The following is a 144,179-nucleotide window of genomic DNA, read 5'->3' on the forward strand; positions in this document are numbered from 1 at the left end:
CAGTTTTGCATGCAAATGATTTTAAAAATCAGGTTCTATTTTCTTTTCTCAGAGTTTTATTCCATTCCTGTTGTTAAAATATTCCCCTGAATATTGCTTGGAAATTCTTATCGTCATTCCTTAATAAAGCAAATGGAAAAAATCAGTCTGATACTTAATTCTTTTATGATACAAAAAGTCCCTGTGATACATTCTTCCATTTCATACCTGTGATGTAATAATGGCCACTTGAATGGGATGTTGTAGGTATCATCTTCTGCAACGTGTGATGTCACTTTTTGATTTGGAAAGCAGCTTCCACAGGTTTCCATCTCTATTGATTTGAAGAATTTTTGATAGATATGAGTACCTTCTGTAGGTATATTCTTAGACTTAATATGTTGATCCAGCTGGATTCAAGTGAGGTATCGCTGTAGTGTATTTAATAAATGTGCTAATAATCCCACTACAGATAATTACTAGAAAACTCTTTCTGAGCATCTAGCTTTCCAAATAGGCAGAGGAAGGAATCCGATTTGTGTGAGTTCACTCTTTATAAAAGGTTTAAGGTTAATTCTTTGTTAATCCCTGTTAATTTGAGTAATCATTTTCTGACCTGTGGAAGGTTTTACGTGAGCCAGTACTGATACTGAAGATGAGTCTTTGGCTGTGACTGTACTGCAGTTAACAGTGACTGCAGCACATAGTACAGATTTCTGAATGAAGTGTCAGTAAGCACTTGAGGAGACTGGTTGCAGTTAAAAATGGTCCTGCAGAGCTTCACAGACTCTGAAAAGCCTGTTTTGAAGAAAACCGAGCTGTTTCTTTGCTTCCCTAGACTTCCTGATGCCACTACTAGATTGCTGCTCACACTCAAGCTGACCTAAACCTATCTTCCAGATTTCTGTACAGCTCAGTAGTCACCAAAAACTTCAGCAAAGACATGTCTTCTCATTAATTTACTTTTGTAAGGTAGCAAACACTTCAGCACTTCCTGTTACTTGTTCAGAAGATGCATGCCAGGTTGGATGTGGCATTGAGCAACATGGTCTAGGTGCCCGGGCCCATGGCAGGGGGATTGGCACTGGATGATCTTTAAGATTCCTTCCAACCCAAACCATTCTATGATTCTATGAAAGGATGCACTGAATCCTGTGGGTTTTAATGTCTCAATGTCATAATCTGATGAATGTTTTGTTTTGAGCTTTTCATAGGGGTATTCATTTGTCAGGGAGGTGAAGCTTGACACAACAGTAAGCACATGCTTCACTGAAGCCCATTGCTGCCTGAACTTGCCTTCCTAAAGACTGTCTTAAACTTCATCAGACTTTAATCTCTCTGTGGGTTGATAGGCTGGCACCACTGAAATCACAGGCAGAGCTCCTGTGGACATCGACAGATCTGGATTTACTCTGTGATCTTTTTTGGCAGGTGGATTTTGGAAAAAAAACCAACCCAAAACCTAAAAGAAATAACTTGTCGGGTGGTAATTTTCATGTTGGGGCTGCTTTCTTAGCAATTTGTGTGATAGCTTTCTGCTTCTTCTGTTTAGTCTTCTCTTCCTTGTAAATCAATGCCTGTGACATGAATTGAGGATTCTGTCATTTGTAGAATAGAACCAATTAAAAAAATCCCTGATTATTTCATCTGAAGAAATACTTTGGGTCTTGTTCCTAAATTATTTTATAAAACTTCCTGGAGATTTCAGAGATGCTCTGCAACAGTGAGGGGTAAGCAAAGAAGTGCAGGAGGCATTCTCAGTGCTGCCTGTTGGAAATGGAGCAGTTGGAAAAGCATGGCATAGAGACAGAAAAGGTAGTCTGACTCACATGGAAGGAGGAAACACTGGAGCACTGGGTCCTGATTCCTGGAGTGTGTATAACTAAATTGCTAGGCAGAGCTAATCTAGTGGGTCTTCCCACTTTCAAATGAGCTTTTTAGGCCAGAAGGTTCTGACTTTGTTTTTTTTTTCTCTTCTTTTGACCCACTGAGTTTTATCATTTTTGGTTGTATCATAGCTTGGATTTAACTAGGAGGACTTCAGTCAAAGCGTTTTCTTGGGAAGTAACCAGAAAAGTTAGATCCAGCTTTTTCTGAGTCATAATAGTGTCTTACCATTACACTGGCACCACCACCCACAAAGTTAATTGAGGAGCTGACTATGACTAATTTTTCAGGATTCTCCAAGGTCTCAAGTAAGCTTTGGCAGTTGTATGTCTTATCCTGGATTGCTTTTAGGAGATAAGTATCTATCTCCATATTGTTCAGATAATTCTGAGGATGTATGCCAGCCAGAAAAATTTCTATCCAGATTAAAAGGTACATAGTGAGTTCAGGTGCCAGGAAATTTATGTAGTACTAGAAAGTAGTGGGTAGGTGGGATTGTTGTTTGTGACTTGGAAGTTTTACATAGCTAGGATGTGCTTTGGGTAGACACCAACACCATGTAGTTTGAACCTGCTATGTTCTTGGAAGAAAAAGAGTTCTTGAGCAAAACAAGAAATTCCAGTCCAATCTGTGTATGACAGACATTAAAGGAAAGATGTTAAGAGTGTTCTATCTGGGGTAATTTCAGGTGAATTCCGTAGCCGGTCGAGTTGCAGTCTCAGCAGTCACTGCTACCTGAGTATTATGTGATGTATTTTTTTTTCCAGGCTAATGAAGGAAGTGAAGAATTTGCAAGACAATAATAAGTTTAGAAAATATTTAAGCGGCAGTTTATCTGCATACTGAATATCTGATAATATCATAGAAGTTCTGGCATAGACAAAAAGCTGTAATTGTAAATGCAAAGTAAATATGACTCTAGTAATTCACAGGGGGCCTCTTAGACACACATTCATCTTACTACTAAGGTATTTAAAGAAGAAAACTTAGAAAATCAGACAGCTGTATACTTTGGAATAATTTTAATGAGCTAACGTGGTAATTAGTTCGCTGGTTGGATCCAGTTACCCATACTCAAGTCTCTGCAATTCAGTCACTTCACTATAATTTTTCTCTTGCATAACCATCTTGAAAACTGCCTGATCTATTGTGTACTTTTTCATTCCTTGTTTGCATTGATCTAGAACCAAAAAGCTTTGAATAAGCACACAAATGATGCATGAGGTATTATACGCATGTGTGTAACTGCAGGTTTCTGTTACAGATATAATAAGCAAGAGGTATATGTAGTCTGTACAGTTAGACATCTTGGAGAGCTCAGGGTTAGGCTGACATAAGTGCCTTTTGATGGCTTGCTAGGTAAGATCTAGCATGAAGCTCTCTAGGGATGAATTTCTTGAAAAAATAAAAGTGGGTTCAACCATGTTTATTTGATATTACATTCATAGGTGTAAAATAGCAGTTTATAGTTTCACTTGCCCATTTCCCTTGCTTGGGATCTGCCCCCCTGATCAAGAAATTCAATAGCTATTAAAAGCTGCAGCTGTACTAACAGTCTTATGCTTTATAGGAGGCATTTTGCAGCTATTACTTTAGAACAGGCGTTCTGTGCCAGTACAGATGTTGCATGCACCTTTTTCATAAGCACTTTATCTGCACCATGGGCATTGCATTTCTGACGTTCGCTTGAAATTGCTAAACATGCTCCATAGCTGTAATTTATTTGGGCTGGTGTAGTTTAAAGACCTGAAAGCTTTATCTGCACCTGTTCTATTCATCTGACCAGGAACGCACTAATTCCACTGCATGAGAGTTTGGATCTCTTCTTTATAAAACTCCCGAACCAAATGCAGCCTTTTGATTCACACATACGTTCCCCTTCCCTGAAGTGAAAATAGCTCGCATATGTGTTACCGAGCTTCAATTTTCTAATACTGAAGGGAGAATATCCCCCTTGATCTGATGGAGGACCGGCACATTACTCCTCCATTCCCACCCTCAGTCAGTCCATCTCTGAATAATCAAATATACATAGTGAAAGGTGAAGCATGTAAATACTGTGTGTGTGACTGGAGTAAACTCTGCTAGTATGACACTGGTTTCATTGTAGAATAATATGACAAACACTTCTGAGTGTAATTTATTTAAAGTGATATAAAATGAGAAGGAAAAGCAACTGTTTAACACAACCTGATTCACCTCCCAACATCACTGATATCAGTGAATTTGTACTAATGTAAGGTAAGCAACAGTTGGAGAAGAATGAGGCAATAGCCTAAGGAATAAATGCTAGATTTTAAATATTGAATGCTGAACCAGTATAAGAACCATTCATTCAACTGTTTCAGGCCAAAAGCTTGGAATTCAGGCAAAATCCAGAAATCCTAGCTTTGAAGGAAAAAAAAGCAACAACCCAAATGCTAAAAAACTCCACCAAACTAAAAAAACCCAGAAGCCACCCCAAACCAAGCAAACAAGAAAGCCACTGTTCAGTGAGGTTTTTCAAAACCAAAGCTATGTCCCACTTTGTCCAATTCTGCCAGAGATGTATGTCATCTGTAGACATGTCATCAAATATGACTCAAACCAGTCCTTTCCCTCAAAATAAATAAATACAACCACACAGACCAAAATGATTCTTTGGCATTTAAAAGATTCTACTCTACTTACTTGTGGTGCATTTTTAATTTAGAGTTAAACCAGAGGCTGATCCCTTTCTTAGTTTTTTTGATAAAATAGAAAAAAAAGCACTTGTGCCATAGTCAATCTTGTTTAAAACTTGTAAATATGTAGTAAATTCAGGGCAATAGAATGGAGACACAGCATCTCTATACAAATAAAGAACAAAAGACTTAAACAATAGCTATACATGGAAATAGAAAAGGCAATAAAAGGACAGAAGCTTATTTGAAGTATATATTCTGGAAAAGGTGGTTAGATACTGAAGCTAAGTAAGTATAATAAAAAAAATGCTGCAGAATTGTGCGTTTAGTCTTTGAATTCCTTTTGAAAGTTCTGATGACTCTGACAAACCACACAAGCCTCATTCAAGAGGCCAAGGGTACTTCCTTTGATTAAACTAAAGACAGTGCAGAATTTGGCTCCTGAGGTTTAGGATGCCAATAGATGCTTTAGGTAGAATTACAGTCTTGCTGTACACAGCTGAGCATATATAATACTTTAAGTAAAATTCATGTCTTACGTGTTGTAAAATAAATGAAAGGTAGCTGTTAATTCCAGCTTATAAATATGTCAGTGGGTTTTCATAATTTCTTAATAAATTACAAGAACAAACTCAATGACTCATAGTGTCATCAGAGCCACATGCTGCACTGTATTTATTCTAATTATGTACTATACCTCACAGAGCTTCTACTTTCTTGAATATATGGGTCTCACTAAAAAATCAAAACAGTCCTCATTGATGTCTTCATTTCATCTGCTCTTCTAGTTGTTTTCTTGTTCTGAGCCTTTCCTCAAATGAGAATTTTGAAGAAAACGTATTTAAAAGAACATTCCTGCAATTGCTATATTTATTGAAAAGTGAAGTAAAATACAGTTTCCAAATATCCTCAGTTTGGGTGAAGTTCAAATTTTCCTTGGATCCTCGTCATCTGGCTGGCCACCAGCCCATATCACTAATGGTATAACTAGCTGAAAAATGGAAAAACAATTTCATGAAAATTTCAAGATTATTTGGCTTAGATCTGAAATGTAGAGATAGCATTAATATCGTAGTGTCAGTGGTGCTTCATTCTCTAGTCTAAAAAATAAACACAGGACAAGCTAAACACTTTAGTTAAATGTGTAAGACTAATTCAACAGCATTTCAAAACCACTAAGGTAAACTTAGCCTGTGAAGAAGTCCTTGGCTCTTTAGGGCTCCCTGTCCAAACTGGTTTTTACTCTCACAGATGGAAGCTGCAAATATAGTTTGTATTTATGTATCATGATTAAATGCTCTTTTGTATTAAAATCCATAGTGAGTTGATATATTGAGTTGGCCCTGCTCCCATGTATATGGCTAGGTGTTGATTTCCATGGAACAGAACCTTGTTACTTAAGATGGGGAGAAATGGAATGGAAAGAATTCCATGCTACATCCTTTTTTATGGCCCTTATTTAAGTCACTGGGAAATGTACATCTGAATTTAACATATGTTGATTTGATGACATGCTTCTCTGAAGATATTAAATAAACCAAAGAAATGACCCCCAATGTTTTTTTCCCATTGCTACCAAACTGATTCTCCAAGCTATTTATACTTGAAATGCCTGTATATGAAGTTCCCTCGTTCAAGCTGTAGTGCAGTCCTGTATTGCTTGTAGTGAAACAGGTATCTTTCCAATATGGAGATCTTAGTTTTCACTCTCACTTATCCAGGAGCAAACAGGAAACCCCATTCCAAACTTCCCGTTCCAAAAATAATAGCAGTATTCAGTCACATTTTATGAAAGCATCTTAGAATTTATATAAATAAAACTAGCGTACATTTCAAAGAATATACAAAATGTTGGCTTTTTGCTTTGACTGCAAAGATCAAAGAGACAATTAAAATGTCATGATTTTTAAATTATGAATTTAGTCATAACAAAAATATTTTTAAAAAATTGAAGCAGCAGGTGAACCTTATATAGCAAGATAAAGTTTAATATATTTTATTAGCTTAAGGGACACAGAATAGCTATCTATCCAGAACTTCAGGCATGCATTTACATAAATATATTAAATTAAGAAAAGCAATTATACACTTTAACATCCTTTTGTCTAAAAAAATCATTAAATCCACAGATTAACAATAAATCCAACTCTATGCATTTATCACTTCCAGATACAACTGTTCCATTTTCAGATATTACACAAATACATTTGTTAGAATTTATATGCATTATACATATATTATATATTACATAATAGTGTGTATACATACATGGTCTTCAATAATATAATAATAATTTGTAGTTTTTATAGCACTTTTCATTTGAAGAGCTCAAAGCGCTTTACAAGGATTGACTTCATTAATTTTCAGATGGAAAGTGGAGGTACAAAGATGCAATTATATCAGGTTATATAGGATTTGTGACAGGCCCTAACTGAATTCTCTCATCGTGAACTTCAGCCATGTCTCCCTAAAAAGAAATACACATATAGCATGTGTAGTCTACGTAGGTAGACTTGCAAAGACTTGTAAGGTCCCAAACTAGGAAAGCACTTATATTAATAACGTTAAGCACATGACTTCGGTGATGCTCATATGCTTAAAATTACTTGTGTGCTCCAGTGCTCTGCTAGATTGGTGCCTGTATATGCCTAGTAGTATAATACAGTTTACAGAAGATACTTAAACATAGTTTGAATGATACTTTCTAATCTATTTCCCGACATTTCAAATGTACATACAGTACATGACAGCTACTATAACATAAAATTATTGATCAGAGGAATATCACAACAGTAGTGTTCTTAAGTGAGAGAATTCTGTTGTTTCCTTTTCCTTTTCTGCTTGGCTCCCATTACAATCTAATTGTTCTCAAAGGGGAATTCTCAAATTTCTCAAAAAGGAAAAAGTTTTAATTCTGCCGTATATTTTGTGGGCAACAGCTAATAGCATTTCTGGATAATTCACAGGGTAGGGTTACTGCTTCTGGTATTAATGAAGATCACAAGATACATCTGGCGACTTAATACCAGATGGTTTCTGATCTCAGTATATCTTGATAGGAATTAAGTTCATTCTGTTCACCAGTTGTGACTCTGCCTAGAACATTTTCCTTTTAGCTGCTCCTCCTAGGAACATTCAGAAAGTAAGACATCTTTGTTACTGCCTTGTGATGCAAACCACCTTTTTGTCCTACAGCAAAATACATCCTACATTAAAAAGACCCAACAAAACAACAAAAAAAACAACCAAAAAACAAAAAACCCCTTCCAAAACAGCCAGCTCTCTGCCTTCTTTTCACCCAAGAATATTGTGAACACAGCCACTACATATTCACGTGCTTTAGCTGGTGCCTTCTTTCTTGAATTTCCTGGGAATTTCAGCATTTTTTTCACTTTTCACTTTTGTTTTCATTACAAAATGAAAATAAATGGGAATATCTCACAGAGTGTAAAACGAACTTAACTATACAGGATATATGGGACCCTATTAATTACTTATAACGGATGGAAAGTTGTTTATCAGTGGAACTAGAACTCTCCTCCAAGAATGCAGCTTGCTGTTTGTGCACATTCTTTCTGACATTTTGGATTGTGTGGGTACAGTAGACAGCAGGTAATGACATACATTAAATGTGTATAACACAGAATATTATTTTCTGGTGAATTCCTATAGTGTGAAATGATCGCTTGAATGATGTGTTTTCAGTACTGAGAGCGCTGGTAGGCAGGTGTGTCACTTGGCTTTTAAATCAGTGTAATGTCAAGAAAAATTTTTTATGGAAGCCCATGGGAGTTTTCTTTGGGTTATGGGACAGCATGATAGTCCTTTGCTAATACATAGACCAAATTAGTAATTATTAATAAACTCATGAGTGAACTGAAGGAAAAAGGTTGATGTGTCTGTCAGTTGAACCATTTGTGCAGTGCTATAAAATGTTTGTCTTTTCCCAGATAAGGCATTAGTCATAGCATCTGATTAATCAGTCTGCCCAGTCGAAGTCTATGCAGAATTAATTGCTGTCCTAAGATTTGATGTTGTGCATTTTATAGCACAACAAATTCTGTGTGCAGAGTCATAACTGAAATAAATGAGTGCAAAGGCAAGCAGATACCCCTTTACCTAATGTGGGTCTATAGAATGCCTGCTCATGTCCCACCCCATAATTACTTTTGCCTGTCATTGTACTACTGATGAGTCTTGTCACTTTCAGTCTTGCTACTCTTATTAGGAGGGGTGACAACAACATTTTTGGATTAGGATATAGTCTTGATTGAAATATTACACAATCCTTATTAAATACAGGAAGAAAGGTTTTGAAAATGTGCCTAACTGCTGAAATCAGCCTTTGTGATACTGGACTCAAAACGGTTGAGGGAACCCTTCTGTGAATGTTTGTGAGCATTTCTGGGGGCAACTTTGGGTGCCGTCTTACTATGGTTATTTCAGAAAATGGGACAACCGACTTGTATTTTAATTACTGCTTAGTGGCATATGCTTACATATTTGATATAAGCATATATATGTGCGAAAGAGAAAAATGTAAGCTAATTCCTCAATATTGAAGAAGTATCAAGAAGCCTGGCTGAGTTAATAGACCCCTTGTATAACTGTTGGCAGTACTATAAGGCAACCCAAGAGGATTGGATATGCTCTGTACATCTTTAAGTAGGATATACTCAGTAAGGCTTTATGCAGGGCTGAATCTGCAGCCTTATTCCAGAAACCCTTGGCATGTCTAATGACTGCAGATGCAGACACAGAGAGGTCATGTGTGCACTGATGTCTGAAGTTGAGATCTTCTGCCAACTAAGTGGATATCTTTTAAGGACTTAATCCTATAACTAATGAAGTCAAGAGGAGATTTTCAGTTGACATCAATGGACTTGGAGTCAGGCCCTCAAAGATTAAAGTAATCCTGTACTAAGCTTTCAGGTGGCTTCTGCTGTCTCACACCTATACCCTAAAAAGTACATGTCTTACGCCACAGAATTACTCTGCTGTTGAAAACAATGAATATTTTAGCAAAACAGGCTTAACTTTTCTCGATGTTTCTACAACATTTGCCCTGAAACTAATTATGGAAATGGTTATAATTTTTTTTTTTGTAGCCAGAATCCAGATTATTTAGTACATACTTTCTGCAAGTTTGGGTTAGAATAAATTTAAAGCATTGGTTGCCCTTTTGGTGAGATTCTTATGTTTGTGGGTTTTTTCTGTTTTTTTGGTTTGGTTTTTTTTAATGACAAAAATAAAATGTTGGTCAATTTTAATATTGTAAATGAGAAAAATTAGTTTTTATTTACTTCATTACTTCCTTTTGTTTTCTCTGAGGCAAAGTTAACTTTTTTAAGTTGCACAGAAAATCAAATGGTATAATTCCTAATTAAACTGATACACAGTTAAATTTAGTATATCTGTGTATCAGGGTAGTAAATTAAAATGCATTCATGTCTTTTAAAGGATTTACATAATTAAGGAAAAACAAGCAGAGCAGGATGTCCTTGGAGTTGTTTTTTCCTTATAGCTTGAGTTTATAACTGTCTATTTCATGGATGCAAGTAAAATTACATGTATGAATATGTATTTTTACCTTAATGAGACTTTACACCTGTGAAAAATTTCTTGTTCACAAGTGTTTTCAGAATTTCCATTTTGCATATTTATACCTAAAATGTCCTTGTTTCTAACCCTAAATTAGAGAAAGTGTATACTGAAAAGCAATATTTTATAATCCTAATAATATTGTTCTGCTTTTTGCTTCAGACATCTGACTATTGGATTGAAACTGGTAGCCTTCTGATCAGCATAGTGACTGTGTAGTGACCAAGTGCTTTCTGCCTTCTTTCAGCTTTAGTCTGAGCTTAACATCCTGAGGCAGAGCTGCTTGAGGCTGTAAACTCCTGATCTGTAAATGTCTATACTAAGATACAGTCGTAGAAGTCACTATAAAATAACAAAGCTCTGTGGAATGATCAAGAGATAAAAAGCTCAGCCTGCTGGGAAGCCTGTTTGAGGCATAAGTCTATTAGGCAGTTTCAAAATTAATAAGCATCACCTGTAGCAACCAGGGATTATAGACATTTGCTGTGGTTTTAGAAAGGAAGGAGCTGCAAAGCCAAAATGTGGGGAAGTGAATGAAAGAAGGCGATAAACAGAGGTGTCATGCTGGCGATACAGTTATTTATACCTAACTTGGACTTTGTTTGCATGGAATATAATAACCTGTGAGGATTTAAAGGTACAAAGGGCTTGTGTCTGTGTCCCTGACTGTTAACGGAAGGGATTTATTTCCTCGAGGGGAGCACTTTGAGTTAATATTTCTTATTGGACACATTAGAAAGATGAGTTTACTGTTTTTCTGAAATGGAGTGAAACAATTTGGAGCTGATTTTACATAACATCTTTTTGTCTCCCTACTTATTTGTGGAGTACAAACATTTCTTATATTCTAATCATATGCCTTCTTTGTGATCAGTGGCATTTAAAAAGAGAAGGATGAAGATTTTATGTCCCAGAATAATAAAATGAGAGTTGAAAACTAGCAGGCATCAGGAGTAGAGTTATGTTTCTTGCAACAGGTATGTTTGTTCTCTTTTAACAGTAAAAAGCCTCAAAGAATGCTTGAAATGTACAATGTGTTGGGAACAGAGAGCCAGTATTTCCGAATAAAGGAAGAAGTGAATGGAATAAAAGATTAGGGGAGAGAGAGACAGAGACGGAGACAACTTGAACACATACATAAAGTCCCTTCTGGAGGCCCTTATCTAATTGCCTCATTTATCTAGTTTCATTTATAAGCTCAGTTTTATTCTGGGACACTCTCGGAGGTTGTGTGAGAATGGCTGCAGAATGACCTAACTGGCAACAGGCTTTCTACAGACCCTTTTTTTTTTGTTTTGTATGCCAATTCTCAGGGCAATTACTGCAGTTGCCCTTTTTATATCAGCATCTTGGGTGGCTGGGCCTGGGGTTTGCTCACTCTTTTTAATAGTGTAATTTCTTTTGATAAATAAGCAGCTAGGAGGTTTTGTTTTGTTTTTTTTGAGAATACTTCTTTTCCACTGAGACTTCCTATGTACCCATGTGGGCTTACTGCAGGCTTGCTTTCACATGATATAAAAGATGATTTAAAAATGAAGCAAAACACTTTCCACAAACTATCTGTTTCCCCTCTTGCTAATCTTCACTTAGATTACTTCTTAGGTTTGAAGCTTTGGTGGAATGACTCAAACATAAATTCTTTTTTTTTTTAATAAACCAAAGTATTTTGCTTAAAAGCTATTTTCTGAGTGCAGCACAGCCAATACGAGTGTTTTCCCATTGATTTAAGTGACACATGATTTAATTCTTAGCTTTTACTGGAGTTCTATTTTCTGATTTCACTAGTAAACTAAATTGTCTTTATTATTAAGATCAAAGCTATAACATCATGGTTATCCCTTCTCTACATGACTATGGCATATATATTCCTGGGGATCTTTTCAAGTGTCTAGGAGCTAACCAGTGAGAAAAGAACTATCACATCTCCCCAGCTGTTGAAAATAATGCGTCACAGTGGAGGTAAAGTTGGGTTTATTTTAAAATGTATTTCATTAAAGAAAGTGTTAAAGATATTATCTCTGTCAGATATTTAAACGTTGCTAAAATACTTCAGTGACTTTCTTGCTTTGCCGATTATGAAGAGTGTAATAAAACTGTGCTATGTGACAGATTTAGACAGCTGGCTCATTCATGAGAAGTTCACATTTTTGTCACCCACGTTGAATAAGGAAAGATTAGATGCTAAGGTCAATTTACAAAAATGGTTGTCAGGACATTTTTTAATTGTAAAACTTTTTGTGATGGAATTCAGGGAAAAGACTAAAGGCAGAAAGCAGTGGAGACAAAGAGCTGCTATTAACCTACAGATGCTACCGCGGGGTTCATTTTAAGATTGGTCACACTGCTTAGCCAATGAAGTGTTCATGTGACTATAAGGGACCACCCTTTTCTGGGGTGAGAGGGCAATTTGGTCTTCATGCTCATTTAATCCCAAGATGTCTTTCAATGGACTGTCAGTTGAATCTACATTGTGCAAAATTATGCATGCACTTTTTAATGCAGGCCATTGTTCACTGAGCACTTAACCAAGATTCTCAAACAATTTCCATTTGGCATGAGGTCACTCAAAACCCAGGCAAACATATATGGAAGGCAAATGTAACTTTCTGTTCTTCTGAGCTGGAATGCCTAAGAGAGGGAAATGCAACTTTCTGTTATGCTGTACTTTAAGATTTAATATGTACTAAATGAAGATTGACAACTTTCTGTAAAGGAAAATGCATGGCAAATCACTGCCCTAGAGAAGTAACTTTACTACTGGAGAGTAATATGCCTAAAGCCTTTTGGATCTTATTGCCTGAAGTGTTGTAAATCATTGACGAATGAGCAGCTGCTTATAAGAACCACAGAATGTGCACACTGGGGCTACTCTGCTTTCTTTTCATAGGCAAGACTTTGTAACAGCCAGGTAGTGCAAAGAAAATCTGTTAGTTGGTAAGTAGTGAGCAAAGAGACTTGCCAGTAATGCCCTAGAGCTGTAGATAAAGAGGGCACCAGTTCTGAAGATACATCTACTTAGTCTGGGAATACTTTAGAAAACCTGACTACAGCATGTACCTGTATTTATTGATACATTTACAAAGACTCAATTTCGCTTTAGCTCTTCAAGTAACATTTACATTTGAAACTGCATTTGGTGAAAATCATCATACGTTTTGTACAAGTGACATCTTACACAGCCAACACGTGCTCATGTGAGCTCTCATCCAGGGATGTTCCATTCACCATTAAATCGGCAGCAGTCTACTCATGTGTAATCTGGCCTGTCCTGTTACAGTGGGAATCACTTTATGAACACTTTTAACATATGCTGGAATTTTATTATGATTGGTTGGCAGTTGCTTTTTCCATCCGTCGTAAATGAGTACAAGTTGACACAAGGATACATTTCTAGATTAGATCCACAACACATTAAAGAGTGGGATTGCTCTTTCTTTCCCCGTCTTTCCAATTAAGTTGGTGAAAAATGTAACTTTAGTATTTTACAGGATATGGTAAAGCTGTCTCATCTAGGTGGTGTCTATATTATAAAAATAAAATAAAATAATATAAATATGTAACATGAACCCAGTGCCCATCGTTAAATAAAATATATGATAAAAAGCAGACCTTCTAGGATGACTGGTTTTGAAATATGCGAATATAATTTAATTATTAAACACTTGAAACAATCTTGATATTAAGCTGCGATAACCAGATTTTTGCATCTATGCTAGATAAAGAAATGCGTAACATTCTGTAATAGAGTTACATTGATGAAGGTGAAGGTTACAGTCTTACAATGAATTGCCTCGATAGGAATGCATTAAGGAGTTCTCAAATATTGTCTCATGATAGAGTTCAGTTCACCTTAGAAACTGTTACAACTGGATTTTATTAAGCAGCAGCTTATACAGCGGTGTTTGAAAACTGCTCTCTCATCGCCATAATCAGATAGGTACAGACATGAGATTTCTGGGATGTCAAAGAATCCATTAAGACACCACAAAAAGTCCTTTGACAGAAATGTGATTTACAGTGGAATTACTTTGTAAACTATTTCTCATGAAGAAATAAATATAAAAAAAAATTCCACTAGCCATAAAACTGCATTTGTGATAGTGCGTGCCTGTGTATGTGTGCGCATATTGGCGGTCGGTACGTCTGGGGAGATGTACAGAAATATTGACACACACACAAAGAATTTACCTGCGCATTTGTGGATATTATACTTAAATTAATAAAGGAAATCAAATCACCGGTATTTGTTGCAGGACAAGAGTCTTTTAAAAATGACAGGATTCAAAACAAATGCCCGTTGAAAGTGTAGTTTCCAAATAGTCCCAGAAACTATACAATATAGCTGGTTAGATCCAGCAAATAGGATGTCATGTCTAGGATCTGATCAAGAATACCTGCCCTTGTCACTCTTCGGATGTTTCTATCCACTTGTTCACACTGGGGGCCGAGATAGCCTTTTTTACATAAGCATTTATTAGGCCTTACACAGACACCTCCATGTCGACAGGCTGGGTCACATTTTGCTGTAGGTAAAAAACAGTAATTTTCTAGTTTGTTTAGAGCATCACAAACCAAGAATATACAGTACACATTCATTAAAGCCTTTCTAAACTTAAAGTGATAAAGCACATAAACTAAAAACAGACTGGAAAGGATGAAATACTGCAAGCTTTGAAAACATATTTTTTTAAATTTAGAATTTAAATTTAATTAATTAAAAAAAATTAATTCCTCTCTAATGGGAGAGGAAGTAATTTTGTATGTGTGAGAGGATGTCACCCAGGATAGACTGTGAAACTCAAACAGATTTTTGAAAAAGTCCAATTCCTATATTCATGCTTGATTTTGGAGTGCATGGAAGACCCAGCTCAAAAGACTTTGGGCTCCAGATGTTTATATCATTTAAAAAAAAAGACATGTAGCACATCTAGATCTTTAAACAGTGGTTGTCTAACTTATCCCATTTCTTATGCTAGCAACACAAAAAGCCCTGAAGCTGGTGAGACACTTTAGTACCTGACCATCTGCAACCTAACAAGTATTAAATCTCAGGTCAACTCCTTTGTACATGCAGAGAGTTCTGCACTACATGCTGTCCTTTGCAGAGCAGACTACAATTGACCACAGAGGTACACTCCTTTGGGTCTTGAATCACTTATGTGTGGAACAGAACTGAATTTCCTTTAGGAAGAAAAGAACCAGAGTTATCTTTAGAGATTTTTAGAGATTTTAGATTTTAGAGATTTTTAGAGATTAGACATTAGGAAGAAATTCTTTACTGTGAGGGTGGTGAAACACTGGAACATCTTTCCCAGAGAAGATGTGGCTGCCCCATCCCTGTAAGTGTTGCGTGGGATACAGTCTGTAGCTTTCTTGTACATTGCATTTATTAAATCATCATTGTGTTTATTAAACCATCTATCATAGAGCTGTAATTTTTTAAACAAGCCAGATTACTCAAGACCCATTTATGGTCACCCTGGAGATCTTTTTTACTTTTAAGTTCCACTTGAACAGGGGTTGTAGAATGAGCCTCATTCTCTAAATGTAGGAAACCTCTGACTGACAAGTGGGGACAACCGAAGTTGCACTATTTGATCAGATTACCTCATCCATTGCTTTTGTTGCACGGTTGCATGATGGTCAACTCATGAATCTTGCCAGTACGATATATCATGGGTGATTAAATTAATTTCATTTAATTTAATTCCAAAGTCACTCCTGCTCATCACTAAAAACCAGGAGATTGCTGAAATTTACTCTCCAGGATATAGGGACCTCATAGCTGATCCTGCTTCAGCAGGGTTCTCCTGAGTGCCCTTCCAATCTGAATTATTCCTGGTCCATCATTTGAACCTTGCTTTGTCTTACTCTGTGATTCTTTTACACTTGAGTTCTACTGCCACTACATTAACCGTATCTCTTTGCATAGGCATTGGTATAAACTCACTGGGCAAACATGCTCAGTCAGAAGACTGCAGTAGTACACTAATAGCACCTTCTGGTACCCAGGCTCGCTCTGGAAGACCTGCATAGGCCAGAATTATACAGCTCAGACATAACCACAGCCTCTGTGAGACAGTGATAGGACAGCTTTGGCACTGCATGTTCATTCATCTCACCCCTTTGGTGTCATATCCAACACCTAGTTTGATTACAGTCACTTTTTCAAGTAAGTGACTTTTAAAAGTTACACTATGGCAACAAGGTAGGCCTTAATAAAAGCATTGTGATGAATAATAGATTACAGTAATGTTCTGGTTATTAGCTGCTTTGTGATAATTTCTGCACAGAATTCTCATTAATAAACTAGAGCGATTTTATTCTGTAGTATCAGAAGTAAGGATGTACCAAAACTAAAGTATTGACATTACCTTAGCAAAGTGTAAAATATGCAACAGTGACCTGAAGGTCTGATTTGTCATCTTTCCTGACAAGGGACTCCTGTATGCCACTGACAATGATAATACTGCAGGTGAAAGCTTAGCATCCAAACAGGGAACGCATATTGATTGCATTTCCTTTCATTGTACAGTCTTGGTGAAAAAAATAATAATTTTGTCTGTCATATTTATGCTATTAATTGCATTCTATAATGGTTCACACTGCATTAAATATTTTAACTGTGGCACTCATCCAAACTTACAGTTCTACAACTCATGAGATTAGTACCTCCTTGTCATTGCCTTAGAACTGATGGTCAGTGACATATATTGGAAATTTCTCTCAGCAAATAATTAAAAGCAATTTATAACATATCATGGGTTTTTTTCACTTATTGCTATGAATCTGTATACACACCAGTTCTGCAGAATTCTCCTTCCCAGCCTTGATTGCAGCAGCATTTTCCTGTGGGAGTGCAGTGCCCGTTTCGACAATGCCTTGAGCATTCAGATGTCAGTATCTGTGCAGGCTGAGCTGTTCTTTTGCATTCTTCAGGGACTAAAGGCCTGGAAAAAAAAATGAACCAGTTAAAAGTTGGGGTCAATTAGAAAGGCTTTGGGGTTGTTATTACAGGCCTGAGTCTCTTTTATTGTACTATCAGTGGGAGAAATCTGTTCCAAGGTATTGCTTTTTTTCTCAAGAACACTTGGAAATGTAGACATAACATGTTACATTAAAGAACAGTACAGTGTGATTTTCTGTTCTTTCCTATAACTGCCTTCAGAGATCTACAAGATGAGATAATAGTGCTTGAGAATTCTTCAAGCATAAACCTGGCAAACAAACTTCCTGAAGACCTTATCACAGGCAGCATATATCTCTGGATAATATCATCATTAGACATGCTAAATTCTACTGATTGTGTGCAATTTCTTCAGCGAACGCAAGTAGTCATATAATTCAGTCCAGAATCTGATGGTGTCTTTTTGCTTTTCTTGCTGATTTATATTTCTGTTTGTATCTCAGGAAGAGTAATCTGAACAGCAAGTTTTATGTCACACATTATGGCATGCATAATACTTTGCAAATGTATTACCTCTGTCTATGGATTCAGTTTGACACGGCAGATATTTAATTTCCATATTGTCATGAAATCATATTTGCATTATGCATTCTGGATGCTTACTGAAGCATCTGAACATCAGGAAAGACTCTTTCACTACTGGCACAGGTTACCCAGAGAGGTTGTGGAGTCTCCATCCTTGGAGATACTCAGAAACTGCCTGGACATGGTCCTGAACAACTGGCTCTAGGTGGTTCTGCTTGAGCACAGGTGTTGGGCCAGGTACCCCCCAGAGGTCTCTTTCAGCCTCAACCATTCCGTGGGTGCTTCTGTGAAATGCATATATGAAGGAAATTGTAGTTCAGTTGACAAAATATTTCTGATACTGTTTTCTCCTGGGCTTCTTGGTATCAAGTCTTACATGATGCAATTTTTTTATGTCAACGTCTACAAAATATTTTGGATATCCAGCCTTTTTTATTTGCAAAAGCACAACATTATCTTCCTTAACAATGTAGCAACTGTAGTGTTCCTTCTGTAGTGTTAAGTGTGTAAAACACTCAAGTGTTTTATCCTAAGCATGCTCTAACTGTTGATAAGACCTCCAATGCTTTTTAGATGTTAATTGTTTGGAGTTTTTTCTTTTTAATTTAGCTGTATATCATAATATTGGCCACTTATTTGCTGTCTGAGTTCAGCAGCTAGAGACTGATAGGATCATCACAAGCCTACAGGCTCATGGTAGAGGTACCTTATTTTGTCTCTGCTGTAGGTTTGATTGTGCAGGAGTAAGTTTTGAAAAGAACATCAGGATCTCATAAGAGATCTAAACAAGTAATTGAATGGGAGCATCATGGCAAATGAAGTTAATTAGTGACAAATACAAGATTTTTTTATTCTCAAGCAAATAATCTGAACTACTGCCATACATTCCTGAGCTTGAAATTTGCAGGACAAAGATTTTAATAATTTCGTGGAGAGCTCAGTGAAACCATGGCTAAGTGTCCAGCTAGAATCTAAACAAACCAAAGCAAAATTGGTCATGTTTGACCAACCTTACAGCCTTCTATGAGGAAGTAACTAGGTTGAGGGATGATGGTAGAGTGGTAGATGTGTTTTTTCTTGATATCAGTAAGGCATTTGATACTGTCTTCCACAGCATCCTCATAGATAAGCTAAGGAAGTGTGGGCTTGATGATCAGGTAGTGAGGTGGATCAAGAACTGGTTGAAAGGAAGGCAGAGAGTTGTGGTCAATGGGGCAGAATCTAGCTGGAGGTCTGTGACCAGTGGAGTCCCTCAGGGGTCAGTGCTGGGACCAGTGCTGTTTAATATTTTCATCAACAACCTGGATGAGGGAACTGAGTGTACCCTCAGCAAGTTTGCTGAGGACACTAAACTGGGAGGAGTGGCTGACACACCAGAAGGCTGTGCTGCCATTCAGCGAGACCTGGACAGGCTGGAGAGTTGGGCAGGGAGAAACTTGATGAAATTCAACAAGGGCAAGTGTAGAGTCTTGCATGTGGGGAAGAACAACCCCATGTACCAGTACAGGTTGGGGGCTGACCTGCTGGAAAGGAGTGAAGGGGAAAGGGACCTGGGGGTCCTGGTGGATAGGAGGATGACCATGAACCAGCAATGTGCCCTTGTGGCCAAGAAGGCAAATGGCATCCTAGGATGCATTAGAAAGGGGGTGGTTAGTAGGGCAAGAGAGGTTCTCCTCCTCCTCTACTCTGCCTTGGTGAGGCCACATCTGGAATACTGCGTCCAGTTCTGGGCCCCTCAGCTCAAGAAGGACAGGGAATTGCTTGAAAGAGTCCAGCGCAGAGACACAAAGATGATGAAGGGAGTGGAACACCTGCCTTATGAGGAGAGGCTGAGGGAGCTGGGGCTCTTTAGCCTGGAGGAGACTGAGGGGTGACCTCATCAGTGTTTACAAATATGTAAAGCGTGGGTGTCAGGATGATGGAGCTAGGCTTTTTTCAGTGATATCCAGTGATAGGACAAGCGGCAGTGGGTGTAAACTGGAGCATAGGAGGTTCCATGTGAACATCAGGAAGAACTTCTTTACTGTAAGAGTGACAGAGCACTGGAACAGGTTGCCCAGGGGGGTTGTGGAGTCTCCTGCGTTGGAGATATTCAAGGCCTGCCTGGACAAGTTCCTGTGTTATGTACCCTAGGTTACCCTGCTCTTGCAGGGGGGTTGGACTGGATGATCTTTTGAGGTCCCTTCCAACCATCGGGATTCTGGGTTTGAGACAGAAATAGAATAGAAAATAACATTGTTCATTATACTGACATCAGTATTAAACCCCCAATTATTAAAGATAGCTGGTACAGCAGCTGATGCACTGATTATCCTGTCAAATATTAAAATCCTAGACTGATAATTCTATGGGGAGAAAAGCATAGTCTTTGAAGTCTGAAGACGGTGTATAATGGAGGTGTGGAAAATAGTGACAGAAAAAGACAAGGGAAATTGGGCATTCTTGCCATTTCAACATCATAAGAAATATTGAGGGAAAAAAAATAAGCTAAAGAAAACAAAATTGTCTAGTTGAACTCATGGCTTGTAAGATACCAATGAAGCCTGTAAGATACCAATGAAGCCCATGTTCTAGTAGGGCTTTACAAAGATTTTTCTATGCACAAAGGGGCCATTCAAAGTAATATTAGATAGAATAAAAATAATTTTAAAGTAAAATAAGTGCTCATACCTAATGTTATAGAAGTCCCTAACTAGCTGACTGGGCTTATATTCTCCTCCACCCACCCATTTTGGCACGCAGCATGTAAATGGTGCATTACCGGGTTTCTTGCATTTGTCTATGAAATATAGTAGTAGAGTACAGGCTACCTAGTTTGCTTCACTGTAGTAGCACTTTCTCTGCTGAGTCTTAACTGCTACCATGACTATTTAAACATCCATACAGAATAACTGGTTCCCCAAAGATGTTAACGACAGAAGAATGTGTAGATGCATCTTTAGTGTAGCAAAATTTCAAAAGCATTTCTGAAAATGAGACTTAAGGTCCTGTATTATTTACGGGGTTTGAAACATTTTGACACATTTCATGCAGCATATTTGAAACCCTTTCAGGTTTTATGTTTACGTATTTCCACAGCTGTCTTTTAAATATAATGCATTAGGTTTTTTGACTTGTAAGGAATTCCAGTTCTGTAGTAATGGTTAAGAAAGTTCCTACACTTAAAATTTGTGAGATTCACAGGCAGTACTCTTTTAGAAACAGTTCTACAAAATGATATGATTTTCAGTGGAGATTTGTTCAGATATAAAAAGATCTTTCTTCTCATTCCTACCTCTGGAAAAAAAAAATTAAAAATTTAAATTTGAAGTGATTTCTTTACAGCCAGCTTCATAGGAGACAACATTCTTTCTTCATCTGTCTCTGTTAAAGCCCATTTCTTTCAAGTTATTTTAAATGGGAACCTTTTTCTTGCTCAGAAACAAGTACAGTACTGTGTTTAGCAGGAAGCATAACCTCAGGCTCCTGAAGCATCTCTTGGAAGAGAGCTTCAGTGGCGTATCTTTAGCAAAGAATGAACTCATGAGTCACACAGATATTTTATTTGTAAAGATAATAATTTATTTTATGAATATTGGTATAGTATTTATCTATGATAGTGTTGGAATATATGGTTCTTTTATTATTTGTATTTAAGTAAGGAGGTAGAAAGAATACTTTTTGTATCCAGCCAAGCATGGCTGGTCACTTTCATGATTTGAAGTTTTCTAGTGCTCTTGGTACTTGTGAATATAACCTTGCCCCTTTTATTCTACCATCAATCAATAATTTGCTCTAATCATCCTTAGACAATATTTATTAATGGTGGGGTGGAGTAGATACAAAGATGGAAAAAATTCTGGTTGGCAGAGCGCCTTAGGAAAAGAGGAATACAAATGCAGCTGCAGCAGAATCCTTGTGTGTGAGAAGAATTACTGGCTTTCCTTGGTTGTACTATGGGAAAAGCCACACTTCTCTTTCAGGATTTGAATGCTGTTATGGTACCAATATGTATCAAGACAAAGTTTTTTGCCCCACAGTACTTGCACTTTGCATTCCTAAGGTTTTAAAGGGGTGGAAATTTTCAAGCTTGGCATAAGTTGAACTGAATCTCACAAAGATAATGTAAGTCTTCAAACTGACTGTTGGGATCTGATCTTTCCAGCACTTAGACAAACCTATGGTTTTGTTTATATAACTAGTGCTTCGCTCTGTCTCCTGATGTGGAAAATGGAGGGGAATAGATGGAGCCACGTTGTGGGCTGGAGAGAATTTTTTTCTTGTCTCCCTCAATCTATAAAACTCAAAAGGGCTTGATTACTCTTACAGTAAGCACTACTTGGTCCGCAGAAAGTCAGCCAAAAATGTAGCTGATAATGACTATTTATATGGTCTGTACAATTCTAGTTATCTTAAAGAGCTGTTCATATATACAGTACAGTACAGTATATCTTGCTTGTTAAAACATGCTTTCATGAAACTGTATAACAACTCTAAATGTATGGAACATGGAGGAAAAGTTGTACTGGGGGCTGGGGCCCTCTCTGGGTCCCTTTGCTGATGAGTGCAGTGAGCTGGGAATTCTTGGCTGTGGGATGTGTGAAATATTTTTTGCTGCATTACTGTAGCTAGTGTGAGAAAGTAGCTTCTACCGCTAGTTTAAATGCACATAAAAGTCTAACATGCTTTAGTAGATTAAAACTCATGCTGGAACTGCTTAGGATTTCATGCTTTTCCTTAGTGCATCTCTTCACAATTCCACTAAATGCACAGAGTGATTCAGTTGCTATATGTGCTTGCCTGTAACTCAGACATACATAAATCAATGCAAATGGAGGGTCAAATTCAGCAGTAATACAATGGTACTGAAAACAATTCCGCCTTCGTGCCTTTGACACAATATCAAAAATCTCCTTTTCTCCTAGTAAAGTGAGAAAAACCCAAACAAAACTCCTAGATGTTCACAATCAAAGAAGAGACATAGCCATAGAAATCCTGATTGTGATAAAAACATAAGGAAAGAATGTTATGCTCCAGTTAACTGCTCACAGGATATTAGGTGTAAGAAGGATGCTTAAGTATACCACCAAAATTTGTGCACTAGTTGTTTGGGTTTTTCCTTTATAAGAGAAAATATCAAGAAAAAATAATTTTGTTTCACTGCTTGTCACAGACTAAATTTACTACTTGTCATAGAATAAATATAGCATCTCTTCAGGTACAGCTTCTAAAATTAAAAAGTATACCTTTAGCCCTGGGAGAGATGCCAAAAGCTCGTTACTTGTCTCCAGATTTACTACATGGGAATAATGTGGAAAAAACTCATGGCTTTTAAGATTTAAACTCAGCAGCATATCAAATTTATTCTTATATGGTATACTTGTTCATGACCTCTAGTCTTAAGAAATTCTGTCATGTTTGAAAACTAGTCCCTAGTGAAGCCTGTATCAATGTTAATAGCTAAGAGGTCAATGCAACTGCTAAACAGTTTGTATTACTGTCAGGGTGGTCATGAAAACAACACCTGCTGCATGAGCACTTGGCAGCTGGGTCAACAGGCACTGTGGGAATTTATCAATTTAGGGGGCCACTTGCATAACACTTTGACTGATGAATTGGGAAAGACTGGCTTACTGGGCTAAAGCTGCTCTATTATGTGTGACTTTCTTTAGGATGGCAGAGGCTTCCTGCAGGCTCCAGAAAATAAGCAAAAGATAAACTGAGCTGTTTTTTCCTTATAAAGCGATAAAAAGTGAGAACTCCTTAATAGCCAATCCTAGAAAGACTAAAAAAGAAAGCGAGAAAAAAAAATCCCAAACCAAAACAAAAACTTTTACAGTCAGTGAGCTGTGATGTGATTGAAAAAAATCCTTAGGTTTTTCCATTGTGGTTACAAAGGAGTTTTTGTGAAGTACTTCTGTAAAGTGAAACTCTCTAGACTGGTATTCGCAAAAAGCTCTAATTTCTCTTTAGTGTCTCTTATGGGAATGGTAACTGCATGTGGGTAGGTAAATGAGATAAGAATTTTGCATGCTCCGGCTAAACTAAACATCATTAGACATTAATTCTGGCTTGCCATTCCCTCAAATGACTTAAGGGATAGTAACTTTCTGAACAGAAAGAAATCATATGGCCCACCTGGGTTGGTGAGAGCACTCACCAACAGAATTGGCTCACTCTACAGAGAGTTTCCAGTAGTAGCTTCAGAGTGTATCCATAACCCATCAGACCTGAGTATCTTGATGCAGATTAGTCTTAATACCGTATGTTTCTATGTTTACATTTCCATAGTAATTAAAGCCTTGAAGAGGGCTACGCTTTCATAAATGCTATTCTTCTCTCATACCATCAAACACTCTAGACTCATACTAAAAAATAAAACAGTGTTTTTGTAAAGAGCCCGAACAGTGTCAAAATGAGGTACAACCTAGATACTGTCCCTTAGCGTCTGAAATCAGTCTGTTTGGAAATACTCTCTGATAGCAGAAATCCCAGAAGGTGATGATGGAAAGGATGATAAGTGGAATTGCATACTCTCAGGGGGCATGAAAGAAGAGTGAGGTGGTTTGAATCAAATTCAAGTTCCAATCCAATGGAAAGCAGCTATTCTGGCTGATGATATGAAACACTGAAATCCAGATCTGTAAGGTGTTAGAAGGAGAGGAAGAGGAAATCTTAAGTGTTCAAGGACACTTAAGCTCTTCCCTCTTTCATAAAAATCACCTGCTGGCTCCAGTGAGCCATCCCGAGCAAAAGAATTATTCCCTTTGGAATCACCGTATCAGCAGTGGCAAACAAAACTTCACAAAACTATACAGTGCTATAAACTTTTCTAAGTTAAGTTTCAGGTGTTAGATGGAAATCTTCTGCATTGTCCATCAGTTTGAAAACTCTTCTCTGATCCTTTAATTTTTTCTAGAATTTGCCTGCAGATAAAAGTGATCATAATATAAGTATTCTAAAAGAAGGCTCACAAAGCCACATTATGGCTGTTCTGCCACCTTCCAAAGTTTATTTTTTTTACTTCTTGGTCCGTCCCTCTCTATGGTTTTCAAAGAACAGCTGGTAATAATGTTTGAAGTACAGCTGATATGAACCTATCAACAGATCTTTCTTATTTAAATACACATTTTTAATACTGTCAACAGCTGATTTTCTCCTCTTGTCAAGGTTTTATTTTCTAATGAGTTCATCTCCTGTTTTCTCCATTATTGACTAACTGTAATACTTGGAACTATACACATTTTCTACACCACTGTTTACCTAGTTATTTTTCCTATGCATTCATCAGTGTGTTTTTGATTTATATAATTAGGTATTTGTAGAAACAGAAAGCCAGATAGAAAAATGATACACCAGAAAGTAGAAATATAGAAAATAAAAAAGTTTTCTTTTTTGGTCACAAAGACAATTTATAAAGTGCTAGTAGTTGCACTGATCTTCAGGACATGAGCAGCTCTTCCGTTTAGGTGAGGATTATGTAAGTCTTTCTCCCTGTGTTTTTTCATGAGTTCCTAACCCTGGAAAGCAGTTTACTTGTGATAACTTTTTTTTATAATCATCAAAGAATAGATATATTTTTCAGAGACACAGTTTTAACTTAAGAAATTCTTCTTTTGTCTGCTAGTTTAACTAATTTACCTAAAGCTGGTCTTCAAGCGTTTGTAATTCTTAGGGTTTCTTGCATCTTCTCCAGTCTCAAAGCTAACTATACTATTACCTATCCTCTTCACTCTACTTAATTTTGGTAATAGGTAGTAAATGTGCATTTTGCAGCATCTTACATACTTGGTTTTAACATTCAATTTAACTTTCATGTTTCTGATTTATCCATTCATTGTCTAAAAGCTCCAAAGTACCAATGTATTATTTTAAGAACCTTGTTACCATGAGAAGGATTATTTAATTCTGTGCTTTTGAGGGGAAGCTATCTAGTTATTGACATTAAGTATTCGGAAGACCCGAACAAAAGTTTCCTGTAGTAACTTGAATTCTATGTTTCAAAGTGCCTTGATGATGGAAGGATTCAGAACCTCTGTGTTGATCATATTTATCAATTTGTTATATATCACCTCAGCTTAACACTTCATTTTTGTTACATGTGAAGGGTTTTCTTAGCAAGCAATGAATTTCTAAGATGTGACAAACCAGTATCTTGATGACTTTATTTATACCTTATGCTCAGAGCCCACTTGTAGCATATTTATTTTGTGCTCTAGAGAGCTTACTAGGGTTTATACCTGTGTTTGGTATATTTGTATGGCACATACCATGAGAAAGACATGAAGGAGCAACAATATTAGTATGCAAAAAATATCAGCGCATAAATAATGGTATTTTGTTAACAAAGGATTATATGAACATTTGCCAATGCCATGGAATATTAAAATTGTTTACATGTGTAATGTGAAATTAGCATGAAATGGTAAATAGAGCTGCAATGCTCTTTTGTGGAAGTAGCTATCTATCTTTTAAAAGCCTGCATTGGTGTGAGCCTGAAAAACAACAAAACTCAAAACTTTGCCTGAATGCAAATTATCTCATGTTTCTAAAAAGTGTTACCAAAAGCTACGTCCCTTTGCCGCAGTCTGTTTAATTTCAACTGTGTGCCAATTTACCAAAGTATTTTATAGTTTTCTGGTTACTTTCATCAGTAACCAAACACAGTCTTGACCCTTTTCCATGCATGAAAACAGCCAACCGTGAGCACAGCAATGGGAGGTCTGGCCTTTCAGGTATGTCAGTTGAAGACCACCCTACTGGAAGAGGTAACAAGAACAAAAAGCTGAGGTCAAACAAGGCAGCCCCATGTAATTAGATACTAATAGTGGATTTAGGGTGTAAAATTCACTTAAAACCATACACCAACAGACTAAACAATCCCAGAAAGAATGGCAAGTTTTGTTCAAAAAAAATGTTTTTAATACCAGAAAGCATAAATAAAACACACGTACTAACCTTGACTGACAGACTGCACTAACCTGCAAGTAACATCTGCTTCCAAATGACTTGCTGTAGGTTTGGGATAGTATAATTATAGAACACTGAAACTCTACTGTAACTTACAATACAGTGTGCATCTTGTTTCACATATTTATTATTTTCTTGTCCCAGTAACACTTTTTAGAATTTAAATTCTTACAGGAAAATAGATTTCTCTCTGAAGCAGTCAATAGCAAACCCAAAAATGTGAGTCTAACTCTACCTGATGCTAATGAGAGAAAGTGCTGACATAGATACTGCACAGGCAATTGCTTTTTCAGGGTATGGTAAAGTCAAAGTAACTAATATGACAAACTTCATTTCTGTTGGCTGCTTCATTTTGTGTTTATTTCTGATGCTTTTGCAGGATGGATGTGGTACCTTTACATGCTACAGAATTGGTCTGATAGAGCAGAAAGATCCACCAGGAAGAAAATGGTATTTCTCCAGCGAAAGTGAGTGTCTACTAGTCATCTGCTCTTATTGTTGCTGGGGCCCCTGGGTCATATTGGAAACTGGCTTTTTAGCAGTCTTTCCATATCCCTTAATATTTTAGTAGCTCTAGCTGCTCTGCAAAGATCGTATCTCAAGAAAGTCTGGTTTGATAATTTTCATTTATCCTCATTTTACAACTAGTAAATTAGTCTGAATAGTTAAGCTAATCATATTAACTCCATGTCTCATAAGTCACTTGAGTGGGATTTATAAGCCTTTTGGAAATGATGCTTTAACAACTGTTAAAGAATTTAATATATTTTTGGCACACAGTCCAAGAGGAGAAGGTTTCATTCCTTTATACTCCAAACCTTCTCAGGGAAAGACAGGTAAATGCATGGATATGGAAAGATGCTGAAAACTTTTAAGCAGTGACAGTTCACACCAACTGAGGATTCAGTTCTCTGTATTATTCTCCACTGGTGGTATCTCCTATACAACTAAAGAGATGTTTGGGACAGACTGTATTTTTCCCTTAGCAATGTCCCTATGGCAAAACTGAAACTGAGGAAGTGAGACGAGCACTACCTGGGGATGGCTTGTCTGATGACTAGTACTGTGAAACTATTTTCTGTCATAGCTTTTCAGTACACAGAGTAGGTATTGTCAGCCAGTACTAACCTTTTGAGCCAGCTCCCATTGTGCGCTGTCGTACCACAGTGGCAGGTAAGGAAGTAGTAGTGCTGGGGAGAATTCTAGCATCTGCCTTCCATTGATGCTGCTTAGCCTCTGTGGTACCTACAAGTCAGTTGCTGTAGAACTGCCAGGAGCATGTTTTACCTGTGCTGGTCCACATGGTTCCACATTAAATATGTCTACTTTTCTATGAAAGCATGCAAAAAATGTGAATCTAGGTGGGAAATGGGCAGCATTTAGGATAATGATTAAGAGTAAAAATTTCCAGAAGTTACTGTTGGTTACACCTCTGTTCTTCTGACATTCACTGTCTCTGAGACAGTGGTTACTTTTAGTGAATCTGTTCTTCTTCCTGATGATGGTGCATTTGCTTTTAAGAAGCCTCCTGCATAGAGATTTTCTTTTCTTACTGAATGTCAATATTGCATAATTCAGCTACATGTAAAGAACTACATTTACGTTTTGTTTTCTAACCTGTTGAAGGAAAGACTGATTTTAGTGATGCTCACCTTTTTGGGTCAATGATCTTGTAGAGTTTCCCGCTGTGAGGCTGTGTCATGCTTTTACTGCTTGATAATATGTAAATCTCACCTGTTAAAAAGAAACCAGTGCAATAAATTAGTTCTTTCCTAAGACGTCAAATAAAAGACTTTTATGGTCTAGCTGTATTTGCACAATGAGATTAAAAACAACTTCAGAAGAAACACTCATCACTGAAATACACAACAATCTTGCTATTTGGAAATTCAAAATAGCACTTTCCCAATTTGATGCTAAAATGTGAGAAGCATTTTATCATGAATGTGTTCTGTTTCATATTTATAGAATTGGTTAAAAAAATAAAATTAGGAAGGGACAAAAGGGGGATCAGTCTGCTCATGCAATATCTTTGCCTCTTAAATGTGTAATGTTGAGAACAAAAGCCAGTATGTGACATATTGTGTCATAGTGAGGAATAAATTTCACAGAATGCAAGAGACAGTAAGGATCTTTTCCCCTTCCAACAACCCATTCTCTTCTTGGTTCTTCTTACAAGGCTGCAAAGGGGTAGCTGAAAGCAGCATAGACATCTTTGGCAAAGGAAAGATAGCCTTTAGATTCCTTCATTTTAGACATTAACTATGCTTTTGAATAAGTTTTTGAACAGTTCAGCAGGCATTACTGATAAAGCTTATGATTTAACAACATTTTTTATTATTTATTTACCTGATTCATCTTCACCAAATCCCAAGACAGGGCCTGAAAAGAAACCTCTACATGAACCAGTGTTGCCAAGACAGAGGGGTTTCTCTTGCCACTGTTTGGTTGCCGGACTCTGTTGCAGTGTTAAAAAATTTCTATATTCCAAAACACATAAAGCATACTGTTATATTACATTTTGAATAGAGAGTTTTCAAGGTCTAGATAAAAAAGTAAATACTTGCTGCAAGTAGCTCCATAGATATGTCTGTGCAGTTCATCAACTTATGATTTCCTGCCTGTTGTTTTTCAGATGCTTAAAAAGCACAGCATTTCCCTTCCTGTCACTCAAACATTGCAAACTTGTGTTCAAGCAACCCTATATAGCCATTTGTGAGTACTGAGCTATTTGGCATGGGAAAACTATGCCCATTCACTTTGCTCCATCAGTGATGTTTCCATAACATCCAAAAGTTTTCAGTGTCTTAACAGTTAGACCTGTTTGGGAAACTGTTCCACAATTAACATTTATTCCCATCACAATGTAAATGATGCATCTAAGTGTTTCTAGAACTAAAATCTTAAGAGTGCTGTGATGTGTCTTTGTCTGTTTTTCCAAGGATCAGATACGTTACCTATGCCACCATTAATTAGGATACTGTACTATTTTATTTCCAAATCTAGACTTTAATCTGTACTGTCATATCACTAAACAGGCAAAGTGACACAGTATACAAAGACTGTTGGTGTTCCTTTATACAGGAAGCTCAATAACTAAATATACTTTATGCGTATTTTTGTTTAAAAGTGAGTTATAAGAAACCTACCCATTGCGGTCTCCAAATACATAACTTCCATAGAGTCTTTCAGACTGGCAGCCTCGATAGACAAATCCACCAACCAAAGATCCACTGCTGAATGGTTTGAATTCTAAAAGTGAAGGCTCACTTTCTAAAAAGGAACTACCATAGCATTAGTTCATATGCAGAATCATATTTTGACTCACATCTATGAACATGTTATTACTTCAAAAAACCCGATTAATTCCATTTAAATGTTCTTCAAAATTCAACGTGTTTTGCTGCAAATGAAACATGAAAAAAAATCAGAGAATTACAACAAAGGCTGTTTGTGAAACAATCGGTTAGGAATATAGATAGGAGAGGCTGTAATTACTTTCTTCCGTGTGCACAGGCTGGGGGAATAAAACTGAGGATTAGGTCGGACTTTCATTGAAGTTGATGTAATTACTACTGTTAACTTTAAGTTTTAACTGTTAACTTTATATGTCAATATAGTCAGCATAACGGATCTCCTGAACTTCAGGAATACAATTAAACCCCCTTCACTGTAAAGTCCTTCTAATATCTAAGAGCAGAAAAACAGTGACTTTCAGCACAATTTGTTTTCAAAGCCCTTTCAGTGGTTTGAAAAACTCTTTCAAAATCAGTTCCAAACATGGTATGTGTTTTGCATCCCATAAAACACTAGTATCACTGGCCATAGCTTCTCATGGTAATCTATAACCATGAAGAGAAGGCTGCATGGAGACCTCATAGCAGCCTTCCAGTATCTGAAGGGGGCCTGTAAGGATGCTGGGGATGGTCTATTCATTAGGGACTGTAGTGATATGACAAGGGGTAACAGGGTAAAACTTGAACAGGGGAAGTTTAGATTGGATATAAGGAAGAAATTCTTCACTGTAAGGTGGTGAGGCACTGGAATGGGTTTCCCAGGGAAGTTGTGAATGCTCCATCCCTGGCAATGTTCAAGGCCAGGTTGGACAGAGCTTTGGGTAGCATGGTTTCGTGTGAGGTGTCCCTGCCCATGGCAGAGGGGGTGGAACTAGATGATCTTAAGGTCCTTTCCAGCCCTAACTATTCTAAGATTCTATGATTCTATTTTATGCTGCTGTTGTAGTTGCTAGTTCCTACACATTTTTTTCCTTTCCTTTTTCTTACAAAACTTCAAAGTTTAGTCATACCAAATAATGTCTCCAAGGAATTTTCACTGGAAATTTTCCTATTCATGCAATCAAATATTGTTTAGGGCAAAAGTAGGCTCAACTTGACATGCTAACTGCATAATTTTAAGTTAAAGCCACAACCAATAGACCTTTTTGTTTTATAGGAACTTCTTTTAGTTGGAGGTCTCTCTGCAAGTCTTTGATAGATTAATTTCTCTGATTATTCTACAAGAGTAAGGCTGAAATTTTATGTGGGAGAAAAGGATGATGAGTTCTTTCTATTGAAGCAATTGACCCAGAGCCTAGTATTAATACTGGCAAGCTGTTTTGGATAGACAGAATATTGCTTAGTTTACTCTGCAATAAAGATTCTGTCAAAATTCCATTGGAGCAGTGGTTTACCAAATATTACTGTTTGGTTTGGCTTTTATAAAATGAACACAGAAAATACATGCAACAACTAAAGTAGAACAATTGCATTACGCTATTGTGTACTATCATGCTAGCCAGCACAACTGCTTTGCTTTTAAGTAAAGTACAGGTGGGAGGACTAGGGATGTGAATGAACCCAGAAAATGCTACACTTCAGGAGATAGACCAGTTGTTGATGCCTTTACACACCTTTGGCACCTATCGCCTTTTACCACCATAAACTTACAAGCTGCTAAACAGTCAACCAAGGTAGATGATAGCTCAGAGTAACTGTCACGGATTGCCTGAGCAAGCGATCTTAGCGAGTATCAGAGTTAAACGTTAAACTAAAATTGTGACCGACGGTCATATCGAGTCAGAGAGAGCATGCAACACTTTAAAATTTTAAGTCCCTAATTGAGTATGTTTATCTTTTTGCAATCTAATCTAAACGAGTCATTCATTACGAAGTAGCAGCATCATGCATTTTTCCAAGGTTGTAAGTTTTAAACAGAGCTCAATCATTTCCCTGTTTGGTTATGATCTGTTGCTGTCTAGCTCACTTTTTCCCTTATAGGAAGTGCACTACATGAGGTTTCCATTCTGTATCTTAAAAGGTTATTTGCGAATGGCTGAGAACACATTTTCATCAATTCCTGATATTCCAAAATCTTCTTTATGAGCCATCATAGGAAGCAACAGTGAGATGTTTGACAGACTATCAACTGACATATTTCTGAAGTCTTATTGACATTTTATTCTATACCGACAAGGAAAATTTGAGTCATTTAGATTTTGTTTTGTCCTACATTGTTAACTGGTTGTACCATACTTTTCATAAGTTTTTTTACGTTACCTATCCTGTCTATGCTGGAAGCTACCTATCCTGGATATACAGTCCTGTATCAGTTTTCTTCTGATTTTTATTTATGATTCCATGGGCATAGAAACAGTCTCTTCCCAGCTTTATCCTGGATGGAACTTACCATAGTCTTTACCCTTTATTATTTGTAAGATTCTTGCTGAAGATCTGTTCTTCCCATTTGAATCTGAGCAAAGTATTGTTAAATTGATGTTTACATCTGTTGGGTGGCGGTCCACAGCACATCTGTAAAACAAAAAAAATAGGAAAATCCATGAAACAGTTGAGTTTATAACGTATAATTCCCTATCAATAGTATGACATCACATTTTGAAGGATTATTGTTTCTTTGTGATGCTTTCTTACTTGAGGGACCTAATTCATACTGAGCCAAAACATCTGAGAACTGCATCAGATTTGTATAGGAGAGATAACATACTTTTCCCATCCCTGCACCATTTTTTATGTAATGTGAAGTAAACCTGTTTTTTTCCTAGTGATAAAACATACTCTGCTGAATAGCACCTGAAATGAATAGTGCTTTAACGAAGCTAAATGAGCTGATTTACATGGTGTAGGAATTTTGGACTGTTAAAAAAGTCTGAGAATAAAACTGCTTATCTGAACAACTTGACTTTCTGAATTTTTTCAGACCATGACTTTAAATGTCACTTCAGTACTACCACCCACCTAATTTGCTGAATTATGTGTTGTTTAGTTAAAGCATTGTTCTCCTCCTTGTTATTGTTTAGATATCACCAGATGTTCTCATTTGTTTTCCACATGCCTTGTTTTCTCAATCAGGACTCCCTTCTCAGCTGTGTTTTACCAACTCTCTGCTTTTTCTTCTTTCATAGACGTAATAATTTTATTATATGTTTAAAACAAAAGTCCTGTGCTTTGTTTCCGTCACTTCCGTCTTGACTTTTAATAGTTGTGCACACTCCTCTCCTTCTCCTTTCCCAATGTACATTTGTTTCTAACCGTGATGCATGTGGGAAGGTGAAGGAGTGGAAGTTTTAAAAAGTTCACAAGAGCCTTTAGTATTAAAATTTTGTTACCCGTTCTATAGATTCCTGGTTGAAAACATTATCTGCTCCAGAGTAATTCAGTTTGACTGTGACTTACTTACCGGCCTGGATTGTGAAGTCCATGTGCAAAAATCTCAGGAGGTTGGTTTGTGCTATTAAAATGTGGGTTGCTCCGTGGTATGGAGTAAGGGACATTGCACAGGTCAGTATTTACATCGAGGCGCAATACAGAACCTGTAAAATCACTGAGAAAGTTGGAGGATAAAATAATTGTTTTTCTAAAAAGTGTTTTACTAATAGATGTAATCCATGCAATACTAGAGCGAACCAGCAAAATAAACCACTCACTTTGCTGAATAATCACATATAGATTGGTTTTAAGGTACATGTAAGTTCAAAGAGTAGTAGCAGAGCCTGTCAAAGATTCAGTGTGGCCAGTATGTTGTACTGTTAATGCCTAGAATGCCTCTGACCATGCTGTTGGGAAGCAATGTTGATAACAAGAGCAAATTTCCATACATTATTGTTGTTTTATGGCTTCAAATATAAGGCTATTAACTCTTCTACATTGTTTATCCTCTGGAGTGATTATGGGCATAATAACTATAAAGTTAGATAATGCTTTTTGCTAACACTTTGAATACTACTCTTGAATTCAATGATTTGTAGTCACAGTACAATCCAAAGATTAATTATACATGAATTAAAAAAAGCTACCAAACAGAAAAAACACAAACAAAAAAGCCACAACAAACAACAAGAAAGTAATGGTACTGGTTAAATGGAGATGTTGGTATTTGCTGTTACATGAAACAGGACAGAGTTAATAAGTTTTGCCTTATATTCATGATTGTAATGGAGGGAGAAGGATAGAAGACTGAAACTTAGAAGAGGAGTGTCAAAACTCTGTTTACAAGCATCAAAAGATGCTGTACTTAAATTGATTTTGTTCTTTTTCTTCATCATGAATATGTTTCAGTCTACCCTTGCTTTACATTAATTGAAAGTCAAGTATTAGAATTGCTCTCTGGTCTCGGTTTTAAGTACATTCTCACTGCAAAGGGCTGGAGTACCTGCTATTCTGCTGAGCCAAAAAGGCCTTTGAGCATAGCAACCCTTTTTAAGTCTGTAAAGGCCCAGTACTGCACTTTCTTCAAATTAAGGCAAATGTTGCAACTCTAACAGAGCACAATGAAACAGAGGGGAAAAGCAGGCTAAGCAAATTGTATAGGAAGAACCAAAGTAGGATTTCTTCATATGTTTTCTAGCCATTTTTGTGAGTGGTATGTTGTTATTAACTAGTATATCTGTAGGCACATTTTTAGAATGTTTTCTCAATAAATGTGTCTTGTTCATAGAATAATAATTTGGAAAAAAGAAGTCTAATTTGTGTTTAAATACAATTGCATCTAAATACTATAGATGCAATTAGATGGGTTGATAGCACACAACTACAAGGAAATGTATTTAAGCAGTAAGACTGTTCTGAAAATCAGTAGTTTACTAAACTCAGACACTGAAAATAGTATGATTATGTAGTAAAGGGAGTAGGATTTGCCCTGACAGCTGCTGATCACTCTTGATTCTGACCCCAAATAGTGTGCAAAACCTAAAGACAATATAGAAGTCTGTCTATTGGTAGTTTTTGTACCTTAAACCATCCATCTCTTCCATATCATCTAGAGTGATCATGCCATCTCCAAGAAAAATGTATAGGAAACCATCTGGGCCAAACAGAAGCTGTCCTCCTAGGTGTTTTCGATGTAATTCTGCTACTTCTAAAAACACTCTTGCCGTTCTCATATCAACTTGGTGTGGATTTTTCCTGCAATAGAAAGATTATCAAAGTTATTATAGTTTACTATGACTGTTCTTCCTAAAACTAAGCTCAAGTCATTCAAATTATACTTTAAGATGTGGATGTTGTAACTTGGTGAGAAAAATGTCAAATAATTATTTCTGAGAATTTTCATTTTTCCATCATTCACAGAAGAATATTTTGCTGCCTATACACAAGAAGTAGGAATAACTATAATTTAAAAATGGCAGAATAACAACATCAACAAGATCTTAAAAAGAATAAACAAACTTGTGTACATACTGGCATTCCAAAGCTACTGTTTGAAATAAAAGCAGCAATAATTTTTCTGCGAGTGTGCAAGTATATACACATTGTAAATCTGATAATTTATTTTAACAATGGCAAATACTAAAATGAAAAGGCTGCTAAGAAACACAAAACTACTGAATTTTAGACTACTAGTGATACCTGGATACTGTGTATTCTACGACCCTGAGGATGTGGTCATGAGGTCCAATAGCCCACCGTTCTTGGTTGGTGGTATAAGACACATACAGCTTTCCATTTTTCTTGTAATTGGGATGGAATGCAAGGCTTAACAGTCCTCTTTCATCTCCTCCCTGCAGTCAAATGAAAAACACAAAGAATTGTGAAGTTAATTATGTTCTTTATTGTGTTTCAGCTGGAACCCAAAAAAAAAGTTTCTTTCTTGTGGATAATCTTTGCCCAAACTCTTTCATTTCTTTCCTGACTACTGCACAAAAAGGATTATAAAACATTTCACTTTGGGGAAGTCTTTAAGAGTTAGAACAAGACAATTGTCTTATGTAGTTATCTATGCACAAGTCTCTTATGCCACTTTTGTGGAGTGATTTGTGTATGTAATCTTTGGGAAGCCATGAAGACAAGTTTAAGTGCTGCAAAGGATTCTTTGCCGGGTTACTAGGTTGCTTGTAATTCGTAAAAGACAAATAAAAAGGTCTATAATCAGCAGTCACTTCTAATCCAAGTATCCAAAACCTAAAACACAGTGCTGGCTGCCAACTCCCACTGTCTTGGCAATATGTTTAGAAAACAGTTAAATTGCTTGTGTAATATGTAAACCTTTGTTTTACCCTGGAGGCAGCAACATCAGTTGTCACAACTATGGTGGTCTGTTCATCATAGCTAGTATACTGTAGGTAATAAGCAGCCTTGGTCTCTGTGCAGAGAAACCAAAGTTTTACATGTGGTCCTTCAATGGAAAGGTTTTTGTTATTTTTTAAAACAAAAATAGAAAAATCTCCAAACAACTTTCTTTTGTTATTATGTTTGCCACAAAGATTAGTACAGTTATATGTTAAGCATCAAATCCATGTAATGTACTGTGACAATGCAAATACCCCACGTACTGAAATAGAAGGCAATTTTCTCTTTGGCATCTAAAAATGTATGTAATATTACTATGCCTAAAATTGTATTTGTATAAATGAAGAATAAAACTTTGATTCATTTGATGCTCTTGAGGTAGTACAGGGGAGAGAAGCTGAGGCACAGAAATAAACAGAGTACATAGTTAGCAATTCAAATTAAATTTATAAATGTGATTATTCGCAAGTGATAGTTGTTTTGGAGTTTAACTCAGGGGTTGCCAGTCTTTCAGAACTAGCGACTCTTGCAGATTCAAGTGCTTCAGCTCTGCACACATAAGGAGACAGCATTTTGCAACTCTAACCACACCCATGATAACCATTTATGAAATTTTAAATTATAAGAGAGAATGAAGCTTTTAAAATGTATTTGCAATTCCAAGTGATGGATGGGCCCGTCTTCCTGTTGAAAGACATCCCACAAAAGGCCTATTTGGGAAAGTGCACAGTTTGTCTTAATACAACATGATTGCCATATTTCCTTTTTAATCACAACCACCAAAGAGAAACCTGAGTCAGAAATGGAGATGTAAATAGGTCAAGAGATTTCCATACAAAGATATTTGTACAATGAAATCTGGATCCTGCTCATTTAGAGGCAGCCAAAATTTGCTAGTTTGTTTGCTAGAAAAATTTAGTTTCAGGAGGTTATCAGAGAGGTTAGTTTTGAAAGTCTAGTTTGAGCTGCCAAATCAGTTGCAGTCATCATGGATGAAGGGACTGGTAATCTCGCTCTTTCTCTTTTACGAGCCAAAAATAATTCTGCAGCTGAGTCTGAACTGATTGTAGATATTATTGTATGAGTTTCTAAGAGTTTTGACCAAGTTGCTCTGATAAAGTCTGAAGCAAAGGGAGGCAGATTAGTTGCTTTGGGAAAAGTAAGGCATATTACAAAGATTCCTGATGAATGATTCTATCTGTTGTGCCCAGACAAAGACAGTCCTATTGCTTCTCCTGAGAGATGAGTTCAACTCATTTAAGGTCCCAGGAATGTCTATGAGTCACTCTAGGCCTGCCATTCAAGGTGAGTTATTGAAAGTATTAGGGAGAAAAGATCTTTCTGTTACGAAGCTGAAGATTTTATTTAGCGCTTGATGTCATGGGAGCAGTCTCAGTGTGAAAGTGAAGTTGTTGAAAGCATAAACAGGTGAAAATTAAATTAAGAGCTTTTAATGAAGTACACATGAAGCAAGAATTTGATGAATGAAACATGGGACCTGCAAGGTAGTAAGTATGACAAGTTGTATTCATAGGATCAGGCCATTATTTCTACTAATTGCTGTCTTGCATGATTCCATTAGATTGCAATATATTACTTTCTTTGTTTGTGGAATGTATCTATTGCTTCCTGAAAAGTCAGGCTGCTTTCTGTTTTTCAAAGTAAGCCAGACACACTGTGTTCTAAAATGTCTATTTACTCATGCATTTAATAAAAACTTTGGAAATACCCCTCTAACATATTGAAATCAGCGCAGCATCAAGCCATTAGCTGGCTTACAGTCAACTGGAAATCCAGCTGAATTTTTCCACAGTTATTTTCTCTTGTTTTGGAAAATAATTGTTCATGTGTACTTTCAGCTTTATCACTAACTGGCAAGCCTCTTGTTTCCAACTAGATCACTGCCATAACTTCCATAGCTTTTGAAATTATCTCTATGGTGCCAGAAAGTATATAGTTTTCTGTACTGTTGTCTCATATGGTGTGGGGTAAATTGAGAGCTATCCAACAAAAACCCTTACAAACATTAATTTTGGTACTGTCAAGCTGAATAATTATGTGCCTAATCTCAAAATTTCCCATTTTCCATATAGAATGACCCTCACTTTCTTTTTTGTTAATCAACAGACTTTTGATGTCTGCTGTGAAACCAGCATCCCAGGCTTTATAATGTCTTGTAGATACTATGTGTCATATATCTGCATCTTTTTCTTGCCACCTTAATAATTTATTGACATCCTTTACATCATTTTCTTCTTAAGTTTCCCTTGAAGATTAGACCGGCACCAGCAGCCTATAGATGACATAGTAGCTTGTGTTCTGCACTATTTAATGGAATAACCATTGACACTTGTCAGTTGAATAAAGATGAGCAAGAAGAATGAGACAAATCTTTGCATTCCATTGGGATGGTTGGTGGAAATGATTATTAATAATCTAAATATACTCTGGTCTGGGGCCAATATGAAGTCTCTGTCATAACTAAACCTGTAAGCTCACACTTCCTATGTCTGCCTATGCAGCTCCTTAGGTGAACACTCTTCTACTCATAGTAATTGCAAGTTTTACATTTTTTTCAAAACTGCTTTTCCTTGGGCCAGATTATAAGCTTCAGCTATGGAGTTCAGTGAAAATCATTCCTTTAAAAACAGTTTAATCTAGTTTAGGACCACAAGCATGAAAATAATTTGATCAGAATTATATTAAGTATAAAGCCAGGTAAAGATTAATTGTATGCATTAAAGTGTTACTTTACTTTTAAATGGTTGGTTAGGTACATTATGTCAGTTCTGAAAGTACATTACACCAGTAAGTGTTTTCAACTGAAGTACATTTTTAACATTTCTTTTTTGTATTGTAATTTCTGTCATCATGTATTTACACCTGTGAAAATGTGAAATAACTGCATGACATGATCCCCTTTGTATTTTGACTAACATTAAGAGGAATAATTGTTGCAAGTGAATCCTGGATTTTTATAGAAAGGTGCCATTTTCACATAGGCATTCCTTAGAAGTGGGCTTATTTTCTAGCTATATGTTTCCAAATGCACTCTGGTATATCTCTGATGTCTGAATTTCTTGATTTATACACAAGTATTATATTATCAAGTTATGATACTTTTTCTATCATACAGAAATATATGCTGCAGTTATTTTTAAGGTATGCTGCCATTTCATCATGTCAATAGATGTACTTCTTCCTATAGTAAGTATAGAGAAATACATGGGAATGCATTAACTGGTATTGTTAACTGTTTCATTTAAAATAGATTATATTGTAAGCATGACCCTTAATTGTATAACCTTAATAACAATTGAATTTAGCAAGCAAAACCAGACATGACTGTTTATTTTCATTACTGCGTGGCTTAATAATAATATAGGTAGCAGATTCTGAGTTTTCCTTTAAAATTGATTTTGCAATTCACTCACTTATGTAAAAGAGTGGTATTTATACTTAACAGCTTTTTCATCTGGACAATCCCACTCTCATGTTGGAAATTAGTAGCAACCTTATTAAAAGAAGCTGTGCTTAAAATATATATACTCAGTGGTCATTTCTGACTTAAAATATTAACTATCATGTAATGTCTTTGTATAATTTGTCTTCATCTATTATTACAGAGCAAATGCTGAGTAACTTGTTGAGGTAGTTATGATCCCCCTTAATTCAGTTTATTTCCTATGTAATAAATACCGTAACTAATATGCATTACCATGTATTTGATCTTAAGGAATTTTATTTGTAAAAAACATGGGGGAAGAGGTCATGGAACATCTAAAATCTCTTATCAGGCAGTACCATATGAACTCTTCAGAAAGGGATTTCTGATTAGGAGATCCCAAAAGAATCTGTGCTTATTTGAACCTTCCTTTATCGGATCTTACTGTCAGGCTGAAGATCAATGTCAGGTATTTTTCTCAGCGGGAACTGATTGCTTAATGGACATGTTTTGGAAATTTGGCCCCAGCACAGGATAGAAACTTGACTACAGCAGAAGTAGAAGCGAGCAAAAGGTCTGCTGCAAGGGCACACCTCAGCTTTTAAAGCTGCATCAACTGTTTTGAGAAACACAAGAGGGAGATGCTTCTGACAGGTAAAAGAGGATAACAAATACAGAAAGAAAACCAGAAACTGATTGGGCTGTAAGCATAGTATAGAAATAGAGCTTCTAGAGACCTCTTGGGTGTTGAGAACTCAAGTGCTTTGTTATCTGAACATCTGTGGGGCCTGAGGCCTCTGGAAAGGGAAGAATTTGTAACATAAGACATTTACCTTAGGGAAAAATAACTGCCCTGATGTCATGGCTCAGCATATTATACATACGAGACCATATCTCCAAAGCATTTCCTTTTTCCTGTGTGCTGCAAAACTTCATTTGTTTTCTTCATTTATAATGGGCTTTGCAGTTATCTAAAGAGGGGTGTTTTTTTTTACATTTTCAATATTTTTTACATACAATATTTTAACAAATGCACCATTTTAATACGTAATTTAAAAATAGTTTACATACAGAATGCTTTATAGTTAAATTTATACAGGAAAAATATTTGAGGGGCATACTCTTGGAATTTAAGCACAAATCCTACTGAAGTTACAGGTGGGTTTTGTTGTTAGGTGCAGGGCAGCATTTGACTGAAAACCACTGATGAACAAAGAGCACCCATCACCAGTTGTCTGTTCTGATGTTTGCAGTGATATTTAAATGCTCTTCTTTTTTTTTATAGAACTGAACTCACAATAAGGTAATAATGTGCTCAGTGGGTCCAAAAGTCAGACCTATTGAAAGATAGCAAGAAGGTGGTAAAAAAAGGGTAGTAAGAAGTCATAAGACCAGCTCTGCATGGATTTTGAATGGGGCTTCTCTGCACTTGGGAAAAAGTCAGAGCATCTATTCACAGGAATCATACACACATATTTCTTATGCAGCATAGTTTTCTAGTGAAAGAACTCTGAAATGGTCATAATTTGAATAGAAACAAATAGAAATGCTTTGAGAACAAAGGACAGCACTGGAACTTAAAGCCTAATTCTTTCTTTCTTCTTACTACTGTTGCAGCAAAGACAAATTTTGACATGGCGTTGACAAGTTTTTTCTTTTCCTTACCTTTATAGTCCTTTGAAGATACCAGTCACTAAATGCAGGACCTTTCACTTCTAGTCCTAGTCCTCTGTACTTATTTTTTAATTCCTCAACTCCAGATTTTGCTGTTCTGCTGGGCAAGTCTTTAGTTTAATCCAAATGACAATCCTCGTCCCCTGATAATACAATTCTTTCTTCCCGTCCTCCTAAAGAAAGTATATGAAACTTATAAATGCAGATACCAACCCAACATAAACCCACAGCTTGCCTCCATCACACTCTCCTAGTAAGACATGAATCCTGCTTTCACAACTCTCCCAATTATTGGCTAAAAGCAGCTAAAAGCCCTGAGACTGCCAAGAGCCAGCCAATAATTGAGAGGTTTTGGGCAGTGTGACATACGACTGCGAGTGTGCTTGCAAGGAGGTGGCCATGAGCCCATGTGAGGTCTGCATCTGGACTGAGAAATTTTATGTACTGCACTACTTTAGGAGAATTGGAATAACAGAAGACAGTGGAAATCAGTCCCGGAAGAGGGAGATTCAAATAAAGACCAGATGATTATTGCATTCAGTAAAACTGGCTCAAGAAGGTGTGAATTACACACTTTCCTGCACCACAGAGGCCTCTTGAGCTCTAAGCAGCATTTATCCTCTGGGAACACAGGTGGTGATTCCACCTCTGTCCCCAGCTGGATTTATTTTCAAGGAAGCTTTACATTCCACCAGCAATTCAGTGAGTGGTTCACCAGCGGAGGCCACTAAGGGAAGGTAAAAAATAAGCATGCTCCTTCTTATTTCCCTGGCATGCCTCCACATTCTGGTATGTAAGTACGTATGTATTTATTTATTTATCTGCTCTCCTATACTTTTTCTCTTCAGCATTCTTCCGCTATAGACTACCTTCCCCTGACAGCTTTTCAGCTGCGTTGGTTTGAGATCTATTGTGTTGTAGAATTTTGCCTTCTAGGAAAGCACGAAAACTTCCTTCAAGTGAATGAGAATGCAGTAAGTGTTAGGAAATTTACTGACCGTGGAAACCTTTCATTAATAGGAAGAATAGACCTGATGACCTTTGTATTTTTTCTTCTCCTTTCTGTTGCTTTTAAGCTTTACTCACCTTTCCATGCCACTTCTGTGATAAAGGCAAATTTTACAACTCTCTTTCAGTGGGCAGCCCAATAAAATTGGCTCAGATGATGCCCCAAAGAAAACAGACCACATTATATTAACATTCAGAAATACATGACATGATGACAAAAGACTAAAAATGCCTTTTTCAGTCATTCTTCAGTCATTCAGTCACTCTTCCAATAAAGAATGATTTTTTTTTTAAACTTAGACCCTATTTTAATGCTATCTAGCATTATTTTTCCATAAACACCCAAAACCCACAAATGAATATTACTAGTGATTTACTGTTCTACCAATGTCCTAACTTGACCGTGGTCATCTCAGACATCTACTCTGTTTTTCTCATGCTCTCATTCCTTAACTATGTATATAAAACTTATCTCAATTTTTCAGTAGCAAGTTTCTTAATGTTTTTCCTTTTTGGTTAAAATACAGATCTAATGGCAGAGAGTTGTCAAAAGAGTTATGAATTATAACTCAATATATAAGTTGCTTTTCTATGGCATGACTTTTCAGCCAATCACTGCTGCTTTTGTCATTGCTAAAGACAAAAATATGCTATGGAAAAATAAAAATCTTTCTATGGTGCAAAGATTTTCCTGGGCTGCTAAATCAAGACTTTTCATACATGTCCACAAAAGAGTCTACAGCACTTTAAAATGAGCTGTAAGATGGTTTTTTTTTGTGGTGAGGGAGGGAAAAAAAAGAGGATGTATGGCGACACATACCAAATTTGACAGTGCTTATGTAAAATGAACCAACCTACAACAAATTCTGTACTCCAATAATCGAAAACAAATTCATGCTGTTTTACCGTGACCACTTTATATGGAAATTTAGGGATATAATTCAGAACAGAATAGCAGTAATTATCATACTCTTTACATTAAATTAAAACCAGAAATGTTGATCTGTCTAATTGTAGGCATTAAAAAATAACTAGTTTCAAAAAAGAGATGGAAATGGAAAGATGCCCTGATGACATTACTCTGTCTTACAAACAATTCTGCCTTTCTCCTTTGGCTCTCACTAGTGAACTGCTGTCTATTAAAGCAGATACTTGTTTTTTTCTGGTTGCAAGGAGAATGTTAACATTCACATGAACTGTGTATTTAAATACTATGGGGTGGGGGGAGAAATCAGCAAACCTTAACCAGCTTGAAGGAAAAAAGCTACAGATTTCCTCTTAGATTGGTCCTCATGTCTTTACTGTTGTTTATGTGCTAATGGGTAATCAGTCATATTTGCAACATAACCTTCATTAAACTGTGGGCTTTATGAGCTTGCCTCTGTCACTGTTTTAAGAGTGAGTTCAGTGGCTTATCAAAATGATGCTAATCTTCACTGTAAAACATAAAGGGACTCCATAGAAGGTTATTTCTTTATCAGATTTCTGGCTTTAGTCATTAAAAAGTACTCTGAAAGTACTTAGCAAAGGTTCTAAAGTTTTTTTTCTGCAAGATATTTCAAATTGTCCTTTCTTCTTACTTTAAGAAACAGGAAAATCATATTATGTGAATAGTTTTTGTTAGAGGAGTAGGACACAATTTGAAGGATAGAAGTTCATGTGACGCAAAAACACAAGACAGAGATAGGAAGTGTATGAAAGGTTAACTGTTATTGATGCTTATATTCCACCTATCATCTTGTCTGGGATTCTCTCCTGAAGGCAGAGCCACCATGTAGAGTGTGAGGCTTGCCAGCAGGCACAGAAAGATGGGACCACGTCACCATTTTTCAGTTGCCAAAGAATGTGTGTGCAAATTCTAAAGATAAAGTAAATGCTATTCTGTTCCCTAATATCTGAAGAACTTTCAGACTCTAAAATCTGGATGCATGGAGAGGCATATTTCAGCCTATATTTAGCATAAGCATTTGGCATAGTTTTGATAATGATGTGTCATATCTTTAAAGCAAATGCTGGTTGCATATGGGGCTGGATTTTTCAGTAGATGATTATGCTAAATGTAATAATAGCCAAAGTCAGAATTTGTGTTCTTAGAAGCTCTGTAAGTGTTCTTCAACATTTTACCAGTAGACATACAACAGGTCTACTCGATGAAGGCTAGACAACTATGTCATGTCAATTTACTCCAATATTGAAATTGTTTCTACCTATGTTCTTTGTCCATTCAGTTGTTCCAAAAAGTAGAGTCTTGTCTTACTGACACAAATACAAACAGAAAATCGATTTAGAGGTCCAACTACTGAGTTTTAAACTTCCACATGTCAGCATGAGCATTGGGAGCATATTTGTTATCCAAAATCAAAGTGTTTGAAATATAAGGATTGTACTTGTTGGAGCCCTGATACAAAGGTAGCGAGAAAAAAACAACGGAAAAAGCTATACTGGCATTTTTTTGTCCACAAAATCTGTGCATGTCTGTCATGTTTGTACCTGGGTCAGAAATACATTTAAGCACTGCAACCTCACATTTCTGAAAAAGCACTGAATGGGAGCCAGGAAAAGTGTTTGAATTCTCTGATACTGCCCAAGCTTTTTTTCTCACTGATACTTTACCAGTTCCATCAACCTCGAGCTGTGTAGCCAGAGGGCAGAAAGGCTGGTGTGCAGTTTACCTGCACTGCTGCAGGTAAGCAACAGCTTTGATTTCAAATATGGACTCAAGTAATCAAATAATTTGGGTTCTTTCAGTAAGTCTTTGAAAATATACATAACTTGCCAGCTACCTGAAAACAAGGGGTAAATGGATCCAGAGGAATACATTTTTTTCCACAAGACACTTTGCAAACACCAGAGGAAGCTAAAATAATCAAGCATTTTTGTGGATCACTCATATAGATCTCATTTTTACCTCCCAACTGGAATAGTGAAAAAATATTAATAATTTGAAGAGAGACATGAATATTTTTTATGAAATGTGCCAAGTGGAAAAACCAGGGTGGTGGAGGATATACGGTTTGCTCTTCATGACTAGAATCTGTATATAAGAGGAGAATGATGGCAATCCACAGCCGTGTTGACAATTCAGACATACAGGAAATACCCTTGTAGGAAACTAATACCATCTGGGTTTGGCCCAAGATGTGTGAATGAGAAATATGTTTCTTGTTGAGAATGCAAAGATAGTTTTGGACATTGCAAAGAAGGAATGTGTTAAGCATGCACAGTTATAAAAATGAAATAGGGTGAGGCATTGCATGCATATGGAATAATTAGAGGAATATGTTTGTGTGCGTCAATAGCTGATGCAGACAGAGCTCCAGAATTCATTTGTCGTAAGACAACCAGTAAATCACTACGAAAAACTTGTTCAATATAAATAGCCAGGAGCTTTCTGAATAAAGACAGTACTTGAAAATGATGATTTGTGTAAACCACCGCGTTCCCTGGGAGGTTTGCTTGGGACCCATGTTGTATTTTTGGGAAAAAGTAAAATAGTTTTGAAATTGTTGCAACGTCCATTTCCAATATTTGTAAAACTCGGAATTTTGATTATTTCACTGAGTTGTTTTTAGTTTAGGAATTAATTTTAGTTAAAAGAATGTCAACACTGAAATGGAATATTTCATTTGGCCCTTCCTGAGAACCTCTCAGTCCACACTTGGTGAGAGTATGTTTTCAGAATCTCAGAATATTCTCACTCCTCTCTATCCTGTTCTTGCATTAACTGTCTGAGATTTTAGTGTCTATTCTTGGCATAAGAAGGCTCTCTGGTTTCTAATGAAGCCATTGCCAGCATTCTGAGGTTCCTGAGACTAGCTGCCTGCGGGATGGATTTTTGCCTCTCCCTTGACACCCTCATCTACTTGTGAAAGCCCCAGCAGTACTGATTTTCCTGTTATTTGTGAGGCTAATGAATGCCTTGCATAGACAGGAAAAAGTTTGAGGTTCTCTTTTTGGTGCACATTTGACTTCTCAAGATGAGCTTTTAGTACTATCGTCCCTTCTCTAAGTCCAGGCTCTAAATGCTCTTTTTGAAGAACATTACTGAGAAGATAAAAGGTTTGCTGGTCTTTCATGTCTGTCAAGATCCTGGATTAACCCTTTTCCATGTTCAAAGACACTCATTATACAAATTAACTGTTCCTTAACTGAGCCACGCTCACACAATGACAATAAACTATCTATTATTATATCTTGGTCTTCATTTGTTTTTCAGCAGATTTTTGACATACCTGAACAGGATTATTTTTATCACTGCTAAACACTGCTGGAGACATTTATTTAACATGAATTAATTGTTTTAGTACTTACCTGGAAGGCACAATGCAAAAAAAAAGATGGAAAATTAAAGTGACCATTTTGATTCTTTTATTTTCCATTCTTTCATAGTATGCATTGAATCTGCATAGCACCTGAGGTTTTTTGATCAAAGTCTATTGAATCAAATATTATTAATGCAGTGATAGCACACCATTGAGTATCTTTGATTGATGGATTACAGTCAGGTTGACATGGGCTATCTATGAACAGCAGCCCATTGCAGAGCCCATTGCAACTGCAAGTTTGAGCAGATCATCAGAGTTGAGTTCTGTGCTTGCCAGCTAATAGACCATGAATATATGATTTGATGGTAAATCCATTCCTTGTTCTTTGAAAACTAATTATTAGTACCTGTTTCAGCTTCATTACGGAATTATATTAGTTCACCCTTTGCTAGGCTGTACACAAAAAGCACAGCTTTCATTTACATCTACTGTGGAACATGCACAGCTGCCTTTCAGGTGAGAATTTACAACTGTGAAAGGCTAAAATGTTCCAAGCTGTTTGTACACTTATGTGTTATGCATGTACTCACTACACAGACATGTAAACATGCACATGCATCCAGCATTTATGGAAACACAGATTTCCTTGTTCTTGGACTTTAAATTCTCATCAAATTTAATTCTTTTTTGTAGTCCCCAAAGTGGAACATGAGAAGTTATAAACAGTGCACATATGCTTGATTTGCATATCTAAAGGTTTAAATAAATGATGTTTGAACTACGTAGGTGAATTTATTTCATAGTATAAAGTAAGTTAATATTGCTATGCCTACAATGTTCAATCGTAATGTTGGGGAAAAAGGGGTTTGAAAAATGTGCATTTCATGTATGTGCTGTGTTTTTTAAAGAACTCATTAAATTATGGTTGTACTACGTATTTTAAATATTGACATTTCTGAGTGGAGTTTAATTTTTATTCTGCCAAGCGTTGTAAATTCCTGTTTTGGATCCTGAGGATTTCGGTGGAGGTGGAAAACCACTAATAATTTCTTCTTGTTCATGCAACTTATATTCACTTGCATGTTTTAACTTGAAGCAGACTTTTTCTGTTGATGCTGATAATACTGTTCTGAGTATAAACCAAACTCCTTTGGAGTAGGAAAGAGTAAAACTTCCTCTAAGTAATGGCAATGACAATTACCTTATTATAAAATTTTGTTTCATAAGGCCCTAATTCAGCACATATTTAGGCACCTGCCCAAAATCCACTGATTTGTTTTTTTTTCTAGTGCAGAACAGGTTTCCATGGAGCAGCTGGTTCTCTCCACTTCAGAGCTTACATGACTTTTGGAATCAGTTAATGAGATCTAACACAATGGTGATGAGGGAATTTATCAGTCTAAAATGCTTCTGATTGAGGGGCGGAGGGGAAACTACTGGAAAGAATGGAGACTTCTCTCTTAATGAATACGACCCTGAGATTTCATAAAGATTTTTTTACGGTCTGTAGCTAATGTAGTGGTTATGCAGCTAAAGGCATTATCTTCACATCATTATAATGAAACGTAACACTGGTATCCTTGACTTTATTAGCCAGGCTTCATTGGTATCTGACATTATATATTTCCTATTATAAATCTAAATAAGAACTTACATTGACCTGCATTAGACTGAACATTAAACAATTTACTAAGATTACGACTTTGAAAGGGAATTTAAAAAAAAAAAAGCAAGTCTTTTAGACCACCAAGAAACAACCATAAATTTAAGGAAATATGAGGTTTCCACCATGTGACTTCCCCTGCAGAGTTATGCAACAGACTGCTGTTACTTAAAGGTCATACATAAAAAATTAATGGTACATTTTTTAAGAGATTTATAGTGTTTCTATTTATATAACTTATATGTCAACTATTTAAAGGTATAGTATACTAAACCAACAAATTAAAGTCTAATCCCTTTGAATTCTTGATAAAATAGAATGCTCTAATATAAGTAATATATAAAAGAGGTTTAATAAATCTATTAATTGATGTGGTATGTGTGATGCAATGACTAGCTGTTCGTTATCTATCATTTGTTCATTTTTATCTTGAAAATCATTTGCAAATGGAGTTGATTAGGGGAGAGCATTCTTTGTCGCATAGGCCTGTTACATGGTGGTGTAACTCTCTTCAGAGGAGCTCTGCAAATCAGTCTCAGAACTAACTTTCTTTCAAGTGTTGAGATGAATGATGCCATTGATACTATCTAGACCTCTTGTTTCCAGATATCTCTGAACTTGCATATATGTCATTTACGCAAGATCTTGTTGGATTCTTTGGAAGTAAAAATTTGTAGCATTATATGAAGGTACCACCTCTTAGTTTTATGCTGAACTTCATTTGCTTTGCACTGAAATGAAATTCAGCAGTTACACAGTTATTCAGCTTTAGCTGAGGCAAGAGGATGACAAAAGAAGACAGAGAGGGGGTAATTTCTCAGATCATTAGAGCTGCTTTACCAGTAGGGCTTGAACTCAGCCATAGGAGTTACAACCTTGCCGTTGCTCACTTAATCCATATACTTATGTATATTTACATGGGAGTTGACATCACAAATGCATCATTTTATGCCAGGAGTCAGAGCTGGCTGTAATGCTGTGTGACAGTAATTATTGATGCTAAAATTCATCCCTGAACTTTCCATATTAAAATAATGCATGAATACCAAGGCTCCATTAAGGCACAATATTTGAGTACCCTGATGAGTGTAAGCACTTTGACACCATAAATATTAATTTCTCATGAAAACAGGTCTTCACAGATAAACAAAGATCCTAGTAGTACAAGAAACACCTATGAATATGCTCAACCATTGTATTGCTTTTGAGCACACCTTATGATGATTTAAAAATGTTTCAGAATAGGCATGGACTCATTTTTTATTGCTTCTGCTTTGAGATGTTAAGCATTAAAGGACATTTCTAAAAGTTAGTCCTTGTTTTTAAGGTTTAACTTAGAACTGCTAAAAAGTGTATACACAGAAAGAGCAATCAGTAGTCCCTCAAAACACAGTGCTGAATGGAACAATGGGAGAGTAGCATTTGGAGAAAGATACTAATGTCGTTATGGGAATTTGTTTCTACCTGGTATTGTGGCCTAATTTTGTCCTCAGTAAAGAGCCCAGGAATGCAGTCTGGTGGTGCTAAATTCCTAAAAATAGGGAGGGAAATTCTCCACAAGAATTTCACCTTTGGATTGCTGTGTCACCCACCAGGTTTCGGTTACAGAATCTCTATTGACTTCAGTGATCGTATCCAGACTCTTGATGACTCACACAGTATTCCTGTATGGATCCTCTTTGTCTGGGCTTGAACAATGTTTCTTGCCTTGCTGTGGGAGATGCTGTTGGTTTCCTTGGCTACTGCTTTCTCCAGCTCTGAAGACAACACACAGTGCCTGAGCGGCCCTTCAGAGCTGGAGCTGATACAGTACTTCTTAGTAAGAGGTCTTCAGCAAAATTACCCAACAGACCTTTGCAAAAAGTACTTGTGCTTGCCTGGATTACTGTGGGTTTTTTTTTTTTTGCTGTAAAATAGAGTTATACTGGTTCTGTGGGTTTTAGGTGTTTCTAAAGTTGTGGTACCCTGTGATTTGCTTTTGCTGACTGAAGAAATGTATCGTGATTCCTAGGCTGCTCATCACCCCTTCATCAGCGTGATTCATTCCCATAGTATGAAACTGTTGTAAAGAAATTTGGCTGCAACTATTCCAGCAGAGTTTATAGGTTCATAGGCCAACCCAAGCAGCAATTAATTTAAAAGAAGATGTGATCATTTCCTACCTTTTATGAGCATTAAATAATACTTTTTTCTTTCTTTTCTTTTGAACAAAAATTAAGACATTTCACATGACTAGAACAAGAGCTGAGAGCACCTATGGTATTTTTAAATATTAATATATTTTACATAAGAAAATCACAAAGTGTTAGAAAAGAATAACAGGTACAGCATTTAAAAAGTTGTTTTTCTTTGTAACTCTAAGTCTAGAGTTTCAGAGAGAAAACACTAATAAAAATTAGTCAGACATCATTATGATGTCATTCTCATAATTTCCCTTGAAGTAAACTAGCAAGTACAAATAATATTTGTAATGTCTGACATCATCTATGTAGCTTTCCATTGCTCAGACTTTGGGTTAATTTAGTGATGTTTCCCATTTGTTAGAGAGAACACCTTCTGGGTGGAACGGATGCCATCACGAAAATCTCTCTGAAGTTAAGCTATCTTTGTAACTTGTTTGAAACAAAAAAAACATAACAAAATCACCCTAAACAGGTGAGGAATAATAGTACAGCAGTAGCAGTTGGACAAAACATAATCATCTGTAAGAACAGAAGCTTCAGTCCTCAGTTAGAATGCACACATGAAAAAAAAGGAAGCATGAATTCCAGTGATGCTCTCTTTAAAAAGAAATAAACATCATAATAACCATTTTACTCAGGAATCACCACTTCCTTCTATGTCACATATGCCCGTTTATCATAGTTTGACCTGCAAAAGCTTCTTAGAATCACTTAAACTATAAAAAATGTTTCAGAGTTAGCCATGGACACAGTTTTGTTGCTTCTGGTTTGAGATGTTAAGCATTAAAGGCCAATTCTAAAAATTATTCCTTGTTTTTAAGGTTTAACTTAGAATAGCTAAAAAGTATATAGGAATCACAGAAAGAGCACTCAGTATTTCCTCAAAGCTAGTCTCAGACTGACCACAAGCACTAACTCATATTTTAAAATCTTAGTCTTATATTTACATTAATTAGATTATTGTCTATTAGGTGATAATTTGTGCTTATAGAATGGCCAGCCACTGCCTGTCATCTTCCTTCTTTTCATTCTGAAGTTTTCTGCAATTTTTAAATGGCAATTTAATTTCATTATTGCTCTTAGTGACAGGAGATAAATCAGTACCACAATGTTATCACAATATTATGCAATAGCATATGCTAGTAACATAGGTAGAAGATGAGAAAGTTGTATTTAACATGAAACAAGTCTTGTTCCCCTTGTGGAATTCACAGTCTTGTTTTTTCTGTCTCTTGCCCACCTTGTCCTTTCCTAGATGTAGGCCAACGAAGTCTGAGCCATCTCTCCACTCCCATAAAAGAGTACAGGAGCAGGAGAAAAGGTGGGGAGACATGATCCCCATTGCCTTCTCCAAACCATCTGTGCTGTTCTGCTCCACAGCATGACTGACCTCTCAGCATCTTTAATCTTAACATACTTTTGATCTAAGCAAATATGTACTGATTGAGTTAATTTTTAATGAAATTATCAACTGGAATTATAATTTCTAGTACTATTTCAAGGATATGCAGTACACAGATGATTTGGACTAATTTAATCCTAAAACCCCTGATAACTTTTGCGATACTACATTGTATTACTTAATATAACTTGAAATTTAAGTAATTCTTATTCATTATTCCTGATTTTGTTGTTGTTTTAAGGCTTAGGCATCTGTTTTAAATGGTGTTTTTATTTACACATGGTAACTTCTGAATTTGATTGGCCATAGCTAGATGTGACAGTTACTCAAATTCAAAGTAGAAAAAATGACTAGAGTTGTCAGAATCTTGTGATACAGTGATTCATTATTCCTTGATAAATGCCAACATTTTTCATTGCCTTCTCTCCCCTAAAAAAAAGGAATAAGGAATTCACCCATTTACAATCTATAGTTAAGTATTGAATTGAACATTTCCTGAAAGAAAAATGGCTAACATAAACATAATTTCTCTAGAAATATGAGGTATGTAATAATTAGCAGAGCCTCGCTGAGCCACAAAAACCATATCCCCTTAGGAGAAAAAGAACAATAACTACTGAAAAAAGTGACAGGCTATACACAATTTGTTAGATCTGAAGAATACAAGTATAACTGCTTAGACATATTTAAAAAGTGGTAAATTCACTTCCTCTACAAATTCATAAACTCACAAATGTTTCCCTGGAATTCTTCTTGGAACTGATAGAGGAAAATCTCCCAGGGACACATGAAATGAACTAAGTGTAATACAAAGATTGCCCTTTCTTATATGAATATTAAAACAAAGCAGATACTCTCCAGAAAACCAGCAGGTTCCCCTATTCTCTACTCATATGGGCTCTTCCCACAGTCTCACTGCATGAAGGACTCACAAACTTCGTCAGAGCTGACTGTGTGGAAGGAATGTGGACTCAGACATTTGAAGACATGCCACAGAACCCTAGCAATCCAGTCTCTTGTTAATTACAACTAATACTCCATTATGTTGTGGAATTTTCAGCTACATGGCTGTGCATACGCATCTTAGTATGTTGCATAGCCAATGTTTGCAATTGTATTACAAGCCTTGCAAAGCAGAAGAGGTGTATTGAAAGCTGAAATTAGTAGAATAAAACACTGCAGTAGGTTTTCAGCTTCTTGATTTGAAATTTTTAGACTTCATGATTGCAGGAAGAAGTCTGAGAACATAAATCAAGGTAAAAAGTAAGGAGGCAGTGAATTTCCAGTCCTGTTTCCAAATAGCTTTTTAAAGCACATGGCTTTAAAGCCAATTTCACAGTTTTGGAGTCTGCCTTATAAGTGTCTGAATGGACAGGATTGAAGGCACTTTGTATGGCTTACTTAAAAATAACATCCTAACCCAAGCTATATATCACAATAAGTATTTAATACTTTTATGTATATAATAAATATTCAAGTCTAAGTATCTGGTTACAGCCATGATTAAGAGTTATGAAAATCAGCCCCTTAAAAGATGCTCTTCAGTAGAAATGCTGTTAGTAGTGAGGCATCCTTCACACCCTTCTATGCACTTGTGCAGTTCACTGCCATGAACTCAAGAGTGACAGCATCTGTTATTTCTGAGGTGCTGTGCAGGTCTGTACACTGGCAAATTTCATCTGAATATTGTTTTTTGAGAAATTTTAAAAATGCTTAAGAGAGAGAGGAGCCAGCCTGGTATGAAGGTCTGTATCTACAGTGATTAAAGCAACTAGATGGGTTTTATGGTGTGAAGAAGGACACAAGGGTAAGAAACCTATCTCGGCGAAGATGCTCTCTAGATTAAGGTTTTAATGAGAAGACTTGATCTTCATTGAGTTGGAGAACTTCCTCTGGCTGGATAGCTGCAGTCAGAAGGAATGAATCAGAGCTACAGACATAGATTATGGCACTTTTTCTTTTTAAAATCACACTACATTTGCAACAATACAGGCAGGGATTGACTGGCTGGGGACAGCTCTGCTGAAAGGGACTTTGGTAGACAGCAATCTGAACATGAGCCAGCAGCGTGCTCTGGCAGCAGAGAAGACTAACACCATACTGGGCTGTATGAACAAGAGTACAGGCAGCGAAGCAAGTGATCATCCTCCCTTTACTCTGCACTCACAGGGCTACATCTAAAATACTGGCCCCTCAGTCCCAGAATGATAGTGATACACTGGAGTGAGTTCAGTGAGCGGTGGTTGGGGGCTGGAGCACTTGATCAGTGTGGAGAGCCCAAGAGAGTAGGGCTGGCTCAGCCAGAAGAGAAGGCTTTGAGAGCTTGTTCAACAAGTGGCATCGCAACAAATTGAGAACTGCATTAGTAATGCGAGCCTAAGATTTTTGGCAAAACATTTCTGTGGCAGTTATGGTTGGAAAATCCTGATCAGTAAAAAATCATTTCACACATCCCATACAAAGGTCTAACTTATCAAGCTATTTGTTTTGTTGTTGTGGACTTCCTCTCATTTTCTTTTTCTAGTTTTTTTTTTTTAATTGTAATTTCTCATCTTGACCTGAGAAGGTTTCCAAATATCAGTTTCCTTAAAATCAGAAGGGGAATTCTGCACTTGATTCATGGTAGGGACTATAATCTGTAACTTTCATACCCTGAATATCTTCCCTAATCATTTATATAGAGCAATGAGTCTCTTTTACCAAATGATATTTAATTACACACAGTAACACAGCAGGCCTGTTTATGAGCAGGCATCATTGACTTTTTATGTGCCTTTGGAGCTGCTTCTCTGATTTTTGTCTGTCTTATGTTATATTCTATCCAATATTTTGCACTTTTATAATTGCCTCCAGAAGTATATCTTGACAACCCTTAGTCACTGTTGGAAATGCTTACTCTAGCATCCAAGCCCTGCTATAAAGAAGACTTTACATGTGAGTCTGACAACCTAAGAAGTTACAACCAAGTCACCTAGCTCTGCAGCGTATTCAGAGTTTCAGATAAAACACAATTTTGAGATGTCTTGTTCTGCTTCACACAGAAAATAAAGAAAGAAACATTAACATTATGATATTTCTGGACAAGGAATCTGAAAGAAAGATTAAAGGCGATAGCTGTACAGACTACACCACCAGCAGAGCTAGGACCTGCCTCTACCCAGTTTTATTGACATATGATCCAATTCCCCATCAGGAAAGCTACATGGCTGCTGTGATTTTTGTGAACAATTGGATAATAAATTATAGTAGTAGGAATGCTACAGGCAAATCTTTCATTAACTGGTGTTGAATCAAAACTATCAAAGCAGCAGCATGTAACACACAAGTGATTATGTTGCCCAAATGTCATTCCTTTTATGTGTGACAATTCAATTTATTAAACATTTTCAGCAAAGAAAGGAGACTGAAAAGGCAATATTGCCTTCTCTGAAATTTCGTACTTCACCTATATCTGCTAGATCTTATTTTTTCCAAATTATATTTTTAGATGCCAAACAAAAACCCTTTTCAACACTATTTAACCTAATTGTACCTGGCTGAACTTCTGAGGGTGCTGCTGGGTTATATAGTGACAGTGTTTGTTCTTGAAAGTACTTCAAACCCTCTTTTGGATACTGCATAATACATGCTTTTTTAGAGTTGAATAGCTACTCTGAGCTGATGCTTCTTAAGTATTAAGGACAGAATAGAATAAGGTGAGAGCTCTTGGTGTGTTTAAAGGTTCTTCCTGGGGTATGTTATCTGGAATTTAGTGAGCCATTTCATTGCCTAGATTTAGAAAATTTCTCTAAACTTCTTACCAATATACCAATACTTTGTATTGCCAGCAAATTCTGCCAAATAGTAATCATGAACTCTTCAAAGTAACAGCTGATTCTGGATGTGATACTAGATTACAGATTTTAGAATTCTTTTCGAGATACTAGTTATTTATTTCATCTATTAAATTTTTACCTCATAATTTAGCAGTGTAGCAGGGTCACTGGTATAGAGTTATTTTTTCTCCATTATCCTACTAATTCTTTGAGAGAATTCTGTTTGTGTCAGCAAATTAACACTTACACAAGATGCTTTTTTGACCTAATTTTACAATTCTCTGTTTTTCTCACCTAGGGTTTTTCTAAGTGGCCTGTAATTTGCAAGGTGAGCTTCAGAGCCCTTTTATAGGCAGGCTCACAGACAATAGTTAAGATTTGTAAAAATACATAGTACAACTTCATTTTCTCAATTATTTAATTTTCAATTCCTTTAGAGCAATTATTTTTAGGGCAATTTATGCTGGTGATTTCCAGCATTTCTCTTCTTCCTCTTTTTTTCTCAGCCTACAGGTGGAGAAATGGGAGATGTTAAACACCAGCCACAGGGTGTGTCTTTCCCAGTCTCTCTTAAGCAAAGAAAGCAAGTGGTTATCTTTTCCTTTTATACTCTACTGGTCTAGCTGACTGGCCTCTGACAAAGGCCATCACCTAGCTTGAGGAAGTACATCTTTTATCACAATGAATTATAATTTTCTTTATATTTTTCCCTATGTGTCCTTTAAATTTCCTCTCAAACCTCAGAATGTTGCTCTACCATAAATGTTTATGGGAAACTCCTACTTACTTTGCCTGTGAAACAATGGCAGGATATAACCGTTATTCTGCTGTTCTGAATTTATATTCTGCTCTATTAGTGTCACTTGAGTTGGACTTCCATTTTATTATAGGATTATTAATTCTGGGGCCTGAACATTCCCTCGTACCTTGCTATATTTCTCACCTTCTTGATTCCTAATTGTTCCAGTTTATACATACTTTCTCTGAGTCTAATAAGGTACTTTTAAAGAACCTCCATGCTGCTTCCATGGATTTTAATTTCCTAACTTTCCCCTTCAGGCTATTTCTAACTTCCTCAATATAAAAATCTTCCTTTTTTGAAAAGTACTGTAATATTATTACCTCATGGTAGGATCCCATGGGAGGATGTTGAACTTCATTATATTATGGTCACTTTTATTTAGTGGCTCAACCACATTAACTTCCTGAATCAACTCATAAATTTCACTCAAGACCTGTATCAAGACTAGATTCTCCCTTTCAGTAGTCCAGAAATCTTGAAACAAATGATTGTCTCTAGTGACCACACACTATTCCAGTGTTAGACTGAGAGGGCTTAAAAATATGTGCCTGTGACATACATGAAAAAGTTACCAGGAAATACCTGTTTATTCGATGCACTTTTAAGGGTGACTAAAGTCTAAAGAGCTTAATTGTCAGTGAAACCACATGGAGCTTTCTAAATTCAAATATTCCTTCTATGTGCATGAATCAAACTGTATGCTTGGGAGGTCAGTTACACATCTTACTCTTGAGTGTGTTGAAATTCATGTTTGTGCACCATGAATTCCTGCAAGTTAAATATCCTACAGTTATTTAAAATCAGCAAATGCAAATTACTGGCTCTCCCATGGCTTGAGCGCCTAAGCCCATTGAAACAGCAGCAGTTGGTTCCTTATGTTATAAAAAAAACCCCAAACTGAAACCAAGCTGTTAATTAATGATTTTGTGACCTGTAGTAAATAGAAACAGTGACATTTTACAAATGAAAGTACCTTATAATGTACAGTCATGTATCTCAAATAAGCAGTTGTTGTTAGGCTAAGATTCAAGTGTAAGCAAACTGTAGTAAAGAACTATATACTAGTTTTGAAAAGCAGGTTAAAATATGGTCTGTCTTTGAACTAGATCCGCTGCTTCTCTGAATTTATAAACATGACTTTGAAAGAATTTATACTGTTTTCCTGATTAGAAGTCCCTCTTCTTTTTTTTCCATTACTCATTTATTTCAATCCCAATTTTAAAATCTATCTCATTAGAAAAGCATTCTCAGTAACAGAAGTTGAAACAAATATAAACACATATCCTCATTCAGCATAATGCAAGACAGCTATTGCTATTACATGTTGTAAGAACACTAATATTTGTCTGTACTAGACTAAATTTCTTTATTCTTTTAAATCCCAAAGTGACTACTCTTAAGTCTAAATTTGTCAAATGGGAAATGTTTGATTCAGTAATATTACAATTTGTGGTTCACATTTTGAAAGAACACTAGAAATGATTTCTGAAATAGTTTTTGCTGACATAAACACAGTTAAGTTATATTTTTGCAGTTTCCAGGATTTTTTCACTTGTATAAAGCACTAGAAGTATTCTGCTCTTTCCATTTTTTCTAGTACTATAAGAACCAAGAAAGCAGGAATTTGTTTAGCTCATTGGCTCCATTTATACTCAGCCAAGACCATGATCTTGGAAACCCTGTAACTTGGCTCAATTCAGTACAAAGTTCTTTGCAAAAAGCCCATGCAATTAGAACAACACAGTGTATGCTCAGTCTCAAAATTAAGATGATAAAGTTTCACACTATTAAAACTGAAACACAGAGTCACATGGACTCAGACCTTTCATCAGTTAAACACTCCTAATTCCACTAGGTTTTGGTCAAATGAAGAATTGTGTGGTTGAGGACAGCACTAAGAAAACACTATTCTACCTTTTGCAAATGGGCAGAATTAAAACAGAAAATAAGGAAACATAATGGAAGTAGTGTAAGTTTTAGGCAGATCAGACTCAGGAGCTTCTTTACCCACTCCAGACAGAGTGATATTATAGTATGACCAATGACCTTTGCACTTTGTATTTTATCACTGGTTACTGCTAAGTGATAATGCACATTTGTAACCAAACTGGCACACTGCAGAGTCTGTTCTAAAATCCAGTGCTTCATTTTTGAAGCTAGTCTTTTTCAAAATCCTCTCCTTCATTGCATATCTGGTACATCAAACACAAGTAAGATATTCTCTTTGCTCTCTATGAAAACACCTGCAATTGGTGTTTTGATGAATTACAGCACTTAGAAAAGCAAAGAAATCAAAGTCAGTACTAAGGAGTCTAGTTGATTGTGTTTCATTTCACCTTCTAAATTGCTCACTGGTTGTTGAAGGTACATTTTTGTTTTATTAAACACAGGTAGGAATTCTCAGACCTTATTAAAAGCTTATTTTAGCAGTGCTCAGATGGGGAGTAGAGTACTAGTTTCTTTTATGCATTTTGTTTTGGGGATCTTTTTTTTGACCATTCACATAAAGTTATTCCAAAAGTTACTACTTAGTAAGTAGTTAACTAATTTCATTTCCCTTAGTAATTTGCCACTGTTTTTTCCTTAGAATATGTACTCCTGGAAGCTGAAATATATCTGCAGATAGTAAAATATTATAATATTTATACACACTTGATAAAATGTATATAAATTTTACACAAAATAAGGGATTATATAAATTGTATTAAACTGTGTTCCTTTTGATCTTCTATTTTTGCCACATACATATTCAACATACTGTTTCAAAAGTGTAATTAAACGGTTCATATAATTTGTAAGAAGAATGTATCTACAAGAAGGAAAAAATGTTGCAAGTGGCAAAATTAAACTACAGCAAAAACGTAGTTTTGAATGCTTCTGCTTCAAGAGCTGAAATTACTTTTAAATTAAGTAATTAATTGCACATTTTTTTACCAAGCATTTGTAAACACAGAGTTTGATCCAATTTATCTGTGGCCTTCCCACCCCCACAGGCCTTTGGGGAAGCACAGATACTGTCTGTGGGATAGTTTTGATTTGTCTCAAGAGGGGCAACCTAACAGAGGGGGTAAAACCTCACAGAAGTTAGTTTCTGCTATGCAGTTCTCTAATATTCTGTGCTTTTGGGTTTATCTGTCGCATCAGACTTTTGACACGATATCTGGAACTGTATTTGGCAGGGCTATGATCCATGAGTAACTGTAGGGGCAAATTTGAGTAATGCCATAGGTGGCTTGTTAAATTTTATTTGATCTTACTGACCTGTTTGCACACGCGCACACATGCTTGTTAGATGAGACCACTGACTTCTTGCTCTTTCCCCTCAAAAAGTCACTGTAGCAATAGTGTCCTATCATACCCTGGAGGTGGAAAATAGCAGTAATGGAAGCTGCCAATGTTTTGCATTGCCTTTCTTCTAATTTGGAATTGTATTTATTTGCCTAAATGTTTAAAGTGTTCAGTGTTTAGTGCACACATTAACATACCTAAACATTGTCTGATACTTGATAAGGAGAGTCATAAGCAAGTGCATAGTCACATCTTCAACTAGGCTCCTATGAGGTACAATATTATTTTGTGCTCATTTGTCACAACTAAGCATTCGATTTGTAATGGAAAGGCATGTGTTTTCTTTAACAAAGAGCTTGAAATTATGTCCTGAGAGGAGCAAATTTCTTTCTAATGTGGTTCCCCATGAAAACTGATCAGACTTCCAGAAAATGATACAGATACTTCAAGTTTAAGTAAGGATTTTTCTTATGTAGCTTGATATATATATATTATATCAATATCAATATAAATTATAAAGATATTTATATATATATAAATCTCTTCTCCATGCTACAGTGTCACTCAGATCTAGTCATCTACTAGCACTTCTGGTACGTTGTCTCTAGGCTGTTACAGTGATTGAGAATCTCGCTGATAGAAATTCACGGAATTTTTAGGGATGTCCAAAATAGAAAAGTTTTTGGTGATTTACTCCTTCTTTTATTTCTTTGCAAGGCATTCAGTTAGCATAAAAATAATGATCATTACATAAATTAAAGTTGCTGCAATTCAGCTGTAGGGACTGCAATTCAATTCCAATGAAGATAGATCAAGGTTTTAAAAAGTATCTGCTGTAAATTAAAAACAAATGGTTGAAAGTATTTTGCAGACCTCTCTCCCACAGATTGTATATTCAATTTTCCAAATTAAATCTAAGAGAGAATATTACTTTATTGAGATTTATGGAATAATTTCTTTAAAAATTCCAGCAATATGAGAATGCAGGCAGACACTGACAGTGAACAAAAGTAAGTGTCAGCTACTAAGTGGTTTCATCTTTTTGGAGTTTGGGGTTTTTTTGGTAATGGGAAAAATTAGTTCTGACTGTTTTTTAAAGCTAAAATTATATATAAACCATTAAATTAGGGACAGATCATTTGTTCAATTTTAACTGCAAAGGGAATAAAATGGGTGGAAAACATGATAGTATAGCTGTACTCCGTTGGAGGAAGTGTTCCTCCCTCAATCCAACTTGCTGATCCTGTCTAAGGAATAGGACTTAAGAGCTTGCGAGAAAACGTGTGTAAGAGGATATAGGGGAAAATTGTTCTGTGGTATCTGGGGGAAGTATATATAGGAATAGCAGTTGGGCTGTATTAACTATGAAAGTATGTATATTATTAAATTTTTCATCTCTTTCAAGACAAAGACATAACCTATTTTCTGTATGGCATAGTACAAGGGATATAACACCAAAGGAAATCATATAGCTGTAATGGACAGGAAAGTGCATAGAAGCATCGCGGACATGGTACTGGTTTTGAGAGGTCCAGTACTTCATGGCTGCCCTGAAGTATTCTACGACCTCATTACAGATGTCGGAGTGTCCAAAAGCTTAAAGGGCTGATGACTCCTGGAGCCTTAGTGGACTGTTAAATCTCCTCCCATTAAAGAAAAACATGTGGTTGAAACTGTGTTGGCTAAAAACCATGGAATTTTCTGCGTAACTTTATTCCTTCTTTGCCATTTTGTGTTGGATATCATGATCTGCCTGTTATATTTCAGCAAACGCAATAATTTCCTTTTAATTAGATAATTACCATGTTATTCATTGGTTTTGATCACTTCTAAATTCAGCTTTTGGTTTTAACAAATGCAGTTTCAGAAGATGATAGATTTTTACATTTTTAAAACCGCTAAATGTCCAGAAAGGATTTGTACACATAACAAAATTAAAGTAGGGATTATCTAGCACTGTGTGTGGGATACAGCTATAATCTATACAGTGCATGGAAAAGAAACTGGCATTCTCAACTGCACTGCACACATCTCAGTAATAACAGGGTATGAGGCATACAATTTCACAGAACACCCACAATGAAAATTATTCTTTCCAAACAGAGAATTGTTTTGGAATAAGTTAGGTTAATTGGCACCATGGGATTCTTCTCAAGGAAGCACAGAACATTAAAATCTACACATGTGCATGTAAAATGATAAAGTATTATCTTCTTTCCCCTCTCAGCTCCTCAAATCTAAGACACGCTACCCAAAATCAACAGAAACGATTATGTTTTGTAGATTCAAATTTCCTTAGAATAAACTGGCAATTCTTCATCTGGTCAGCTTACAACCTGAGAGTCACTGCACTGTTCCACAACTGCTAGCTGGGATATGGTTATCTAGTGCAGTCTCTTACACAGAAAAAGGTCCCTAAAGCTTTTGGCACATGCTTTTCAGAACTGTAAGAATCTTTGTTTTTCTGTGCAAGAAACAGAGCTATATGACAGTAAGGTGCAGTCAGAGGACTGTTGTGCCCCTATTAGGATTAGAACCAAACACTGCAAATGGTTAATGAGAAATCCAGGCACATTTCAATGTCATACAGTCCTCGGTTAAAACTCTGATTTTTACAGTTTCTGAATACAGTTGAAGTATTATCACTCTTTCAAAAATCATTAAGAACTTGTCACTAATAAAGAAAAAAACCTCTCCTTTTCACAAAGAAGGCTGAATTTCTCATGCAGGCTGCAGTGCTGTCCGCATTTCATTAAATGCTGAGTCTATTTCATTAAAGTTTAAGGTCATTACAAACCTTCTACTTGGTTTATCTTTAAAATGCCCTGGACTTTCACATTTGGCCGTTTACACACCTTAACCCTTATTTCTTTTCCAGTTTTCTGCCCCAGTTATGTCGAGATATTTAAAACCAATTAATAGTGATTCCTAAGAGGGAAGTCACAGATGAGGTGTGGCCTCAGGAATGACATCCTTTGTGCTGCAAGTCTGGCAGCTCTTCTGGGCATCTTAAATGAGTAAGAAACTCCATGTCCTGTGACCCCATGTGACTTCACATGTAAGTCCTGTGCTAAAGAACAGTCCTCATCACTTCCCTCTCTGCAGTCTCCAGTGGAAAGCTGAAGTATATAGTGGTTGCCTTGTCATTTTTGCAACAGCATAGCCAGCATTTCAGCTTCTCACCAAAGGCATTCCTAGAGTCTCCCCTTTCATTCCCTGAAACAGAAGATCCAGGACACCAAAGAACACCCCAAAACATATATCACTGTTATAGGCCAATAATTTTATTTCCCTTGCCACTCTGGGCCTATGCACATCCTTAAATGGACTTACCATTGAATCAGTGTTAGAAGCACAGGAACAAGACAGCAAACAGAATTTGCTCTCAGAATAGGTAGAATTAATTGTAGAATAACAAATGAAAACTTATAGTGTTCATAATAGAATAAATGCCATATTTATATACTATACTATGACATTGTTATTTTAGAGGACTATCTCTAGTCCTCTGACACCTGGGTCAGAGCAATCCCAGTCACAGCTACAGGTTGGGCAGAGAAGAGATTCAGAGCAGCCCTGTGGAGAAGGACTTGGGGGTGTTGATTGATGAGAAAATGAACATGAGCCGGCTTCAATGTGTGCTCACAGCCCAGAAAGCAACCGTATCCTGGGTTGCATCAAAAGGAGCATGACTAGCAGGTCGAAGGAGGTGATCCTGCCCCTCTACTCTGCTCTCGTGAGACCTCACTTGGAGTATTGTGTGCAGTTCTGGTGTCCTCAACATCAAAAGGACACGGAACTGTTGGAACAAGTCCAGAGGAGGCCACGAGGATGATCAGGGGACTGGAGCACCTCCCATATGAAGACAGGCTGAGAAACTTGGGGCTGTTCAGCCTGGAGAAGAGAAAGCTGCATGGAGACCTCATAGCAGCCTTCCAGTATCTGAAGGGGGCCTACAGGGATGCTGGTGAGGAACTCTTCATTAGGGACTGTAGTGACAGGACAAGGGGTAACGGGTTAAAACTTAAACAGGGGAAGTTTAGATTGGATATAAGGAAGAAATTCTTTCCTGTTAGGGTGGTGAGGCACTGGAATGGGTTGCCCAAGGAAGCTGTGAATGCTCCATCCCTGGCAGTGTTCAAGGCCAGGCTGGACAGAGCCTTGGGTGACATGGTTTAGTGTGAGGTGTCCCTGCCAATGGCAGGGGGATTGGAACTAAATGATCTTAAGGTCCTTTCTAACCCTCACTATTCTATGATTCTATTCTTCATAGACGGTCTGGTAGAATAAAGGGGGTTTACTTTCCAGAGTTTTCATAGACAATGTTTTTGAATAACTCTGAAGAGTTGCAGGCACATTGGGTTGAAAAAGGAAGAAATTTAGATCAGATCTCTTAATTCTCTTTCCAGTCTTAAAGGCTGGGGAGAAGTACATCCTTCCACTGCTTCCCTGTCTCTCCATGCATCAAGATAATTCCCCCTTTGAGAGTAACTGGTCACAAATTTAGTAGCCACTAAAAATTTGGCTTTCTAGGGAGCAGAGAGGAGAAGATAACCTTTGCCAAGAGTATAAACTAGTGCTTAGTGGAGAAGAGCCCAGCTTGCTCTGTGACGTTAAGGCAAAGAAGAAGTTCAAGAAAGGTTCATCAATTTCACTCTCATCCATGTACAAATCCAGTGGAAAATAAATAGATAGAAATTACTGGACTTGGAAGGATTAGCATGAACTGTGTGAATTGTCGGTCTTTTGTCAGTAACATAAATCCTGTTGGTATTGATGGACAGTGTATGTGTTAATGTTCATCAGCATGATGCAAAACCAAATGTACATATGTACTGTCAAGAGGAATATATATGAGAAGTTTTGTCAGTGGTATATCTGAACATACAATTCAGCAAATAACACAATCTGATTCTATTCACACGCTAAGTTTTAAACAGATTTTTATCATTGGTTTCTTACAGTTTTCTGCAGCAGCACTCCTCACTGCAAGGGCTGCCCCTTGAAACATGCTGTGCTAGTGCAGGGGGTAGTGGTATTCTTTCATTGTTTTAATTTGTATTTTATCTTTACTGATCTGAGTAATATGCATCCATGTGATTAAATGTTCTGTCATGATACAAAGATGAAGACATAGTAAAAGTTTCACTACTAAGCCTGCATTCCTACATAAAGTTGCCTGTGATGACAAGATGCTCATTTGACCCTAGACACTCTGGAGTAGCTGCTCATGGCAGCATAGTTAGCATTTTTAATACCTGACAGTCTATTTTCATAGTCTTATACTGAATATACAAATTGCTATGTTCCACAGCACTCTTCATGGCATCACAGAAGGTTTCTACCTGAATCACTGGGTCACTCATGAATAGGATTCGTGCTCTGATATAAAAGCTAACCAACATGCAGTATGGAATATATCTAACTTTTAATTCTTCTTAAGACTATTCGAAATTTGCTGTGCAGACACTTAAAATAATTGTTGTCAGATATTTCTATTTCATTTTCACCGCAAAGAGAATTGGCTATTCAAAATGTTTACAAGGAATTTTGTAGGAATATAGCATTTAAAATCCTTTGGGAATTAAAAAACCACAGAAACTAGTCCTACTGATTAAGTTGCAAATAAGGTGAAATAAAAAGGTGATTATGGCTTAGGATTTAGAGGAAGTTTCTGTCAGAATTTGTTCCTGATAAGGAAAACTGTAGTCTTTAGAGAAGAAGGTGACAGAGGTCAAGGAATCTAACTCATGTATTCTTAACAGTGATCTCCAACACTATTTCTTTGAGATTTTCTGTCCTTTTTCCCTTCCCTTCCCTCCCCTGCCCTGCCTTTTCCTTCCTCATAGGCTTTGCCCTTTATCACAATATTCCCATGAGATGTACTAAGAATATTTTACTAGTAACTCAAAAATCTCTATGCAAGTACAATGGTAATTCCATAACAGCAGTTTTTAAGGATACTGATTTTGTAGGGGATTATACTCTAAGCACTGTGTGAGGCAAAGTGCAACAGAATGCCACCATTCTTGCTGGCTGCACAATTTATGACCCTGTAGTCAGCAGATAGATACGCACCAGAGCCACACCAGAGCTTGGCCACAATCAAAAGTAGTAACAAGAAACTGGAAATACTTTAAGGATCAGAGATGACAAGGAACAGAACATGAACCCCAACTGCAGTTCCATACCTCATGATCTAATTCAGTTTGTGGATTTATAAGTAGAAAACTACCATGTAACTACAGGGACTTGATTTTACCATTGGCAGTAGTAAGATGTAAACTTGGCTACTTTGTGCAGTTCTGAGGTCCTGCATTTTAAAAGGATGTTGGGAAGTTGAATGATTGTAGGGAAGTACCACAAAAATGATTTAAGGACTAGCAGTTGCAGCCCCAGAGCTACTTAGCTTTTCAGAAAGTATTCTGAAAGCTGATTACAGCATTTAACTCACAAGAGAAATGGTAGGCTCTTCCTTTTTTGTTGTTGCCAAGTCATACCTTGATGCCTTCCCTTCCAAGCAATATATTTTAGACTAATGTGTTTTAGACCAATACCTGTTTTTTGGCTCACGAGACAAGAGAGTGAGTGAAAACTGATGTAATAGGTTGTGATACATTTAATGGTGGCTGCTACTAACCTAAAGGTTTCCAAATCTTAGGAAATAATACAGTTAATAAGATAAAATATAGCCAGAGGAGTAAGGAAATTTGGAGAACTCCTAGGCCATTGAGCATTTTTCTGTAAATTAGATACAATCTTGAGTATAAGGTGACCGATGTTGTAATAATAACATATTCAGCACTGCTACATCTACATGGGTACTAATATTTTCATCAAAAAAAATGTCCTTGCTACATAACTTTGAAGGAAAAACTGTAAAATATTGTCCTGTAACTAACAACTCTCTTAACCACAACATAATGGAGCAGTAAATCATCAGAACAGGGATGCAGACTTTTAGTTTTGGTTTTTTTTTTCCTGTAAATGCTTATTATTTTCTTCTACATACATGCCACATATGCAGGGTACTTTGTTATATTAATGGTACAGGTGGTGGCATCAGTATTTTCTCCATTCCACTGGGCTATATACTACTAAATAGTTGAGCCCAGGTGCATGTCCTGCATTTGAAGTTCATATCTCACTTATGTCCTCATGCAATTTTTGGCCAGGACTGAGGTGCACAGCTTCCTTCTTTTCACTACATTGTTGAGATAGGGAAGTAAAGACTAACAGTGGCAGGAGGAACTTGGCCAAGTACCCAATCCATCCATACATACTACAGTACTTATGTACCCAGTGTGACATAAAATACATTGGAGAGTGCCACAGATGTTTAATTAGCAACTTCTTAATTAAGATCTCTAAAGAGTTTCCAACAACTAAGTTAAAAACTAGAAGATGAGAAAAGCATTCCTGCTAACTGTGCTGTCAAAGAAGATTAGACATTGGGAAATGTGCAGAGAAAAACTATTTCTTAAGCTCTTCAGAGTTTTGGTTGGCTTTTAATCTTCAGGAATCTTGTATCTAATTTTCTCTTAAGTAGGCCCCCAGGAAGCACACGGTACCATCATCTGTTCATAGTATCTCTCTGTTACAAAATACTTCTACATGCTTGTGCTAATTCCTTCTGTGATACTGTCAGCATACAAAATTATCACTTCTTCTCTTCCACTTCAATGCCTTAAAATTAAATAACTGTAAATGGATTTTACAGTTTTCAAGCAGAGCCCTCAATGACTTTATTTAACATTAAAAGCCAATGGACCAATAAAACATATGCATCAAGTTGTACCACTCTTCTTAATTTCTATTTATATCCTCAGACTGACAAGAAGCAACTCCAGATAACCCTATCTATGTGCTTAGGTGAGCAGGACCAGTGAAGAAGCCTTACAAACTCACTCACAACAATGTAAGGGGCTCCAGATGAATCTCATCAACACAGGAATCATTAGTTCCATCAGAGGAACAAAACAGCATCCTTTTAGGAGGGTATCATGGCTGACTGCTGTATTCTCCCTCTGTACAAAAACTCTTCCTCTGTTTTTGTATACTGCTTTACTCCTCATCTGACTGACACTGCTGTGATGAGTGAGATGATATTAGTGAGATCAGAACTAATGCCCTGGACTATATTTTTAAGAAGAAGAAAAAACTTCTGTTTCTTGGTTATAATAGCCTCAAGAAAGTGTTAAGTATATTATGTAAAAGTCATCATGCAGCAGATTGGCTGCTTTGTGACAATAGAATGATTTCATCTCCCCTAAGTTTTCTCTTTACATTGCAAAAAGAGGAGAAAATCAGGCACCACTATTTTATTCCATCTATCAGCATTAAAAATATCTTACTGGCATAGCTGTCCAAACCACTTTTCAGAGGCATCAACTTAAATTACCTTTTATTCAACCACAGCTGCATAATTATTATTATGTACTGAATACAACATATGTCTATAAAATTAAAAAAAATATTTTTACTATTGTCACTAGAGTTAAGTGTTTGTATTTCAGATACAGACAAAAAAACAACAGAAACTGCTGTTTTCAGACACTTGGGTGTCAGAGAGCTTATTATTTTTAGGGAAAAAGTTGTTTCCCTTTTCTTGCTAATATTGCTCCAAGGTCAGAAAAGGGGTGAACAGATTTTGTTTATTTCAATTTAAAAAGCTATGTTAATTCAAGAATAACATTATATGGGTGATGTTATGCAGGAATTAATCAGATATTTGGGTTGACATCTATGAATCTGTGTAAAATCAACAGAAGACTCAAGGCAACATGCTACTTTCTCAAAATATTTCACTGGAACATATGTTTGATCAGGGACAATTGAGTCTTTATTGATTTAATTTTCTTTTTCACTTACACTGCTGTATGAGAAGAATCAGGCACATGGAGCAAAAGCTATACATACAAATTCATTCACTTGGTGCTACAGCATTCCTTGAGTTAGGACAGAGGACACATTCAGCAGTTCTCACATTCTGCATGTGGATGCAGGGGTTTAGGTAGTGGTTTGTTATGGGTCTTTTTTCAGTTGCTGGCTGTACACTATCTGAACTGCCTGCTGGGAAATTGTCTATCCACACAATAATCTCCAGTCTCTCTGATTTCTATTTTCAAAGTGTATACAGATGCATAAAAGAAATATACTTCAAGTAGTCTATTTTGATGGAATAACTGCTACCATTGTCACAGTCATCTTCCATCCTTGTAGGTAAAGGACCTTGAACAATGATTACAGGAATCAGACAGCAGCAGATAAGCATAAAAATGTTTAAGAACCTTTGTTTTAAAACTACCATTTGGATTATGTGGGGTTTGTTTTATTCTATTTATTTATTATTTTATACAGTGTACTCATTCCTCAAATTCTTTCCCCTTCCTATTGAAGAACTGGAGTATTGCTTCTAGGCACATTCCCTTTCTCCTTACCTGTGAAGTATATAAAGCCTCCGTTCTTGCCAGCCTGTATTAAGCACTGCAATACAATTATCCTTAGTCAGTGGACTGTTATCTCAGGAAATTGAATTAGACTTTCTAGCTTAGAGAACATCAAATTATTTACACAAAATGTTATAGTTGAAACAGATCCAGATTAGAGTATTAAATGATGGTTAGGGTAGTAAAGACTAAAAAGATCAAGTGACTGATTTGAAACAGAGCTAAAAGTCAAATCTGAATCTGAGGGTAGCTGTTTAGAGTCTTATCGAGTTGGCTAGTGCTTATTCAGAAGCATGGAAAATTAGTTTTCTATTTAGGCTTTCCCCTAAATTCCAGCTATAAAAGTTTCCTCGAGGAAGGTTCGTTTGGGACTAGTAGCAGTTCTGAGGAAAGTTTCGATGTTGGTTTTTCACAAGCACAAGCTATCAGAATTTTCAGTTAACAAATATAAAACTGAAAAAACATGAAAAAAAAAAGGTTCCTTAGGCTGGTGTTCAAAAACCCCCTAGTAAGTCTCTTCTGTTTTGGTACTTGAACATAATGGTTAGCTATGGAGGCAGAAAGGGAAGTGTTCAGCAAATCACAGAATAATATAAATTGGTTCTTTTCCTGAAAAAAAGGTGTAATATATTTAATTTCTCTCTTTCAACACAAACTACAAACCTTTGACATTTCCTCTCAGAAAAGACTATCTTAATTGGCTTACTGCCCTTACAGCTGAAACACGAAATGATTAGTTAGCATGTGCTATGCATTTCAAATCAATACAGTTTGTCACAATTATTATTTAAGATTACTCTGTCAAGAGTATGTCCATGTATCTTTCATCTGTGATGGCTTTATCATATATATTCCTGACTGTTCTAGGCAAAACCTGATTGCAATTTAAATTTGCTTTATGTGTTTGATTTTACTTGGATTACCACTCTAAAATGTGACAAGGAATCAACATGGAACAATGCTTAAGACATTTTCAAGGTAAAATATTCCACAATAGATTTACAAGTTTTCCATTAGTACTTACCCCATATCTAGATGTAATTTCTTGCCTCCACCCTCCAACTTATTCCCATCAGTTCCCATTCACCATTCACTCCCCTGACCATTAAAGTCTCAAATACATGCTGGTTTAGAGCAGCCTCCCGCCAAGAGCAGCTTGTGCTACATTTGAGATTGAGCCAAGAGGGAGAAAGCACCACTGCCCCTCTCCTGGGGGTCACTGAGCACTTCCAGGCCCCCTCCTGTGTCCAGCTGCCAGGGCACTGATGAGCACCTGCAGGTCAGGGGAGGCCCTGAGCCAAACTTGCTCCCACTGGAATCACAGCAAAACTCAACTGAATTCAGAGGGATGGAAATGAGCCCAAAGGATGAAAATATAAAAATAATGCTGGAGGATGCTGGTGTTGGATAATTTCTTCTGAATTTAAAGTGAGGAAAAAGTGAAGTGAAACAGAAAAAGGTGATGACAGGTATAAGATGCTATGTTATCCCTCCCCAAAACAAGTAAGTTTTTAGTTCTTTGCCAGACAGAACTCTAGTGTCTGTTGTCATTAAACTCCTTTTTCGTTATTTAAATTGAAATAATTTCTGAAAAAGGTTTCTTCCCTTTTTCCCCATATACAGGCTAAATTATAAACAGGTAGATAGAGGAAATATAAAATCCAACCTTTATTCCACTTTGAACAAGCTTGTGTATATCCAAAAAAGGTTCCTTGAGTATGTCTCCTTCAGGACTGAAAATCTTCACATATCCTTCTTTCTCAAGAATAAACAGGCGATGGGATCCATCCCCACAATGTACTGCTCCAACAGGCTGCCTCAGTCCACTCACGACCTCCTGAATACAGAAGCAGTTGTGCTTGTGTTTCCTAAAATAAACCAAAAAAATAGTGAGAAATTTCTTCTTTCTTGTAACGGTGAAAACAACAATGACCCTAAGAGATAAAATAAGTGTTCTGTAGTGATATCAAAAACACAGTTAAACAATCCAGAGAAAATTATTTCCTTAAATGTACGTGAGCAGATAATACTGAAAATCACTTTGAACTTCACTTGAGCAAGATTTGGTTTGTACAAAAGAAAACCAATTCATCATATCTGAAATGGTGAGGAACAGGAGAGAAAAAAATTGGTAAAAAAAGGAGAACAATTTGTAAACACAAAATTTCTACAATGAAGACAGTAAATTCCAGCAATTTCATAACATTTGGCTTCTAAACCCTGTTTAAAAATAATGGCTTATGATGGGACAAGTCTAATTTCATTTTCACAAATAAAATTATATGAATGAAATTAATTGAAAGTTGTGAAATAAATATTTTACTACTAAACTTATTGTAGTTGTTTAGTAATATTAAATTCAGGTAGAAATGACTTCCTAGAACTATGTATGATCCAGAGGGTGGACCATAACCAAGATCCACAGGGTGGATCAAACCAGGATTCTAACACCTTTTCAGCAATGCAAATATCAAATGGTACTGAAATATTGAAGCTAATGTAACTTTCTCTTTGACGTACGCTAGCGGCAGCGAAAGAAAGTAACATCTGGAAAACACAGCTGCTGAGCATAAGCACACACTGAGCTGTTTCACTGTGAAAACCACAGGCTTTGCTACGGTTTTTTTTTCAGATTAAACAGCATTTATCTTTATGAACCTGCTGATCTCTTCCTCTTTGTCATATTCTTCCATGTGGTCCAGGGAGTTAGAGGCTGGCCCTCGCACTTGTTTTCTTGGAAAATCTGGAAAGCATACACCACCATCCTTTCTTGCATAGTAAAAGCAAAACTCATCAGCTGTAGTTTGGAGGAAACCTTCAAAATGCAAAAGAGCATACAAATATTTAGTGTGTTGTCATGTCTGCAGTTTCGTGCCATCAAGCTAATCTTTAAATAGATTATATACTGAATGAAAAAAACAAGTAATTTTAAACAAAGTGCTATCTGCAATAAAAGCCTGCTCTGTATAAATACAAACTGAGTAGATTACCTTTGATAGTTTATTCTTCTGTATTTGTATTAAGCCTTATTTTCAGTGTGCTTAAATAAAAGTACCAATTCATTTAAAACGACACTACAGTTCACTTATTAAAATATTAAGAGACAAAGTTCAAAGTTGAAGCTGTGATATACCTTTCCCTGATTTTAACTCTATTAAGTATCTTATCAGCTGTAAAATAGCTTGAGCAACTTTCATTTAACCTCTGTTTTTCTAAAGTGGCTTGGTGTAGTAACAATTTCAGTTAAGACTTCAGAAAACGGCAGGCAGTAAACACTTTGTGGAATGCTGGCAGCAAAGGACATCAGTTGGAGAGGTAAATAATTGTCTCAGAAAGTGAGAAGTACTGGTGAAATCTGCACTTCGTTGACATGCAGTTGGCCTCTGGTTAACTCCCAGCACTACAGTGGCTGAACACAGTGCCCAATGGTGAGGTCTCCTCAGCTCCATCCACTGAAAAGCATGCTATGTTTCATGCTGCATTGGAGTTGACTTTAAGCTGGCTTGGATGAAAGGTGGTCTTTTGGTTTTAGGCTAAAATGGGAAGGAGTTTGAAGACCCAGGGAAGCAAGAAGTTCATAAAATGAGAGCCTTTGAGGAAAAAGCCTGCCTTTATACTGATACTACGCTATGTTTAATGACAGCAAAAATATCTATTTCTGTCCACAAACTTATTTCTAGTAATTTCCATTCAGTTTTTAATCTTTAGTATTAAGTCTAAGAAGATAGATAGAATTTCGCTAGTTTTACATTTACTATTCTAATATAACATTGTTAAGATAGTATGTTTTATGTTACCTTCATTCCTTTTTGCATTATTGGCATACTGTGTTAGGATGTAGTATGGTCCAGGACATAACTCACAGGATACACAGAATTAACACTTAATTGGAATTAGAGGCCTAATTTATGCCTGACTTTACACTCATGGATAAGGCAGTAATCCATAGATCTTGGCTATAAAACCTTTGGCTTACAACGTACAATAAGAGCTGATCAGGGACAGCTGTGTTGCACTGAAAAATGCCAATTTCTTAAAAGCAAAGCTTTTTCAGAAACATTATCAGTTTCGACAAAATTTTAGCTAACAGGATGTTTCTGGTCCAAACTCAAACTTCTGGTCTAAATGAAAAAGAGAAACAAACAGCAAACCTCACATCACTATACTCCAATGTCTTGTAATTAGGGTGTTTCATTAGAAAGAGGAATATTCAGGTCAATGTCCCTCATCTGTCAAGCAAGAGGTTGACCCTAAGTCTCCCATTTCCCAAGTAAATGTCCTAACAACGACTTTATTAGCTATCCTGGGGTGGTCTCTCTGTGGCTTTCTTCATGGAAAATTTCGAAAGAGTTCAATTTCTTCCTTATGTGGAATAGGAAAATTTTTTAGATCCCAGAATTTTTGTGGAGTGCAAAGCCTTTCCCACCCAACTATACTTCTTTTCATATGCATCTTCCTTGAAAAATATTGGAAAAATAACATGACAAAGCCTGCCTTTGGTTTCTATAAAATAATATCTGGAAACACATGGTAGTACGTTGTGGTGTAAAAGTTTAATTATCATGATTTGGAGCTTCAGTAAATATCGTCTCTGAGGAGCTGGTTTTAATTTATAGTAGTTATTTGGAGAAAATGGGAGATATAATTTCAAGTGGAACAACTGGAGAGGAACACTGATATAATCACGGAGTAGTATTCCAAGGCTTGTAGATATAATGCCAAAGTCAAAAGTAATCTAAAATCTTACTGTTGAATTATTTGACTTAGGAATACACAGTTTTGTCCTCAAAAATTTATTTCTCTAGGCACAGTGGGTCATTCAAGAAAATGCAGTAACAAATTGGAGGTGTATATTTTCTGTGGATTTCTAGAATTTTTCAACTATACCACCTACTATTTACTAAACTGCTCTTGGCTTGAATGTTATCTTTAGTCAGAAAAGCTGAGAGCACACTATGATCATATTGTTTACTTGGTACATGTTCATTTCAAATAACAATCAGATGCAAACCTTACTTGACTAATGCCTTATGCAATGCCTTATCTTACATGTAGGACTAAGCCCTTTTCTTCATGAAATATTTTATCATGCACTTAAGTACATATTGCACTACAGTTGCCTTTTGCTATTTAGCAAACCCACCAGCAGGTTCCCACAAAGGAGAAGGCTTATGTTCATTTTCCTTAGAAATGCTCATAAAAAGTGGGGTGAAATTGTAAATACTGGAAATACATTTTCACCTGTGTATTAGGGATGGAATATTGTCCTATAAAAGCCACAGTAATTTACCAAATAAAAATAAATCTGGTTGTGTTATATAGGGTAGAATTCAACTTACTAACAGCTTCACCAAAGACAGAAAAACATTTGCATCTACTCTCCTATCTGCTTGTAGCCATTTAATGTTCTCTTTATTGTGCTAAAATCCTAAGGTCCTTAGTGTAGAGTTTGCTATTTTGTTCAGGGTTTGTACAGTGTCCAGAAGAATGGTCCCTGACAAGTGCCCCTAAGCACTAGAATTGTTTGGAGAAAAAAGAAAGACCATTTTGCTCAGTCTGAGTTTATTCAAATACAGCTCTGTCACTGTCTTCTATGAGAACTATGCCTAATAAGGACTGCAACATTTGGTCCTGTGTGAATTCCTGTACTTATTACTTTATTTTAAAAGACTCGTACATATCATTACAAATTTCCTGCCAGCTGTGTGTTGACAGAGCTGTGCCTGTGTTAACCAAGAAAACTGAAATCACAAAGGAAGATTAAACATGAAGTTTAATTGATTTTGCACAAGCTTGCATTTCTATGCTTTTAAAACTTTCTGTCTTGCAAAAAAGAATCAAACTACAGACTTTTCAGTTAGACAGTCACAGTGAAGGATTTCTGCATTCACCTTTATTAAAAACTGTCAGAATAAGTTGCATGATTTCAAGCCTTTTCAAAAGAAAACTTCTGCTCTCAGCTGATCCTGACCTCCTCTCTCCACTCATTTGCAATCAGTTATTCTTCACTCTCTATCTTCTTTCATGGCCTACCTTCACCAAAATTCACTTCACTGGGTTCCCTGTTTACCACACCAGACCCCCCCCCATGAGAACTCAAATGTCATGGTAGCATTTGTCCTGATCTTCACAGCAAATCAAGTTCCTATTCACTCCTTCCTTGTTTGCACTGCAGACAGGATTGAGTATCATCTACCCATATCAGCACCTAAACTGTCTTAGAGAGCATCTGGAAGTCAGGCTCACCTGCCTTATTCCTGCTATAACCTTGAGCATACAGTTCAGTATTGTATAAAAGAAGCATTTTCCTGGTTTGACTGGGTTGGTTGGTTTTTTTTTTCCATTTTGCACTTTTGACAGCTAGATGTGAATTTTTTCACAAAACCCACATTCTCCTCACTCTTCTCAGCTCTCAGTGACAACTAAATCGAAAAGATGATACCAGACTGATAGTTGCAAAATGTAGTAAGCTCACATCATTTCCTACTGGTTTTCAAGTGACTAGTGGCCCTCATACTCACACACCACATATTCCTGCATACACACAGTGCCAGGGTTAATCCTCTTGATGCTCATGTTAAGAGCAGCATCATTATGAGCCACTACTATATCCCTGCAACTTGACTGTATTATCTGTGATTTTTAGTTGACTGTGTCAGAACTTCTGGAAGTGTTGTGTGACTTGCAGAATTTCTCAGATTTCCAGTATTTTGGGCTGGGCTGCCTCTGGCATTTAAAAATTCTTATCAAGCATCTGTTCTGGTAATGCCTGGATTCAGATCTGGGCCTGGACCTGAATTCACCCACAACCACCCGGAACCCATTTCTTCAAATTAAAGTGATGGCGAGCGTATAGTCCAAAATCTGTCCAACATCCTTGAGTAGACAGAACGCTCTGTGACTGTGGTTTGTTCCTTAGAATATGTCACTTCCACTGGCATGGACCAAGTTTTTGCTCATGCCTAAAGGGAGAATCAGACGTGCCTTTCTTTACTAGCTAAATGAATAATAAAAAGTCTTATCTTTTCACCTTGGAAAACCTAAAATTCACATTGATTGAAGATATTTTGTTAAGGCACTTAACACCGTGTCTCTATCAGTAATCACTTTAACTGAAACTTACAGTAAAGATCAGATGAGAAGTAATGAGAACAGTCATCTGGGATGAAGCAGGGAAATTCTAATCTCATAGACATTGTGAAACATTACTCTTTTGTGTTAACATATCCATAGAATCCTAATTATTGTTATAGTTCTGCTTGAATAAAGAATCAGGTCCACTTTTTCTTTGAATATTCTTAAAGAAGCCAATGGAAGTTCTGATAAAAGCCAGAACTGGTGGGTAAACTGCTGTCTTCAAAAAAATTAACCAAGGATCTGTTAAGAGTTTTCAACTTTGCAAAATGAGACCAAACACTAAATTAATTTCTGGAGCTAACTCAAGAAAAAACCTGATGTAGAAGCCCCCAGTCTTCTTGCTTAATAGGTACCGCTAAATTTTCAGTTCCAGAAAAGATTCTTGCTATCTATATCACAAATAATATTTCTCATTTTTGCAGGACTTAAGGGATAAAGTTATTTTTGTAGTCAGTAATTTCCTTGAACTCCTTTGTATTGGCGTTCAGAAACAGTTAGCACTCCCTAATGGAGGAAGAGTAATTATTTCACTTTTTAACAAATGCACTCTGAATCACTGCCAAAGACCTTGGGTTTGGGGGCCTGTTAATTTCCATCTCTTTGTTTAGTCCTCCAGGCTAAGCTGAAAACACAGCTTCCACATTTTCTGTGTTTTTTGTTTCTTTTGCAAGAAATATTATTATGGCTATATGGGTCTCAGAAGTAAAATAGAAAACCCGAATAAGGTGTTATTTTAATTATTTACATTTTGGAATTTGTAAGATTATTAAACTGTATTAAAATCTTACAGGCCATCTTCTCAAAAAGAGGGACCTGAACTTTAATTAATTACCTTCAGGAAATCCTAGTATAGGTATCAACCACCATATGTACCACCATATGTATGTCAAATCACCAAATTAACCCTGTTGGTGGGTGTAAGTATGCAACAACTTTTTGTTAGTACAACCTACTTTCAGAACAAGTATTTAGAATGATTATTAGCATCTGACTGATGTAGGAAAAAGCCTATTTTAATTGATGCTGAAGCATGTAAGCTCTTTTCCTGCAAAGCACTGTGCTCTGCCCAGTGCTACAGTTATGCTTTCATCTGGTTATCTTTCAAGGCAACCTGGGTGGTCACAAAAAGCACTTGACATCTTGATGCACTTCAGCAGTTTTACATATATACAAACTTTGTAGAAAAATAAATTTGTCATTCGTCACCACATATGTTGATCTGAGGAGTAAGGTTCCTGTGGCCATAGCTCCTGTGCTGCTGAGCCTTTTCTCATTCTCTCTCCTTCCATCTCCTTCTTTCTCCCTTTTCCCTCTTCCACTTTTTCCAATTAAACAAATTGTTTTTCATAAACACAGAATTTCATAAGACAACTATAAGGGACTTGCTCTGCAAAATATACTCATCATTTGTACCAGCTACAAACTCATGTCAAAAAAACCTCTGTGGTGACTTCTTATATGGATGAAGCATTTAGAATATCTAATCTGTTATCGCTGTTCAGCAGGCAGTCTTGGCAACTATGATCTATGCTGCTTTGCTTTGGGGAATGTGATAAAGAGCAAGAAACAGCTGGTTTAAGAAAGCCTTAGAAACATCTCTTAGTTTATAAAGACAATAATAATATTTTCATATTTGAATGGGTTGAGATACATGTTAAACCACAGTAAAGGAAAAAGTAAGTAAATTCAAAATGTTTTCTCAAGTCAATAAAAGAACACTGCAAAAAATCTCTGCAGTCTTGGGGTTTCAGAGAAAACAAGTACACAGCATACACACACAATTAAAAACCCCTCCTCCAAATCTCATCCACTTAAACTATCCCCTTTACCCAAACATGTTTATATTACATTACAAAGCTGCATTCATATGTTAAAAATGACTATTCACAAATTCATTTTTCATATGGCTATCAACTCTTTTTTCCAGTCTGTGTTGCTAGCGACCAAAAAAATCTTAACCAGTTTAATTATTTTCTCCTGTGTGGCATTACTTACTAGTGTTTGGACAGGGAAAAAAGCATAGTTTAAAAATGACAGTCTTAAACATATAAATAATTTACTATTGAGAATACCAAAGATATTATTTAATATAATAGCATATTAAAACCAGTGTTTCTAAAAGAACCATCTTCTGTGGTTATTTTGTTGATATAGTTACAAGTGATAGTACACATTTGGTGATTGCCTTAGACAACACAGGTCAAATTCTGGTTTTGGTTAAGTCTAGCTAAGTCTACTGACTATAGTGAGGAAGTATCAGGTTAGTTAAGAATTTGGTTGTTAACAGCATGTTGGAAGTGATTCAAAGATCACAGAAGTCTATCGAATAGCTCCCTTTGATTTCAATGGGCTTTAAACCCCACAGAAAAAAACATTAGTTTCTAGGGTAACAAAACCAGAAAAAAACCCACTTTACTGATCAGCTTTTAGTCTACAGCAAACAGCCAGCATCCTTTATTTCTTGCATTTTAAAACTAGCATTTAGTATAGCCTTTTGGATGGCCAACTGCTTATTTACATGATTCGAATGAACACAGCAGTATTTCAGCAAAGGTAATGGTTTCAGGTGCTTCTGACAACAAACAAGCCTGTGTTTCATGGAGAGTTTAATAGGAAGGTGGTAAGAAAATGCTCAAAATATTTATCTCACTACGTAAGAACCACTGTGAAGTCCCATAGATATTCTGCCTTTGATTGGACAAAACCCACCCATGATATCAATGGGTATTTTACCTAGTGAAGAGCTGGATCTGTAACCCCTCAGGCCATATCAACACTTTGAAACAGACATCTTTTAGCCCCATAGTTGGTTATAGGGTTTACCTGGTATGTGGCCTCTGCAAGTATAATAGAATTCTTTACAATAGTCTTTGCACAGGTAGGGAAGAGTTAGTTCTCTTTCAGGCATTTCCCCTTTTTCAGGTGAGTGGAACAGGTTCTGAGCATGAGGTGAGCAGTGTGCACACTTGATTTCCTCCAGTAGCTTCACGCATTCTGTGTTGTTGGTAACAGAAAGTATCTGCAAGCCACAAACCAGAGACAAATAAATATATGACCTGTTTCTCCATTTTACACAAAAAAAGATTGCACAATCTAATATAATAAATAATGCTAGCAGAACCAATAGAGTTACTATAAATGCATCATGTTTCATGTCACTGTTCTGGAAGTGCAAAAACTATTACTATGAAATGTGCAATATGCCATTAGTACAGTGAGATTTTAAGTGCTTGCCTCTTTCTCAGATAAGAATCATAGTACTCAAGTTATTTTATGGATTCATGCCTGCAATCTCTTAATCGCATAGGCAATCTCTGAACTAGAAGAATCATTTATATCAGGAGGAGCTACATGAGCAGAACTTTTTCTTATGAGAAATAGTGAAAAACCTAACTTGTAAGGTGACCTATTTAAATATTTACAGACTAAAAATCAAAATTCTACCACCAAAACACACCAGGGAAACCATATTTAGGTATGAACGATACCGCAGTTTGGTTACTGAAACAACTGCTGCCGAATTCAGCAGGTGCCTTGGATTTTTCATCTTTAAATGCTGCTCTGCTTTTTGCTCACTCTCATGTAAAGTACTCGGAGGTGGGAAAAGCTGTATGTTCTCAAATATTTATTTTTATAAGTGAAAAAAGTGGAATTTGAAACTAACTTTGCACTGAAAAAAGAGCATATATTATGCGTAGAACTTGAAGAAGCACGAAACCACGATTGGTGATGTGTTTAAGTAAACACTGGAGCCTAAGGAGCACAATGTCATCAAATCGTGAAAAATAATGGAAAACAGCATAGTTGTCTTTATTAGTGTTTGAATGCAGTACACTTCATTAATCTGTTGTTAACCACATGGATTAGTTTTTGATCATTCATCCCAATGGTGAGTAGTGGGAAATGTGTTCACAGTTGAGGGACTGAATCTGATCCAATGCAAAATGAAAGCTCAGGTTCTTTCTGTTGTTTAACGCAGTTATAAACAAAGACTGAGAGACACTTGTGTTAAGAAATATCAACACAGTAAATATTTATATCTTGCGAAGTTTGTAAATATTTGTAAACAGCTCATTTGAAAATGTAGCCACACTTTTGCTCTAGTTTGGTTGACCTGATTTGCAGAAGGACTTTCCAATGTCGCTCCCTTGCAACATAACACGGAAGGAAATTATCGAAACTACTTTTGATAAAATGATAAAAGAAGTTATTCAGTGCATGAAGACTCTTGATGCATTTGAGTATGCTGTCTCATAGGTCAGTTCTCTTCTAGGATGCACTACTTTGCTAGTACAGTTCTGTACTCAGCATTTTATTTAAGGATATGATTACATAAACCTCAAACGCTTAAGAGAAATGCGCTCTCCATTGTTTTAAGCAGATAAGTTTTCAAACTATTACACAACATATGGCCTGTACAGGTGCACAAAAACCTATTTAAAGGAACCTTAATTTAGAAGACAAAATCTTACCAGGAAAATTCAGTCTTACCATATACATATTGTCAAAAGGTCATCTGAGTTTAGTGGTGTAGTTGGACCACTGATTAGAAGAACACAATTTGGCTTTTACCCTTATTCTGGAAGAGCTGCCATCAGCTTCAAAAAGAATTCCCCCAGCTTTGCCAGGATCATTAAATGCATTTAATGTTCTGTTCTTTATACTATCTGTTCTCAGACTGTCCTCAGCTTCATAGCACCTGCAATTAAGTAATGTCTGTAACATCTGCCATGCGTGGTTTATTAGCTCTCTTCAGACCATTCTTGGGAATATAACTGACTTACACCTTTTTGAAAGGGTTCATCTTCTTTTTTCTTTTTTTCCCCCCAAACCTTGAAGATAGTCATTAACTGACAGCCTGTTGCATGTATGGCAAAAGATTTGCATTAGCCCTGAATTCCTTCCATAGCCCCAGCCCCTTCTTTCCTGAAAAAGTTTAGATCCTTTTTGCTAGGTGGCTCATTTGGCCATAGCAGCAGAACTGTTAACCTTAGTCTTCTTTCTTCAGTTTCAGATGTTGGTCTAGATACAGTAGATGTAGGGGGAAATGCCTTGAAGACGAGCTAAAAATATATTGATAACTGCAATGTACTATAACCAAAATGCGTATTTACTAAAATTTTGAACTTGACTTAATACTGCCTAGGAGTGCAATCCAGGTAGCAGAGAATAGGCTTCATATGCCTGCAGTAATCCACACTGCTGAGTCAATCTTCTGCATTAGCTGGACTTTCTTAAGGCATGGTAGCATCCTGACCTTTGTACTTTGCATTGCTGTGGTTCTGATGGGCAGTGGCCTCTTATCACTGGGTCAAGTTGCTGTCTGCCAAACAAAACAGTCTGAAGCCAACAGGAGATGATCAAAATCACTATCCATAAATGCCACTGTTTAAGAACATTACATCACCAAGAAGCTGGGAGCTCCCCTAAAGTAAGGATGGAATGACCTATTTTGGTCTTTCCACCAAAGGAAAATGTATCATGACTACAGACTCTTCAGAGTACTTGCCTATATTCAGTAGTGTCACCTGCTTTGCAAAAGCCTCAGATGTCGATCTCGGGCAGTAGGCTGTGTTGCATATGATGGAATGTTCAGAAGTGCAAGTAAATATGAGATATTACTAGGTAAATATTCAGTGTGTTTATTGAGTTAACTCCACAGTGATGCAGATAGAAAAGAGTTCCGCTGGAAGACTCCAGAATGCATTGTGAAGAGGGAAAAAAAACCCCAAAAAAATTGCAGGATAACAAAGCTAATTTACTGTTTCTTGTGGAAAACATAATTGACGTTGCCTGGTGATACAGGAGAAGTAATGCTTGCCAACTTTTCAGTCCTCAAAGTTAAGACAAAAGGGTCCTAATCCCCCTGAGCAGCTGCTATCCAGGAATTAACCACAGGAATTCAGCCCCTCATGTCATTTCTGAAATGAATCTTGGTCATGTAACAGCTAATCGGAAGATTAAGGAATGAGAGTCAATCAATTATCTGAAAATCAAGTACAATGTTATTTAACTTTTAGAATGCTCCAGCAAAATAGGGTGGTAACATTTGCTCTGTGTGAGGTCTGATGTATAACTCTGTCCTGGCTGGGAGATAGGACAAAGGTTTTATTCTAATTTCAGTAAATCAATAATGTATTTATCCTGGAGTTTATTAAACCAGTTTCAAGTGAAAGATGAAATACTTATTTGAATTAAGATTTTTTTTCTGTTGGATCTCTACTTTGAAAATGACCTTAAAGTTGACAATGGCTTTGGTCTTTTGAAGAAATGTAAACTAATTTCCTGCTTCAGTTTTTAAAGTCATATGTGAAACCATCACACTGCAGTGGTTTAAACTAACTGTTCTCTGGAAAATATGTAAAACTTCCAAACATTTATTGCAACATGCCTAATAATGATTATGCCTGCTGCTGACTAATTTACAACATCTGTAAGATCATCCTTTAATCTCTAGCCACATGAAAGAAAACTGGGAAGACTAAAGGTAAGATAAATCCTGGAATGCACAGGAAATCATAGCATACTAAATTGGTTTATCAACAAAAAGAATAGTGCAAAGAAGAAGAAACAGAAGACAAAACAATAGATAGAAATTCTGTACATTGAATGTTGTCAGCCAGTTTGTGTACTCTGTCATATCTAGTTTGAGAAAGGCAGTATAATTCTGATGTTAAGATTTAAAAAAGAAAAACAAACAAACAACAGTGAAATAAGTCATTGCATTGAGCTGTATTTGATATACAAGCATTTATGGCTAAAAATCATATGCTTATGAGATTGTTCAGCTGTTGGGTTGAACATATGCTTCTTCTGTATTATAGTGCTGGATTATGTCATTAAAGAGTTCGGTTTCAATTTTAGGGTAATATGTAAATAGATCATTGTACTAAGGCAGCTGTTAAAGGGACCCCAAGATGAGTTATTTGTTTAGTTGGATGTGTTCAACAATAGCCTTTGTTCGTGAAAGAGCCAGAGCAAACAAATGATTGTAAAAGGGCACACTTGAAAACAATTACTTTTCACCCATTCCTTGACAGCCTTGGCTGTGAAACCATCCAAGGTAGAGAGGACTTCTGTGCCTGTCAGGCTGTCAGGAAAGTTTTACAAAAACTGATATTACAGTGTTTGACTGGGGTGTAGTAGCTTTTCATAAACAAGGGGACACTGCAGAAAAGTAGAAGACAAAGAGTTAAATGTCAACAACAGGATGCAAAAATCTTTCTTGCACCACTGCACTGTTGTATCTGCTTATCATGGTAGCTCCAGTTTTGCTCCCTAAACCACAGGCAATGGTAGTGTTTTCATTATAAACACAGATCAATAAGCTGGTGAGAAATTCTCAAAGACTGGTGTCTTAACTAAGAAGCTGTTACAAAAATCGCTACTGAGCATGCTCAATTCTTTTTTATTTTTATTTTTTAAAGAAGTTGGTGTTCAAATTTATGCCACAGCCACTCCATCCTGTAGATATATGATGGAATTTAAAAAACCTGCTATTGGAACTGTAGTAGAATACAGTTTAAACAATGTGGTTTTAGCAAAGTTCCATTCAAATGTATTCCATAGTCATTTGCCATGCCTTTTATTGTGGAATCACCACCTCATTCTGCCAAGTATAAATTAACATATATTTTGACATTTTTTTCTAAACCTATATTAATATAATAAAGCTGATTTGTGAGTTTCATGAATGTTCATCTGTGGTGAAAATAGTCTGATTTTAAGTTCCTGTAAAATAATGTCTGTTTAAAAGTGTAATCTCTATTTAAAAAACAGGTTCAACAGCTCAGAAATAGCTGCTGTGATATATATGGTCAGTTCCTCACATCAATATCAGGTTTTTACTACCCTTAGTAAAAAAAAACAATCCAAACCAAACACCAAACCAACAAAGGCAATTAAAAGATATTTTCAAGGAATAGTAAGAGAATAAACCCTTCAACTGAATGGGTATGGAAAACTAACCAAAATTCAACTTCCAATTTACTGCATTCAGCCAATTACTACAAGGCTCTCCCAGCACTGAATAATCTTGGTAGCATATACGCCACTGAGACATTCAAACAGGGTGAATTAAGGACACATTTTGCAGTCCTTATTCTTTTCCCTTTTTTTTTCCCTTTCTTTTCTTTTCTTTTTTTTCTTTTCCCAAGTAGATCTTTCAGGTTATCTGCGTGTGGTTAGTTTATAGTTTAATTCAATTATCACACAGGAGCTTAATGACACTGTCTCTAGACAACATGAAGAAATATATCTGCCTTGAATCTCAAACTCCTGCTGCATATGGTATGAATAAAGAGAGATCTGCAGCTGAAAACCTGCAGTAAGACAGTTCTCACTCATCTGGGAATAGAGGGGGTAGGACAAATGCTCCCTCAAAAGGCATGAACATTTGGACAGAGCTGGGGACTGAAGGAGAATGATGTTCTCCAGTTTCACCCATTAGTGAACCAACTAACAAACACAATGGTGTTGTTGTTATTCTTTTGCCATAAGCAACAGGACTCTGTGTGTGGGCAGCAGTTTAGTGGGGAGGAGGATAAGTCGACCCCTTTTTGTCCTATTGATTTTTTCCTATTTGCATGACTTGAGCAAATTAAATGATGCAATATGGCTTTTTGTTACAAAACAAAGTGAGAGATACCACCCAGACACATATGTTGATTCGTAGAAGCTGTTTACATGAGAATGGAGTGAAATCTACCGTGAACTGAGCATAAAAATTCGATTCAGGCTGGGTATTTTTTTTTATTATGCTTGGGCCAGCAAGAGTGAAACACAAGTTTTCCAAGAGTCTCTCAGACCTTGACAACTACAGAGTTGTAACTGAGGAATTCTTAATTAAAACTAAACCAGGATGTGGGGAAAAGGGGGGAAAAAAAGGAGAGGAAAAAAAAGAAAAAATAAAATTACACCTGATTGTTTATTTCACGTGCAGTGATTCTTAATGACATTATTCAGCAACCTCCCTCCCTGAGCGTACCCCTGGATGCAAAGTGGCCATCACAGCAGAGCTTATCAAACACGGTCCTGCGGGGTTAGGTACCAACTCCTTTGAAAATACAAGCAACAGGCTGATAAGCAGGATTTAACTCGCTAAAGGATGCAGAGAACTGACAATTGTTAAGAAATCGGTGAGCAAAGAGGAGGTGCTTCCCTTCACATGACCACAGCTTGAAACTGGGCAGGGAGGCTGCCAGGTGATGCGAAAAGGGAGACGTATGTCATAACACCTTGGGACAGAGAAAGAGAACCCGGTCATCGGGATAGGGTCCGATCAGGGTCCGAGAGACGAAACTTCGGGGGACTTCTGCAGTTCACACGGTATAGGTACCCGTGAGACGTGCATGGGCCTGGAGCAGGCTGCACACCACAAAAGTTTGGTACACCGGCACCGTCTACTGCTACCCAAAACCCTCCCTCACCAAACATGTGGCACAAACTTGACAAGGTTTGTCACCTCAGGAAAAACAAACGGAAAGCAGCCCCAGTGAGTGTGCAGCCCCGTTGCAGCCGGTCCCCGGACGGCAGCTGAAGCCCCTCCAGCTCGTCCACCTTTCCTCGGCACCGGTACCTGCTCCCAGCCTGGCCCCGGGGACCACACCGGGACTAGTCCGGCGCCGGTGCCAGAAACTGGCAGCGGACAAGAACTTCCAGGCAGAGCCGTCGGCAGCTGGCAAAGCGCTCCCCCCGCGGAGCGCCCGTCCCCTCCAGGGCAGCAGCTCTGCCGCAGCCGGGCTCCCCACGACTCCCGAGGACATGTGTCAGTACCAGTGTCATCTTTCTGCTTCGCCCTCACCTCCCAGGCAGAAGCGGTCTGTCGCCCCCCGCCGCTGCATCTCCCCCGCCCGGGAACGCAGCAGGTTAGCGGCTGGTGCACGGGCTCCATGCGGGAAAGAATAAAAGTAACCCAAACCCCCAAAACACCCAATAAGGCCCCAAAGCTCCCGGAAAGCCCGAGGCAGCCCCGGGGGTGCCTACCTTCGCCTCGGCGTGCAGAAGCCCCTGCGCGTCGGAGCGGGAGCAGCAGGACAGGCGCGGGTAGAGGCCGCGGCACATCGCCTCCCCGCCGGCCGGGGCCTCCGGGGACAGCACCCGCCGGTCGCGCTTCTTCAGCCGCCGCGGAGGGGTCCCGTTGAGGCACCTTCTCCTGCGGGCGCCGCTCTCCCCAAACTTGGCATCCCCCTCGAAGAAGCACAGAACCACGGCCACCAGCAGCAGCTTGAACGGCAGCATCTTGAGCATCATGCCTGAGGGAGCGTGTGAATGCACCAAAAAAAGGGGGGTGGGGGGGTGGGGGCAGAAGGAGGGGAATCCCACGGACTTCTCTTTGCACTTCAGCTCAGGAAACCACCTCCCTCCCCCAGAAAGGGGAAAGTCTGGAGGAGAGTAAGAGCGGCCGCAATTAAAAAGCACTTCGGTCACCCCCGCTCCCAAAAAGGCGGGCGCGGAGAGGCAAGGAGCCGGGCAACGAGAGCCCCACTCCCGCGGCGGGCGGACGGATGCTCGGGGCCGGCCAACTTGCGCCAGCGGCACCGGGTTCAGCAGCTGCCGCTGCCGCGCCGAGGCGCCGGGGCTCGGGGCGGGCCGCGGCAGCCCTTCACTTGTCGTGCCATAGGAAGGGTGTCCCCGAGGCGGGACGGCGGCGGCGGCCGTGCCGGGCGATGCCCCCTCCGCTGCTGCTGCCGCCGGCGGCTCGCGAGGGCTCTCATGTTTCGCTCCCTCTTTTCTTCTTCTTTTTAAGCCGCGCGCGGGGAGGTGCTGCCACCGCGCGCCCTCGCACGTCACCCGGCGGCACCGGCCGCGCGTGCCGCCCGCGCCGCCGCGGGGGCCCCGCGGGAAGCGGCGGCGGCGCCGCGCGCGCGCCCGGAGGACTCTCGCCGCCCCCCCCCCCCCCCATCCCCACACTCGCCCCCCCCCCACCAAACTCCGACCCGCGCGCGCGCACGAGCCGCGGGGGCGCGGTGAGGAGCGGGGCACGCGGCGGAGCCCCGCCCTTTAGCGTTCCCCCGGCGGCGGCGGAGGCTGCCCGGGGGGTCCTGTGGTGCCCTGCGCTGCCCTGCCCTGCCCTGTCCCGTCCCGTCCTGTCCCGTCCCCCTTCCCCCGGTGAAACGGAGCCCGGGCTCCCGCAGGGCCGGCGGGGGGTGTGGGCGCCTGCCTCGGCGGGAACCGGCGGAAGGCGAGTGCTGTAGGTAGGTCCCACTCCCCCGGCGGCTGAGGTAACGGGCCCGGGGGCAGCAGCCATTGGGCCAGCCTGGCAGGAGTGCCGCCCCGGGTCTGAGCGGCCGCCCCCTCATGTCGCCCCCGCGAGTCATCTTCAAGTGCCAAGGAAGGTTCCAGAGCCGCGGGCAGGCGTCGACGGACCGCCCGTCAGCTCAGGTGGATGGAGCAGAGCTCCGGCATCGTTGCTTCTGCTGAAGGTCCAGCAGGTTTCTATCAGTGCAGTGACGCTCGCTCCTTCACCCCAGCTGTGGTAACCGAGTTCAAAGCAGGACTGGTTGGTCATGGCAGCCATTGCTAATGGTAGGAGGGAGTGAGGTTTGGAGGGTGAGCATCCTCCTGGAGTGTGGGGAACAGGAGACCTGTGTGTGGGAAGAGTGTGATGGACCAACCGAGTGCCTGGCACTTGGTGGCAAGGAAGCACCTGGAGCACCAGGAGCCGCCAGAAAGGGAAGGACCAACCCAGTGTGAGGCAAAGTTGGGAAGGAGGAAAGTGCAAGCCCAGGGTAAAGACCAAGGTTCCTCTGGGAGGAGGTGCTACAGGGTGCTAAGGTGGGAAGAGGGACTTAGAGATTAGCCAGGAGGTGTTGGCTTCTTCCCATGAGGGAGAGGAGGGGGTGGAAATCCTCAGAAGCAGCTGTAGTGCGGGTGTAGCTACAGCTGCTGACTGGGGGGTAAAGGGCAGCTGGACAAATAGAGCCCTGAGGTGTATTTACCACAGACTTGCTGCTAATCCCTGAAATAGAGGAAAAAATGTCTTACTCTCCTGCCTAAAGAACCCCCTTAGGAGGAAAAAAGGGAAAGAAGTATTGCATGGAGTTCTTGATGTGCAGCAGTGTTGTTTCTAAAGCAACTAGGGCCTGTTACTGCTCTCCTCATGTTTATTTTTAACCAAAGAAAATGAGTCTTCAGATTTACGTTTGAACTCTTAAACAGTCTGCACTGAACTAAATAGGAATTTGGCGTGGACAAACAGTACATCAGATAAATTCATTGCGTAGACATGAAGACTGTTTCCTTCACCTTTAAGTGCATATCTTGAAGGCGAGTGGTCCCTAACCTCATGACCACCACTTGCCTTAACCACGGACTCTCATTTGGCTGGAAATGATCCTAGCCAAGGCTTGAGCTACATCAGCATGAAGGAGGGAGGCCTGTAGTACACCAGTGTGTAGTACACACACTGGTGAGTGAAATAAGGATGGTACCCTTGGGGTATCAACAGTGCTGGTGGTACAGCTTTCTGCTTTGTTGTCTTAGATAAAAAATAGTGTTCTGCAATACGTGAACTTGTTCCATGAGAACCTGACTGGCAGAACTGTAGCAATGAAGTTAGTCTACAACAGCTATGCCATTTTTGTTACTGTGGATTATTACATAGGTGATTCTGAAATAAAAGTGATTCTGGTATAAAGCAGAATGGCATATCAGAATAAAGCCCCTTTTATTCCCAAGCAGACTCCTTACAAAGGGTTACACTGGCAGAATAGTGGTTGCATGAGGACACAGCTGGAGGGTCTGTGTGCCTCTTCCCTTGTGTAGGCAGGTGCTCATACTTTCAAGTAGATTGCATAATTCTTCTCTGCATCTCCCTTACCAGAGTAAGGAAACTGAAACTCAGTGGAAAGACATGGCTGTGGGGCAGATACCCTCTTGAAAAAACAAATGTTCAGTGAAAAGTTCTGTTGAGCAATTGTGGCCCAGTCCTCTCAGTTCCTGTCTTGCTGAAGGAGAGAGGAAGTGAGGAATATAAATCTATATGATCAAAGTAGTACAGCTATTAGTAAATAACCTTTCTTCCTCCTTCAAGTGCTGCCTGCATAAATATCTCTTTCTATGTATACCTGTACCAGTTCTCAGAGGAGGTGAGTTTGAGGTGTATTAATTAAATAGAGAATGATTTCCCGAAATGGGATTTAGATCAGGTTGCCAGACTAAGAAAGAGCTGACAGTTTGTGAAGGTCAGTTTCTACACAGAAATTTTACACAGATCTGTGATGGGCAGCATTTCCCAGAAATTCAGTGGAATGTACTGTTGACCTTGTATAATATGAAGTGCTCAAAACTTCAAGCTGTGTAGTGATAGGGTGATATAAAGATGTGTAAGCAACACTTGAGGAAGGCTGAATATTCTTTAAAACCTCTGAATAGAAATTGCTGATTCTTGCAGTTTTGTGCAGGAAGATCTGATTTAATCTTATGTTCCTTTCCACACTTTCAAAGTACATGATAGCTTCTTTAACAAAGTTGTTGGTCGTTTTTTTCCAAGCTGGTTGATACAGAGTATTTTTAATGAACGTTTTTAATAATGCAAAGTTAAGGTCAGTATTAGTACATGCTAGTTCAGGGTGTCAACTTCAGGAGACTTCCAGCCTTTGATAAACAGAGATAAGGGAATACTTCTGAAGTAAAAACATATACGTAGGAAATATGGTTAATAAACACATCAGTCTTTTAAGGCAACCTGGATTCTGTCATATAAAGCTCATTACTTAGAAATGATTAAACGTGGTGATGCTGTGAGCTGAATACATTCTGTAATTTGTTCACAGTATGAAGGATGTAGATGAGAATCTTTGGGCCACGGTGCCATTATGTATGAAAGGGTTAGAAAGTTTGTAAAAAGGAAGCTATAGCTGCTACGGTGTTTGAATGTAGGTAGACTTTCTTCTAGTTTTGCCTCGGAGACAAGCAAACTCTGCTTACTTATGCTGTAACCCTCATTATCTGTACCATTATCTATAGAATGATATGTCATGGTACCTGTATTGTGTGTGTTGAATGTGTCAGAATACCCTTCCCTCAAAGAGTGTAAGGCTGATTGTGGCATACACTTGAACTTACTATTTATTAGATTATTTTATGTTTGTTGTCAGGCAGCCATACATATTTTGCAAAGGAATTTAATTGTTTTAATGTTTAAAGTCAGTGAATTCCTCAGTACTTAGAACAGAAGAGGAAACATACTTATGTGTAGCAGCTAGTGTCAGTTTGGGGAAGTACAGTTACTGTGAATTTGCAGATAGGAGCAGAAGCTGGGCAAAATGATCTCCTGGCATCAGGTTTGATAGAAGCAAGCAATAGCATCAAGTTATTCCTAAACTCCCAACAGACGTTGTCTGACAGCACATGTTCACATGTTCCTGTGACTCACAGAGGAACTTCACTTGTGATCACCTCACTTTAACAATGGAGCCCATGCAGTGTGAGATGTGTCTTCTCAGCAATAATATCAAAGCTAAATTCCATCTTTCTACACTGATAGCAAGTACCTGACGTGCCATGAGGAGGAATGTTGCCAGGGGACAAACCAACACTCACCTTGATCTGCATCTGGGAAATTGTATTTAAGACACTAGGGTGGGAAGATCACTCCTCTGTATCAGGGACATTTCACTAGGTGAAGCAGGTGGGCTTCAGCTCTTGGGAGAGTGGCTTTGCTTTGTTTTAGCCAGCATTTGAGTTGAACTTCTGAAAGATGCTTTTGCCTTTGCCGTTTATTTTGTTTCAGACCCACTTTCTTGTCAGATGAAATGAGAGTGGAGCCTTCCTTTATTACTACTACTACACTTTTCACTGAATACCTTGTAACAATGTACTTGTTATTTGTAGCTCTCACTAAACTGTGGGATATGTTGTGAAACCAATGGTTCTGTTTTATTGCTTAGTTTTAGGTAGTCCTGCAAGGAGCAGGGAGTTGGACTTGGTGATCCTCATCAATGTCTTCCAACCCAAGATATTCCACGATTCTATGATTTTGTTTTCTTGTTGGAGTCACGCTATGTTGTAGACCAGTGAGAAACACTCAGCCACAGATTCTCTACTGTAGATGTTCAAAATGAGAGCACTCCAGATTGAATCCATTTCCAGATTCAATTCTGAAGGGGAAAAAAAAATAATCCTTTAATTTTCAATCTTGTCTGTTTCATTTAGCAAAAAAAGAAAAATCTGTCCAAAGTAGTCAGTTCATTTAAGCTACTTTGAAACAAAACTGAGTTTCAGAGTCCAAACTCTGAGGCTTCTGCCTCAGTTGTGGCTCCTTGAAACTTAAAGGCCCCATCTCCCTGTTTTCAGCTAGATGGACAGAGGAATCTGGAAATTTGGAATGAGGGCTTGAGCAGTATTCTCAGGGTTTGGCAGTCTGGGCTCCTGTGCATCTGGCTTTTTTTGGGTGAAAGCCTGAGTGTCCTGAGAGTCCCATTAGAAGTGAAGCTGAGAGTTTTTTCTGGCTCTCTGCTGCATCACTGGAGCTAGGGTTCCTGTGGCTTCGAGGCAGAGAACTGGAATATCAGGAAACCCTGACTCTGGGACAGTCTTTATGGCAGGAGTTCCCCACAGCTGGGAACTCTGCAAGCCCATTCGCTGTGGCAACTCCTCTGGTAATGAAGAAGGAAAACTGCTGGAATGGTTTCATTAAAGCCTCTTGTGGTTAGTCAGAAGTTTGTGAAACCATTATATTTTTGCTTATATTTCTGTTTGTGATGTAACAGATTTTTTTTCAGTTTGGTCAGGACATTTCAAGTTGGTTCTATCCACCATATACTATAGCCCACATCACTTCATGGGGTTGAGAATAACATGTTGCTTGTCTTTGCATACCACAAATACGAGGTGTGAAAGCTGGTATAACATGAATGAACAGGACTTGTTAGGATATTTTTTTTTAATGGGAAAATAGGTGCCCAGACAGTCACAGACAGGTTTTTAGGGTATGTCTCTACCACAGAGTTCCCCATGGCTCTTAGAAACCCTCTAAACCAGCTGAAGCCACCTGGACCATTTGGGACTGTAAACTAATATGTCTGCTCTCTAAACATGACTTCAAAAAACCCTGAGTCCCACCTGGGTACAAAAGCAGTATTTGGCTGGTGCTCACTCCACTTGATTGGCCCATCAGAGAATATGAACTACAGATTATTTTAGCACATCAAGTCAGCTACTAACACAAACCTTTAATTATGTGTGTTCAGTTTTGCAACATAGGCTAGGTTAAGAAGGCAGCTAAAGCAAGCCATTTTGCAAGGGAATGAAAACTCAAGAGGCCCTCTTGCCTATATTCTGCATACTTTCACTACCTGCTGTAATTCTCCTCATCAGTGGGTCTCTGTGTGTGTTACAAAGAGACAAAGGAAACTGCTGTGGGAAAATCTTTCTTTTCTACCAGGGACTGTAGTAATCCACTCCCTACTGCAGTTTACAAGCCACGTGTATGCTATCCCTTGCTCCAGTGTTTGAAGCATCCTTAGCTTGCTATAGGAACAATTTGTATAGGATGTCATCAAGGGAACTCTGAAATGCTTATAATAGTTCCCAAAGGAATAAAGGTCTTTTTGAGTAAGATATTGTGCATGCCAGAACTGAATAATGGGCCTTAATATCTGTGCCTGGTATTCTTTGTTGCCTGCTAAGTGTGGGGATGGAAACGGTAGCCTGGCAGTGTTAAAACTAAACAGTCATGAAGCTCTGCTTTGAGCTGCTGGATGACAGGATGTCCGATAGGATTCCACAGGTTTTTGATGTGTTGATGCACTGCATGTGCATTTCACTTTGTTACATAAATCAGTGTAAGTTATTTCATATTTGATATGGAAGCTTTGATAAATTCTTTGTGGTAGCTTTGATATAATACATGTTAAGGTGCCATGTACAGCACAACTGACACTAGAGCATATGTGCTATATGAACTGGGCTATTTGAGGCTACTTTCCAAAGGGTAAAAAAACATTTTTAGGTGGAAAATAATGACAGAGACAGTAACCATTGTCATATATTCTCCTAGAATAGCATGTGTCTAATTCATATGTGTAATGTAGCTTTCAGAAATATGTATTTTATTCAGTAGCATAATTTATCTTTCAGAAACTAGGGAGTTAATCTCAAATATATATGCTCCTCAACACATCTTTCTCAAAACTATTGAGTGCTCTGACATATGGAGGAAAGTACCAGGGTACCTAACAGTCATTCTCAGATATATGCTAACAGTGTGCTAAAAATCAGTCATTTTGGCCTTTTAAGTGACTTCATAATGGTGCTGAAAGCTGCCCCACATTTCTGGCAGCACACATGCTTCTGCAGGCTTAATTGCGCTTCTGTGGTGTCTTTTTTTTTTGTGCCAGTGCAACGTGTAGGTAATACCATCTCTTTGAAGTGTCTGTTTAACCTCCACTAGCCTGAGTTACAAAGTTTACCCTTAGTAACTTTTTCTATCTTGCTTCCCTGAAAGGGCATTGTAAGTATTGTGTTGGCAGCCTAAATTCTGACCAAATGAAATAAGTCTGGAGTGAATTAAAGCTATAGTCTGAGTCCCAGTCATGCAAAGAAAAAGTTGGAAGAAGCAGGTGATTTTGTAAACAGTTAATTCTTACAGAGGCTGTTCTTTGGGAACCCCTCATTGAAGTGATTGAGTTTGGCCTGCTTGTCTTGCCTCACACCCCCGTGATGCACAACAAATCTCAACCATGTGGATCTTAGGTTATTTACAATAGTCAATGTTTAACTAAAAATGGTGCTCAACTTCACTGCAATTAAAATGGAATGTAGACACCAGCTTGGCTAGGAGTTTACAATGTGGCCATGAAAATACTTTATCCATATGGAGCACTGTCAAACGATCAGGTTTTGGGACTCCCTGGTTCTGCAGGCTGACAGCTATTTTGCCAACAGTGTCTTCAAAGGCAGATAGGACCATGTATGTTCTTCTAAACCTTGAGCTGAAGAGTCCATTGACTTCGCTGAGAAATAAGTCTAAGTAGGTGGTAGGTTCACACACAGGTGGCAATGTGTGAATAATTTCTTTCATTTGACTGAAGATACATGAACAAAGAAGATCCTTGGATAAAGATGTAAACTGATGTGGATGCCAGATGAACTTTGACTGAACTTAAGGCCAAACCATATTTAAAATAAATAAATAAATAACCCAGGATAAGGAGACACAATAGCAGATGCTGGAACCATCTGTTCTGGGACAGCTCTAATCAAAAACTTCTTTTGGTCTATTGTATGTTTCCCCATTAGGTAGTGATATTCTCTGTATGAATGTGGTCTGCCTGTGGTGAGATATGAACAATAATGGCCCTGACCTCCAGGTGAGTTTTCCTCAATCCCAGAATTTTAATATGCAGCCTGGCTTCTGCAGCAGTTGAAATTCTGTGTGTAATCAAATGATTGAGTTAAGCACTCCTTCCTAACCTTAAGGCATGTATTACAATCACTATCAAATGAACTTTAAGGATGAGCTGTACTGCTCCACGTAATTTGTTACAGATGTGAGGGAATCCCTAATTTCCCAAGGAATGGTCACTGCAGACTAGATGTTGTTTGAATGAGGTAAACATACTGCACTTAACCCTTACTGCAGAGGTTTGGTTCTGATTCTGGCAAAACCATGATTTAAAGTGGTCATGATAACATCATTTTGACTTTCCTATTCCCTGTATAATTTTTTTAGAGTAGGACCTAAATTACTATTTTAAATAGGAATCACAGTGTTCCAGGAATGGTACAAAGTCAGACTAGTTTCTATATCTGGGACAAGATCAGTAGGTATAGGTCACCACTCAGGTATGACAGAGTGTTGACTTCCATAAAAGACAACAATCAGGATCAATTTTTCATACCCATCCACTGGAATAATGATATTTAATTATTTTTAATGTGGAAATACATTGTTTTGAGGGCAATGTGTATCTTATGGACTAGCTGTTGAATTTTGCTAGCAAATCATCAAGTATGGGTGGGGGTCAAGTGAGTTTCTACTGCCATTAAACATTTTTTTGAAACTCAAGGGTCAGTTGGTTGTTCAGGAGGAATACTTTGTTCCAGCAGTCATTTTTTTGCTAATACAAAGTCTGGGATGTACTTTCAGTGGAACTGTTTACGATAAACTTCTCTGAATATATGTAATGGAGGAAGGCCCTGAGGACATTCAGATCTTATGCCTCTGTCAGCTTGAAGGAGCAGAGGGACTGTGTCGGCTCTTCTCTCTGGTCCTGTACTTTTTTATATAACCTCACACCAAACTTTCAGTTCTTCTGGGAGGCTTGTGTGTTGCTCCACCAAGCATGGCTTTCCATAGGGTTTGAACTTTTAACGTGAAGGGCACTTGTGTGTCTCAGGAGTAGGTAATCTGTACAAACAAAACTTTGGGAAACACTTCTAAATGACAGCTGTATGTTCTTTGAGAGTGCTATTGTATCAGGAAGTCAGTGAACTAGTCTGGAAGTTTGTGGAATTAAATTGTTTTGACAGAGCTGAGTGGACAGGTAATAATCCTAAAGTTTCTGGTATTTTGGGGTAGGAGACAGAATTTTGAAAGTTTTAATAATAATTTTTAACATGATGTTAAAAATGTAATTTCAAACAGATAACATAGTAATTGTGAGTTATTGGTATTTCTGGTTTCCTACAGGAAGAGAGTCAAATAGAACATTTCCAAACAAAAGAACTTCATGGGGAAGCAGTCTGTGCTTCTTTCTTACTTATCCTTAATTCCTTAATTTAGAGATTTCTCACATAGTATTCCACACTGTATCTTGAGGTCCACCTTCTTACAGCCATCAGGATGAGGTGGAATTCTGAAAAGATGTAACATTTAAATGGGTTAATTATGATTCTTATATCCTTTCTCAAAGCTGGCAGCAATTCACCCATTGATGGATAGATCTAAGTAAAGATCCTTTTAGTTGAAGAAAATAAAATTTATTAGTAAAAAGAAAATGAGGCTATCACTAAAACATAGGGGGAAAAAAATCATAGAATCACAGAATAGTTTAGGTTGGAAGAGACCTTAAAGATTATCTAGTTTCAACCCCAGGGACACCTTCCAAAAGACTAGGTTGCTCAAAGCCCTGTCCAGCCTGACCTTGAGTACTGTTAGGGATGGGGCAGCCACAGCTTCTCTGGGCAACCTGTGCTAATTAGTGGTAAAATAGAGAAGGAAAAGTGAACAGTGAAATCAAAGCTCTTTCAGATACATTTTATCCTCTCCACTGAGGCTTGATCTAGAGCCCACTGAACAGGTTCCCCTAAATTTATGAGTTCTCGCTAGATTATCCCCTTATGATATATATTCTTCTAGCCTGGGCCTGAATTTGAGCTTTACACTACTTTGATACATTATTTCTTATGAGTTTGAAGATGTTAGCTAGCTATGTATACAGTGTCTGTTTAGGTACATACTGCTGTTTATTTTTATACTTATGTTATTAGTATTACATTAAAGAGGTCCATTGCAGTGGCCTTACTTGGACAGTGTGCACAATACTTCCATACTTGTTCGAGGCATATTATGAAGATACAAAGCACTTCATAAGTTCTAAGTACTGTTTATAATAGATTTTTTTTTCTTGCATTCCCAAACTACCTAAGATCTTCTCGGGAAATTATTTAACCAGACTGGAGCTTTCTGTGGTGTTTAAATGAGAACAATGTTTCATTATGTCATTTGGCATGTAAGATAGAGCCATAGTGTGTGGTGATCCACAAACTAGAAAAGAACTGTAGTACTGCAGTTTAGATTATTGAATAGTTACATGTGATTAAAATGAATTTTTCGTTGGTATCAAATTATCTGAATAACTCTTTAAACATAAAGCAACAAAAAAAGGAGAGATTTTGTGCTTTTTCATATAGGTTTAATGTTTTATGATCTGCATGTTCATAAACATTGTGGAATATTTATTATTAACTGAATGGAAAAAAACTGATGTTTTGTTGGATCAATATATGTCACAAGTGTGGGAATACTCAAATAGTCTTGTTCAAGTGAATAATAATAATTCCTTCTTTTTCACAGGCATAGCTTTACGTTTTCAAAATGTGAAATATTCTGAAGTTGCTATTTCTTGAATTTGTTTTGCTTGTGGAATTAAAGCTTTGCAAAGAGGTGTATTGGTTGATGCTATGATTTTGTTTACATGTCTTTAGAAAGGAGACAATTGGAAATGATGATATCACTGTTTTACAGGTAGCCAGCACCCTTGGCTGTGTGAATTTTGGCTGAGAGGGCGAGGAGTGCTGCAACCCAAGTATGATTCTACCGCCAACTCCATCTATGTTTCATACTGAGAACAGGTAATTAGTTTTCACTAAAAAACTTTAGTAGACACTAAAAAATTGTGGGTATTGCTACAGAACACTGTTTGTGGGACCTGTATTGAGTTTCTGATAAAATGTACATCAAAATTAATTTTATTTTCACATGGTGACATGCGTAAAGCAGTGTCTGAATCACTGAGCTTTTGGAAATTTGCTAATTCCATTGATAATACTCGAAAGAGATACATAATGAAACAGAAAGCTGAATGCAATTATATTAAGAGCCTCTATTATTTAAATAAGTTTAATATATCTCTAGTCTTTTAAGCCCCTTGGAAGTTAATTTTCCATGTGTATTTTGTGTCTATTAATATATTGCCCTGCACAGTGGTAACTTATATTTGATTTTGTCATCAAATTCATATTACAGTAATTGTGGAGTAATATTAGAGTGAATTTTAAAGAAACTATAGAAGTATAGAGATTGTAGAAGGAACATTTATTACAATAGTGTTGTATATGGAGAAAATGCATGCTTGCTTCTTTTATTAAATTAAATATCTGTAGGTAGTAATCAAGACTTGTTGAACTCTGGTGTGAACTCTGAGCAATAGATAATATTAAGAATGGTGATGTCCTAGTCTTGTCCTGTCTATAATTCTCAGTAAATGAGTAAAGACTGTGTGTTACTAAAAAATCCCAAACCCAGAAATGTTAAATTAATGGGTTGATTCATTTACTTACTTGTTGTATTATGTAGATTTTAAATTTGGGAAAGGAAAACACAGCTCATTACTTCTCTAAGAGATCGAAAATTTCTAAGTTCCAGAAAAACTGAAAAATTCTAAGCTTTTGAAGAGTCCATGCTCTAACAATTAAGTAAAAAAAAAGCTGAGCTTCATTAAAACCAGTAGCACATTTGCCAGAACCTGTAGTGGAGGCAGATTTTTGTCCTTGATGTCTGAGGCATGGAAATTCTGTGATGGCCTTTTCTGGCCACATTCAAGACTTGCTCGTAAAACAGAAGAGGAGGCTCGTCAGCTGTTTGAAACTGTCATGTCTCTGTTGATTTTAGTAATGATAATTTCTACTGGCTAAGAATCTGCCCCAAGGTCTTTCAGTAAAGACCCTTCTGTGTTACTTAATTTGAAAGGCAAAAAAACATGCCCACGAAATAAAACCAAAGTGCTTTGTGCTCTATCTTGTGCATTATAGTTTTAGAATATTAAAGTGTAGTGGCACTTCTGTAGCAAAAGAAAGGAACGTGGCCTGCTAACTAAAGCAGGATGCAATTTTGACCCTTCATCTTCTATGGTCTTATGATGTCCTCTTTGCTAACCAGCCTCTCTTGTATTGAATTACTGTTTTCTCCTACTATTTTAAAATCTAAATATTGAAATATTGTCAGTACTTGTAAGGCAGAGTGAACCAGAAAAATATAGTATCATTTTCAGATTATACTTGTAGCACTGGGACTTAAAAACCCAAACAAACAACCCCCTCCCCCCCCCATCAAACAACAGAACCCCCCAAAAACACCTAGTGCTGTTTCACCTGCAAACCTATGAGCTTTGATACACATGCACAACACTGAGAGGTCATTTCTGTAGTGCCACTTCAGAGACAGCCACCTAAAAAAGTGCTGATTTGGAGATACTGTGGAAATACCAAAGATTCTGGCTGTTGTTGGCCTTAACTGTAGGGGGAGTTCACCAAATCAAAAGAACTGTGAAGTGGTACTTCTCCAGTTTGCTGTCCTGGATGCTTTGCATGTGTCCCGCGGAAAAGGAATATCTCTTCTTTTTATTGTTGATGTTTCCCTGCCACCCCTCCCCAGAACCAAGTGTTAACCCAGTGGAATTCACCTTGCGGAACAGGAAGACTTTTTAAGGCTCCCAGCCTGCTGCATGAACACGTGCTGCATATGTTGTTTTGGTTAGCAGTTCAAGTATCCTAGCAAGTCCTACTTAATAATCTATCTGATAAGGCTTGATTGTGCTTCACTGTGTTTAAATTTTTTTGGGAACTGTTTAGATAATGAAAGTGCTCCAGGGCCCGCAGTTGTGTAAAACTCCAAAATTAGAAAACACATCCTTTAGTGTCTCAAGGTTTCGAGATGAGTGAAATACTGGAAGTATTGTAGTGTTTAACTCAATATCCTAACATTAGCATACATGATGCATGTGTAAATAATGTCTGTTTATACTTTCTGTATTACGTTTTGCTGGTGTGAGTGTTACATGAAATGGTCAGAAAGCAGTTTCATAACTCTGTGCAACAGCAGAACCTGCAGAAGGATAAGGTCATGTGTAGACCACCTAGGTTTCGTCATGGCAATAGGGAATTGTACCCGGGATTTTTTTTGAAGATACTTCTGACTTTTTCAGTGTTAAACAGTACCATCAAATTGTAGGTGGTGCTATTTCTCTTTGGCATTATGTTTCCATTAAATAACGCTTATTGAAAACAGCATGTCTTCCCAGACCAACAGTCTTACATCCATCTGGAAACAAAAATATGCATTAAATCCTAAGAACTGATCCTGGATAACTAGTAAGGTTTTCTTGTTATTATTCAGGAACATTGCAAAATTCTCTCATTTAGTTGCTCATGCTTATGCAGTACAAATGATAGAATGCAAACTTCCAGGATGTTCTTGGCCTGATTCTTAATATCTCAAAGCTGTCACTTAAAGGAAAAAAATAATATTCAAGCTACAGACCATAGCAACAAGTAAGGAATTCCAAAGGAGGTTACAGGAACCTTGTTAAAGTTAACATGTTTCAGACCTTCAAAATCCCATACTTCTGGGCACATTCCTTTGCCTCACATCAAAGATATGCATGTGTGGTTGCAGTGATAGCATTGTTGTAGCTGTGGTTGTTTAGGATTTTTTGTTTAAACATAACTCTTCCTTTCCCTTCTGCCCTGGCATTATTTTCACTATTCACAGTGTTTTTACTTAAATTCTCATGTAGAGAATTTTGATAATTTTAACTGGACAATTCTATTTCTTGTACTTATGGCACTTCATGTGAAACAGTTCTGCCTTCATTTCCTGTTTATTTTTAGTTGCTAATTTTCAGACATTTTCCATCCCCTTGGGTTTTTTAAAATCCTGTTTGGTACAAACCAGGGTGGTCCAACTGGCAGCCCAAGGAACAGTTCCATCTGGCCTGCTGCATTTGCCAAGGAGGAGCTAGGAAATGCCTGTAAGGGCATGCACTGCACTCACAAGCAAATGTTACCTATTGCTCAAATACATAACTATGCTTAAAGCCTCACTGTTGTGCCATGTCCACCCAGAAAAAGAGATTGGCAATAGACATCCCTTTTCCCAAGCACAGCGGGGTGTCTGGAGGGGCTAGCTGTCCTTTCAAAACAGTCTTTAAAAAGGATGCTACAAGTGGAAGCTAGCACCTGTCCCTAAAACAGCTAGACCACTGTTGTTTTTCCTGGTTAGATTAGTAAACTAATAGACATGAGTGACAGGAAATCCGCGTGAAAGCCCCAGAAGTTTTGGAGCTATTTAGAGTTTTAAAGAAAGCCAATGTTATTAATTCATGGTACCATTTCTGGCTTTGCATCTGACTTCTGTAAGTACCTTCTGTCAAGTCACCGTATCTTTTTCCCTTACATGAGATATGTATGATGATAATAGCCGAGCACCAAGAACTGAAAGCACCATAAGAACAAAGTATATGTTGTCAAATTGACAACATAGCAAAGGCTATGTTTGTTTGGCTACTTTAAACATTTCTTTTTGTTGGGGAATATTCTACATTCAGATGCACATGGGTGCCTCACTTGAGATCAAGGCACCCGCAAACATGCGATTCCTCCTAAGAAATTATCTCAAAAGCTGAATTTATCCCACATACTCCATTATGTTGTACAATAATATCCTTTATGTAATAAAATGAACCCAACTAAGCATGAGGTATAAGAAATGCCTCATAAAACAATAATATCTGATCTTTTGTTACGTATTCCTTTTCCATTAAAAATATTTATAATGACTAGCAAGAATGGGGCACACCACAGCTTGGCAAAAGGCTGAAAGAAGCAGTCAGTAGCAATATACCCAAATGTGCACTTATTTCACCATATAACTTTTTGTGGTGACAGCAGAGCTCTGCTAGTTTTAGTATTGTTATTTGATATACTGTAACACGTATACTTATCAAAGAGCTTATACTAGAAGAAACCACCATAATGCATCTCTTAATTTTATGATAATGCCTTTTAGTGTCCTGCTTACCTTTTAAGTCATAGAGAAACACCATATTAGTGTTCCTAACATATAACCCCTTTCTTGTTTAGAGTATACAGCAGCACAACTTCTCTATTCACTCTGTGCTCATTTATTTAAGAAATATTTCTTCTGTTTATTGTCCCACGCCCTCTGCTCTGGTCTGTAGTGCTCCCCATTATGTGGTGTATCTCCAATTTTGGTTAAAAACACCCCTGGTATCTGATAGAGATCATCTCCCCAGGGGTATGGGTTTTTTTGGCCTTGTTTAATCTCTTTTGTTTTCTGCCTCCTCTTTGTCTGTTTTTTCTTATTGTCTACTCTTTATGCTGTCTATAGCTTTGGTGTTTTCCCCAAGTCTTTCTTTCTTTTTCCTTCTTTCCCCTTTCATGCTCAGCTCTGCATTTCACATTGATTTACCACTGTCTTCCTTTGGTGTTTCTCCCCACTCTCCAATTTTCTCTTCATATCCTTCAGTCCATCTTTTCCCTTTTCCTTCTGCTCTGTTAACTTTACTACACTATCCTACACCCCTCTTTGTTTTTCTTTCTCTTCCCTAATATTGTCTTACATCTGGGAGACGACTGATGATGACAGAAAGAGGAAAGGAAGACAACTGCTGAAGGAATTAAGGCACAGAGTAACTTTCAGAGAAGACTTTTGTTCAGGATTTAATTGAATGGAAGCATCAAACAGGAATAGCAGCACAAAAGCCTGATTATTTATGGTTAATTATTCACTAGTGAAACTGAATTTTACTCAAAAATTACAGTCAGCAATGTTATAAAAGGACTATGTGACAGCATACTTAAAATAGATAAAGCTCAAAGAGAGACTAGATATAGTAGATATAATTATTAAATATACTTATTAAACATCTGTAGAGTGTGTGCCACTGGAAATGGTAATGGAGAAAGAAATGGCACAGGAGGATAAGGAGAGGCTATGGAAAGAAATAAATACAGAAATAAGATGAGGAAACTATGCAGTCATACATGAAGTATGAAAAGATGGTGAATCAGAGGCAATAAAGACCAGCATCATGTATTTGGAGCAGGTTGGAAAACAGAAAAAGTAGCACAGAACTGAGAACAAGCAGTGATTATTCTGTTACACAAGATGGAAAAAACAGGAGCAATGGAAATGGCAGCAGAACCAGCTTACTGAGGGTACCTGACCCACACTATTCATTAGAATAATTTCAAGCAGGACGCAAAACTTTCTGGATAAGACAATGAAGGGTTAGGAAGCCAATGGGTGTGAAAATGGGTAAGGTTCATCCTGTTTAAATTCTTCCTTGTTTCTATAGCAGAAAGTGCTCAACTAGAGGAATTTAGGGCATAGCTACACACTGGACAGTGGTTTGTCAAAGCTTTTACATTTTATTGGTGAGAATATCAAAGTTTTTGCCTAGATTTTTGTACTTGTATTCATGTTTTCTAACATACATTTTTTCTCAAAGTTGTTATCCTGATTTAGTGAAATCACAGCCACAGGCAGATGTAGTCAGTCACTGGCATAACTGGAGTAACGGTCCTATAAAAATGTCACAAGCTTGTCAATTGCAATGTGTACAAAATGAAGGATTATTTTAGTAGCTTTGTCAGAGTTTCTAAAATGCTAGTCATCCCTCACTGGCTGTCAAAGATTATTATTAGGTGCTGTGTATTGTAACAGTATATTGCTTGTTGAAAACCTGATAGTAACAGTAAACCCTCAGTAGTTTCCTAGCACAGTGAATCATTGGTGTCATGGATAGCATAACCTTTGTGGGCAGAACATTCTTGTGCTTGAAAGTCACATTTCCTGGAAGTATTATGCTAAGAAATGGTATCAGAAACTTGACAGCCATGAATTTTTTAAACTAGGGTGAAGGAAGAATATCCTTAACATCTTACAGAAATGAAATTGGAGATTGCCAGCATGGCTTCACCAAGGGCAGATCTTCATAAGGGCAAGTTGTGAGTGAATGATCTTGTGGCCTTCAGTGGTGGAGTAACTGAATCTGTATACAAACAAAGGGTTATCAGTATCATCTATCTGGACTTTTGTAAGGCCTTTGATATGGTGTGTCTCTCCCCCATCATTCTTGCTTCTAAATTGGAGAGGTATGGATTTGATGGATGGACTGTTAGATGGATAAGGAATTGGCTGGCTGCATCCAGAGAGTTACATGCAGTGATTCAATGTCTAAATGGAAACGAGAAACTCCAGTCTCATGAGACCCCACCTGGAGTACTGCGTCTAGTTCTGGGGTCCTCAGTACAAGAAGGACATGGATCTGTTAGAGTGAGTCCAAAGGAGGGCTGAAAAATTATTGAAGATCTGGAACATCTCTGCCATGAAGAAAGACTGAGCTTGTACAACAGAAGGCTCCAGGGAGACCTTATTGCAACCTTTGAATACATTAAGGGGGCTTATAAGAGAGAGACATTTACCAGGGCCTGTAGTGAAGGACAAGGGGAATGGTTTTAAACTGAAAGAAGGTATATTTAGATTGGACATAAGGAAGAAATTATTTACCATGAAGGTAGTGAGACACTAGAACAGGTTGCTCAGGGAAGTCGTAGCTGCCCTATCCCTGGAAATGTTCAAGGCCAGGCTGGATGAGGCTTTGAGTGCTCAGTCTCCACTCTTGGCAGTTGCAGTATGTATAAATTGTCTCAGTAACAGATTGAACCATGCATGTCCCTTATTACTATAATGTATATACCTAAACAGTTTTCATGAAAAGTTAGTCTCTTCAAGTCAATAGCCACTTGACAAAACAAAAATCCATTCCTTATCTTCCAGGCCATAAAGTGACTGGGGCAAGTAAGAGAGAGAGTGGTTACAATAGCCTATGGATTTCCATACTATTCTATCCCCTTTCTTGATAAGCATTTACTGTTCTTTCTGGATATATAGGGAGTGAAAATTACTCCAGCATAGTGTTGTAAACTTTTTTACACATATAAATGAAGACAGAGAAAATGAGCAAAATGTAGGCTCATCCTTTGATTTTTTTAATTTTTTTTAATATTTATTACATAGTCGTAGGGAAGAAATGAAGGGGATTCTGACCCCCAAGTGAAGCAGATGTTTTACTGAGCCAAGTCTGAGATTTTGTTCTTTGTAAGGAAGCAGAGGGAATGCCTATTTATGGTATTTTGCAGCTCCACTGAAGAAATATTCTCTTCAGATTATGATGAGTGGCTCCATATATACAACGTTTGTGGTCCCTCAGCTGAGCCAAGAGCGATGTAAGCAACTTTCACGCAGACTGGACCTTAAGGATCTGATCCTTAGACATGAAGACAGTGCTTCATAAGTTTAATATTCTGTGAATTCAGAACTCTTCAATAAGAATTTACTCCTGACCAAGTAACTTGGGTTACTAAATCTGTTCTTGATTGTGCTTTTCAAGTGTAACTCCTGTGAGGAAATGACATGTCATTGCACTTCTCCAAAACTCTTTGAACACTGTAATCCATACTGTATCTCCAAAGTTATTCAAGGCATAAGTAAAACATATTGCAGTTTAATGTTCTGGTGCAACAGATTATATTGAAAGGCAAAGAGTTAAGGGATTGTCTGCTTCCCAACTAAATGTTCAGGAAAAGGGGACACTATTTTCTGGCTACTTTTGAATTGACATGGAAGCTGGGGATGTTTTAGACCTCTTTGTGTTCCTGTAGCCCTACATCCTAGTTCCTAGCATGCACCTGTTATTTACAGGAATATGAATACATTCTGGACAATAAGTTGATTTTAATTAAATCAGGAATCTTTTATCTTTGTAGCCCTACTGAACAGTAGGGTGTTTTGTCCCAGAGGGAGCAGTATCTGTCATTCAGAGCAAGCTCGCCTATCCGTATATGGTACTGTGTTGCTCCAGTTAAATATACCTCAATTGAGCTGACAACATAGCATAGCTTCGTGATTGCATAATCAATGTTTTCCCCCTTTGTTTTGTTTGTGACCTCTAGTCAAACCCTGCTTTGAGTAACTGATTTCCATGTGGATTTTTCTGTGCAATTATTGCTGTATTAAATGAGTGCCCTGCAAGCAAGAAATAATTTATTTTGTGAAATGAGCTGCTTTTTATGCACCCACAGAACTGTGTACTTGAAACACAGAGAGCAAATCCTGTTGTGTCGAAAATACCTAATCTTCAGAATGTAGGAGACTTCAGGCCTGTTTGCTCATATGGTTTGGAGCTGCTTATAGAGCTTGAAGTGTGAAAAATAGAACTCTTCTTGATTTCAGCTGTGGTTGTAAGAATTTGGGTTTTCTGGCAGACTTCAGAGGCAGAACATAGTTCCAATAAAACAGCCTTCCTTTGCATTAGTGAGACCTCACTTTCTCTTCCCTTACCTTTCTCTTGATGCAGTCTGCTCCCTCAAGGGCTATAGTGGTGATCCTTCCATCTGGGTCTCCTCTTATTCAGCTCAACAGAGACTTTTAAATTCACATTCAGAAGAGAAGACCAACCTTTCAATTTGCTTGGTCTTTTTAGGGCACTATGCCTTCTGGAGCAAATGAGGTAGAAGTCTAATGACAACATCCTTATTCAAAGCTTAAGCTTTAATCATTCCCTAAACACTGTACTTCCTGACTGTTGAATGAAGTAGGGATTCAGGACAGAATATATTTATGTAAAAAAAAAAGAGAGAAATAGAATTATTACGCATGCAGGAAGCAATTAAAGATTGCACAGGTGAGCGTAATCCTGATATATTCTAAAGTTTGAATAAGACTTGGCAGCATATATTGGATTTTATCCAGATTTTAATGTACTATCCTACAAGGTAGGATACAGTAAACAAAATAAGACCTTTCTGAAAAACAGATTTGTTATTAGGTGGAGCTACACAGACTGCTATATTGATATAAAATAGAGATTTCACAGACTCTTGCATGTTTCCAAATGAGGTATTTGACAGCAGCCGTAAACTGTTATTTCTTTTGTGGGTTGGCCACAGCATGGAGAAGATGCATGCAGTTTAGCAGTGACTTTCCCAACAGTATACTTAAAGAAGAAGAATCTTAAAATTGTGAACTGTGTGTCCTATCCCAGGCTCTTGTGGGAAGTAGTTGTACTTAGTAGTACTAAATTGTAATTAGTAGTTCTAATTATATTTTTGCACATTTTCCCCACTAGTTTTCCCCTTCTGCTCTTACCCATTAGTATATCTAACACAGCCAGCAATGTTTTCTGGTGGTCCTTTTTCTCCTGTCAAGTCTTCCCGTCCACTTTTCACTCACTTTTAGGAACAGTGTCTTCCAATCCAAGTAATTCTTTCTCTGAGCTGTGTGCGCAACAAGAAGAACATTGAGAACACAGGAAGACTGTTTGCCTCTTTTCTGTTCCAGTGCCCAGTGCCATAATTGTTTCTGGCAGCCACAAGGAGCTATTGCAAGGAAAGGCTCTGTTCAGTTCTGGAAGACAAAATGTTAGAACAGACTGTAAAGAAAGTCGCTTGATACCCTCTAAAAAGCTTTCATCAAGCACGTGCAAACTCTTCTTTTTTGTCGGAAGTTTATAGCTTGTCCAAACAGGGTAAGACTGCATAATGACAGTTGAAAGCATCCTACCAAATTGTAAGTCCTTTCTTCAAAGAAGGGATGTTGAAGACCCTCTCAGTAAAACAGCTTTAAGATTTTTTTAACACAAGCAGAACTGTATAATTAAGCTTCTTTATTGGTTCTTTTACAGAAATGAGGTTACATCTGTAAATCATAGAATCATAGAATGGTTTGGATTGGATGGGACCTGAAACATCATCTAGTTCCAGCCCCCTGCCATGGGCAGGGACACCTTCCACTAGATGAGGTTGCTCCAAGCCCTGTCCAACCTGGTGTTGAACACTGCCAGGGATGGGGCAGCCACAGCTCCTCTGGGCACTGTCTCACCACCCTCACAGTGAAGAATTTTTTCCTAATATCTAACATAAATCTACCCTATTTCATTTTAAAGTCATTATCCCTTTCGCTGTCATTACATGCCCTTGTAAAAAGTTCTTCTTCCAAATTTGTTGGCCTCCCTTAGGCACTGGAAGCTGCTCTAAAGTCTCCCTGAAGCCTTATCTTCTCTAGGCTGAACAAGCAGAGCTCTCTCAGCCTGTCTTGATAGGAGAGGTGCTCCAGCACCCTGATCATCTTTGTGGCATTCCTGTGACTTTCTCAAGCAGGTCCACATCCCTCTTGAGTTGAGGACACCAGAACTGTATGCACTACTCCACGTGGGGTCTCACAGGAGTGGAGTAGAGGGGCAGGATCACCTCCTTTGACCTGCTGGTCATACTCCTTTTGATGCAGCCCAGGTTATGGTTGGCTGCAAGCACATACTGTTGTGTTGTGTTGAGCTTCTCATCAGCCAGCATCCCCAAGTTCTTCTCCTCAGGGCTCTCAATCCATTCTTTGCCCAGCCTGTATTTGCACTTGCGATTGCTCTGACCCAGGTGCAGGACCTTGCACTTGTCCTTGTTGAACTTCATGAGGTTGGCATTAGCTCACCTCTCAAGCATGTCAGCATCCCTCTGGATGGCATCCCTTCCCTCCAGCATTTTGACTGCTCCACACAGTTTAGTGTCATCATCAAACTTGCTGAGGGCACACTCAATCCCACTGTCCATGTCACCAACAAAGATTATCTAATCAAAGTGTGTAATCACACACAGGTTTAGAAGGCTCCTGGAGACAGCACTTTTTTGCCTGACATTACAGAAAGTTCCTGATTCATCCATTAAACAGAAGTTTCTAGGAAAACAAATCCCAAACAAGCAAAAAAAAAACCAAACCCAAAACTTTTCTGAGGAAAATAAAAATCAATGAAAGTTTTTAACACGTATATCTGATTCTACATGATACACAGGTTGTCAGGCCTCCATCTTGTGTAAAAGTAGCATAGTTCTGCTAAATACTAGCTGACACTTGGTTTCATTTCAAGAAAGAAATTGAAAAGGAATGACTTACCCTGCTCTTCAATAAGTGCAACTGTAAATTAGTTCTTGTATAGCAATGGGACCTTGCGATTCATAGTGTGGTCAGCTTCAGTATCTTCAAAGAATGTATTAGATCTTGAGTATAAAGCCCCTCTTTCCCCAGGAGAGCCATATAGCACTTAAATGGTTTGTTAATCGCTTCCATGGTTGGCAACTGTTCTGAAAGCTATCTATGATAGCTAGGTTTATTGAGGAATGGTACCAAAAAGTTTCAGAGAGAACAGGAAAGCAAGTCCCTGCCTATCTGATTAATAGCTTGGGAGAACGAAAGGACAAATTAATGGTCTAACATCTGCTGGCTGTTCTGAAACCAAACTGTCATTCAAGAAGAGACAACAAACAAGAGCCCTGCCTACCTCATCTTCTGTTTCTTCTGGGAACAGTACAGCATTACAGTAGCCCTAAAATGTATGAAGGGTGGGAAATGAAGATTACTGAACTCCTCGCCACAGTATGACCCTGTTTTTTCTTCACACCCTTGTAAATTGCATCCAAATGTTTGTTATTACCTCCTTTTGCTTGGAACTCTTTCCTTTTCCCTATAGTGTCATATTATTTGCTCTTTGGACTCCAGGTTCAGTCAGCTCAGTGTGCAAATGGTTCAGGAAGTCATATGAAAGCTATGTGCTCATTACTACCATGTAAATTAGCTCACAGTTCACCCTCCAGATAATATGGATAACTGGGTTCTTCCCTCTCTCAGGTGCTAATAGAAAGGTATCATTTTAGATTGGTTGTAATTAATAAGAGTATTTATTCTTTGTTTGATTTTGAGATGTTTTTAGCGAATTAAACACTCCTGATTTGAAGAGGAATTTTAACTGGATGGAATTGAAGCCAGATTCTGATGACTAGCAGCAGCAGCAATCTGTGAATTACTTACGTATACATTTAATATCTCCCTTGGGAGTAGGAAAGTTCTTCAAATATTGAAACTGGCTTAAATAATTTAAATTCATATGAGTGGTGAAAATTCTTTGGCTAATAATGTTAGCCTGATTTCTTCACTCCCTATTTAATCTAGAATATTTGGAATAGTTGTTTATAGTATGTTGATTTATTTGAATCTCTTATTCAACAGCATGGTTTGCATCCTTATACTCACACCTTAGAATAATATTCTCAAGTTGCTTAAAATAAACATGTTTTTATCAAGCAAGTGATTATGTTTCTTGACATACTCGTTTTGCTTGGTGCAGTAAGAGCAAGCAAAATGCCTGGCTATTTTTCCCCTTCGTTTCTATGAAAGCTGTAGTGAATGATAAAGTGATTGTTTTTGGGGAGGGGCTGGAAATTGAATTCATGAACACTTTTACTAGGAATGAAGAGGAAAGAAAAAATCAATGAAGAATATGAAAAATGGAGGGACACCATGACTGGGTTGCAGGAGGATAAGTTTCAAATTTGTGCTCTGACTTTAAAATAAAGGCACTGACAGCAGTGCCTTTTGGCTGTTCTGGAGTCTCTCTTCCTTGTTTTTATGTGGAAAAACGTTGAAACTTCCAGGGTTAATTCTAATGTGGGGAAGAAATATTTTTGAGGCTTCAGAGTTTCACAGGAAAGGAACTATTTACCACCCAGCTACAACGTCAAGAAATAGCATGAAGCAAAGCAAATTGTCAGCAGCAATCATTCTAAGTAATTTCTTGTCCAGGTTTAAAATTCCAAGTTCTTACCCACAAAATACTCAGGTTATTAATAGAATAGTTCTTCTGATTGCTTTACAGAAATTGAGTCTCATGATAATGAGTCTTTAGGAATATGAAATGGTTTTTAACATGAAAACTGTTATGTAGTAGAGACAGTATAGTAAGCTTTCAACTTTTTTTACCTTAGGCTCAGCTATTTTCTTTCTCTATAATTTGAAGACCTAATATTTCTATACCTCAATATACACTGAATATTGTTAACTACCTCCTTGCAGAGAGCAATAAGCAGCACTGTATCTCACAGATGTTTGATTCTGACAATTTATATTCAAGTTCTGTAACAGCTTCTTTCAGGACTTCATTTCAACCTCTGCACTAGCCATAGCAGCCCTCTTTGACTTACTTCAGATCCTCCTCCCTTAGGCAAAGAGAGATCAGGTCTTTCTGTTCTGTGTTATGGTCAAGGCACATAGCTGCAAGTTTGCTTGACTGTAAATTTTGTAAGGAGGACTTCTACAGAAGTCTTCTTCACCTCCTGTTTTCTTATGCAGACAAACCCAACTTTTCCTTCCTTTACAAAGCAGTTGTTCAGCTTTCTTATGAACATGATTGTGTTTAATATTTAGCCTCATAAATAATATACATTATACTGTTAAAGGGATACTACAAAATCAAAGACATGGCCTTGTATTTTTCTATTCAAAGGAAGATATGTGAGAAGCCCCCCCCAGTTTGCAGGATGATACCCCAATAATACATTGATGTTAGGTACAGTAGGGGAAAAAATGTGTTTATAGTGTGTTTATAAACCTTAATTGTATATGTAATCCAGATATCAGGATTGCATACTAGATATTTCCAAGGGACAAAGGAATCCACTTTCCAACTGTATAGGAGCAGCAACATGGCAAGCGCTGCCAAATCAAGAAGTCTTGTTAAATTCAGGAAGGGGCAGAGATGTGTAAATGTAACCTGCATGTTCAGTACAATATAGAGGTACTGAAGTACCTGTGTAAATAAGAAAGTCTAACCACTGGAAGAAATCTTGCTGGGAAACATGGAAGTTTTCCAGAGAAAATAAGCTATTATGTTCCTTCACGGCCATACAGCAGGATGGCTTCTTGTAGCTGGCTTAAAGTGAGCTGAGACAACTCTGTACTACAGTCATTTGCACAGACTTTTCTGTGATGTAAATTAGCGGTGGCATACCAGTCTTAAATGTTACTTTATTGATGTGTAAAAACTAATGCATTAGAAGGTGACCTCCAGAAAAGGTACAGTAAATAAGTGCTTCTAAAACAAAGCATAGTTTATTGCATATTTTGATCAGCAGTTGAGAACACTGTAAAAAACAGAGTTAATTAGATGCAGAAACTGTTAGATAAAACTATTTTCACGAGTCCCTCAAAAGGTATAGCTATCAGAAAGCTGCTAGCTTGCAAGAGTCTATACCTTTTCAGTAGTCAGAGAGGCAAAATCAAATTCAATTGCTGGGAAAGATGGCTTTTGACATTCAAAAGTTCTGAAGCTCCTGCCATGTAAATCAGTATTTTCTGTTTATTTTGTGTTGCTAAAAATATTGTACATTAGGGTCACTGGTTAGTAACTTCTTTGAGAACCATTTTTCATGTCTTATAATGTCATACATGATTTATGTCATAGTCTTTAGTTAGCTGCTTAAGGCTGCTTAGTTCCAGAATGGCTTTTAATAAATATGACAGAGACTATCACCTTCTGACAGGCAGCATGTGTCATTGAAATAAAGATAGTCATGCAATAGCTTTAAAAGAGGAGTGCCACAGCTGAACAAGCAGCTTTTATGTTCTGTTTTTTGTTGGACCCCCTCTGGGGGTAAGGGGCAAGTTTAGTTTATTGCCTTGGTTTAGTGCTAAACTGAAATATTCTGGCAGCAAACTTCAATAGGATCTTAGTAGGATAATCTTCTAGAAAACACAATAGAACAAATGTAATCAAACACAGCCATACACAAGCTGTAGTAGATATAAATTGCTTTGTACACTCTCTTTGTTATAATGTCTGGGTATGCAGGTACGTTTACATACAGGACTGCATGTATAAAACCTGATGTATGTGTGCAGGTATTTATCTGTATGAAAAGAAAGCAGTAATTTACTATCAGATTAATATGCATCAGAAATAACTTAATTGAAATCAAAGTGGTTTTGCAGTGTAAAACAGTGTGAGAAGAAAAACAAGGGCATAGATCAAATTAAGTTTTATTGTAAAATAAATCACATACAAATGCAGGTACGTATATAACACAACCTGTATTAAAAAAAACACTGTTGGTGTTGTCAAGTTAGTAATCAAATAAGAGGACTTAATATATTAGCATGACCTGTGCAGCTTGATTTGAGCTTTAATATATACACTGTGTTTAATTATATGACCTCACACATTTTGTTGGACAGTGCTCAGAACACACACATACTAATGCCTGGCTTCTGCTGTTGTAGGCAAGCTGATAGTATTGTTGAAGTATTACTGAAGCTGCTCAGTTTAGCATATGACAAAGTCAAGTTCTCAGTTGTGCTCTTCTTTAGTTATAATATCCTTGAACAGAACTCTTACTTTGTACATGTAAGTTCATGTACTGTTTTAAACTGTATTGGAGCTAGATGCAGTCACTGGAACTGATCAGGGAATCTGTTTTGCATGTGTTATGTGTTACCCCCATTGAAACATAGAGGAGGAGTCGCTTTTGTGGAATGTGGAGGGGAAACAGGCAAACATATATGAATAAAAGGAATGAACTGGGACAAGATCAAGAGAGGGGTGGACAGTGGAGGTAAGAGCTGTGATAATAGATAGGGAGAAGAAACGAGAAAAAGCCTGTGAGGTTGTGATGGAATAAACTTGGTCCCTCATATGTTTACATTTAATTATGAGATTACACTACTTTTCCATAAAATTCCTACCTCACGCAGGATGCACTTAATGAGCAGCTATTAAATATGCCCTTATCGTGCATGGCCCCAAGCCCTACTTATTGCAGACATTTTTAATTCTTGTCCAAAGACAGGATTATTTTTTTTTTCAAAGATTTTTGTAAGGCCTCTGTCACTCTTAACATTTTAAGTAGGGTTTCATCAGCAACACTAATCCCAGTATTTACTAAATATTTAGTGCTTACATTTACTAAATTTTTAGTGCTTAAATGTGTAGTCTTAATATTTCGGGGTTTTTTTGTGTAACTATACATATGCAGTCATATATATGCAATATACTGTGAGCAAACAAGTGTTACTGAAGGGCATAAAACAGCCTAAAATTTTATAAGGACACAAAGTTATGTGAGGGCATGAAGGACTCTAGAATGACTGGCAATAAAAGAAAGCAAAGATACTCTTTACTATTTTTAACCATTGTGCTACATCATGTAGCTCTGCAGCAGGTTAGTCATCACATCAAAAGGTTGATGGAAATAATAGTGAAAAGGACTTGGCAGACTTTGAACATCTATGAGGTAATTCAATAAGAGTGACAAATGACTACTGGCATTATAAGGTGAAATGGAAAAACTACAGCCAGAATACCTGACTCTTTTCTGATTTGGTTGGGGTTTTTTTGTTTGGTTGGTTTGGGTTGGTTTTTTTTTTTTCTTTCCCTGGGTTTGTTTTGGGCTTTTTTTCTTGTTTTAATTCCTGATCACAATATGCTAATATCAGTCCAAGTTGTTTGGATCTGTACAGGAATTTGGTAGAGAAGAAGGATGTCAGTTACAGTAAAGCAGTTTTGTGATTAGAAGTATTTAGATAATGTAGTCTAGAGGGTCCATGGGAGGAATAAACAACGCAAAATTCTGGCTGGAATAGCTAGGAATGTGATATTTGAGAGAAGGAAGCTAGTGATTTCTTAACGTCATCGGTATATTGGGACAAACTTCTCTCTAATAGAATGTAATAGCTGACAAAAGACTTCAGTATTCTTTGAGAAAACTCACTTTAAATTTTCAGCAGAGCTCAGCAATAACATTTTGCAGTGCTGACTTAAAATTACTGACTGGCTAAGACTGATGGTCCAGACCTGAGCTGAAGGGTCATTAACAACAGCCAGTAGTGAATCCCAGGAAATGCTTTCTGACAGCATCGTATAGTTAAAATGAAAGGGATAAAAGCCAAAAAAAAAGAGATTTTGAGTCTATTTTTTTCCTTTAGAAGCAAATAGTTTCAACAGTTATGAATAGTACATTTCTAGAAAATTACTGCCATGTGTCCTAATCAATTACATTACTTGATATGTCTTTCTTGTTTCACATATGTAACATCCATTTATGTCTACCTGTTAGGACCTTCAATGGGGCTAGAATTTATAGAAATAAAGGAAAACATATGAACAGTGAGGAGATAGATAAAACTTGTTCATGAATACATGAGTAATTACTGGATTGATCAAAGGAATATGGATCCAGGGTTTTTTTAAAGATACAGTTGGTATGTGTATAGTAACTAACAATTATTTTTAAAGGAATGGACTTGTCCAGAGACAAGACTAAATCTTATTTAACATTGTGATGAAAGCATTTTTGTTAGTTGCATGTTAATAAGAAGATATAAATGTTAGTGTTTGCAGAAAGTCTAGCTGAGGAGCAAAAAGTTATCTAAAAGGGCCTTTTTTTCAATGAGATCCTAAAGTAAAGATTAGTATAGAATAGTATGTATTTTAAAACGAGGCATATAGTGCTTCATAAAGTCATGTGTTAGTATCTAGTTTGTATGGATTCGCCCTGACCCTTTAACAAGTATTTAATCGACTATGTAGTATTCAAAGTGCTCTTTTGCTGGGATCAGCGTGCGCTCCCATGTTACTTATTCTCCCTTTTATTGAAGAAGATGGTGATCAGTATGTTCAGTTATTTGTGATTTCAAGGCTGCAGTTTCACAATTGGTGTAAACCAGTTTAAGTCTATTCTGCTACTGTCCCACCACTTTTCTGCTCCAGGCAATGGGTTTTAATGCCTTTCTTCTGCTGGCACCAACATTCATGCAGCTGTGTAATTGGTTGAATCAGAGAGCTGATCTCCCTGAAAACGAATTAATTAATTTTGGTAGTTCTCAGCTGAATGGAGTCAATCCATCTGATCCCAGCAATCCAGTGCTGGCACAAAGGAGAGGACAAGGGCTTTAGGAAATAGGGAGAACTTTCCCTTTTGGTGGCAACATGGACGTGGATTGTGAAATAACTAGTTGTGAAACTGTGCCTGAATTGTGATGAACAGCATGCTCTAGAGAGGATGGAGAAATAAAAAATGAACTAACAAGTTGTAAATGGGTACTGCATAACCAGTGGAAGTGCTTGTAGGAAACAGAAAATTCATTTTTGAGTCATGTATCATAGGGTGAAGAGGGAATAGTTCTTCTCTGTGGGCCTAATCCAGTTCTCTTGAGAGTCCACAGAAAAATTACCATGTTTTCAGTGTAAGATGGGTCAATTCCTGTTTGATGCTATCATGATTCAGATTGAATGGCTAAAAGGAAAATTGTAATGAGAAGTTTGCCAAGGAAAAAAAATCATCACTGAATTTCCATAAAGCAGTGAAATAATCTCGAATATAGTTGTTTGAAACTGGAAGTTTAAATATTCCATAAATATGCGTATAATATGATTCGGTGTTTGAAAAAATATTTTTAAAGTTTATTTTATTTGGCTACTAGTGGTCAGAATACAGTATTACTACTGTGTCCTGGTCAGTGCATGCTGTAGTTCTCGTAAATTCCAGGTTCTGATGCAAATGCTTTATTTTGCTTTTCACTGATACTGAAATTTAAGATTAGTTCCTTGGTCATTAAGTGGAAGTACTTGCTGAGATGAATGCTGGACGGATGTTATCACAAATAGTTAATTTCCACATTGGATGTACCTCCATGGATGGTAGGAAGACTGTAGCATTTCTTTATCCCAGGAAACTGCAGCTTACTTCTAAGCACCAAATTTGCAGAAACCTTAGAGAGTGCAGTAAAAAGACTAGGCTATGAAATGTTTTAAAATATACAATTCTATATTTTCAGTACAGTTGGGCGAGTGATTTGTTTTCCTCATGAGGATTTTTGAAATTTCTCATTTGGCTGGTTAGGTGAAGGTCAGTAGCTATGTTTTGTTGTCCAAATCATCTGCCTTCTTTTCTCCTCTTTTCCTTAACCCCACCTCCCAAAGGTGCACCACTCATCTAAGTCAGATAGCCATCCAGAATTAGGTTTATAAAGTTCTCTGGCCTTCAAAGTTGCTTTTTTCACATTCATATGATTCTTTCCTGCCAACTTAGCCTTCTGTCCTCCACCCATCCCTGTTTTGATTCATTTCCCTCATGCCGCGTGCCTAAATATTGCCCAACCCATGTGGAAAGTCCTAAATTCTTGTCAAGACAGGGTCATGACTAGCCCACCCAGGAAGATCAGAATCAAGGCTCCCAAACTGGGAACAAGGCTTGCCCACCAGTATAAAAGCCATTATTCCCTCATGCTCATCCAGGCCTTTGGGTTAGCAGACAGTTTCAGCAGAGGCACAGAAGGTATGTGTTAGGAGAGATGGCATAGACTGGGAAATAGCAACAGATTTATCAGGGACATGAAGGGGATGATGCAAGGAAGAAGTGGGGTGTTAAGACTGACTATGAGACTGGATACAGGAGAGACTAAACTGACATTAGATGTATGAGGCAGGGAGAGTCAGAGGGTGAATGGTGTAGGGGAAAGCCTACTTGGTAAGTTATCCAGTATGTTTTCTCTTAGTTATGTCTGGGCATTTGGAGGAGCCAAGGAGACAAGCTTGGCAGAGGACCAGCAGGCCACCTACTCCAGCTTTCTCAGCCCCATGGGGGAGGCTTGAATTGAAAAGAATTACTGAGCAGACTGAGGCTATGCAGTACTTAGTTGTGGAACAGGCCCACCCTGTTCTGTCGTGCTTTGGCCACCTCCATCCAAGTCTTTGATGAGTATTGCACTTGGTCCACTGGTTTCTTTAACTTCACAGCCTATCAGTCCATTGACCAATCCATGGCCTATAGGATACTCAGAGAATTTAGAAAGCTAGTATATAGTAAAAGGAAAAAATCAAATTCCGCGCGGATTTGGAAAACTGAAAGTGAATTTTCAGGAAAGGCAGCATTTTGAGGATAATATGGACATGTAGCAGGACCTGAATAAATACTAGCAAAGACCATTAATTGCAGCTGTGCCTTCATCAGATGTTAGTGGACACATGATATGAATATAATTACCATCTCTGATACCAACCTGTATTTTACATACCTGTGCCAAGTTTCTGGGGTCTGTGTACAATCTGTTTCTAGCCCAGCCTTGAGATACGCTTGAGCCAAGGACAGTTCTCTACTAGCTGACATCTTTATTAGTGCTTTCCAAGCAACAGACATTTCCAACTTTTCTGCTACACTATGCATAGTGGTTTCATTTCTTAGGCACATTTTGCTAGCTAGCTTTTGTGGCTTATCCTGAACATAGTATCTCATCCTGATCATACTACTTATCCTGAACTTATCATCTACCAGAACTGTTCTTTGCAGTAAGCTGCTAAACACCCACTTTTCTGGAAATGAATGGGAGGAGGCAATAGTCATTCTGGGGAAGCTGTCCTGGCTTCGGTTTACAGTATGTGGCTACCTACGCCAGTGCTGTTTTGCAGATATTTCTGTTGTGACCTGAGAGAGAAGGCTTATAAAGCATGGGAAAACCTCAGATCCATAGCCTCAATCTTTTTCATGCACAGTTTTCAATTCTGTGGTATGAAGAGTCACATTTCTAAAGTCTAGCCATCACAGTGGGCTTTAGACAGCATTGCAAATTTCAAAGGCAGTCCTTCCAGTCAGGCTATGCTATTTACTCCTTTGTAGTGTACTATGTCCTATGGCAGCTGGCCAAGTAGGATAAGTTCCTGTAACACTTTTTCAAGTCCTTGACCTTTCTCCAATTGCCATACAGTGTGTAATTAACTGGACCAGCTGGCTCTAAATATTTGTCTTTCCTAGATGGTTTTTGTGACCTGAAGTAATAAGGAAAGTATCTTATTTGTCTATGAAATGATTAATCTCAGTTTGCTGTCATTGTTGGACAGATGCTGGTATGGACCTTATTTTTGGTGATCTTATTGGTGTTTGTGGAGGTTGTTCTTAGGACTTTGTGGATTAGGAATTTACTTCAAAAAACTCTTATGAGGATGGCTCCATGTACACTAGAGATCTGCTTGTTTCCTCTCAGGGCTCACTGCCTAATAACCCAGTTCATGTGGAATTGCTATGGGCAGTGAACAGCATAAGCCAGAGCAAGACAAGGATGTATGTAACAGCTGTGCATTGTATAAGTGTAAAAAAGGGCTAGGGAGAAGAGTGTCCATGTCTCTGCTCAGAAGTAGTGGTGGGCTATGACTCTGAGTTGACTAGTGAAGTAGCCTTGGAATATGACTCTGGTAGTGATTCATCTTGGAAGTGGAAGAGTGGGAAATAAACTGTGGGTGAAGAAAACAGGGCAGTTAAGAAACAGCCTGCTGTCTTACCTCAGAAGGCTGTCTAAGTGCATAAATCAGTATTCTGTTCAAATCATGGATCCAAATCACCTTGAACCCTTTGGTCCTAACTGTACAATTAGAATGCAGGATACTTTTCAGACTCTTCATTAGGGACTGTAGTGATAGGACAAGGGGTAACAGGTTCAAACTTGAACAGGGAAAGTTCAGGTTAGACATAAGGAAGTTCTTTACTATGAAGGTAGTGAGGCACTGGAATGGGTTGCCCAAGGAAACTGTGAATGCTCCATCCCTGGCAGTGTTCAAGGCCAGGTTGGATGGAATCTTGGGTGACATGGTTTAGTGTGTGGTGTCCCTGCCCATGGAACTAGATGATCTTTAGTTCCTTTCCAACCCTAACTATTCTATGATTCTATTTAATTACTTTGTTGTATTTTTGTCACAGTGACCTGAGATGCAAGAGAGCCCATTGCCTCTCCTGTATAATGAAAAATAGTTAATGGTTTGATGCAGTCTGGGGTACAGATGAGGAAGATACTTGATAACGTTCATAAGGTTATCAGTCTTGCTTTAGGCTACAGTTGTAAGTGTATTGAGAGAGGTATATAGAGAGTTGTGCTTGCCTGCTTTTCTTAACACCCAGATCATCAGGAGAGAATCCTAACATAGTTGCATTCAAAAGTATCATGCAAAGTAACGATCTTATAATGTGGACACTTATGTAGAGAAAACGTTTTGTAGCACTTTCAGCAAAATGAGCTATAAAACATAGAAGTTAATCATAACACACGTGGTTGTAATGGTGAGCAGAATTTTGAGAATAAACAGAAAGTTACTGTGACAGTGATAGAACAGAATGCATGAAAAGCGAAAATATCAAGAAAAAATAAAATGCTTCCTAGGACCCTATAGAATAAATTTCCATAGGAATTAGGAGAAAGGCTGTTGCTTCAGTCTATTCATGGCAGAGTGTAAGTGAAAGGGAGAGAGAAAACAATTCTCAATGGACAAGGGCTAGATGAGGTGACCTTGTAACTCTGCCAACCATTAATATCCAGCTCATCCCTGTTAAATTTTGAACAGAAACACTTGCAGAGTAAAAGCAAATGTGCTTGACCAATGTTTCTGGCACACTCAATGAAAGTACTAAAAGGATGTGGCTCTCCTTCATTGGAATTATTTGTAGTATATTTGGGGGTTTTATTATATTTATAGTAGAACTGAATATCCTGTACTGTTTATTTGGAACTAGGATGTGAAACATATTTTAAGCCACGTTTTAGCATGATACTTCTCCCAGATAGACTAGAAAAATCAATGTAGAGGGCTTCTGATCCGAATTAGTTTCAAGACATGAATGTAATGTCTTCCATTCTTTGGCATGCACCTGGAGCTTCTCTGTTTATGTCATAGGACACACTAGTACTGGTTTAATTGTTATCTGGAAAACTAATTCTTGTTTCTTCTGGCTGAAATTGAACTGATGGAAATTACTGCCTGTAATGTCTGTGTTTGCTAATTTCTGGTGTAGATCATGAGACGACATTTATCCAGGAGCTTGATGTATAGTCATGTCGAACAGTAAGAAATGTTTCTAGAGCGTGACTAGCAACTTGATTATTTTGAATACGACACTTGCTAAAGCGATAACATTACAGTATCCTGGAGTTTTTAATCTTTTACTCTAAATCTTTATGTTACGATTTTTAATTAATTTGGAGTAACAGAAAATGACTTACCATTTCTGTTTCTTTCATTTCACGAAGAATGCTATTTTAACATTGAACATTAAAATCTTTAATACTTGCCTACAGAAAAAGTATTGTATGATGCACCAAATTATTTAAGATAGGTGGAGATGCTATTTCAATTGACAAAAATTAAGATAAATATTTATTTGGTTGTATTGTAAGCAAATGAGTGTATTTCTGTACAAACTGTGGCAGGACATAAACTGGTAATACCATGTCTTTCACATCAGTAAATGCTGCAATTCTATTTCAGTCCTGTCCCTGAAAACTTACCATTATTTTATAGAACTCTGGCATTTAAACAAAAGGGACGTGATTTCTTGAAATGCAGCATGTACTTTTGTGGATAACAAGTTGGAAGTAAAATCAGTTGTTTATGTGAATGTTGACATTCAGCAGGGTAATCGTCTGATTGCAATCGTATGGTTTTAGTTTTTAGACCAAATAGGAGCATTTGTACCCAGGTGAATACAGTATGCAGCATGGTGCTAACTTCAACAAACTTAATCTTAAAGCATTAAGAAAAAAAAGATCACAAAAATTTTGATCACATTAACTTGGATCATGTTTGTCAAGCCTCCTGCTGAAGCCAATCCAATTGTTCAAAGAAAGCAGAATATTAAAGCTATAGAATTAATCATAGAATCATAGAATGTTTAGGGTTGGAAGGGACTTTAAAGATCATCTAGTTCCAAACCCCTCGCTACAGGCTGGGACACCTTCTACTAGACCAGGTTGCCCAAAGCCCCATTCAGCTTCCAGGGATGGGGCAGCAGCAACTTTGGGCACCCTCACAGTAATGGGCACCCTCACCACCCTCACAGTAAATGTCCTTATATCCAACCTAAATCTCCCCTCTAAAAAGTCTCTTTCCAGATTTCTTGTTGGCCCCTTTAGGTACTGGAAGCTGCTCTAAGATCTCCCTGGAGCCTTCTCTTCTCCAGGCTGAACAAGTCCAGCTCTCTCAGCCTGTCTTCACAAGAGAGGTGCTCCAGCCCTCTGATCATCTTTGTGGCTCTCCTGTGGGCTTGCTCAAGCAGGTCCACACCCCTCTTGTGCTGGGGGCCCTAGAGATGGGCACAGTACTCCAGGTGGGTCTGCTTGATCACAAAGACTGAAGGGATGCCATCACAGGAACATAAATAGCCATTTATGTTCTGTGACCTACATGGGAATCACTGTTACTTCTGAAAGTCACCTCTAGGTGTGTATAGATGTAGTTATGTAGAAGACTGAAATTGCTTTCCCCTTTCCCCAGAGTGTACAGTAATTGTGCCAGTAAACACAGCATTAAACTATGAATCAATAGTCAGAGACACAACTGCCAAAAAGCAAATGTTATGTCCAAAATAAGTAAGTACATACACAATATATGCCTGTGTATTTCTTCAAACAAACTTCTGCAGCTCTGCTGAGTATTTCCTATGATCTGCTAAAGCTGTGACCCAGCTATATATGGCCATAGGAATAGCTCTTTGTGTAAATTTTAATTTTGGATGCTATTGTATTAGCCTCTTTGTATCTGATTGCATTTTGGAGCTGTCTATGAGGAAGCTAGGAATAGTTTTCTGAAAATGCTGAACATCTTTAACTCACATTAGAAAAGCTGGCTCAAAAGAATGTACAACCTCTGAGCTCAAATAGAAGTATACATGCAACTTCAGGCATTCAAATAAAGTATATATATAGACCAACCAAAGTAGATGAAGGGTAGACTTCAGCAACACATGCTATATATATGAAAACATGGAATAAATACAGTGACAGGTTAGTGTCTTTCATTTTGTAGAAGAAGTGCCTTGACTATTTCCTAAAGAAGAACAAATCTAAATATTAAGAAGGATTTCCTGAACCAAACGGTTGCAGGTGAGAAGTGAGACTCATTTGCTGATTTAATGGTTGAGATAATTAAATGCATTTACTTGTTGTAAGAAGAGGAATTAGTATGTCTCAACTGTTACCAATACACTTCAAATGCAGTTGCGAATGGAGAGGCCAATCACAGGTAATATTAGTTGTATTGATGTTTTCCAGTGAGAAGAAAACATTCAACAAACTTGTAACTACTGTACTAGAAGGAAGTTGGGAGGGTAACTTTTGATACCTATCTCGGACAAATAGAAAGTCGTATAAGGTGTTTAGAAACATCACAACCCCTGTGAAACCCACCACATTTGCTCAAAAGCATTTACATTAAATGTAAAGTTGCATTTTAAGATAAGCTGAAGAAATCTTGTGATTTTCATTTGCAATTAAACACTAAACCATATTTCCTGTATTCTGATGTCTTGAATTTTCTAGTTTGATTCCTTATGATTGTTCTTTTCCTGTTGATACTTGACTGAAAGAAGTTTTGATGATTTATTCTCGTATTTACATTAATGGTTTGAATGTTTTGTAACATTCTCTAATAGCTTATTTTTTTAGAAAAAGTTGTATTAGCTCAGAAGAAGTATCACTGAAAGAACTTATGATAGAAATAAAATTAAAAGATATGTCAGCTGTACTATTTTAAAGCCACATTCAAATATTTTTATAGACTGCTGAAAATACAGTACTAAAATACATAAACAATTAATAAAACGTGGAACATACCATGAATGCACATCAGTGGAACTCTGGAAAATGTTAGAATGAATTATTTTTGTGCAGCTTGGTGTGGCTTTTGCTTTGGAAATCAAGCATCAATTTTCTAGTTTTGACTGAAATAAGGACCACCCTGAAGCCAAACTTAGTTGAAATAAATCCCTTAGGAGGCTCTATTTATCACTTTGTTATAAATTTGGCAGCTAAAAAGACATAGCAAAATATGCAAATTAGAAATAAAATAACTTTTACATTAAAACAAACACTTTAATTTTGGGTATTGAATCCATCAGTGACAACTGATTCTTTAGGGAGACAGAAAATCGCTTAAATCACTTAAAATAGTTGTGAAAACTTGTCCATCTTAACCAGGATATATGGTACTAGGAGATGCTGGGCTTTACCTCACCAAATTTTAGTCATTTGCTCATAATGAAACACTTCTGGAGAGACAAAATATAATTAGAAACCTAAATCCAGTAATATTTACCAACATGCAAAACTCTTTTCATCTGTTTCCTTGTGTTGATAAAGGAGATACTCTGAATAATTGTCCAGTAAAAAAAATACTAATGACCTCAGTGTGTTTAGTATCTGCTATTAAGAAGAGTTTTGAAATGCTGAGCCAATTGCTGTCCTTAGATTAGCAACTGATATGGAGTGTGATGTTAATCTTGGTTGGAATGCCTTTATAATGAATAATTGGAGTTTGGAACTGAAGGATAATGTTATTAAAAGTATGATATCACTCTGACTAAATATCAAAGCCATGGTAATACATTCCAACTTCTGTATCAGTTCATCTAATGGATGACCATGGTAGAAAAAGGGTTCTTGCTGATACATAGTTGGTAGAAGCAAGTTGTGAAAGCATTGAGTGTTGGTAGGAAAGTATTTTTAAGAATGAAACTTCACATTTTGTTTCCTTGTGTCAGCAGAATTTGGCATATCTGAATATATTTTACTGATCATATATGCATTCTGTGTTTGGCTTTTGTCATGTGAAGGATATGTAACAAGGTTTTCCTCCTCTTTATGACTCACAGAGCAGTAATATAGCAGGTAACTTGAAAAGAGTACATGCACATAGGGAAAAGCACACAGCTGAGGTGCTCTGATCTCATTGTTCTGATCCTCAGAAGGTACAGAAATTCTCAATCTTTATTTCTTGGTAGTGAGAGAAAATGCTATACCCATGCAGCTTTCAGCTTGCAATGTGGAGTTTTAGTTTTGTCTTGTTTTCCTCACTCATCTTTCAAAATTGTATTGCTGTTCATGACAGTATTCTTTCCTGTTATCTGACAGTTAGAATAATCTTCCTTTCATTCTCCACCAACCCCTTTTCAAAGACATGTGTGAAATATTTAAATGGGTGGTCCACATATAAGTACTTAAGGTAGCTATTTCAGAGTACTTTCAATGTTTCTTGGCTTTGGCTGGGCACGGTGTTTTTCTACCATGTGATGTGTTATGTATTGTCATGTTTTGCACAAAGCTATTTTTAATAGCAGTATGTGCCTGCACATTTGTTTGCTTGCAAAGTGCAAGTTTTACTTACAGTTTTGATCTATTGACTCCATTGTTACCAAGTAAAAAATACTCGCATTGTATATGATTACTCCTATAAACTATTAAAGGGATTTAGTAGCTCAAGAAGAAGAACTAAAGTTGGAAGAAACAAAGAAAATTAGTTGTATTGACATAGTTCTCACATACATAAATGATGCAAGTGCATTATAAATATCATTTGATGAAATGCCTTCTGAAGTGCCAGTCACAGGAAGAACAGTCACAGGAACATGGAGCTTCAACCGATACAGTCATGGTCAATATGGTAATAGTCCTAGGTGTGAGGAATCATAACAGAAAGGGTTGTAGGGCTACAAAGTGACAAGTTACTGCTTACTTGTCAGAGACAGATAGACAAAAGTAGCCAGCTCTGCAATGTCCCTAAGAAACACATATGACATGGTTTAGGAGTTTGATTTATGAAACTCCCTTGAATTCTGTGATTAATACATTCAGTACATAGAATCATAGTATGTTTAGGGTTGGAAAGGACTTTAAGATCATTTAGTTCCAACCCCCCTGCTATGGGCAGGGACACCACACACTAAACCATGTTGCCCAACACTCCATCTAGCCTGGCCTTGAGCATTGCCAGGGATGGAGCATTCACAGCTTCCTTGGGCAACCCATTCCAGTGCCTCACCACCCTCACCATAAAGAATTTCTTCCTTATTATCTAACCTGAACTTCCCCTGTTTTGATGCAAACACTATTTACTCTAGTGGTTTCACATTTAAGTACAGGACTATGTAATTCTAACCACCTCACAGAAAGAAATAGTAGTTGCACTTGATCAAATGTCTCTCTGGAGACAGATGTGATATAAGGAGGTTGTACTGCTAGGGACAGGTTATTTTGAGTATAATGCATCTCCTGAGATGTGTGGTAAATAGTATGGTGAAATGGCAGGCATTTTACAGCCTACTCTTGTAACACTTGCAGTTGTAATTTTTGTGATACTTCATGGCCTTAATAAAATGGCAGGATTAATCTCTTCTATGCTTTTCATTTCTTTCCATCTTTTAGAAGCAAAGTGCTACACATAATAGTAAATCCAAATTACTCACCTGAACATCAGCCATGTCAGATAAAATTCTGTGCAATGAATAATAACTATAACTCTTGTCTCTTTTTAATGTGTAAGAGCATGAGAACTGCTAATTATTTATTCTTATGCTTGGGGAAAAAAAATTAGAACTGTACTATAGTGATTTTAAAATTGTTCCAAGGTCTATGCTCACTGAAATTACAGGAGCATTTTCAAGGAAGTCATTTGCTTCTCGAATCTGCAGTCAGTACATCCCTGGAGTACCCTGCGTATATCACTTTTTATTCAAGTGACAAAACATTATTTGATAGTTTATATCAGCCATAAATTAAATTCCTGTGTAATTGCACTGCTACTTGACAGACATTGTTCAGATAAACCAAGCAATGGAGTGAGGGTGGGCTCTTCTCCTTAGCCAAGTTAAAATAGGAAGCCAATCTCTGTTTGTAAACTTTTATAATTATTTTCTATTCCTACAGTTTCATTAGAACTTTAATTTATTAAGCGCAGACTTAGAAATAAAACTTAAAGCAATCTAACGAATCCAGTTTTTTTACCAGCTTCTTAAGGATGATTGTGGTTCATTGCCAACAGCAAGACAGTGAGATTAGTCAGATCAAACAAATTCTAAAATGTCATCTTGCTACAGTTCAGCTGAGTGAAAACCACCACTGAGGTAGACAAAGATTCTCAGGGGATAAATGCAAGGCAAAAAATAGTGAGGAAGCTGAAAGTCAAAACCACAACCCTGCACCAGCTACTAAGAAGGAGAAAAAATGACTCCTACTGCTGAACCCAGGACAAGTGTTTCTACATGTGGCACCATGTAGCATATAGTACTCTTTAGCTCCAGGTTTCTTACTTAGCTGAATTCACTGATTTTGGACTTGCATGATCACACCAGAAGATTGCATCTTTATTTTACAGAGGTAGAACATAAGAGTGAATGGTTTGTATTAATATATTATGAGAGTTAATTGAAAAATATTCTATACCTCTGTCCTTAGCCACCTGCACTTGTTACTCTGTGCAACAAGAACTTTTACAGTATTCTGTTCATTTCATACCACTTTAAAACTCCACCTTAATATAGACCATTTTGATATTCTACTGGTTTTTGATAAAGCAAATAGCATCATAGACTAAGAAATACTGATTTAGAAAACTAATAAAATGTTAGATACATGTCAGATGGGTCTGTGTTAACACTTGTATTTATTGGGAGGCGATTTCATGAACAATCCCATTATTTATTATTTCTGCATCTAGAAAATGCTGACTAGCCTGCAAACTGCTTTCTTGCAAATCCTAATTATACAATAATTCAGTCTGTTATAACATGTTTTTAATTTTCACTACATATTCTACTGTCAGACAATCCTCTGACATTTGTTTTTATGGAAATATTTAAATCATAACAGCAAGCTACTGCACTGGAACTCTGTCTTTGGAGACAAGGATGGGCTGGTGAAATTGTTCTTTTGTAAGTGGGACATTCAGAAGAATTCCCACTTGATTTTCATAACAGATGAGTTAGATGAATGTGGAGAACATCTGAAATTCTATTGGATTTTATAAGCATTTGTAACATGGAAGCAACATTAGAAATGCTGATGAGCATTGTTCAAATACTGATCTAAATTGATGTTTTGATTTATTATTCATAATTGAAATATATCTTTATGACTCAGAAGTTGTTAAACTATTCCTGATAATCTAACATAGCTACTTTTCAAATATGTGTTATCAGATCAATCTTTGCTTTCATTTTTTATATTGATATTTAGCAGGCTTATTTTTTCTTACACTAAGCTTCAATAGAAACACCTAGAGATTTGCTGTATAATTCAAATTGATCAGTGTTTTATAATTGTGTATGGTTTCTTTCGAAGTTCTTGATAGTTAATAAATAAGCATGTGTAGCAGCAGCATGTGATACTGAAAGTCTCACTAGTTCCCTGGATTACCAGACTTTGGCTCCCAGTATCAGAAATTCATGTAAATAGCTTCCACCTCATCTCTTTCTTAGTGGTTCTTCAATATCTTCCAGGGAGCAAGTACAAGGTATCCATTGCATTTCCTGAGTGTCTGTTGGTCCCTATGCCATTATATGACATATATCCAAATGTACAGTATAACCATATATATACAATATATCCAAAATAACAATATGATTTAGGATCTTTCCTGGCCCATTGCCAAAAAGAGATGCCAGGAATTAACTTTGTCCAACACTCTATAAAATACAAACGCAAAAGGGTTGGGCATTCTGCTCTATGGATAATGAAATGAACTTACAAGTAAAATGTGTTGTGTATTGTATTTCACTTCATGCATAAGAAAGCACAGTTTTAATCCAAGATACTGCTCGAATGGACTTGCAGTATAAAAAAGGTGAAATGGCAGGAAGTGACAAATCAGCTTCACATGGTCTTGAGTCTGCAGGGTTTTTTTGTGCATTTTTCTGCTTCCTTAGCTCTAATCACACAATTCACATGCCCTTCCTGTGTATAGTGATACTAACTCTATTACTCATCAGAAATTCCCAGTGAGATTCCTGTCTTAAATATGCTATGGAAGCTAGACAACAAAACCCTTTTCTGAACTGACAACATACTTTTTATCCTGCTTTTATTATTCAGCAGTCCAAAGTGCTGAATCACTGTGACGTAAGGTATTACCATTTGTTTTAACACAGCCAGGAAAATATGTGGTAGATAGCTGTTATAAGACATTGTGAGACTAGCCATACTTTATGGATCTGACAATAATGATTTTCAATTATAACATTTAGTCGTTTCCTTATTAGCCTGTGTAAGGACATCATAATCTCAAATGCTGCTCAAATGTAGCGCTGTCTCAGAGACATAGCAGGAAATATTTGCTTTCTCATTTTTTACCTCAGATTTACAGCTTTGGAGATCTTAATGTGATAAGGACAGTGAAAATTCACTGACAGGGAAGCAGACATCTCTATCTAAAATCCTATGTTCACACTGTTTATTCCTTTGCATTCTTAATCCACTCAGATTTTTTTCTCTGACCTTTTACTCCTTACAGTTTATCTCCTAGTACTGAAGCTACTGACACCAAAACTACTCTCTGCCAGGTTCTACTTCTGAAACGGTTTAGATGAAAGACCTATGGAAAAATCCAAACAAAATTGCCCATATGGCATATGTATGGGTCATTAGTCCAATTTTTATCTGATTTTCTAATAGCCATATATTTCCATAGCTATGCCCTGTTCACTTCAAATCTCTGAAAGCTTCAAAAATCTTCTGTAGATCCATGACATGACAGACCACTGTTCAAACACAAAGTCTCACTATTACTTATTTAGTGGCTTTCTATCACAGGGCTACAAAAATAAAGGACAGGGGTGGAGCAGTTGACATCATCTACCTGGACTTGTGCAAAGCATTCGACACTGTTCCACATGACATCCTTGTCTCTAAATTGGAGAGACATCAATTTGATAGATGGACCACTCAGTGGGTAAAGAACTGGCTGGATGGGTGCACACAAAGAGTTGTGGTCAATGGCTCAGTGTCCCACTGGAGATCAGTAATGAGTGGTGTCCCTCAGGGATCAGTGTTGGGACTGGTCTTGTTTAACATCTTTGTTGCTGACAGGGACAGTGGAATTGAGTGCGCCCTTAGCAAGTTTGCTGATGACACCAAGCTGTGTGGTTCAGTTGGTACACTGGAGGGAAGGAATGCCATCCAGAGGGACCGTGACACACTTGTGAGGTAGGCTGATGCCAACCTTATGAAGTTCAACCATGCCAAGTGCAAGGTTCTACACCTCAGTCAGAGCAATCCCAGGCACAGCTGCAGGTTGGGCAGAGAAGAGATTCAGAGCAGCCACATGGAGAAGGACTTGGGGGTGTTGGTCAATGAGAAAATGAACATGAGCCAGCTTCAATGTGCGCTCGCAGCCCAGAAAGCCAACTGTATTTTGGGGCTGCATCAAAAGGAGCATGACCAGCAGGTCAAAGGAGATGATCTTGCCCCTCTACTCTGCTCTCGTCAGAGCTCACCTGGAGTGTTGTGTGCAGTTCTGGTGACCTCAGCATAAAAAGGACATGGAACTGTTGGAACAAGTCCACAGGATGGCCATGAGGATGATCAGGGGACTGGAGCACCTCCCACATGAAGACAGGCTGAGAAAGTTGGGGCTGTTCAGCCTGGAGAAGAGAAGGCTGCATGGAGACCTCATAGCAGCCTTCCAGTATCTGAAGGGGGCCTACAGGGTTGCTGGTGAGGGACTATTCATGAGGGACTGTAGTGATAGGACATGGGGTAATGGGTTGAAACTTAAACAGCAGAGGTTTAGATTGGATATAAGGAAGAAATTCTTTCCTGTTAGGGTGGTGAGGTGCTGGAATGGGTTGCCCAGGGAGGTAGTGAATGCTCCATCCCTGGCAGTGTTCAAGGCCAGGTTGGATGAAGCCGTGGGTGACATGGTTTAGTGTGAGGTGTCCTTGCCAATGGCAGGGGGGTTGGAACTAGATGATCTTAAGGTCCTTTCCAACCCTGACTATTCTATGATTCTATGATTCTACTTCACAGAGTATTTTGGAGTAAGGATTGCATTGCTCAAAATCATTTATATGATTGGGGCTTAAATCTGTGAACCTTCCATGTCTGAAGCATATCCTTTTCTTGCAAAAACATTCGCACACCATTTTTTTCCCATGTTAAAGATAATACTGATATGGAAAAAGATAGGGACAGAGCTGAACTGAAGTTATAAAGAAAACCAAGTGTTCACAACACTACACTGTACTAAAGTAAGTTTAGAAATACTGTTTTGTTTCAAGAGATGTTTTAAGACTTTTCTCTAGTTCTTAACCTTTCCAAGTAGTAAAAAGGAATTACATCCACTGAGAAGAGACTTTGGCAGTCAGTTTAATGTAAGGGGTTATAGAAAATTTCTTGTCATAATTTGTAGGACATTATCAGATTAATTTTCAGTAAAAGTTTTTGCTTTATGAAATATCGAAGAATCTCAGAAATCAGGAAAATTATCCAGATGGTTCTGTGTGATCTCAGAAGAGTTCAAGTTTTCAGCATTATAATTCTGATATTTAGATTTTTTTTAGTGTAAGGATTTAACCTATTTTTAAAGACTAGTAAAAAATTTTTGTTACCAGTAGTAACTACCTGGCAGAGAACAGTTTTGGTGTCAGTAGCTTCAGCACTGAGAGATAAACTGAAAGGAGTAAAAGGTCAGAGAAAAAAATCTGAGTGGATTAAGAATGCAAAGGAATCAAAAGTATGAAAAACTTTTACCCATAGTAAAAAAATACTAACAGGGCTGTTATCTAAAAATACGTAATGCATTGGTTTGTTTAGAGTTTCAACTAACAAAAATCAAAGTATTAAACCAAAGCAGTTTGTAAGATAGTGTAACACAAAGCAATACTAGGCCAGAGATGTCAGCTTTAGCTTTCTAAGTTACCTATGTTCATAGAATAATTTTATATTCCAACAGTAAGTACTATTAAAATGCAATCATTCTGGGGAAGAAGGATAAAGCTATTGCTTTCCCTTATAACGAAATAATTTGAACCCTGTTTGTAGTGCCAAGACCTTAATGCAACTTGAATTCGGTTACCAGTAATGCCTCAATGGGTGAGATGTAGCCAAAGCAGTAGAGGAAGAGCACTTCCCACTAGTCCCGCGCTACCTCAAGAGGTAACCGGAACGTGCCCTCATGATGTCTAACAGGAAGTTGTTTGCTGTTAATGCCACTGTCTTCCCAGGGCAATGAGAAATAGTCCATATTTTTCACATACAAAAATCTATATTTACAGTGGAGATTCCCCCCTTAAGAGCAGCAGTGCTAATTTCAGGTCTCTAGTCTGAATCAATAGCAAAATCAGTCCCCTAATTCTATGATTCTAATACAGTGCTTTTGGAATTAGAAGGCTAGTTTTTCCCTGAAAATTGTTGGAATTGCATCCCTTTAGGTAACAACTGATTTGGATTTCACCAAAAACTGGTGGTTTTCATCACATGCCTTTTAAGTAAACTACATCTACAAAGCAGGGTATTAGTTGTGTCCAAGCTCCAGGTTTGATTCTCTCGTATACATTCCCTTTTTAGTTTAAGTCAGGTTTGGGTTTCTACTATAGCTTCTTGTCTGAACTTCAAAAGTGTTTCTGAAGCTAACCACTGTCTAACAATTGCCACATTTCCTCCCACAGGCAGTTACGTTTCACTTGTGGTTTAAGTAATCCGTAACATGCTATTGGTTACTGTGAGATTGTCAAAGCATTAGTATTTCTTTGAGTTACTAATATCATTGAGAGACAAAGAAAATCTCATTCACTTCCAAAACTGAGTACTACTGGCAAAGAAACTCACTAAATGCTAGTAGTTTCTCTATGGCAAGGCACTATTAAGAGAGAAGGATAGAGAAAAAGAAATATTGCTCTGGAATGAGATCCCACACTGTGTCACTGTTCTGGTATACCGTGAGAGAGAAACAGCTAAAATACAAATAGAGACTGGGATTTTTTTGAGAACTTTTGACCACAATAAATTTAGGTTTGGAACTTAAAAAAAGAGGTGGAAAGAGAAGACATGCATGCCTAATACTGAGGGAGAACTTGTTTGTATCTAACATATTGGAGAAATTGTTTGAGAGCAGTTCATTCTAGTGAAAATATTACTTTTGTAACACTGCCAAGATCAGTGTTTTCTCGTTCATGAATCAGAGTTCTTTGCTCATTTGTGGTTGCTTTCTTCTCATCCTCTTTCTTTTCCTACTGTCTTTTTACAGCAAAAAGCCATCAACAGTTGGCTAGCTAAGCACTTGCTCAAGTATCAGTTGCGAGGGGTCTTTAGAACAAGTTAACTGGGCCTCATGTCCATTTGCACAAAAGCACTGATGTGCTCTTCTTATCTGTGCAGTCTACAGAACAATTTGATTTTGTGTGGACATGCTGGAATTCTTTTGGAGCTATTTAGCTCTACTGGAGAAGAACTTGTGTGTCTTCTAGTAAGAAGTCTGAGAAAGGTGTTGAAAGGCTGTTCTTACTGCAGATGTGGGGGGTCCAGCAAAAGCAAAGCATAGTATGGGTTTAATTCCTGCCACCAAATTAAGTATGGATTCAAAGAACAAATGAGTACATACTTTGAGATCTGGAGGAACTGGGCAAAAATATGGAGAACTAACTGGGTAACACAGGTGTAGTTGTCTCTCTCTCAGAAATAGCTATGTCATGACTCAATGTCAGTATAGGTCTGTCACTACAGGTAGCCAGGGCTTCCTTTTCTACAAGGGATTTTCTGGCTCCAGGGCTTCCTGGAGATTGGATGGATTCTGTTAATATGAAACCTGGAGACTCCTGACAGTTACATAGCTGTGGATGTTATGTGCAGAAGAATATTGGCCATTTCATTATAACACATCCAACTAAAACAAAATGATAGTTGGGAAAGGAGGGAGGGAGGGAGGGAAGGAAGGGAAAGGAAGGCATTATTGCTTACCACAAAATGTTCCTCACTTTCTCCTCATCCCCTAAGGAAAGTAACAGAGTAGATCCTTTATGCATGTCAGCCTGTGCAGGAAAGTTACTGAAGCACTGACACAGAAAAAAAATCATGCAATATATTGTACCTGGGTCCATTAAAATTTGAGTGTGTGGGTGGCAAGGAGTGTAGTTCCATGTGCTTTCCACCCCGCAGGCAGCTCCACAACTTCCTGTTGTGAAGGTTTCTCCTCTTTCATGTGTGGCTTTGTGCAGGAGGCTTGCCTTTCCCTTGGTTGACGTATTTGCAGCCTGTGTACAGTAAGTAGCCTTGTGCAGTGTGCTCATCCAAAAAGGCTGCATATAAATTTGACTTATGAACTCTGTAGGGTGGTGTTATGAAAAATTAATCTCACTAAGAATAATTTTTCATTAGTTAAACAGGAGATGACATAGTGCATGATTTTTTTTTTCCAGACTTCTCAGTATGTCCTGTTCAGGAATCAGGACCAAAGACAACGTTATTTTAGTTCTTTTTGGAATATGTTTACTCACTCACAATGTGTTCTGTTCTTCTTAAAGTAATGCATGTTTACTCAGAAAGGAGTATACCAATCATGATAAGAGTATATTTTCTGCTGTAATATGAAGTGTTTTCTGGCAGCCTGAAAGAAAATTCTGAGCCTAAAGTCTGAGCTCACCAGCAAAGTAATAGACCCAGGCTTTAACGATTTACAATCAAATTGTATGCCTACTCTTTTGCTTGTGAGTTCTTGAACTAAGGGTCAACATGTGGGTAAGCTATATCTTGCTGAAACATAGACAAGTGTAGCTAAACCGTTAAATTTATTCTTAGCTTTATTAAGGGAGAAGACAGCAGAATGTATGAAAGTGTAGATCAGAGCCAAGATTTTGATCTTCATTGTGGATCTGGATAGGAAGATAAATGTTCTGTGGTTGAATGACTGTCAAGGATTAGCTAGAGCAATTAAATAGATAGATGTAAAGTTCATGTAAGTAATTTTTTTAACGACTGAAGTCTGAGTGTTTTGACCACTAAAACGAAGAGGTACAGAAGCCTGTTTGATGTCATGAGACGTGGATAAAGAGGATGGAGGACTTACAATATTTTATATTGGAATTATTTATCTTTATCTGTCAGTCATCATCAACAGGCATTCAGATTCTGTTGACACAGCAGTATTATTTTTTTTTCAGCTTCAGTAACATGAGTTTATTTTATATTTCAAGGGATTTAGTTAAAAATTAGTAATGAAAATGTAATACATTTGCAGTTACCATTTTGGTTTGACTGGTACAGGCCAAACAGCTTTGTATTGTATTACCTTGAATGCGTAGAGTATACTATGGATGGGATGTTTCATGGTTAAAAAAAGCTAATGTTTTCCAAATTGAAGGCAATCACATTACATTTTAATGAAGTAGCATCAATAGAGCTTGAACAGGCACAGACATCGGTTGCTTCATATACCAGATTGTTTAGCCAGGGTATTTTAGTTAAAAACAGTTGGGCTAACTTTGAGGAACCTATTTCATAGATCTGAAGAATAAGTATACAGTCTTTCTGAAGAAACTATAAATACGATTTGAATATGTAAACAATATAGATTATATGCTCTTCTACCATTTAACTTACTAACAGTGTTTTCACTTGTTCTCTGTCTGGAAACATATACACTTTAAATACAAAATACAAAAAATATCAACCTGTGGTTCAATAGTGTTACTGTGTGCTACTATATCTATTTCTTCAGCCTATTAAGCCTTTATATAGCTCAAATAGGCTTTATACTAAACACTTTGGGAAAAATTAGACAGTTTACAGATTTTGATCCTCCATGCAAATCTGTTAGAACATTTTGTTTAGACACCAAATAGAGTGCATTTGATGGATCCAAGTACCATAAGTCCCAAATGGCTAATTTATGTGGGAGTGTGGATCTTTCATCCACACACCTCATTCCAGGCCACCATTTTTTCCCTTTATCCAATCCTCAATGAGCAGTTGCATGTCCATTAATTACCCTGACACTTGGAGAGCAGACAAGTAGGCTTTTCTGTTTCTGCCATAAATGCCACTCAATGAACCAGCCACTAGGTCATGCTCAAGTGCAATGGAATCTTGTTTTCCCCTCCCAAACTTCTAGCATCACCTCCACTGTGACTTCAGCTTCTTTCAGGCCAATGGTTTCACAAATACACTTTATGTGGTTGGTATAAAGAAAACTTTTATATATGTAAATATATTAAACATCACAGGAGCAGGTTCTAGAGGTAATTGTGGACTTCTTTTTTCCCCTAAGCTTCTCTCACATTCTTAAAATTGCTTATTTTATCATTGTGGAATTAAACAATATTGTAAAAAAAATCCTAAAATTCAGCTTTTCTGAAGCCACCTAAGAGTTTGTATCACCAATATTTTCCCTCTTGTGAGGACAACAGCTATTGAAATAGAAGATTCTTTGTCTTTCTTTGTGCATTTTCATCAACAGATACTATTAGTTATCTTCAAATTTTGTGTTCGTAGATTTTTTTTACAGGAGTATATTTCAGAAAAAAATAAAATTATATTTAATGGCGATTGTTGTCTCTGAAAACATTAAAATGTTAATTTTCATACTCGCAGTGTAAATATAATTTTTAATTGAAAAATATGATCAAGAAAATAAGTTATTAAAATATCATATTATTAAATAGCAAAAGTCCATGAGAGATATCCATGCAGAAGAAATTGTGGATATTTTGGAGCAGTTCCTGAGTCATTAGTATGTAAAGAGTCTTTTGTAAGGAGAAGATTAACAGACATATCAAACTGAAACAAATCCATTTTCTTCATATGGGGCTTTGCAGCTTTTCCTACAGCTTTTCTGGAAATTAGGGAAGACATTTGCATTTAAATAAGATTATTTCTGATGGAAGATTATTAAATCAAGAAGATGATTCCTTAGCATTTTAAGCTTTTTTGAAGTATACTGCACATCTAAAAAGACTGAAAACCACTGGCTTAAACAGACATTACATAACCCTAAGAAGTCTATTATTTGTGGAATTTGATGAATATATGGAGAAATACATTTGGTGCAGCACTCTTTCCATTGGCTTAATCAGTCCTATGGAATGACCTCACCTTGATGATTCTTTCTCTAGCACCTTCCCTTTGAAAAATTTCCTTGCCTTTGGGCCATAGATGAGTTTAATAGTACCAGTCTCTTCCAGTGAGTACTGCCTCACTTTGTGGCTCCATTTGTGAACTGTTTACACTATGCCACTTCCGATGCAATCTTGGAAACAGTAGAAAAGTTGAAAAGATGGTTAAATTAGTGTTCTCTGTTTGAGGCATGGTACAGGACTTGCTCTATACAAACTATAGAAGAGGAAGCAAAGCAACAAGGACCAGCTAGGAAAACAGGTATAGAGCTAAGATTAGAATGTAAATCTGCTGAATCATGATTTTAGTTTCTTTTCACTCTGTCAAACTTCTTTCCTGCATTGTGGCTAATCTTTATCAATCCTTGCTACTGACATACAGCTACTTGGCCAGTGCATTGCTGAGCATCTGGCAACTGAACGAATGTACTTTAGAAAGCAAGGTGAGAAAAACTATTAGGTAAAGTGGTGAGTTAATCATATTTTTATATATAGGATTGTGGAAAATGAAACTCGTGGTTGCTATTTATCATCGAAAGCTTCCATAAAGGCTCAGCTGGTTGCTAGGAATCACCATGGAATGAATATTTGTCTAACTACTAGCATTTAGTTGTGGAATAGCAGAATAAAGGGTTGCTACCCACAGGGAGGATTTAATGATCTGCACTGGAAGCTGCAGGTGGGAACTTTAAGAGCAGTTGAGGTTTATCCATTAAGGGTGCTAGACACAGGACGATGGGGATAATGATGCTGAGGTGAAGATTAAAGAATATAAAACCCGGTAGCTTCTGAGGAGGAACATTAAACTGAGATCTGCAATAAAACTTTTCTCTGCCTGAGATATTTAAAGGGATTTTAATGAAATTGATTTACTCATTACTTCTTAGGTGGAAATAATAAGTAAAAGTTTATTAAATCACTCTAAAGGGGTTCCACAATGACAAACTGTGACTGGAGACTGTCTTCTGAAATAAGGTACAGAATAACTTAAAAGCTCTTAAAACAAGCAAATATTCTATAGGCATTCTTTCTATTCTCAATTATACTGATTTCATTCTGCTTAATTGGGATATTCTTAAGTTTAATCATAGTCTTATCTAAGATCTCAAATTAAGGTATGATAAATATTTATAAGTAAGATACAATTGAATCTACTAGAATCTGAATCTACTAGAAATGGAGTTTAACTTGTAAATTTAGTCTAAATGCAGTTATTAGAGTATTCATAATGTAATAACACATTTTTAATGGGTATCAAGGGTTTATTGTTGCCGCTTACTGGGTTACAGTAGACCAGATCATGTTCTGTTGATCTGAGACCTTAAAAGCAGGAGGGTTTGTATGTCGTTATACACACAGTACTGAATGTGTATGTGGTGTTTAATAAATACTGAGTCTGACACCTCACATAGCATATTAGCTTAGGTATTTTTCTTACACAAATCACCCATGAGTTATAATACATGTAGTAATTGGTAGAACATTTTGAGAGGTGAAAGTCACATGAAATTAGTTGAAAATTACCGGTGTTGATCTGTGACACAGGAGCTAACTGTGCACACCCATAATTTGCTACAAGATAAAAGAAAGTGGGCTTGCATTTTCTACCTTCAAAGCTTTTTCATCTGTTCATAACTTTAGCATGCAGGGATCGTTCCAGTGAAAGACTGTTATATTGCTACTGTGTTTAATCTTAAATCTGTTGATGACATGGTTTGGTTGGGTTGTATTTTCTTGAGTTCATTTATGGGACTACTGAAGTAAATTGCTACTGTGTTACTAAGGCCTTCTGATTTTAAACCAAATAGATTTGGTTTAGAAAACTACATTTTTTTTTGCTCATTCTACAGGCCAATTGCTGTAAATATTTTAAACTCAGTATTTAATTACTAATTTGTTAACAAAAAGGCACTTAAATAGTGCCTTGTTTAATGTGCTCTTTTACATTATAGCATGTTAATTTTTGCATTCAGTGCTCCAAAGCAACAAGCAATAGGTTCTCTAGAAAAAAACAGATGTGTAGAGGTAACCCTTTTCACCACCCACATTATGTTATGAGTACAACAGGGTACTCTAAATGCTTTGGCAATGAACATGAAAAGAAAAAAAAAGCTGATCCTGAAAATAGCATTACTTATGTTGAAATTGACACTGCTCGATTTTCAGGCTAACACCCAGATTTAACTGTGTATCTCAGATAATCCAACACATACACAAATCAGCCTAAAATGTCTTTTCCTTTATCTCTATCCTATATATTTAATTTTTGGGGAAGGTGAAGAAAACATAGATTGAGAAAAAGAAATCAACTAGGGAATTCTGTTTATTATGCTTGGACAGCTGCAGTTGGTCCACCAAGGATCACTTTATGTTTTATTTTGATTGAGGAGATACCAGTCTGCCAACCGTAATTTGTACAATGCTGCTGTTGCAGTTGAAAATAGATGACGTTTTGCAGTTGACAGTAGTACTAGTTAAGGTGTCATTACTGAGCAAATGTTTTTATCCGTGGCATAATCCATGGTGGGTTTTTTTGTTTTTATTTCTGTGTACTGCTGTGTTGCCAATACAATCAGCTTTTGTCGAGAATCGTAGTGTCCCTCTGTGACTTGCTTGTGGTTGAATTCTAATCTTCTTATGTTAAATTTATCACATATTTAGTAAATGCTGCTGCATAACTTGCATGCGTGTTCAAAGTTAGCAATTTTGCTGAATCAGGATTATAATTTAATTTTTCACAACCATACTTAGTTGGAGAATGTATATTTGTCCAAACAATGTATTCTTTTAAACTTCTTTAGGGAAATTAATTTACTCTTTTCTCAAATCTCCATCTTCATGTTCTTGAATCTGCAGCCTTTGCCTACGTAGCTATGAATCTCTTCTAGCCTTTGTACTGTCTTTTCATCCTGTAGGAGACATAGTCATCCTATTAATCTTCAATTTGCTCTTGTTTCATTCCTGTTTTTCCATCTCAGAAGACAGATATGGAACAAAATTATACTGTCTTGTCTAAAAAAATTGCTATTGAATCCAGTGATCACCTTTTTCTTGGCTTGTTGCTGTACCACCAATTTTAAGTATTTAAAATGAACAAGAACAAAAAAAAAGCAGAATGCCATTCTACACACATCGTGTAGATTATGCCATGTGTGTGGATTATGCAAATTTATTTTGTGCTGGGGAAGGATTTAACTCAAACTAATGCCCGTGCATCTACATAAGTTAAGAAAAGGGCAACAAATATACCACTGGGTTTCAAAGAAGAAAGTAATGTGCTGGTTTCAATTTATAAAGGCCATGTTTGCCATTCCAGCACCTCTTATCGTTTGCTGATTTTCTCCAAATAACAGGAGCACGTGACATAGAAGTATTTCAATGTCCATTTCTTTTTCATCAAGCAAGTATTAGAGCTGAAAAAAGAGTAGGATTTAGCCTTCCATGAAGAAGAAACAGCAACTTGAAGAATTCTGGTTCTGTAATTATCTATATAAAGTTCAGATTAATTAAATTCTTGGTCATGCTCCAAAATGCATATGAAAAATAATTTTTTTGAGGAAAAAAAGACAGTAGGATATGACAAGCATGGTGGAAGATACTCTCTAATGAGCTTCACTAATTGGCAGCTCTAAGGTAATATTCTGTTGCTATAAAACAATTCTTTGAAAAAGGCTATGAAAGATTCACAGAGCAGCAGTATAGCATTGTTGCATTTCTATATTCAGGCCATTTGGGAGGTAAAGCAAAAATACTCTCAGAAATCAGAAGCTTCTGGTTTGCTGCACTGCCCTGTAGTGGTTCTCTAGAAAAACGTATTCTAAAATACCAATTTTTAAGGTGTAGGTAAAGCCTATTCATCTAATTTTTATTCTACTACTTAATTTAATGGAAGTTTTGCTTGTTTTAACAGGATTTAGACTTTTCTGTTCTATCAATAATTATTTCTGCTTAACTAAATTTTTAAGTACTTTTCAGTTTGTTTGTTTTTTAAATTCCCGACTTTAGCAAAATTTACACTAAGAACTGTGAGTTTTGTATCACTGTATACTTAGCAGAATAGTAAGATTTCAGATTATTATTTTAAAGAATTACAGCATGCACTTCTGATTCTTTGTGTAGGATGCTAATTATTTTCAAAGTACTAGACATATTCTTTACCTGAAATATTTACAATCAAAAATAAAATAGGGATGAGTGTTTTGGAGAATGAAACAGAAAAATAACCCACATGATTTGTTCAGCCTGGAGAAGAGAAACTCCAGGGAGACCTTGGAGCAGCTTACAGTGCCTAAAGGGGCCTACGGGAAATCTGGAGAGGGACTTTTTACAAGTAGCAACAGGAGAAGGGGGAATGGCTTTAAACTGTAAGAGGGGAGATTTAGATTAGATGTTTGGAAGAGTTTCTTCCCTGTGAGGGTGGTGAGACACTAGCACAGGTTGCCCAGAGAAGCTGTAGCTGCTCCATCCCTGGCAGTGTTCAAGGCCATGTTGGACGGGTCTTGGAGCGACCTGCTCTAGGAAGGTGTCCCTGCCTGTGGCAGGGGGAGTGGAACTAATGATGTTTCAGGTCCCTTCCAACTCAAATTATTCTGTGGTTGTATGACTTGCATAAATCCCAAAATACTTTTATTTCTAGTATTTCATCCATTGTGTACTGGTCTGTCTGGATTACAACATTGAAAAGTAATATATGATTGAAGATCTAGAGGTGTACCTCTTCTTTGGAATATACAGCCTCTGTCTTTCCTGTGACTGACAAACAGTTGTATTTCAACCAAAGGTATCAAAGGTCAGAATTAAAACTACTAGCTTTAGTACTTTCTGGAGAAATATACAAGGTTCTTTCTTCATCATTAGCCAAAGATATTTACTGAGGCATGTACTCAAGAATGGGAGTAGCTCCACTGATGTCACTACAATTAAGCCTATACTTACTTGCTGAATTGAACAGGCTTGTTAGGTAATGCTGATGTCTTTAGATTTGGAATTTGGACAATTTAGATTTAGTCTGGTTTTGAGGTATTTATACTGTGATACTGTGAAACAGTCTATTTCATTACAATTATTTAAAGTGGAAAGCTTGTACAAGTGGTTCACCTCTATGTCCCTGTTTTAGAGGTGAGTGAAATGGAGTGACTGTCTCTCACTATTTTCTCTGCAGAATTGCAGTGTATTGTAAATAATTTTACAGTGAAAAATACCAGTGTGAGGAATTCTATTTTTATCAGCCATGTGCTTATAATTCTTCAAGTGCTAGGAACCATGTCTTGCATCTCACTTGTGCTTATTTTGAGTGATTATTTGCTATAATGCAAAAAATTGAGCTGACACAACAATTTAAAATCAGTGACACGCCAGCAGTTTTACAACACACAGGGTCTAGGTTTGCCAGAAAAGCACAAAACAAGAAATACCATGCAGTGGTGAGATTTTCAGAGAGGGAAAGGCAGCTGTAGCTGGAAGATTGCCAGAATGCTTTCTTCAAAGGATTGTGTACGTTCTTGCATAGATCATTGTCCATAGTTGAAGCATGTTGCAGGAAATATGACCAACTCAGTGTTCTATTTTCAGCTTACTGTCATGTTTGTGCAACCCATCAGTTTTCAAAAGTGGCAATGATTAACTAGAAGCAAGCTTTATGGCTTTCTTTATGTTTGTTCAGTTCCTTGCAACTAATTCCAGTAGGTTTTTGATGCAAGACCTGTGACATAATAGGAAAACTGTTCAAATGACAGTCTTCCTTTCTTTTTCTTAGGTAGATGCTATTTCCTCCAGTTGTGCACTTTAAGTCAAGTTGTGTAATTGGTATACTTTTTATTAAGTTTCCCTGAAAAAATGTTGTAGTCTTGACTTCTGTGTGGAAATACTGGGGGGAAAAGGACATGCCTGGATCCGTGTTTCAGCAATCTAAGATTTTTTTCACACTGTCACTGAATTCAGTCTTTAGCACTCAAAGGGTCTGGACAAGAATTCCTCATTTTGTTTGCACAGTTTTGAAGGGAGATCTGGTTGAAAACAGTACTTGTGAAAGAAGGCAAGTTAGCTGTGATTGAGAGAGCAATGAAAATGAAATGACATTTCAATAAGGTATTGTCTACAGGAAATAATGGGCTATATACTGCACTGTTTCCATGTGGGAAAGAAATATCATGAGACTGACAACAATCATGGCTCACACATTTGGCTGGAGACAAGGGGTTAAATAATCCCTTAGCAAGAGAGTGATGCATTGGTTTTGCTCTCAGGCAACACCATGGTGATCTCTTCCTTTCCCTTTCTAATTATACCAATGTGCCTCTTAAATGTTGATTCTGTGCTGACTGGCTGCTGTGCCAGATCACGTAGTGGAAAAGTCATGGTGTATCATGACAACTTAATTCTTCATTCTGGATGGCAGATATTGTTGACATACAGGTTATTTTCCTTTGTATGAAGTAATAATGACTGCCATTGATACATTACATAGGAAATGTGAAAAAAAAATTAGGTCCAATGAGACAACTCAAAATTAATAAAAAAGAGGTTAATGATACCTAATGTCAATCAAATTCATGTTCTGAATTTGATTGTCTTTAGTGAACAGAAGCAATCTGCCACGATCAGTTTCTGCTGTTCTGGACGTACCTTTTGTCATCTCTCCAAGTGACCACCCCAATAGCACTGTGCATTTCTCCTTTTCAGACCACAGCTCTCAGACAGCAGAACATGCAGTGGTTGGTGGTGGTCAGAGAAAAACAGAATTTTTTTGAAGGACCCCTACCAGCAATCCAAAGCAATGTACACACTGAAAATACCCATACTTCTAAACCCTCAAATTTTACAGTGAAAAATGCAATAATAAAGAACTGGCTGGATGGGTGCATGCAAAGAGTTGTGGTTAATGACTCAATGTCCAGCTGGAGACCAGTAATGAGTGGTGTCCCTCAGGGATCAGTGTTGGGACTGGTGTTGTTCAGCATCTTTGTTGGTGATATGGACCATGGGATTAAGTGTGCCCTCAGCAAGTTTGCTGATGACACCAAGCTGTGTGGTTTGGTTGATACACTGGACGGAAGGAATGCCATCCAGAGGGACCTTGACACACTTCTGAGGTGGGCTGATGCCAACCTCATGAAGTTTAACCATGACAAGTGCAAGGTTCTGCACCTTTACTAAAGCAATCCCAGGCACAGCTGCAGGTTGGGCAGAGAAGAGATTCAGAGCAGCCCTGTGGAGAAGGACTTGGGGGTGTTGATTGATGAGAAAATGAACATGAGCTGGCTTCAGTGTGTGCTCGCTGCCCTGAAAGCCAACCGTATCCTGGGCTGCATCAAAAGGAGCATGACCAGCAGGTCAAAGGAGGTGATCCTGCCCCTCTACTCTGCTCTCGTGAGACCTCACTTGGAGTATTGTGTGCAGTTCTGGTGTCCTCAACATAAAAAGGACATGGAACTGTTGGAACAAGTCCAGAGGAGGCCACGAGGATGATCAGGGGTTGGAGCACCTCCTGTATGAAGACAGGCTGAGAAAGTTGGGGCTGTTTAGCCTGGAGAAGAGAAGGCTGCATGGAGACCTCATAGCAGCCTTCCAGTATCTGAAGGGGGCCTACAGGGTTGCTGGTGAGGGACTATTCATTAGGGACTATAGTGACAGGACAAGGGGTAATGGGTTAAAACTTAAACAGGGAATGTTTAGATTGGATATAAGGAGGAAGTTCTTTAGTGT

At 37.6% G+C, this 144,179-nt stretch overlaps 1 protein-coding gene across 1 annotated transcript; it reads right to left on the bottom strand.

The window, feature by feature from the left end:
- Positions 1–13,302: 13,302 nt before the first annotated feature.
- On the bottom strand, positions 13,303–86,968 carry HHIP (hedgehog interacting protein). The gene is made up of 13 exons (XM_005154835.3): positions 86,208–86,968; positions 79,047–79,242; positions 71,745–71,901; positions 70,753–70,954; positions 35,433–35,584; positions 34,815–34,988; positions 33,265–33,408; positions 32,257–32,378; positions 29,721–29,844; positions 28,921–29,051; positions 28,224–28,305; positions 16,932–17,080; positions 13,303–14,653 (listed from the first exon to the last, which is right to left on the bottom strand). The coding sequence occupies exons 1-13, from the start codon at positions 86,472–86,474 to the stop codon at positions 14,460–14,462; spliced, it is 2,094 nt and encodes a 697-aa protein (XP_005154892.2). The 5' UTR covers positions 86,475–86,968; the 3' UTR covers positions 13,303–14,459.
- Positions 86,969–144,179: the final 57,211 nt, after the last annotated feature.

The sequence above is a fragment of the Melopsittacus undulatus genome, chromosome 7 (genome assembly GCF_012275295.1).
Source record: "Melopsittacus undulatus isolate bMelUnd1 chromosome 7, bMelUnd1.mat.Z, whole genome shotgun sequence".
Classification (NCBI taxonomy): Eukaryota; Metazoa; Chordata; class Aves; order Psittaciformes; family Psittaculidae; genus Melopsittacus; species Melopsittacus undulatus.

Coding starts and splice junctions, on each gene's coding strand:
- HHIP (XM_005154835.3), bottom strand. CDS start 86,474: ATGATGCTCAAGATGCTGCCGTTCAAGCTGCTGCTGGTGGCCGTGGTT. Junction 70,955..71,744: donor AAAGAGGAAGAGATCAGCAG/GTTCATAAAGAT, acceptor GGTTTATTTTAG/GAAACACAAGCACAACTGCT. Junction 32,379..33,264: donor GGACTTCACAATCCAGGCCG/GTAAGTAAGTCA, acceptor TTTGTTTTACAG/ATGTGCTGTGGACCGCCACC.